Consider the following 144179-nt stretch of genomic DNA (forward strand, 5'->3'; position numbering starts at 1 on the left):
TATAAACAATAGGTCCATTTTACTCAAAGCTTTCCCTTAATTCTTATCACAGCCCCTCCATGATATGGTAACATAATTCATCCCATTTTACAGATGGAATATTGGAGCTTGGAGATATTCAGGGCTGGTCCAAGTTCACAGGACCAGGGGGATGTGGAGCCTAGAGTTTAAAGCCTGGACTCCTGGGCCCCACTGTCTGATCTCTTCTTACCCAGCACTCTGTAAACATTCGGTGAATGAGGGACTGAGCTGGGGAAGCCGTCTCAGTGTCTGAAATCCTGTTTTCTCTGAAGCACCTGAAGTTACTGTGTGGGCAGAGGAATCCTCAGGCCTTGAGAGGCTGGTAAAGAGGAAATTCCTGACCTGGGTTTTTGTTCAAAGTATTCACCTTTTGGTCACGGGTGGGGACCTCACTCTGGTGAGCCTTCTCTAGGCAGAGTCTAGGAGCAGGATAACCTCGTGGAACCCTGGATACAGCATTTATTTAGCTGTGATCCTGACTTCTCTGACCCTCCATGTGTTCATCTATTGATAGCTGACAATAACAGTACCTCATTTAGGGTTTCATACTAAATTATGTAGGAGGCTGAGCTATTAACATCAAGTGAAGCAGAACAGATTTGGTTCATAAGATGGCCTTCAGTTGTATTCTTTAAAAACAGATATATTTTGTTTCCATGTTGAGCATATGAAAAGAACTCACTTCCACAAAGATGTGGACCTCACTATATTTTGTTACTTTACTTTTCATGATGTTTGGGCATAAGAAACTCTTCATTTTCTTCTTGACTCAGCTGTAAGGAAAACAGTAGCACAAGAGCTATAATAATAATAAATAATAAATGGCAAGTGACCTTTGCCTTTGGGACAGGCACAATAAGGAGTGGTGGGGACTGAGGCAAACTGTGTAGTTCCTGATACCTAAATGTCAACACTCAGTGCCAGGTGACTGAAAACATGTTGGCATGGAGGTCAGTATCTTCAGAACTAATGAAATTTTTTCACATACACATTTTGTTTTGTGTTGTTTTGTTGGTACGCGGGCCTCTCACTGCTGTGGCCTCTCCTGTTGCAGAGCACAGGCTCTGGACGCACAGGCTCAGTGGCCATGGCTCACGGACACAGCCACTCCGCGGCATGTGGGATCTTCCCAGACCGGGGCACGAACCCGCGTCCCCTGCATCGGCAGGCGGACTCTCAACCACTGCGCCACCAGGGAATCCCATACACATTTTTTTTTTTAATGGACATTTCATGAATTTTTAAGAGATTCCCAACATGCAGCTGTGTGTACATGGAATTGGCTTGTAATTGAAATTTTCTAAAACAAAAGATACAAAAAGTTGTAACAGTGGTTGGATTCCATCCAAGTTCTACCTGTTCAAGAATCCAAGGTCACAAGAGTTGTGGATGTTGACTGGTTCATTCAGTGGTTCAATGGGTTTCTTCATGAATTCCATCAAAGTAGGCTATTTCCCCAAACTCCATGCCTCATATAAAATTGGCTCACCTGGAGATCCATTCCCACTGTTCTGACAAACACGTTATTGAACCATGACCTGCACAAACAGGCACTCACATTGTGGTATTTTGAGGGACTATTTGGACCCAAGCAAGACAAAGCTGCTTTGTTCCACAAGGAGATATAGACCAAGGTGGTCTCCTGTAAAACAAGAAAATCATCTTGATCCTCAAGTGGCAGCCAGATTCTTTCCAGATAAAGACAATAGGTCAGGACACAAAGCAAATTTAGAAGGAAACATGTGGGCTCCAGGATCTTTTCTGAGAAGTGACTCTAAGCTTTGGCAGGGAACATGGAACTTCCCCCACTGGCTTCCCATGGACCTTTGGCCTTCCTGTGATCCCTTCCCAGCTTCTGCCTTGACCTTTCTTTTCCAAACAGGGGACACAATATTAGACCAGGCTGTGGAGCCCTCTCCCTGTTAGCTCAGCCTGTTATTTCAAACTCATTTCTAGACACACACACACACACACACACACACACACACACACACACACACACACACACAGAGTCCAATCTGGCCACACTAAACCCCTCACCCACCGTGTCCTAAATACTTGGTGAGCTTGTCCCCTTCCTGCTTTTTCTCCTGCTGTTCCCTTTACTTGGAATGCCCTTCCAGTCCTACTTTGCCAGGAACACATTTGCTCATCCTTCAAGATCCAGATCAAATATCATCTATCTGTTGGTGTCATTTGTCCCCTGATCCTTCCCCATGTCCCTCTTTTTATGGATGTTCATGGAGAGAGATAGACTGCCATTCCTCCAGTGAGTGCTTACAGCGTGCCAGCATTGTGCTAAGGATGTATCCACACATTAACTCACAGCTCCATATACTGAGAAAATGATACACTTGCACTACAGTGCACTGGGGAACCGAAGCAGGTTTGGAGCCCCAGCAAGGCTGCCCACTACAGGTTCTCCCCACCTCCCCATACTACCAGGACTGAGGGGTTCCCTGACTCCTGGAGAATTGACTCTGGATCCTTGTGGTACAGATGACATAGAATTAGAGGAAGACGAAATGGAGGCCACTTCTAATATTTTTATTAAAAACAAAGTAATGTACCCACACTTTGATAAATTGTAAACTTCTCTCTCTTTAATATATATATTTAAAAATATTAGAATAGTATTACCTTTAAAAAATGTTTGCAAAGACAGTTCCTTTGCCCTACATCTCACCCAGGTTCCCCGATCATCGACTTTTTGCATTATAATGCTACATTTATAAAACTATTGAACCAATATTGCTATGTTTTTACTAAAGTCCATATTTTGTTCAGCTCTCCTTACTTTTTACCTAATGTTCTTTTTAAAAATGATCAATAGGCTTTATTTTTAAGAGTAGTTTTGGTTCCCAGAAAAATTGAGTGGAAAATACAGAAAATTCCCATATCAACCCTGTTTTTCACAAGCACAGCTGCCCAGGCTGTCAATATTTTCCACTAGAGCGGTACAGTCATTACAGGTGATGAACCTTCTTCGATACATCATAACTACTGCAAGTCCATAGTTTTCATAGTAGCTCACTCTTGGTGTTGTACAGTCCATGGATTTTGATGAAGATATAATGACATGTTTTCAAAATTACAGTATCATACATAGTATTTTCACTGCCCTAAAAATCCTCTGTGATCCACCTATTCATCCCTCCCTCCCAACAACTGCTGGATATATCTCATCTTTTTACTGTCTCCATAGTTCTGCCTTTCACAAAGGTCATAGAGTTGGAATCGTGCAGAATTTATTCTTTTCAGATTGGCTTCTTTCACTCAGTAATATGATCTTAAGGTTCCTGTGTGTCTTTTTCTGGCTTGATAGCTCATTTCTTTTCAGCAGTGAATAATATTCCATTGTCTGTTTGTAACACAGTTTATTTATCCATTCACTTCTTGGAGGACATCTCAGTGGCTCCAACATTTTGGCACCTATTAAAAAAGCTGCTATAAACATTTGTGTGCAGGTTTTGGTGTGAACATGTTTTCAACTCCTAACGGTCTTTTTTTGGTCCAGGAACCCATCCAAGATTCCACGTGACATTTAATAGACGTGACTCTTTAGGCCTCTCTTGGTTGTGACGGTTTCTCAGATGTTCCTTGTTTTTGATGACCTTGTCAGTTTTCAGGAGTACTGCTCAGGGGCTTTGAGAATGTGTCCCGTTCGGAATTTGTCTGGTGTTCTTCTCGTGATTAGATTGGGGTTATGTCATTCTTCTTTTCATCAAAGATTTAAATGATGGATAGCAGGTTTTCTTTGGGGGTTCCATAGAAAGTCTGAACACAAGTGGTTGAACACATGTCTTAGGCAGTCTGGTCTCTGATAATTTTGAAGTTCAAAAGCTGATTTTAGGGCTTCCCTGGTGGCGCAGTGGTTGAGAGTCTGCCTGCCGATGCAGGAGACACGGGTTCGTGCCCCGGTCTGGGAAGATCCCACATGCCGCGGAGCGGCTGGGCCCGTGAGCCATGGCCGCTGAGCCTGCGCGACCGGAGCCTATGCTCTGCAGCGGGAGAGGCCGCAACGGTGAGAGGCCCGCGTACCGCAAAAAAAAAAAAAAAAAAAAAAGCGGATTTTACTCTCATGCATGTTACTACTACATGGTTCTTTGATCTAGAGGGCTGGCCCCTGTGGATGCAGTCATCAGAGATATATCAGTGGGTGCGATTTTGTACTGTGGTGAGTCTTAACTGTACATTTTATCAGGTCAAATTTGCTCACAAATTAGTCCCTCCTTCAAAAATAACCTCATATACAGACAAAATGCTTCGTCACTGTGTCAAAGCAATATTAATTTTTTGTTTAAATTTTATGCATTAAAAACTTATTCATTGTCAGAAAATAAGGAAATTGGCCAAGTAAACCTCAGCTAAAATATAACCAGCCTGACAGGAAGCATTCATCATAGACCTACAGAAGAGTATTTACACTACAAATTTAAACTGCTCATTATGCATGAGATTTAAGTATTCCTGTGCAGCAAATCAAATGATATATACTACTAAAGTTTTACTTTAGAACAATAAGAGTCAGTGAAGAGTTGATAGTGCAGCATTCTGTACGGCTGCAAAAGGAAAATATATTCATTTTTATTTATCTTAAAGGAGTGCCCTGTGTCACACCTCATAACATGGAAACTATTTTTTTCAAAGCCATGTGCAATGCTTGGTTTTGATTCTGAATCCATCTAAAAGGTAACTCATGGTTTTTGAGTTAAGTTAAACCAAATGAAATTGCTGTTTGTGGTAGATTAAAATGGTAGAATATCAACAATCTTGAATAGATCGAACTCATAATAATTAAAGGTTTTAGAAGGATTTTTTCTCAAGTAGTACAGCTGTTTCAAAGCCTTATATATACTTTTTAAAAATTTTATTTTATATTGGAGTATAGTTGATTGTTGTGTTAGTTTCAGATGTACAGCAAAGTGATTCATGCATGTACACACTGTTGTATTTAAAATGGATAACCAACAAGGACCTACTATATAGCCCAGGGAACTCTGCTCAACATTCTGTAACAACTTAATTGGGAAAAGAATTTGAAAAAGAATAGATATATGTATATGTATAGTTGAATCACTGTTGTACATCTGAAACTAAGACAACATTTTTAATCAACTGTACTCCAATATAAAATAAAAAGTTTTCAAAAGTTATACATATATATGTACCTATTCTTTTTCAGATTCTTTTCCCATTTAGGTTGTTACAGAATATTGAGCGGAATTCCCTGTGCTGTACAGTAGGTCCTTGTTGGTTTTTTTTTTAGTGTCTTTTTTTTTTTTTAGTGTTTTATAATAAACTCTCCATACAAGTTAAGTTCACTGATTATTTCTAAGTTTTTCATATCTTTTTTTATTCTTTAAAGGAAATCACTCTAAAACATCTCATTCATTCTTTAAAGAAGTCTGCTTCTTTTGGATAAAATTTCCAAAGCACACAAATTGCTGTGCACCTCTACACATATGCACACACACATACACATACACCCACACACTCTCGTGCAGATACATCACATATGGGTACACAAACGTATGCATGCCTGCCACCTCTGCATCTTGGGGCAGAAGGCCTCAGAGAGTCTTCCTTTGGAATTATCAGTCTCTAACCCTCAGTCTCTTTTTTTAGAAAGAGCGTCAGTTGCCATCCTGGGAATCTGGAAAAGAGAGAAGACAAGTTGCCCTTTGCATTAATGCTGTGAGTCACTGTGCACGTGGGCATGTTTTGCTGCTTCTGTCACATGAAAAGATGAAGAGGTTTAGATGAAAGACATCAGAAAACAGCTCTGAAAAGGCCTGTGATGGCACAGGGGCAAACGGTACCCACGCCCAAAGAGCAAAGCACTCTTGCCTGCTATGGGCTATAAGGAGAAGACAGGATGGCAGGGAGATAAGAGACTGTTGTCTCCAGGAAGAGCAGCGCTGGCCTCTACCCAGACTACACTCGTTCTGTCACTCAATCTGTCATTCGTTCATTCTTCCATTCATCCAGAGAGCACTCATGAAGCACTGCATGTCCCAGGCTCACTCTGTCATTGAATGAAATGCAGTCAAGAATGACATGATCCTCAAGAAGATGGAATTAGGGGGGCAAGATAAGATTACCAGTCACAACAATGTAGGGGTGATTGAAATGTTGGAGGGAAGGCTGGAATGCCCAGGGTGGAGACATCTGACTTAGCCAAAGGCAGGGAGAATTTCTCAAGAGCCTTCAACTGGTTAAGAGAACTCAACGGCTGGAGAGAAAAGAACAGTATTTATTCAATGATTACTCAGTAACCGCTCTATGTAAAGCACAGTATTAGTCACTGTGTGGAATGCAAGGTGAATGTGATTTGGCTCCCAGCTTCAACACTGCCAGCTCAGTTGACAGCTCACTCTCTGAGGATTGCTGTAGTGGTGACATCTCATCACATCCCAGCCTCAGGCCTCTGATGCTTTTAAGCTGCTTACAGAAAAGGTCCAAATTTCTGAGTCTGACATATGAGGTCTTTCCCATCTTAATCCTAGCCAACTTCAAGGTCAATACCCACCACATCCTACATGTGTCCCCGGGCTCCCGCTATATCTTACTGTCCACTCTTCTCCCCACATGTCCTGTTTCAGGACACATTGCCTCTGCCAAACTGTTATCTTTGCCTGAAATTCCATTCCACCCATATCTACCTGGCAAATTCTCTCTCTGCTGGACTCCCTGTGCCTTCAACAGAATTCACTGTTCCTTCATCTGGGTTCTCATAAATTTTTACAGACTTCACCATTATTACAGTTGAGGTGTCACCTTGTTTTGGTTCATTCATGGGCTTGCCACCATCATCACCCTGGCTAGTGACATCCCTAGCCCAGAGCTCAAGAATGAAGCTAGAAAGCACTTAGCAAATGTTTATTGGATTGAATTGGATTCTGTATTTATCAAGATTATTCTGATTGTAATAATAAAAAACTGAAAACAACAGAAACAAAATTGAGAATTTATTGGAAGTTTCTTATAACTCATGGAAGGCAAGGGTTGTATAGGACCACTGTCTCAAAATGTACCTTTGGTATTTTAATTTAAGGAATTTACTAAGTGACTATATGGAGAGTATAAAGCTATTGAAAAAAGAATTTATAACTTACATTTTCCATGAGAAGGGGGCATGCCATGCCATGCCAAGCCACATGGAGAAGCATCTGGTAATGAGCTTTGGATTGGCTATTTGAATAGCTCCAGTGGGATCTGGGGTACAGGGGTCTCCCTAGCTATCTTGTACAAGGCCCTGGATGGATTTAGGGCAGGAAGAATATCGGCCTGATGTATGAGTGCTGAATAAAGGAGGTGCTTAACTTGCAAATGAGAGGTATGCTCCCAATTAAGTTGTTTGCTATCATTAAGAATTAACTACCCTGGGAGGGGCAGTCTCTCCTCAAGTTTACAAGGCCCTGCAAAATATGGAAGCATCATAAAATGCAGAATATTAAAAAAATTAATTCAATCTATCTTCTGATGTTTTAACATCATATAAGGAAATCTTGGTGTGATGATCATGGAGATTTTTAGGGAGTAGGGCATAAGTTGCCCCAAACAACAAAGAAAACATTTTGTTACGAAAGTAAAATAGAGGAACACAAGTAGAGGTGTATGGATTTCTTGTAGGCCAGTCCATAAACAGGTTTTCAATTTATATGATGTAATCCAAGAAAATAGATCTGGAATTTGGGGAGGTTTCTAACAGTACCTTGGTGGAGTTGGAAATCATTAAGAGTTTGACAATAATGTCTTTGTGTACGTACCTTGGTTCAAGGTGGTAGGCCTGGCAGTTATGCTGTTAGAGGATATAAATGAATAAGTGAGTACAGTATATGTAAAGATTTGTGGTATCATGTGTAATTAAGGGGAAGGACTGGTTATGGTGGTTGCATGGGAAACGCAAGGAAGGAGATTGTGTGGGTAAGCAGGAGGTGGCAGCAGGAAGAGGCACTGAGGAGAGGATGGTCCTCTACCCAGGGGCCCGAGGCGATTGACTGATATGAGGCAAGAGTCTCCTGGGGAACGCCATAATCTCCACTGATCTCTACAATGGCTCAGACAGTAGCAACCTCTACTAGACTTCCCTTTAGGCATGGAGTAGAGTAATTTTAATAATACTGGATATTGGATATGAAGGCCTTGGTGGATGGCAACACAGCACTAAAGTTGTAGTAATACACCAGGAGGTGCCCTCTATTTTTTCCAGATTTAAGAGCAGGCAAAGTTGGGCTGTCCAATGGAGAAGTAGGGATAATCACCCTTTCATTAATTAGGTTTTATATAATAAGTTTTCATCTCTGAAGGTCTTGTTTTAACTTACATTGAGCCCCATATTAACTATTTTAATGGGGGCTCATTGGGTCCAATTCTATCAAGCAAAGTTATAAGTGACAAAAGCTATTTTAATTTTGTTATTCATTATGTTGCATCTATGCCCAATATGGGCTGCTTTAAGGTAGTGGGTGCTATGATCCTGGGGCATTTAGACAAGGCTACAGTTATAGGGAGGCATGTCTATTTTTCTTCTATTTTATGTTTCCTTACTTTTAAGATTACACTTCAATAAGTGGTGCTGGGAAAACTGGACAGCTACTTGTAAAAAAATGAAATTAGAACATTCTCTAACACCATATACAAACGTAAACTCAAAATGAATTAAAGACCTAAATGTAAGACCGGATACTATAAAACTCCTAGAGGAAAACATAGGCAGAGCACTCTTTGACATAAATCGCAATATTTTTTTTGGATTCGTCTCCTAAAGCAAAGGAAACAAAAGCAAAAATAAATAAATGGGATGTAATTAATCTTAAAAACTTTTGCACAGCAAAGGAAACCAAACAAAATGAAAAGACAACCTACTGAATGAGAGAAGATATTCGCAAATGATATGACCAATAAGGGGTTAACATCCAACGTATATGAACAGCTCATACAACTCAACATCAAAACAACTCGATTAAAAAATGGACAGAAGAACTGAATAGACATTTTTCCAAAGAGGACATACAGATGGCCAACAGGCACATGAAAAGATGTTCAACATCACTAATCATCAGGGAAATGAAATCGAAACCACAATGAGATATCACCTCACAGGACTTCCCTGGTGGTGCACTGGTTGAGAATCCAGCTGCCAATGCAGGGGACACGGGTTCGTGCCCTGGTCCGCGAAGATCCCACATGCCGCGGAGTGGCTGGGCCCGTGAGCCATGGCCGCTGAGCCTGCGCCTCCGGAGCCTGTGCTCCGCAACAGGAGAGGCCACAACAGTGAAAGGTCCGTGTACCGCAAAAAAACAAAAGAAACAAAAAAAACAATCACTTGAATGAATCCAATGGTTGAATTTGTCTTAGACTCCAACTTATAACAACCAACTTTTACAACAAATGTTCATGGTTACGGGCTCTGTTTAGGCTAGTTTAGACCTTTGTCCTCAGTATGATCGGAAGCCTCCTGTTACCAGTTTTCAGAAGCATTGGTGACTCCATATCACCGCCTTGTGGTGATCTTATCCTGAAAGACCACACTGGGATATGAGGAGGTTTTTTTCTTCCTTTTTGAATATTTGCATCTCTTTTCTACTTGAGTGATAACCAGACTACACATCCACATAGCACCATGTCATTGTTATGCTTTCACTGTATATTATTACATTAGATTTTTACAACAATGCTGTAAGGAGTGGCTTTTATGCTTAAAATAAAGATGAGAAAAGTGACTTATGGGACTTCCCTAAAGTCTCAGAACGCCATCCTTTCAGCTACACCCAGATTTCCTATTCCAGTTACAGTATTCTTCTCTGATAGAAAAAGACTTTTTTTTCATCTTTTTGTAGCACCACAACCCCAGATTAAGCCTGACAGCAAATGAGTGCAGGATTCTTGAAAAAAAATTCAGGAGATAGAACTGCACATAGAAAATCCTGGTAAGACTTCAGTTCACAGCCCGGGGGCTGAGAAAGGAAGGAGAGGCAGAAAGAGAACAGATGCTCCTGGGAGGTGTGGGTGCAGGGTGAATGATTCAAAGGCTGGAGAAAGGATGGGGATATATGCCTTTGCATAAAATGGTCACTATCTTTAGCAGGTCTGAAGTCTTCTCCAAATCTGATTTCTAAAACATTGATGGATACATGACTTCAGGGGAATATAAAATATATATTGTTAAAGAACAGACACAAGACCCCCCAGCTGCCTCCAGGATGGCCTCAGACTTGAGCTCTCCAGGCAGAAAAAAGTCCTTCAAAGGGTTTCTTTATGCTGATTATAAATTGCCATTGCTGTGGAGCTCAGAAACCTGCATATATTTGTAACTAGACACACAGCAAGGGATTTTTTGTGCTCACATATTTCTTAGCCATTAAACTCAAAGCACTTAGACCCCTTACCCCAATGCACTTCTCAGGCATTTCTTAAATCCTTCCTGCAGACAGTGATATTGTTGTTAAAAAGGTCAATAACTAGCCCAGTGTCCAAACTGGCCCAACGTTCAAATAAACTTTGAGTCTCTGAATGGAAGAGGAGGAGTATATGTGAGAGATGATACAGTTCAATGCCATCAGTTTAAATCCATTCATTCAATTAATTTGACAAATATTTACTGATGTTCCTAAATAAAGCTCAGACAGCTCATGTGTCTCTTAAAAGTCCTAGAGACTGTGACGTAGCAGAGTGTATAAATGGGTAATGCAGTCGCTGTTACAAATAAAGCCCCAAATCTCGGGGGCTTAACACACTGGAAGGTCATTTCTTCCTCACATGAAGTCCAAAATGAACGTTTCCACAGTCAATTATAGCCAACAAAATTCAGGTGTTGCCTCTACAGCCCCAGCCTGTCACCTTTGTCTGCTTGTAGCTAAATATTATACATTCTGTCAGTATTCTGCCTTGGACATGGCTAATGCCTTTTTCTCAGTCTCTTTGGTACCAAGTGTCAAAGGTCAGTTTGCTTGGAAGATCACTTGGATGTCCAAAACATATGTACTGTCCTAGTATTTGTCGTCAGTGGGTGAGTCAACTAACTGGACAAGGCTTTCTCCCTTCAGGATATGACTACGTGGATGCCTTCCTGCTGAGAGGCTCCCATAAAGGGCAGGTGGCAGCTTCGGAATAGACTGGCTAATGTCGAAGCAGGGTGGAGAGAGCACTTAGCAGTCCTGAGGATATCGGGCATCAGTCACCAAGTCAATTCTTGGGAGTCCCGGGGACTGAGGCTCAAAGATTGATTCCTGAGGCAGTGAAGAAAAAGTTACCCTAAAGACCTCACAACCCAAGTAGGAAGCCCTGACTCAGTGGGGCAGTTTGGGAACAGGAGACAATGTGGGCTTCATCCAGGTATTTTGTTGAGCCTTGTGTACAAAGTGACCAGAAAGTCTGCCAACTATACCTGGGGACCTAGGTAGCAGGTGTGCTCGAGTTCCCACAAGCTACCTATGCTGGAGCCCTGTAAACCCCAAGGATTTGGTGAAAACCGGCTCTCTGATACTGCGAGCTTTGCTGCGGAGTCTGCCCTTGGGGTACTGGCTTCTTGGAGACACAGTTCCCAGCAATACCCCACTTAAAAAAAATGACCCCTTCCCTGCTCCTGGGCACCTGTGGAGACCAAGGGCCTTAGAAACGACAGCCAGATATCATTGTGTCCAGGGATCTCCATCCGGCATTGGTCTCCTCAGATGTTAAAGGCAGAGTTGGAAAGGCAAAGAGATTTCTCATAAAAAATGAAAATGGAACATTCCAGAGCATCAAGCCTGGTGCCACAGATGAGTGCTCTTCACACAAGAAGGTTCAGGATCCATTGTATCTCCCTTGGTTACTCTCAGGGCCAATTTTGGCTACCTGGAGATGTCTCCCAGGAAGCCCTGACGAGGCTTGGGTCTGGTTTATGGAAGGCTCATCCCAACTAAAAACTGATGGAGTCCACTGGGTGGAAGGTTTACATCTGTGTGCCAAGGGGACTGGAATGGCTATCAGGATGTGGTACTGTCAGTAGTTCATCTGTCTTTCTGAAGGTAAACGGGGACCCTTACAGCTCTAAGGGTGAGCCTTGCCCTTTTCTGGCAAATAGACAACATGTGTCCTCTGCTGCCATCTCATGGCTACTTACGGCCTCTTCTTCTTTTTTTTTTTAAATAAATTTATTTGTTTATTTATTTTTGTCTTTGTTGCTGTGCACAGGCTTTCTCTAGTTGTGGTGAGCGGGGGCTACTCTTCATTGTGGTAAGCGGGCTTCTCATTGCGGTGGCTTCTCTTGTTACGGAGCACGGGCTCTAGGCACGCAGGCTTCAGTAGTTGTGGCACACAGGCTCAGTAGTTGTGGCTCGTGGGCTTGGTTGCATCTCAGCATGTGGGATCTTCCTGGACCAGGGCTCAAACCCGTGTCCCCTGCATTGGCAGGCAGATTCTTAACCACTATGCCACCAGGGAAGTCCCTATTTGTGGCTTCTAATGGCCTTTGACACTTAACCCCCTAACTGGAATTGCCATTCTGTCCAAGTGGCAGATTTGGGCCACACCATAATAGCACTTGAGACAAAGCTCTACCATATTTTTGGATATCTGGCTCATTTACGGTCGTAGATGCCATGCTACTGGCAGCAAAGGGCCCCTGACAGTAGGCTAATGAACACGACATTCCACAGACATTTCCAATTCCTTCTCATGCTCAGCTGGTGGCATCATCCAGAGGTAGAAGGGACGTGGCTGGAAAGGTTGCTGGACAGACTGTGCTATCAGCACTGTGGACTACCATATAGCCAGACAAGGCGAGCGTTAATGCAGCTGGCCCTCAGAGGGAGTGAAACCAGGGCCGCTCACTTCTGCATCTGCACCTCTGTGATTAGAAGCAACAACCAGGCGTCAGAACACAGACCTCCAATATCTGAAGGACAGGGTCCTTAATGCCCATTCTTGCCCTCAATGTCTGTGTGCAAGCTACTCCAGGAACTCATGCACCACTGACTGGCTGCCATCGGAGTGGGGTGGGGGAATAGGTAGTGGCTACAGAGCTCAGAGTTGAAATTGACTGAAATTAACCATAATTTACCATCCAAGACTTCCTCTGGAATTCGGCAGCCTTCAATAGACTCCAGGGTTCCATAATAGTTATAGCAGACAGATTCTGCCTGTGCAATTCATTTTCAAGTGGGGAGATAGATCCTGGTACTCCCTACTGTTCCACCTTCCCTTTCCTTTCCTCTTTGAACTGAATGGAGACACCTCTTCATGGCATCTCACAGGTAGGATAGCTTGACCAGCCTTCCTTGAACCCCCAGTGACAAGGAGTTCACTGCCTCAAAAAGAAACATGATCCGCTATATATTGAAAGCCTACCATGTCACTGGCAGGTGACATTAGCTCTCCTTTATTGAGCCTACTCAGTGCTAGCCATCGTGAGGACCATCACATCCACCCAATGAGGTGGGCATAATCCCCTCCCCATTTAACAGAGTGGGAATGAGGCTAAAGGAGCTTGAGTTGCTTCTCAAGGGAGAGCACATTTGAACTGAGGTCTCTGAGTCCAATCCAGTATCAGTCCATACTGCCTCTTGATGACATATTTAAGATCATTTAAATATCGAAATGGAGTAACTGTGGTTCAGACATCCAAAATGGAGCTGGGTGGACTTTGTGGTTGTGGTTTCAGACATGTTCCTGTGTCCCTGAGAACTTGAATTTTCTCTGAATGGTATCAAACTCAAGGATACCACCAGCATTACATTTGAAAACATTATCTGCTAGCAGCTGCTAGATGCAACCTTGTAGTTTCAAAATCCCCTCTGCCCCTCACAACACTGTATTCATTCAAACCCCAACCAATCCTTCCTTAACAAGCACCTTTACTTCTTGCCGGCTCCAATTCTAATTCCTGACCAACAACTTTATGTCACCGTGCGTTTTTTTCACCTTTATAAGCTTCCCCCATTTTCTAGTCTGGTGGAACACAATTCAAGTGCTTCTTTCTTATCAAACAAACTTGGGTCTGCTCACCCGTGTGCAGTAAAGCCAATCTACTAACACCAGCTGTGGTGAAGGAAAGTGCAGCATTTATTGCAAGGTGCCAAGCAAGGAGTCCAGGCAGCTAGTGCTTAAAAGACCTGAACTCCCAAATGGCAGGAAATGTTTTCAAAGACAGGGTGAGGAAGAGGGCTGCAGGCTGTGTCATCAGCTCATGGACATTCTTCTGATTAGTTGGTGGTGAGGTCATCAGGAGTCAACATCATCAACCTTCTGGTTCCAACTGGTCTGGGGTCTATGGGCTTGTGGGCAGCACACAGTTAACTTCTTCCACCTGGTGGGGGTTTCAGTCTCTGCAAAACAGCTCAAAGGACATGGCTCAGAACCCTGGGGAGGAACGAAAGGTCATACACTTTGTTTAATTGCTGAACAATTATTTTGTCTTGCTTGACTATTTTCCTTTGTTTCTGCATTTTCTCACTTACCTGATTGCAGTTATTATTTGCAACTTAGGGAAGGCCAAGGAGACTAAAGTTTTTCTACAAACAAGAGGCAGGCAGAGGACATGGTGGGGTAGGGGTGACTGTCCTGGCAAGGTCCTATAGGGTCCTGCTTGGTTACATCTTTAATGTGTGTCTCCTGGGATGCACTCCTAACAACCCCCAAATAAACACCTCTCTAATCAGGTGTCCATCTCTGAAACTGTGGTTAACACTCTAAAGGGCTATGGGGACTCAAAGGAACTTAAGACCTGGGCTTTGTATGCAAGGGTTTGAGATCTTGCTGGGGAGAGACAGCAAGAGTAAATACTCATTTAGAAGAGGGTGGAGAAGTGGTGGGTGTCACTGATCTGACTTGATGGCAGTGGCGTTTCAGGGAGGGAATGAAGGCGTGCAGGAGCCCCTTCTTCAGGAAGATGGGAGTGGAAACAGGCATTTCAGATGGATGGATGGTGGGTTTGGGCCTGGTGGTTAGCCATGAACATGCTCTCAGGACTGGCTCCACCTTCTCCCTTTTCCCCTGCAGCCCTTACATAGGCACCAAAAATCTGTAGTTTGCACTGGGGCTTAGCCACATTTCTTGGACGAAAGCTAGTTTCTAAATGATCTTTTCCATCAGGGTGACTTGAGGTATGCTTGGCCAACTTTATGTACTTTGGACCCATCTGGAAAGCTTGTTAAAATACACATCCGTGGGCCTCACCCTCAGAGACTCTGATTCAGGGTATCTGGGGTGGAGTCAGAATTAGCCTTTTTTGAGCTCCCCAGGTGATTCTTCTGGTCCTCAGGCCACACTTTGAGTAGCACTGACTGATACTGCATTTCATCCTTAGAGAACACCAGACAGCTATCTGGTGGTTTTAGTTTGAAACGCTGTCAGTAAGCGGTCTGTGCCAAAACCCACCCTAGCTTGTGACGATGTTACAGAGTCCAAGCTCGTACTGCTCACTGTAGGACAGGCCAATAAATCGAGACATGAGGTGTTGAGGCAAGGAAAAGCAACTTTATTCAGAAAGCAGCAGACCCAGAAGATGGTGGACTAGTGTCTCAAAGAACCATTTTACCCGAGTTAGAATTCAGGCTTGTTTTATACTAAAAGGGGAAGGGGTGCACTGACTGTTGCAAACTTTTTGGGGCTGGAATCCTTTGTTCTTACAGGTTTGGTCACAATGTTCCTATAAACCTCAAAACAGGACAGATATCATTCTCTGTTTATCTCTATATGAATGGCAAAGTGTTATAACTCTAAAGGTCAGAGCCTTGAGAATGGGCTATCCTGTATATTTCAGGCTGTAGGCAACATTCTTTTACAAAGGATGCAAAGCCAGCATGACTACGCAGAGGCAACAGAGCACTAAGGTTAGCGCTAAGGGAACAGATTCAACAAGAGAGCCAGGAGCTATGGAATCTGGGGGACCTGGATCATCTTCTGACCCAAACACTTATGAGCTGGGTGATATTGGACAACTCACTTCTGTAAGCTTCAGGCCACTTCGTTTATAATTAGAACTAAAACTGCTGACCTCATAGCGATGCAATGAGGATTACAGGAGGGGACAAGTGAAAGGCACAGAACCTTCATAAGAAACAGATTTGTTAAATGTGTCATAGGTTTCTCACGCACATATTTTTCAGAAATTCAACTGCAGGAACCCTCCCCTGACTTCCACCACCCCACAGCCTTCTGTGTCTCTCATATACTCATCAAATGGGTCGTCTTGGTTTCCACCAGTGACACTGAGCTCCTAGGAGGCTGGATCTAGTCTGTTAGCTCACCTCTCCCCCATCCAGTGTCTTGCACAGTGCTTGGGACATAGTAGATGATCAATGAATATATATATATAAATCAGATGAAATGCATGTAGAAGCTGTATCAGTAATTCTCAACCCAGGTTACACAAGAGAATTACCTGGGATACATCTCAGAAATTCTGATTTAATTTACCAGAGGCAGTGTTTCTCAACCCTGGCTGTACATCACAATCACCTGGGAAACATTTTAAATCCACATGCTCAAGCCACATCCCTAACCAGCTACATAAGAATCTCTGGGATGGGACCCAAACATCAGTAATTTTAAAAAGATCCCCCCTCAGGTGAATCCATTGTGTAGCAGGGGCTGGCATCACTGGGTTAGATGCAGAGACAATTGATTGACACGTGCAGTGGGTTATTAATGTGCTCTTAGATACAGACAAATCTTAAAGGTTAAAATTAAGAGGGGAATGAGTCACTATTTTGTGTATGTCTACTAACATTTTTTTATTTTCTGCCATTTCTGATTTTGGTAATTTACCTTAATTTCTGTGTGTACAGTGTCACTTTCTTTCGTGTCCACTTCTCTATCTCTGTGGCTATTTGCTATTGTTGTTGGGTGACTGTGTGTGTGTGTGGGGGAAATAATCTCCCCCCGGCCGCCCACCCCGCCACCAAATTTATGTTCACCTAGAACCTGTGAATGTTTGAAAATAGGTTGTTTGCAGATACGATGAAATGAAGGTGAGCTCATTCTTGCTTAGGATGGGCCCTGACCCAGTGACTGGTCTCCTTAGGAGATAAGGGGAATTGGGACACACACACACAAAGGGAAGCTCCATGTGAAGACAGAGGCAGAGACTGGAGTGATAAATCTACAAGCCAAGGAAGGCCAAAGATTGGCAGCAATCATCGGAACCTCACTGAAAGGCCCGGAACAGACTCTCCCTCAGGCTCTCTGAGAGGAACCAACTCTGCTGACGTGTTGATTTCAGACTTCCGGCCTCCATAATAGTTCGAGAACACATTGCTTTAAGCCACTCAGTTTGTGTGATGTGTTACAGCCGCTCTAAGAAAATACTACAGAGACTTCATTGACATCTGTAGTTTAGATCTATTTTTCAATAAGAGGATTAGAGTCATAATTCTGAAATCATTCTTTTATTGTTCACACACAGATTTGCTGTTTTCTGGACTTTGTCTAACTAGGAGTCGAAGTTTCCATTGGATGAAATGTGCCCAAATTCCTGTCTTGCTCCAAAGGCTAAACTGGGAATTCATGAATGTTTTACATATTTAAATTTTCATAGAAGGCTCAGATGATTAGAGCAAAACTTCTAAAAAATAGGCGTGTGCGCTTTCCACTCTTAGGCCGGTCAGTGCATACTCCGTGTGACCTCACTGAACTCCGTAAGCTCCTGAACAGAAGGTTTCTTTCCCAATATTTGGAGATGCTGCAGGTCATGAACTCATGCAGTTGGAGCTGTTTAAAAACTTTGTTCAGTTTGTCTGGGTGCCTCAATGTCTACGAGAACCAATATTGGCATTTTCCACACTGGAAGCTTGATGTCTACGAGAACCAATATTAGCATTTTCCATACTGTAACAAAAATAAATGCACCAAAAACACCATGTTATTTCTAAGATGAAGCATTTACATCATGGATTACAAAGACAATGTAATGGTCGTAAAAAGTATATAACAATTTGTTAAATCTATAAAGAAAGTAAAAAAGTATATTTACATTTTCTTCCCTTTAAAAAACCAAAGATCCAAACAAACATTTTATATAGTAGTAAATTTAACATAGACGATTTTCATTCATTCAACAAGGATGTCTTTGGTATTCTCCATGTGCCAGCTCTCATTTTAAGAGGCAGCAGCATTTATTTTCATCCGGGCATATTTTTTGTTGTTATGTAATTTAATGTTATTATTTTAGTTTTAAAAGTTTGTCATCTAATAATAAAGCCCTCCCCAGTCCCACCTTATAAATATGGCTTAAAAAAGAAAAGGCTTACTTTTTTCATGGGTATAGTTTCAACACTATAAAACACAAAAAAGGAGATAAAATGATTTTTCAATTACAATTACAGCTCAACAGCTGCATCCCCCACCTTTTTACTCTAATACAGATGCTGAAAAAGCAAATTCAGGAGAAACACATATTAAGACGGAGGTAAATGAAGTCAGAATGAACACATTTTGAATACAAGTTCACCAGGCACAGAGTGAGGGGTGGACCACGGAGCCAAAATGAAAACTAGTAAAAACAGTTATAAAGTAAAGTGCCAAGTCCCTGAGACAGAGGAACTGCAAACAAGAAATAAGAAGGCTGATTAAGGAAGCTGAGACGATTAAGCAAGGGGAAAAAAAGTTAAAATAAGCATAAGAAAACCAGTATAAAAATTTCATCTGAATAGAGATGACCTATTACACTAATATGTATAAAATGGATAACTAGTAAGAACCTGCTGTATAAAAAAATAAATTAAAAAAAAAGAATGTCATATAGTTGTAATCATAAAATAAACTGGGATTGACATATATACACTAATATGTTTAAAATGGATAACTAATAAGAACCTGCTGTATAAAAATATAAATTAAAAAAAAAAGAATGTCATATAGTTGTAATCATAAAAAAAAACTGGGATTGACATATATACACTAATATGTTTAAAATGGATAACTAATAAGAACATGCTGTATAAAAATATAAATTAAATAAAAAAGAATGTCATATAGTTGTAATCATAAAAAAAAAAAAATCAAGTTTAATCGCATCAGAGCCGCTCTTTAGCAAGTGCTCAGAAGGTAGCGCCACTTAGAAAATGATTCCCCAGCCTCTTGTCTACTTACTCATCGTCATATACATCTTCAGAATCCATTCGACGGTAGTACTTAGCCAGCTTTACGGCAAAAATGATAGCCGGAAGTAAAAATGCGGTAGCTTTTCCTATACCAAACCAAAACAAATTCTGCGGGGAAAAAGGAAAATCATGAGGATTAGATGCTTGAAGATGGGAAATGGAAAACAACACTGGCTTGGGGAAAATAACTTTATTTTGCAGTTTTTTTAATGGATTCTAATTTTGTGAACTTAAGATGAGCTGGCCACTGTGTGAAGTGCTACCTATTATTATAATTCATTCCATCTTTCTGAAAACCTTGAATAGATCCTATTGTCATACTTATTTTATAAATGAGGAACAGAGGCAGCAAGTGCTGAAGCAAGGTTTAGCATCTAAGACACCCCCAAACAACAGCTAACCATCCCACTAGATGGCCCCCAGCTTTGAGGCCAGCCATAAGAGCATGGACAGCCTGCAGGCCTGAGCTCAGATCCTTCTCTGAGTTGTTTTGATGTGAGGGTTGTTCATTCAACTTCCTGGCTTTGCTCTGCCTCTGAAAAGTGGGATTGGCAGCATCCTCATCCCATAACACTATTGTGTGAAGAAAACAGATGCAACGCTTGGTACATAACGATGCCCCCAACAAACGTCCCATGATGAATTTAACCAATCTTTAAGGATGGTCATGGGCTGAATTCAACCCTGTTCTGCCTAAAAAACAATGTTAAAGTATTTTTTAGAAGACAGCTGTCTATACTCCTAAGTCAGATGTCACACAGAAACCTGGCTTTACGTCTTTTCTCTAAAAGTCTCAAGTCGGAACTCGTAATGCTGAGCCCTCGTTCCCACAAGGCAACATCAGCTGCGGCTGAGTGATGGTTCTTCCTTCAAGAGGGGTATCTGTCCTCAGTCTGTTCAGGCCATACCACTGGCTCTTACAGGGGTGATACCCAACATTATTTAACCTGACCCACCAATCAGAACAGAGATGGCTGTGCACAACCAGTATGGCTCTGTGGGTACCAGACACTAGCCAGCGTCTGGTCTTGGCCTGTTTTGTAAATCTACAACCTTCCAGATCCTTGTGGAGGCTCAAGTCTGTGGCCCCTGCCTTAGGATAACCCTGTAACACTAGAGCAGCCCTCCCCAGCCCACTGGGAGGTAAAAGGCAGCTCGGACATAAAAACAACCGCCCAGACCCTCATGTCTCAGCCACTGCGCATCTGCTCTGTTCCTGGTTGAGTTTAGCGTTGGACAGAGAGGCATCACTTGGCCCAGAATTTTCAGTAAATTTGTTCTCCTTTCCCACATATTCTTTTATTGGTAGATTTCTACACTTTCAACCTTGTTTTGAGAGGCTTAGTGCTTTATGACAACCATTCTTTTCCTTCTGGGTACAATCAAGGTATAAAAGAAACATGTTTGCCAGCCAGGAGTCTATTTTCCTGGCTGAGCCAAAGGCCAGAGCTCTTCCTTACTCTTTAAACCACCTGCTACAAAGCTCTAGCCTACAGTCTTCCTGAGCATCCTTCAGGCCTCCCCTCCAGTGGTCCCCGATGGTTTTGGAGAGGCACCTGCTAGTTGGGTGATCTGACTGGCTGCGGCAGGCAGTGGAGACTGGGCACAAGGAGAGCAGTTCAGAACGAACCAGACTAACTAACCTAGGGCTCCCCTAATGAGGGCTTTACTCAAAGCCCTCAGCAGGGGCTCCAAGCAGCAGACAAAAGGGTACAAAGTCAGGAGGGGAGGGAAGCAGCCAGGAGACCAAGGCGGGGGATCTGCATGGCTGGGAAAGTGTGAGGATCATTTCCATCCAGGTACAAAAGTCCCTCCCAGAGAGACAAGTGATAATGGAACAGAGAGATGGACCAATAGAGCACTCTGAATGTACTGTGACAGGCAGCTGTCTGATCATCCTTACGGCCTGTGCCAGACAACTCCAGATGACAGGGTCACAGCAGTGAACACGCAGCTCCTGCTCACGGAGTTCAGAGTCTAGTGTGTGTTGCGGGGGACAGGTCTTACCAAAGAGCCACACCAATGTACAATACAAACAGCAAAAACGTCTCTACAGGAAAAGCAGAAAGTTCCATGGGAGTGTACAAAAGGGAGCCAAATGTAGTTGGGAAGATCAGAAAAACCTTCCCGGAAAAAAAGATATGTTTGAGCTAGGACCCGAAAACAGAATAACAGCTAATAACAGCGAACATTTATGGAGTGTGTTAATGTACCAGGAAAGGTGTTAAGGGCTTTCCATGTAGTCTTTCTTTGAACCATCAAAACAACCCTATTAAGGTGAAGAAACTCAGAAAAGATAAATAATTTTTCCATGTCATGGAGTTCAGAAAATGTAGAAGTGGAATTTGAATTCAGAGTCTGTGTTCTCAACCATTATATTATAAGACCTAGAGGAGTCAGCTAGGTGGGATATGGGTGTAGAGGGGAAGAATGAGAGAGAAACAGAGGGAGAAGGAGCTTGTGTCTAATTTCTAGGCAGCGGAACTGGCATATGAAAAGGCCCTGGGGTGGGGAAATCTAGATTTTTTTTTTAACATCTTTATTGGAATATATAAAGAGATGAAAGAAAACACTGAAGCACAGAGAGAAAAGTGATCAAATAGTCCAAAATGTGCCAATGGGCAGGTACCCAATCATGCAGGGCCTAGAGCATGACATTAAGGATCCTGATCCTTCCCGTGATATTAACAGTGAGCCACTGAGGTGCTTTAAGTGAAGGGAATGAGAGGATTGACTCATAGAGAGAGTCAGTGTATATCGAGGAGTGAACAGAGCTGAGGAATAAACTTGGTTGACTGGAACTTACCAGCCCAATGGTAACATCTTAAAGGGCTGTTAACTCAAAAATTAAACTAAGTTTGCTATAGCTTTAGGGTTACATATATAGCTGCACTAAGAGTCCTTTGGAATATTGGCACTCTGCACACCAGTGATGTTCCTTTCTAATTATTTCAGACAAACAGTTTTCTTCATGAGGGTCTCTTGACTTCTGTAAATAAAATTCAAGTAAGGAGTGAAGATATGCAGCGAGGACTTTGACTTTTCTAGCTTATTAGTGTCAGAACACATTCATCTACATTTTAGATCTTAGGTCTTGGATTCTACAGCTGTAACAGACCCAAGCAGAAACCTATTTTATATTATAGTGTGAACTACCATCTGAAAAAAAAAAATCAAAGATAATGAGTTTACTGTGTTTTCTTCTTTTGAAGGATGAAATTCTTACCAGGGGGTCAATAATGTAGCTGCACAGAAAGACATCAATAGCCGAATCTAGAGCGGTGGCCACTGGTTTGCAGGCTGCCATTTGCTCAGTGATCTATGGGGGTAAGAAAAACAGGCAAACTTAGATGGAGCCACACCCACAAAATTCCACAAGAATAAAATTAAACACCCTATTCCCTTCTGGCCTGTTCACAGAAAGAATCCTTAGGCCCTCTGGATATGGAGCTGATGGCTGATTTCTATGGATGAGTTCTACGACATAAAAAAGTATGTACTTGAAAGGAAGACGCCGATTCTCTCTGAGCCTCGGTTTTTAGTTCCCTGGTTTGTTATTTGGAAAAGTATCTTGCTGGACTCTGCAGAGACTTAAAGAGTATATGTGGTCAGCACAGTGCCTCAGTCTGAGTTTCTTACCCGCCCCCTTTGTAGTCTGACAAAGGATATGGGAAGAAAGTGGAAAGTTAGGTAATGAATAAGTCTACATTTTAGAACAGGGGTTGGCAGACTTTTTCTATAAAGGGCCAGAGAGTAAATATTTTAGACTTTGCAGGCTCGGCTGAGATGTATCTGTCGCAACTGCTCCACTCTGCCGTGGTGGGGCGAAAACAGCCACAGACAATATATGAACAAGTGGGTGTGGCTGTGTGCCAATAAAACTTTATTTACAAAAATGGCAGGACCTGCTGACCTCCGTTTTAGAAGACAGAAAGCAAAGTACTCATTGCTGAGGTAAGACTAAACAAGTTTAATGAATCACAGACAGATGCTCCAATCCCATTAGCTTAAGAAAACTATATTCATTCATTCAAACAACTCTGGAGTAAGTACAAGAAGCTAGATGCTAGTTCCTGGGGTGGGGAGTGCGTCTTATTTCTTTTCCTTTATTGGTTGGCTCACCTCCCCCTTTTCTTCCACCTCTACCTTACAAGGCAGCCCACATTAATAACATTAAGTTTCTCCAAGCTCAAACAACCGTATACACTCTCTTTATAGGCTTTTTCACTGTTAGTTTTATAAGAAGTGGGGTAAGGGTACACATGGGTCAGTGCAACAGGATAGAAAGCCCAGAAATAAACCCACGCACTAATGGTCAATTCATCTATGACAAAGGAGACAAGAATATACAATGGAGAAAAGACAGTCTCTTCAATTAGTGGTGCTGGGAAAACTGGACAGCTACGTGTAAAAGAATAAAATTAGAACATTCTCTAAGACCATATACAAAAATAAACTCGAAAGGGATTAAAGACCTAAATGTAAGCCTAGATACTATACAACTCCTAGAGGAAACCATAGGCAGAACACTCTTTGACATAAATTGCAGCAATAGTTTTTGGATCCCTCTCCTTAGAGTAATGGAAACAAAAGCAATAATAAACCAATGAGACCTAATTAAACTTAAAAGTTTTTGCACAGCAAAGGAAACCATAAATAAAACAAAAAGACAACCTATGGAATGGGAGAAAATATTTGCAAATGATGTGACCAACAAGAGCTTAATTTCCAAAATATACAAACAGTTTATACAGCTCAATAACAAAAAAAAACCAAACAACCCAATCCAAAAAGACAGAAGACCTAAATAGATATTTCTCCAAAGAAGACATACAGATGGCCAACAGGCACATGAAAAGATGCTCAACATCGCTCATTATTAGAGAAATGCAAATCAAAACTACAGTGTGGTATTACTTCACACGAGTCAGAATGATCACCATCAAAAAGTCTACATATAGGGCTTCCCTGGTGGTGCAGTCGTTGAGAGTCCACCTGCCAATTCAGGGGACACGGGTTCGTGCCCTGGTCCAGGAAGATCCCACGTGCCGCGGAGCGGCTGGGCCCGTGAGCCGTGGCCGCTGAGCCTGCGTGTCCAGAGCCTGTGCTCCGCAACGGGAGAGGCCACAACAGTGAGAGGCTGGCGTATCACAAAAAAATAAAAAGTCTACATATAATAAATGCTGGGGAGGGTGTGGAGAAAAGGTACTATAATTCTCCATCGGTTGCGTGTGCCACTGGAAACTTCACTCTGCTTCTCCACTTCTCTCTACTGATTTATTCATGGAGACTTAACTTTATGGACTGAATTTTGTCCCCCAAAGGTTCCAATGTTAAAGTTCTAACCTCCCGTACACAGAATGTGACTGTATATGGAGATAGGGTCTTCAAAGAGGGAATTCAGGTAAAATTAGGTCACTAAGATGACTCTAATCCAATAGGACTGGTGTCTTTATAAAAGAAATCTGGACACAGACACAGAAGGAAGACGACGTGGGGACACAAGGGGAAGACGGCCACCGACAAGTCAAGGAAAGAGACCTCAGAAGAAACCAACCTGCCGACACTTTGACCTTGGACTTCCAGCCTCCAGAACTGTGAGAAAATAAGCTCCTGTTGTTTAAGCCCCCTAGTCGACCAATACACCGATGACATAGCAGGTTCAGTGCTGCCCAGGGCGTGTACAAACCACGGCTGCAAATGGACTCTAACGTAAGGAGCTCACGGTTTGCCAGGGGAGACACAGTCGAGGAGACCAGAATCCCTCCAGCAATGAGCAAAGGGAACCGGGGGAGAATGCAAGGGGCCTGCTGTCCGCGGTGGGCAGGCCCGGGAAGCTGCCCAGCGTGGACACACTTATGCTGAGTCTTATGGTGCCTCCACTTGTGGCTCCTACATTCAAGGTCCTTTTACTTACCTTCTGTCTAATTTCTGTGAATTTAATTTGATTTCCTCCTGATTTTATTCTAGAAAATGACTCTCCCAAGACACAGCCCCCTTATGTTCATCAACAATAAACCACTTACAGAGATTTTGACCCACTGCAGATAATGTTCAAAGTAGCTGATTATCGTATTCCCATACTTCTTACTTTCCTGGAAAGACATCAAAGAGTAATAAAGCCATTAAAATGACTCTACCATCCTCTGTGATCATGCAGTTATGGTCACACACCCACTTATTGGCATAACCACTTACTTCAGCAATAATTGTGGAGATTCGGTTTGTGATGAAGTCCTGAGCAGAATCCAAAAAGCGAATGATATTGGCCACTTTCACCTGGAAAACACAGCAACGGTCGACACGGTATCAAGTGATAAAAGAATTTCATCAGACAGTTTGCATATTGATGCGAGTACTGTTAACTCAGCCCCACACCCCTATGACTTGCTAGTTAAGACTCTACTAGCTGTTCATGATTGGTGACACCTTCCCTGGCTTGGCTTCCCGGGAGACGTTTCTCCAAAGAAGACATACAGATGGCCAACACCGTCCCCACCCCATGACGATGAGCTTGGCTCTGTGACTTGCTTTGGCCAATGGCACACAGATGGTGGGTGGCACTGTACTGGTTTTCTAGTGAGAGTGAAAGTTTGTGTGTGGAAGGCACTGAGATTTGGAGGTGGTTTGTCAAGCAGAATTATCTCTGTAAAAGTGACCGATGTACCACCTACACTTGCATCCTGCACATCCAAAAACAGCTTTCTCCTGTGTACATAACATGCCAGGATGCGGTCTTCATTTACAGAAGTCCTTGTAGAAAGGAGAGAGTGGGAAAACCCAATCTGGTGTTTAAAATGGGTGGATAACTGAGACTTGATTTTACTTAAAGTACCTGCAAAACCCAACATCTCTGAAAGTCTGTGTGTGCTTTTGTAACAAGACCCCAAGACAGAGAAAGAAAACAAATCCTTACCCCCAATCCACTGCTTTTCTGTTGAAGCTCCTTCAATTTTTGGTGCACAGCACTCTGGTGAATAAACACAGATCATATTTCCTGACCTGTAACGTGAAGCTGCAAGATCACATGCTTTGTATCCCCCCAACCCATAAGTCAGCCATCAAATCCGACTTTACTCTGTAATAGTTTCATTCGAGAAAAAACAACAGACACGAGGAACAATAAGTACCTCACATATTTGGGTATAAGAAAAGCTGAAGAAGAAAATTGGGATACATATTCTAGAGCTTCAACGGGCAGCACACCATGTGTAAGGTAGCCACAAAGCTCTTCTGAATCAGGTTTGCTCAAAGTGGCAGGCATTGTTTACAGTAAAACCTGTTCAACAAGAGTGGCTTAATTTGCACGGTTTAGATGAGGAATTGGCAAACTTTATCGGTTAAGGACCAGATAGTAAATACTGTAGACTTTGGGGACCATACCCTGTCCTAATCTCTCAACTTTGCCCTTGTAGCCAAAAGCAGCCACAGATCGTCTGTAAACTAGGTGGGCCTGGCTGTGTTCCAGTCAAACTTTATTTGTAAAAACAGGCAGCAGAGGAATTCCCTGGTGGTCCAGTGGTTAGGACTCTGAGCTTCCACTACTGGGGACCCAGGTTCGATCCCTGATCAGGGAACTAAGATCCCGCATGCCGCACGACGTGGCCAAAATAAAAAAAAAAAGTAAGTAAATAAATAAATACAGGCAGCAGGCTGGAGGGGGCCCACGGGCTGCAGTGTTCAGGGTCACAGTTTGCTAACCTCTGGTTTAGATTGTAGGTCACATCCACAGAACAACTTGCCTAATTGTAGGTTGCCCCAGCTCTGAAAAGGCCGAGGAGTCCTGTGTCTACTTGAAGGAAAGCATTTAAGGAACATGTCAACACCAGCTTAAAATGTTAACATATTTGTGCTAGGCATAAAGTATAGCAGAGAGAGAACTGTGGGGAGTGCAGCACACCATGTAAGAAAATTGTAGAGGAGGACTTTGTGAACACTCCACTGAATTAGAAAGGCAGGAGGAAAAATGAAGAGAGAGATGGTAAACACTAGTTCTAGAAGATTCTGAAGGTGGAGTCAAATGGACGAATAAGCTTCTTCAAACCTCAGCAGGCTGACTCTGTAACCTGGTTCCCACGCAGTCTTCCCCTTGACGACTGCAAACATGACCCTCCCACATGCAAGCATAGTAATAATGGCTCCTTTTTGCAGAGTCCCTCTGGGAGGTCAGATCCTTCATGTCCAAGAGCCAGCTAACAGTGAGGCAAGGACCCTTCCCGCCATTTTTAGATGAGAAAACCAGAAGCCACAAGACTTCGGAGAGGCAGAAGCAAGATTTGAAATCAGGTCGACCTGACTCCAGAGCCCATGTTCTTTCTCTGTTACAAACTGCCTTTCTGGCATTGAGGAAAGAAGCCAGAAGGCCGAGAGGAAAGAAGAGACAGGAAGAGTGAGAAAGCTGGACGGAAGAGAGGGGCAAAGGACATCGGAACAGGGAGTAGAGCTAAATGAACGTGGAAAGAAAGGACATCGCCTGGCCTCACATATTTCATGGCAGGGTGTGAAGACAGAGAGTTTGATAATGATAAACTAAGTTAGAGTGAGTCCAGCACTTCCGCTGCTGCATGGCTTAGGGGAGCCTGTTTAAGGCCATGGAAACGAGAGAAAAACAGAGGAGGCAACCACATTTTTAAAATAACTGTTCACACTCAAATGCAAAAAGGCAACAAAGAGGCAGAAAATCTGTGGTGAAAATTGAAAATGTGTCCTCTTCAAAGCCCAGCTACTATCATTTATTTAAAAAATAGCTCAGTTTCTTAGCCTGAGGTCAACCAACTTTGACCTACGCGCGACATATCAATATATCATTAGGCTAGGTGAAACAGAGTTTGCCCAGGTCACAGCGAAATATCAAAGGTTGTTGATTGTTACCATTAATTTTTGCAAAGGAATGATTTCGTCACGATGAATATTTCTTAAGATTCCTGCATTATTTTTCAGGGTCTGTTTCAAATTTCCTGGGGGCTACAAAGAGAATAAAGTAAATAAATATTAGTACCTGTTTCCAGACTCTGGAGCACTCTCTCTAATCAGGACAGAAGTATGCAGCCCTTCTTATACGATGACGAACTTGGAGGGACGGTGCCAAGACACCCTCCTCCTTCAAACCATGAACTCTCAGCAATAACCCACCCGCATCGGTTCTTTCTGAGTGCCTGAGGCTGCCTTCTCTCTCTCTCTCTCTCACTTCACCATATAAAGCCACTGTAAAGCCGCTTTCCAGTAGCTATAGCTCCATTTTACAGATGAGAAAACCAAGGCTCAATCAACTGAGAAATTTTATTTAACCCACACTTACATCGTTTTTAGTATAGTAACGCCTAACAAGCGTTACTACTGCCTCCATTTAGCAGATGAGGAAACTGAGGCACATAGGGGTGAAATATGGTTTCTAAGTTCCCACAGTTAGGAAGAGGCTGACTCAGGATTTAAATCCTGGTCTTCCCCCAGAGTCCAGGTCTGCCGCTTTGTGAAAGGGACCAGTTACAGCCATTAGTCACCAACCAGCGGAGAAGCTGGTAATGGGGAAGCGTATGGGGCTTGGATGGTGTCTTTGCCCTCCCTTATCCGCTCATTATTGGCGATGCAAAGCACCAAACGGGATGTCCCTCCCATGTCCTCAGTTACCATTCCCTACATTGCAAGAAAATGTGCGCACAGGTGTTTGGCAGTGGAGGGGTGGACGGAGTGAAAGCAGGTCCGGTGCTCAAGCAGTGAGGGCAGCAGCACCACGAGCAGAGGCTGGGAAGAGCCTGCACCCTGAAGCTGCCCTGGGAACCTTCACACGCTCACGGACTGTAGCGCCATGTGGCAATGGCTGCTGATGGGAACTTTTAACATGCACAGAGCGGCGTGTTTAAACGAGGGTTACTTGTGGTACAAGGAACCTCTTCCCATAGCTTCTCTAAGGACGGTACTGACATTTCACATCTACGACAATGACAGCCTTGAGCCGGACCGTTTGAACTCACCAAATGGTTGGCTTTTACTTCTAGATCATTTGCAAATGATAAAAGATTCACTTTTGTGGGATTTTTCCCAGTCTACAAAAGAGGTGTAAAAAGCTGTGTTATGGATATGGGATTTTTGAACCTTAACAGCATTTTAATAAGCAACAGAGTGAACATGAGTCCACAGCCATAAACTAAGGCTAGACACTCTAAGGCTAGACACATGTGCATTCTTGTTTATACACACAGTATTATTTGTATTCAACCATAAAGAGAAATAAAATACTGATACATGCTGTAATGTACATGAATCTCAAAAAACTTGGGTTACATGAAACAGACCAGTTAAGGTTATCAGACACAAAAGGCCACATACTGTATGATTCCATTCATATGAAATATCCAACATAGGTAAATTCACAGAAACTGAACACAGAGTGATGGTTGCCAGGGGCTGGGAGTGCGAAATGGGGAGCAATTGCTTAATGGGATCGGGGCTTTCTTTTGGGGTGATGAAGGTGCTTTGGAACTAGATAGAGATGATAGTTATGTAACATCGTGATTATACTAAATTCTAGTGAATTGCTCACTTGGTAAAAGAGTTAATTTCATGTTGAGTGACTCTCATCTCAATAAAAAACAAAAATAAAAACAAAAAACTAACAAACAAAAAATATCATATATCTATACACACACACACACACACACACACACACACACGATGCCCTAACTTTTCCCCAAAAGATCAAGTGCCAACATATGGGTCATACCGCAGCCATGAAGGCACCATAGTCTATTTTGTCTATTCCTGAAGAACTGAAATCCATAAGGTTTCTTCTTCCTGCCTCATCCAGCAGAACTATATTGCCAATTCTTATATTCATATTTTCAAAATTATTATTTATGTTTCCGGTATGCTGCATAATAAAAAGGAAAGATATAAATAAATCCACTCTTCTCCAAAAACATCACCTACTTAATGCTTTAAAAGAGCAATAAAATTACACTGGCCAAAACAAATACACATGTACCTGACTGGCGTTTCTTCCCGGTTCTCTTCTCTCCCCTCCCATTCCTTCCCCGCCTCCCTGCCCTATGCCAAGCACTATGTGAGGAGGTGGAATGCAAAACAAAATCATATTGCATCTCTACCCTCAAAGATCTCAAAGGGAAGAGGCAGTGTCGTGATAAAGGCACATGAAATGCATTGGGACACCAGGGGCAGAGCCTTTCAAGGCAGGAGGCTGGGGAGGGCAACAGAGAGGAGGTGACTTCTGAGCAAGTCTTGACAAACAGAGATGCTGAAAGGGGCTGGGCAGGCTGCTTTCCAGGGGAAGGAGGCAGCCTGCACTGGACTTGGGTAATAGAGAGACCTGAGATCAACGGGAACGTGGTTCATGACTCGGGGCCTCTCCCACCCTACTCATCATGGTGCCCCAAGAAAATGGCACATGGCATAATGAGCAAATGAGTAGAGGGCATCGATTAGGGCTTGCTTGCCACGTTATATTTTATTTATAAATACATGCAAGCTATATTTACTGAAGAGAATCCGAAATTTGTATACAGCTTTCAAATAAAACTCTTCACATCTGAAAATCATCAGGCTGTTGTGGCCTCATGGCAACCCTGGAAGCCTTCTGTGATGCCTCAGTGGGTAAGTCATGGGGTTTGGGGAACAACTTCTCCCCTTGATTTTCCTCAGTAACTGCTTCTATATCGGAAGCCCAGAAGAAGCAAGGTTCCTTAGAGTCTCTCCTGCACAGCTGAGAAGGCCAGAAGGCCTCCAGGTATGAGGGAGTGGGCACAGCCTAGGCTAAGGGTGCCCTAGGCCTGGGCTGCTGAAGCCCCCTTGCCCCTTCCTCCAGCCAGTGTGCTCTACAGGGATCTCTCCTTGGAGTCTGAACACTCAAGGCTTGGGTGCCGGTCTGGGCAAAGGAGGAGGAGAGGTCATTCATTCCCTCTGTCCCTTCCATCCTTGTTGCCACTCTGTCTCTTGTTAAAGGCCTATCTGGGAGCCCTGGGGCCACAGCCATCATTCATAAGGAGTGAGGACTCTGTGGGCCACGGTTCTTGTCCCCACTCAGGGATGTGACAGAAAAGGATGGCTGGTCTGGGAGAGTCAGTATCCCTGGGAAACAAGTGGGGTTTGTGTCTCCAGGAACAGGGACACTCAAAGGATAAACTCTTTCCCTGTGAAGTGTCTGCAGGGACGCCCCTGGAGAGGATCTTCCATCATCTGCTAGAGAAACTCATGCCTCAAGAAAGTCAACTGGTCGAGGGTGATGCAAATGTTTTGGAATTAGGTAGAGGTGAGAGTTGCATAGTCTTGCAAATGTACTAAAGTCACTTTAAAATGGTTAATTTTAATCTTATGTGACTTTCATAAAAAAAAGACAACTGAATTTAGTAAAGAAATGTTAATTTTCTGATTGGTTCTAATTACTCACCTCTTTAATGCTGAGATGTTCACTGATATTGTAGGTGTTCTCTAGCTTAAGTGTGGCATAAATGCCTTTATTTTCTTTGCAATCACTGAGGGAATAAACAGAGAAATCAGGATCCAGAAAGGCAGTTGTGGCTACCTCTGTCCACTGCTAAGGATGGAGAGAAAGGCGAACTGTTCGTCTTTGTTTAATCTGTGACTACAGACGTGGCATCTGGGTGTGGACACAGAAGGCCATCACCAGTGGCTGCACGAACCCCCGGGTGCCCGCCGTTCCTCACTTCGTTCCCTGTTTTACTAAATGTCCCATGTTTGCAACAGATACACTAGGACTGGTAAATACTACATCCTTCTATGTGTCCTTTGTGTTCTTTCCAGTGCTGTAATAACAAGTTTACAAATTGGGAAGAAATAAACTCTAATCTACAGAAACAACAGATGTCAGAAAGAGGTAAGTTACAAAGCACTATCATTAAAAGATTTCATAAAAGATTAAAACTTTATCAAGCCCCTGCCAGACCATCTCCCTCCATATTTCCAGGGTTGAGCTTACCTACTAAACCTAAGGTTGGACTAAAGGTAGGATGGAGATAGGGAGGGGGCAACAAACATCCAAACGGTCGGTCCACTTCGGCTATAAACCTAACTTGGCCTCACTTCTCCGTGCTTCTTTAAAACGTGACAAACGCTTCCTCGGCTGAGCTAAGCAGGGTGGCCTTATCTGATGCATATCCTTGCCACCCAGATGGCCACTTCCTGGGGCGCCTCTTCCTTGTGCAGTAGCCAAGGCCCTCCAGTCCCGAGGGATGCCTGGGAGAAGCAACTTTCCCACATCGCCAAGAGGTGGGATACTCCTCTCCAGGGAGCCCCAAGTAGGTTGGCATTGGAACAGAAAGTCTGATACACTAACCAACAGAGGTAAGACCAGAGAGTTCCACGGGAGCCAGAATCACAAAGAGCCGGCAGACCAGGCCAAGGAGCTCGGCCTCCTCTGAGCCTAGGGATGGATTAACTGTGCACAGAAACTCCAATGAATTGAAAATGTCTACCGAGAACATGCTGTTGCGAAGGCTCCTGTGACCCTCTGGGCAAAGTAGAAGACCACAGTTGATGACCACTGCCTGCCACGGAGGCGAGGTGTGAGTGATTGACACCTGTGCCGCTTGTTTGCTGTCTCATTCGCTAGAGGTGATGGGGAGCTGGTGATACTCAGATTACTATTGTCATCATCCCTATTGAAGCGACAGGAAGTGGAACTGCCCAAGATCACAAAGGCCCCGGTGGTAGAGCCAGGACTGGAGCCCAGGCAGCCTGACTGTACAGCCTGGATCTCCAGCTGCATTGCAATTAGCGTGTCTGAGATTTGGACCTGACGAAAGAAATGTTCACATATTGAGGTCTCGGGAAGTCATTCTGGCTTCTACATGATTTAACTCAAATTTTATGCTAACTAAAAGAAGCTGTTTGTGGCCTGTCAAACACACACTGTACATCGGCTTTAATTATGAAAGAAAAGGGTGCATTGACCAGAAGTAAAGAATGTCCATGTTAAAAATAAAGATTAAATATCTCCCTCCCTGGGACATCTATGTTGGTACTCCTTTGATGATAAGACTCCCTTCCCAGGTGCCAAGGCCACAGTGATTCACTGTGTATATCCTGATCTGTTTTTTTTTTTTTTTGAAACTTTTAATGAATGTATCCCTGACTTGTTTAATGTTCTTTGTTCTGACAAGATATAAAACTATTCTGAAAGCCATGGTTCTCTGGAACAATTCCTCAGAGCTATCTGTGAGGCTATCTCTGGGGCTATAGTCATCAGTTTGGCTCAAATAAAACTCTTTTCTATTCCTATTACAGACTATTTATTGATTTTTTCTTTTTCTTTCTTTTTTTTTTTTTGCCACACCATGGCTTTCGGGATATTAGTTCCCTGACCAGGGATTAAACCTGGGCCCTGGCAGTGAAAGCGCTGAGTTATAACCACTGAACCTCCAGGGAATTCCCATGTTTACTGACTATTTCCATCAACAGACCCATCCAATGAATTCTTGTTATATGGCATTTACTTGGGGCAGGGTGATTCTTAAACAAGAATGCATTTTAGGGTCATTGTTACCAGTGAATTCTAGCAATTAAGACAGGGCGGCTTGGGACAGCACCATCCTAAGGCCTAGAAGGCTTTCAGGGAAAGGATTATCTTTTTGGTCTTACTGCTAAGACCAGAGAACAGCTTACTTCTAAAACTGGAAAGTTGACCGTTAAAATTAAAGACATGTTGAAAGCAAAATTCTCATTGTAAAAACACAACATTCTAAGTAGCAAAAAATGCATGATGCAATTACTTATACCTGTAAACTTGTTCAAAAGTGAGATGAATATCTGGTTTGTTAAATACCATGCCAGAAAGATAGTATTTCCAATCGGCATTTAGTAAATATGGCGTGTCCAAAACCTAGAACAAATAAAAAAACTTTTTTTAAAAGACAGTTTTACACTAACATACATGCATATAATAAAATGAATATCCTGTTCAATATACGGCATCTGGGGGATTTTTATACCATGATTTTCCTCATTGACTTTCAACTTAAAACTAGAAAATAATAGCGTGATTGGAATAAAGATATTGACCACTGGATAGCATTAGTAGGAATTATTGGGACTACTTTTTTGGGGGAACATTTCATTTTAGTAAAATAAACACATTAGAAATGGGAGAAAAATAGATAATTTGATTCAGAATATCTAATAGAAAGCCATGAAGCAGTAGACCCAGATCTTCACTACTTCCCTCTAGACAAAAGGAATTAAACCGGGCACAATCTTTGACTTCACATTATGTATATTTAAGGTGGGCTAATTGGTACATGACTGTATATACACTTACGGAGTGTAAATGGTTTCAAAATATCCTCTATTTTTTAAGAATTCCTTTTTTCAGAATTTAACACAGTACAAAAGATGATGAAGTCTGGTTTGATGTGTTATTATTATTTTTTATCAAGAGGCCAAATGGAGATAATTTGACAAACTGATGCTCCCGGTTTAATTTTCTTCAACCGAGTAATTAAAATACCACCACCACAACTGGTTTATTTTAGCAAGCATTCACCTGATTTTATAACAGATTTGAGGTGAAAAAATATATACCATAAAATAGGAAAACAAATATATTTTTTAAATCAGAATCTAGAGAAAAACACTGGAAAGCCAAAGTTAGAAGACAGACATGTAGATCAAAACTTCCTCATTAACTAATGAAGCTAAACTTGCACCTGGTGCCCTAGAGTGTGAAGTAGTTGGTCTTAGATGGAGAAAGTGAAGCTTGCATTCAATTCCCAACTACCTCGTCAGATTTCCACCAGGGACAACCCTCAGCTATGAGGTGTGTCATTTATCAGTCTCTTTCACTTCAAATTTACGACCCTCAAACCATCTGTGTGGGCAACTGTCATCTGGGAAGTTATGTGAAATGTCAGAAACCTCTTGAGGTATAGAAGGAACCCGGGAACTTATCCTCTGATGTTCTGCATTTGGGAACTACTGCTGAGGAGAATTGTATTCTCCCCAAATATTACAATCAACATTGCCGAGCAAGGCTTAATTCCTGGTACTGATTTCACTTACATTAAAAAAAAAAAATACAGTTGATCCTTCAACAACATGGGTTTAAACTGCGAAGGTCCACTTATAAGAGGATTTTTTTCAGTAGTAAATACTACAGTACTGCACGGTCCAAGGTTGGTTGAATCCAAGAGAGGAGATATGGAGGAACCATGCATACGGAAGGCTGAATATAAATTGTACGCAGATTTTGAGTGCGTGGAGGGTCAGCGCTCCTAACTCCCTGTGGTTCAAGGGTCAACTGTACTGACATATTTTTTTGCTCTGACAAATAGATGGAATCTCAACCTACTGAATACAAACCACCTGCTCATCTTTTTGCTCTCGAAGAAACCCACGAGAAAGGGGAAAATAAAAGTTTTGGCTCAAGCTCTTCATAATGGGCACAAAAACCATGTTTACCTGGAATAACATTTTGTTTTGGTAAGGTTCACAGACCAGTTTTTCCACATTTGCACCAACAACAAAAGTCAGAACCACGATGGTCATCAATAGCCAACAAAAGAAGAAACTGAATCCAACCCCGCTGGAAAAAAATAGAAATCAAGTGAATAATTCTACAAGGAATTATTCAATATTACCTACTAGTACTTACCCATTCTACCTATTCAACGTATAAAATGACCTGGAGTCTTCAGCTTTCTGCAGGTTAAACGGGTCGGCCTACCGAGGGGTGCAGACAGGAAGTACCAGGCGCTTGTTTAAGGAACACTTAGGACTGAGTCCCTCGCCTGCTTGCAAGCCCAGCACGGTGGTTCAGACATGGGCTCTGGAGTCACCTGAGTGAACCAAGGCTTTCCAGTGAGGGAGGAGGTTGTAAGGCAGTGTCAATGAAAAAATGTTGCCTGACATATCAGTAAACAAAGGATGTTGCAGCCATCAATCCATCACATTCTATCTGCCCCATCAGTGAGCACTGAGGGAACTCAGGATAAAAACAGGATGCCCACCATCAAGTCATCAGCTGCTGCAGCCCCCTTCCAGCAGGGGCACCTTGAGAGACTCAAGATGAAGCGCGGGATGCTGGCCCCAGATAGCTGAGGTGCAGGGCAAAGGAATGATTTCAGTGAGCCCAGACTCTTGCATCTTCCATACATAGAAAAGTGCTAAATTCCTTGACTTGGGATGTCTGGTTTTCTTTAATGAACAGTCACCTTCTGATGTTCCTACCACCTGGTCCTTGTTGCAGAAACTCTTCTGTATCCGGGCTCCTCCCTTACCTCTGTGGAGCAGTCCCTCAGAGAGATCTGAGAGGCTGCATCCTGGGCTTAAGTCCTCAGTTTTGTCTGCCGAATAAAACACAATTCTCAGCTTTCAGGTTGTGCATTTTTTTCAGCTGACAGTAGGAAATGTACTCTTGGGAGTCTGAAAGGGGCTGACGTGGCTCTGCATCCAGAGAGATGGCAGAGAACGAGCAGCGAACGGCAGCTCGAGAGGCAGGTAGGGGCAAGCTGGGTGGGGCATGGGGGATGCAGGGAGGGAAAGCTATTGAAGACCTTTAAACACCGAGGAACACACCCCCATTTCTCTCTGAAGAAAAGCCCTCTTGGCAGAGCGTGAAGGGTGGAGGGACAGGTGCCCATGTGGAGGAGGATGCCACCAAGGAGGCTGCTTCTAGCCCTGGATGGTGGCCTGATGCAGCTGGCGGTGGTGGAGGGGAGCCAGCGGGGGAAAGAAGTGTGACCTGGGAGGCAGATGCAGCAGGACGTCCTGAAGACGTGCGCTGGAGGTGAAGGAAAGGGAGGGCAAGGGGCACCAGGGCTTGTCAGCAGCAGGAACAGGGAGGGCAGAGAAGATCGGCTTCTGGTCACGTTGCCCGGGAGACGACTCGGAGGACATGCTGTGGAGGAGTCCACCAGGTGTTTGGAGCGCAGACGCCTGGGTTACAGACCTACTTTAGTGAGTCAGTGGCTTAGAAATGATGACTGATCCCTGGGGCTGGGGTTGGAGGGAGAAGCAGCCTAGGACTGGGCCTGGGGGACCTCACCATTTGGAGAACAGGTGGTGGAGAGAGAGACAGCAAACGAGACCAAGATGATGGGTCAGGGAGGTGGGAAGGAGCCCATGAGGGTGTGAGGTCACTGATGGGGTATGAAGGAGTGTTTGCAGAAGGAGTGGCAGCTGTTCCAGTCACTGCTGTGAGGACACGGTCAAGAAGGACTCGAAGAAGTCCACTGTACTGGAGACACAGAAGTCACTGCTGACCTGAAAGTGGCCGGCAACGAAGCCACAGTGGTGTAGGCTGGGCAGGAGGTGGGAAAGCAGCAGACGGGCAGCAGGCACAGATCTTTATTTTGAGACGTCTGTGCAGAGAGTGGAGTTAGATGGAAGAAGGGGTATTGGTAGGGGTTTTCTGTTTCAGTTTTTAAGGAGGGGAGAGAACAGAACATGTTTAAGTGTTGAGAAGAAAGTCTAGGAGAGGAGAAGAGAATGAAGACGCAGGAGAAAGAAGGGAGGCTTTGTTCCATCGTCGGGATGGTGGGTGGGGATGGGCTGAGAGCACAGCGGGGATGCTGGGGAGCGGGGGAGCCTAGATGGGAGAGACCCTTCTGCCTCTGGCTTCCCATGCCTGTGAGCACAGGTGCCTTCAGAGGTTTGGGGGTGGCAAGTTTATGATGGTTCTATTTTCTCCGTGAAGAGAAAGGTAAGCCCATCAGCGAAGAGTAAAGGAAAATAAGGAGGATGGATGCATCAGAGTGGAAAGACAATCGCAGAATAAAGGACGGGAGGGAGGGAGGAAAGAAGGAACTTGAAGGGCTGTGGAGGGTCCATGTGAGGTGGGGAATCACAATTCTGTAGGGATCCTAATGTGCTCTGCTGTATGACTTTTCTCTAGCAGTGCCCAGTGGCCCCGCTGGAGACACAGAGGGAGCAAACTCTTAAATCAGTCTAGATGGAATAGCCAAACCCTGTACCATCGCTGGTGCACACCAGGAAGGACCCTAGGAAGTGTGCAGGCCGATGCTCTCAATCACAACAGTGTTCCCAAAGGGCATGGCTCCCCCCAGTGCAAACGCTCCAGGCATAATTAGAAACATCTGCACGGCTCCTCTGAAACAAATAGCAAGGAATGTTTGCTGGTGGGGCCCTAAGTCCCTTTGGACCTTCTCAGACCAACAGGGTTACTGCGTTAGGGAAAGAGTGAAGAAGGGGAAGGTGTGTAAAGAAGGGGAAGGTGTGTGAAGAAGGGGAAGGTGTGTGAAGGCTCTGCCAGGCACCAGGCTTCTAACTGTGGGCATCAGAGGGTGTGTGTATGTGTGTGTGTGTGTGTGTGTGTGTGTGTGTGTGTGTGTGTGTTAGTTACAAACCTCTGAGAGAACATTTCACTTCAAAACAACCCCACTACTCTAAAGAGCATGCTGTTAACATTTCCAGCCTTTGTTTTCTAAATATGCATGTATTGGGCTTCCCTGGTGGCGCAGTGGTTGAGAGTCCGCCTGCCGATACAGGGGGCACGGGTTCGTGCCCCGGTCCAGGAAGATCCCACATGCCGCGGAGCGGCTGGGCCCGTGAGCCATGGCCGCTGAGCCTGCGTGTCCGGAGCCTGTGCTCCGCAACGGGAGAGGCCACAACAGTGAGAGACCCGCGTACCGCCAAAAAAAAAAAAAAAAAAAAAAAAAAAAACCAGAAAAAACCCCAAAAAACACGTGCATAATTTTGTGGGCCCTTGTCGAACATCTTAGAAACTTTCGTCAGCCACCCAGGACAGCCAACCTCTCTATCCTTTCAGCGGCCACATAATCTACTCCAGCCTCCGAAGTGGCTGCCTTGTGTGCCACTTCGAATGCCTCACTGTTACAACTAACACCACAAAAACACGTCTCTGCTCAAAATGCTTTTCCCATAGTTTGGTCTACTGCCTCAAAATAAATTCCCTAAAATGGGAATGACCTGCTATAGCCTGACAAACTGCTCTCTGAAATATCTATAACCACTGAAACTGCCACCAGCCGTATGTAATATGTCCATGGCAACACGTGATCTTAGTTTCTCTTCAGAGGTGTCGATAATCTGGGCATTGTTTTCAAGAGCTAAAATTGGAAGTTTTATAACGGTCTTTGGTACAAGAGATTGTTTTCTGGTTGCCTTAATTAGGTCTCCTTATCTCTGGGGAAACTATCCATATTCCCCCCGTAGATGTACATTCACCACTGCATCCCATTCAGCCCCTAAAATGCTCCCTGGACCCTCAGAAGACACAGGATAGGAGCCAGGACTCTCTGCTTCCCTCCTTCCAGGTCTTTCACTAGGATCCTCTTGGGAGGCAAGGATTCTTGCTTGGTTGTTAAAGAGACCATGCTCTTGATTGGATAACGTCACCGTTTTTAAAGAGCAGTGGTGTTTTGGTTGAAGCTGAACTAAATATACTCTTTCTCATTTCTACAAGCAAGTAAACAATTATAAAGAAGAAACGGCATTCCTCTAGTTAGTCTGATTAGTCTATCCAGTTGTTTACCAGATGTCTCAAGAGAGAGATGGAGGATTCTGCTAAGCATAGCAAAGCAAGCCATGATGAGTGGTAGGCTTCGACAGTACAGAAATCTCAGTCTGCAGACCTCCCAAAATGCATCTGACAGCAGCTTATAGTTACCAGCCTTTTCCCCACTGCTGAGATAAATCCTACGGCTCCTAAGCCATAGATTTCCACGTGACTTTAACCCTTTAGAGAGATTCCTTAATCTGCAGAAGTGAGTATTACAGCCAAACTGAAGTGCTCTTAGCCTCCACCAATTTACTCATGACTCTCCTATTTTTTATTCTTTGAAGCTAGATATCACATTTTTTGGTTTCATCCCTAAAAGTGGAATAGAATTTTATGAAACTTGTACCTTTTCAGAGCAAGGTACGCCCTCCTTTCAAATAATTAAATAGATGTAATACATAAATGTATGTAATAAATAGATATAATATGTAAATTCACCATCAAAACACTGACGAAACAGCCAAGTGTCAGGATTATTAAATTCTGAACATTAAATTAATTTTCTGTCTGTAGCTGTGTACATTTAAACAAAAAGGCTGGGCACATATACTCTTCCTTGCTGGCTTCATTTCTTAAGTTTAAGTATGTAAGCAAATAGGCTTTTCCATGTGTGGAGCTCTGTCCAATTTTGTCCAATTCTGGCAGACTCCCATGTCATTAGCTTTAAGGTTATTTTTAAAACTCACTTAAAAAAACACACACACAAATGAACCTATCTACGAAACAGAAAGACTCACAGACATAGAGAACAGGCTTGTGGTTGCCAAGGGGGAGTTGGGGAGGGAGAGGGAGGGACTGGGAGGCTTGGGGTTAGTAGATGCAAATTACTACATTTAGAATGGATAAACAACAAGGTCCTACTGTATACACAGGGAACTATATTCAGTATCCTGTGATAAAGCATAATGGAAGAGAATACAAAAAAAGAATGTATATATGTGTATAACTGAGTCACTTTGCTGTACAGCAGAAATGAACACAAATTATAAATTAACTATACTTCAATTAAAAAAAGAAACTCATGTGCCTGTATTAATGTTAGTAAATGTACTACAGTGGAGCCTGAAGGTGTAAGGAAAAGGCCTTAGGATCACAGCTCAAAAGCAGCATGATTATTATAGTGACCCAAAGTTTAAAAAAGCAAGGCAATGCATGTCATTAGTGACATAAGCAAAGAAATGGCTGTGGTTTTGATTCTCTATTGCCCAAAGGACTTCTTCCAAATCTTTACACTCCCCTCGAGCCCCATCACACCCCTCGCCGCTGGTTCTCCATGAAGCTTATCAGAAAAGAGAATATCGAGTTGGAACTCACACAGATTCCCCTCTAGGGAGCATTTGAAGCTTTTACCCCTGGTTACTGGTTTACATTACTGGCTCCATCTGCAGTTCCACCCAGCTCATGCCCCCTCTGCTTTGTTATACCCTATAAAGGTTGTTGTTGTTTTTTTCCAAAAATATGAACTTGGATGTGAATGTAATTGAAATGGGGATAACTGCTCCAGTCCACTGCAGGCTCACCACTTGCTGGTACTTCACACCTGATCGCATCACTAGGCTACTTGTGTAACTCCAAGGGTGCCAGGTAGGCAACCTCTGTTCTAACTCAAGTTTCAGAGTGAACAGTGTCTGTCTGTCAGGTCAATATTCAGCAAGTATGGTGAATGAATGGATGGATGGATGGATGGATGGATGGATGGATAGATATGTAGATACATAGATATGGGGAAAAACAATGAGAATTAAGAAAGCAAACTGGAAATAATTTCCCTGATAGCTGCTTTAAAGAGCTGTCAGCTTTTAAGCTTGTCAGTCAAAGTGCAACCAACCTAGAGTTTCCTTTACTTTTCATGCTTAATGGAATTTCCCAGACTGATGAAAGTACAGTCACACCAGCCCACCTATGTCACTGGAACCCAGACTGCTTACCAGAGGTCACTGGGTCCCTGTCACACCAGAGTTACCTCCCTGCATCCCCCACACATGGCAAGGAAGAGCCAACACTCACACCATGAGGAAGATGCCTCCAGTGTTTGAGACGCAGCCTCGTCTGGTTGGGGTGGCATTCTGGTTGTAGCCGTACGTGCCACACAACAAGCCCAGGAAATAAAAAATCACTATGAGGGTCAGTAAACAGCAGACAACCAAGGAACCCAGCCACCTGGTGGAGCAAACACAGTGTTAGCAAACGTAAGAGGTGACATCATCACAACACAAAAGCTGCTAGACCTGGGCTGGAGTGGTTGAAAAACTCTTGGCAATCAAATATCAGATTCCTCTGTTAATTCCTCAGAGGGTGAGAGTGCTGTGAAAAGACCCCTTTTCACCCCTAGTCCTCCAATCCAACCAAGACAGTGTTTATCTTGGTTTCAAAGAGCTCTCAGTGGTCATGGGATTGTCATTTCTTTCCTTTGCCTTACCTCCACAGGGCCCAGAAGCAGGGTTGACTCAACCTCTCCAAGGCTACCGATAACCATGGCCCTTAAGGTTTGTAAGTTCTTTCAAGGTTCCTGAGGCTGTAAGTGCTTATTATAATGATGATGAGATGTAGACAGATCATGATTAGACAACAGATAAGGAAATTGGGGTCTCCTTCCTCTGGTCTTTTATCTAAAATGTTTTGTGGTTTCAGGAATATTTGGGGGTGGTGGGGATTGAATTGTGTTCCTTACTGAGCCAGGCACTCTCTATGTGATGAGTGCATTGAATATTTTAGAATTCTAGGAGCATCCTAAATCAAATGCCTGCAGAATGCAAGTCTCGATTTTGTAATGGTCCTGTGAGACGTTTCAGGAGAATGGATCCTCAATTAGGTCTTACTGGCATTCCCGGAATGTACATCAAACTTTTCCAGCAACCCAGGAGCATTCAAGGGTAGAAATGCTTCCCAACCTTTAAAACTCTATAAAACAAACTGTCACTACAGTTTTTCATTCAATTAAGAACAAACTCGTGTAAAATAGTTAGCTAGTGGGACGCAGCAGCATAGCACAGGGAGATCAGCTAAGTGCTTTGTAACGACCTAGAGGGGTGAGATAGGGAGGGCGGGATCGAGGCTCAAGAAGGAAGGGATATGGGGATATACGTATGCATAAGGTTGATTCACTTTGTTGTACAACAGAAATTAACACAGTATTGTGAAGCAATTATACTCCAATAAAGATCTATTAAAAAAAAAAACTCGATAATTAGAATAAGCACCTGCACCCATTCTGTGACTTTTTGTTCCAGATACTGAGGACACAGAATTAAATAAGCCATGGAACCTGGCCTCAGAAATCCTTTACCGTTAATGGAAGCCTCATCTGCTTCATTAAGTTTCTTTTTAAAATAAACTTATAGTCTCAGGGCAGGGGAAGGTGGAAGGAAGGGGGAGCTGGTATGTAGACAGATCATTGTACCATTCTTTTCATCTGTGAAAGTCTGACCTCTGAGATTGTAAGTTCATTGGGAAAGGGTCTGTCCTATCTTTGTTCTGACACCTGCTGGGGTGGCCAAGCCACACAGTAGGAAATGGCATATTGATAATTAAGGGCATAGTCAGGTGGGAGTTGAAAAATCACTTCACCTCCCTGAGCCTCTAAGAAACAGGATTATAAACAGAACACAACCCAGGAGATTTTTCTGAGTATTAAATGAGATGCCATGTGGACAGCACGTGGCAGGCACATTGTGACTCTTCCCTAAAAGCTAGCAATTATTGTTATTATTTTATTATTTATCTTGTGTTCTTGCATAATAAATAACCTGAACAGGAATGGGAGTGTCCAGAATCTCCATGGCTTTGAGCAGTAGGAATAGTTCCAGTGGGCGGTTGTGGGGCTGAGCCTTTCAGAGGGGAGAGTACGTCTTACATCTCACATGAGCCTGGAAATGCCTCGAGTCTCTAAGTCCTGCCTTGCCCAGCGCTCTTGTCTGAGATCTATGTCCACCATCACCTCCCAAGGCCAAAGCCTACCACTAGCATGTTTCTAAAGGGCAAAGAGCTGGGAACGACAGCAGCTTCACACAATTCGCTGGTTTCAGGGATGCTCTTTCTGTAAGAACCAACCTCTACATATTTCTTTTATAAACCAACAAAAAGAAAACTACGATCCCAATGCCCTTTTTCATTCCTTTTAAGTTTTAAAATCCTGTTACATGCCTTAGATAATTATAACCAAGATTTTGGAAGCCACGGATGACATCAAAACTGCAAATAATTGACTATTTGGCTCAAGAACTTTCAGTCCTCAATTAAAGAAAAAAAAATGGAATGCTTCATGAATTTGCATGCCATCCTTTCTCAGCAGCCATGCCAGTCTTCTTGGTACAGTTACAATTTTAGTATACATGCTGCCGAAGTGAACACTTCAATTTTTTTTAATGAACATAAACTAGAGTGAATACATATCCCATTATGGCCTCTTTGTACAATTTGCTCTCATAAGCTTATCCTGGTTATGTTGTCAAATTTTTCTCCCCTCCCATAGCAAGTTTCCCTCTTTAGTGTACCAGCTCAAAGGAGGCACTCACCTGTATGAATCGTATTCTTCCAAAGTGGGTAAATGGCGGTGGATGTAATTTTCAGTGTCATTAAGGTAACGAATGAAATTTGACAGCTTATCCTGAATAGGAATATTTTTGCTTATATTTTTGATATCAGAACCAATGGAATCCAACGTCATTTTGACATCTGAAAACAAAGATGCCTCAGTTATGCATTGTCAAATCTAGAGGAGACGAGAAACTTTGTCTTGGAACTCAAGTGAAAAGCTTGAACTGCTTTTAGTTTTTCCCATGTGATTTATGTATGTGTTTAAAATATGAAAAGGTTCTACAACAAGCATGAATGTAGCTGAGCCCATCAAAAAGCAATTACTTAACAAAAGAGCAAGCTATGAGAGCTAACTTAAATGACATGGTGCTGAAATCAAGCCAGAGTTTTCTTCTACTTATTTCACTAAAAAAAGAAAAAAATGGATCGGGTGATTAAAATGTACTGTGTGCCACTACAATGGACCAGGCACTTTTATAAATGTTAACCCATTTCTTATTCCCGTTTCCCTAACAGTGATGCTGAGGCTCATAGGGGTTAGAGCACTTGCCCATATGTCTCTTTTTCAGAAAGCACTAGAAATGGGATGAAAACTCGGGTTTATCTAACTGTAAAGCTTCTGTTAAATGATTTTGCAAAAATAATTTAATAATATAACAACTCCTCCATCTACGAAATGGTACTCAGGAACACAGTAATTCTCCATGACCAATTTTTTGAACAAGTGACCCCAGGCGACACTTTTGTTAAAATTTTATTTGACTCATACAAATTGACACTTGTTAAAGCACACCTGTGTCTCTTACATGCAAAAAGCGATAGTATTCCCAGCGGTCAAATAGTTTCTATTAATCTTTCAGAGAGGAGGTAAGTTCCAGTTTTCTGGACAGTGTCTGACCATCATGGCAGGTCCTGGGATCAAAGCCACCAGGGGTGGGAGCTGTCACGTGGTCCAACACTCACACCTGATCTGAAGGTGGCCTTATCCACTGTGATTCTTGACAGGGACATACCAAAAACATACTAATCAGTTCAAGGTCCACTGATCCTGAAAGGCGGATAAGTGTCTCTGCAGCAGCAGAAACAAGACTGGCAGGGCTCACAATTCGATCCCAGGGCTCCCTGCGAACTTCGGGGAGGTGGTAGCCTCGTCCAAAAGGAAATTACATAACAATGGTGGGAATTTTTTTTCAAAGCCTGTGGTTCACATGGAGAGCTCATAGGAGGAGAGCTCACAGTGGCTCGATGTCTCCTCCAAATGGCTCGTGTGCCACAAGACCCCAGGACCCTCCACAAGGTAACTCTGCATGTCTCTTTTTTAACCTTGGGAATTCTGGGGGTTTGAGAGATGTGGTATGTAGATGTCCCCTCTCCTACGCACAGTTTCCTCAACTCAGAATCGAGCCCCTTCTGGTTCTCAGGCTGTGCTGCCCTCCTACACTCCACAGCCTTGGTGGGTCTGTAAGGGGCTGGTGCCTTCTTCAGGCCTCCGTTTGGATGTCGCTTCCTCCAGGAAGCCTTCTGCTACCCTCTCCCCACCTCGGATCCCTTGCACACACCTCACCAGGTTCCCAGAGGGTGATAAAGGGCATCTGTATCCATGCCCAGCTGAAGGGTAGGCAGGGGTCGTGCCTTCTTTATCTACCATCCCCAGAGCCCAGCAGTGCCTGGCACATAGTAGACACTCAAAATATGTGTGCCGGGTAGGACCTAATGCCCAAAACATGGGAGCTAAGGGTTATTGGTTTTGGAAAGACATAAAAACCAGCGCTTGGTCTTCAGTCTGATGGACTGGCACTTGCTGAGATTCAGGAAAACTCTGGCTCATGTTTATGTGATGACAGTGTGTACACCCGGCCTCGCTCACGCGAACTGCAAGCCTCACTTGGCCAGACTTACAAGGGAGGGCTGCACGTATTGGCAGAAGAGGTCCAGAAAGGGGAAACAAAAAAGTAAACACAGAGATTAGTAAGCAGGTGGTTATCAGATGTACAGCGTGGGTTAGCCCTCAGATGCTAGCATAGGAAAGCATGAACTCTGTTTTGAATATCTTAATATTTTAAATCAGAAGGGAACCCACAAAACTTCCAAAGCACTATGTAGTAGGATAAAATCCTTTTTACCCAAGTCTTAATGGGTTGAAAGAACAATTTTAGGGGAAAAAATAATCAAATACCTCTAACACAACATTTTAAAACTACTTAGTCAACAGATAGAAAGAAGCCCTGAGATGATTTAAAAAAAAGAGACAGAGAGAAGATAGTCTTACATAGCTTCAGAGATGTCTTCCCTTAGCAAACAACCCAGGTTTCTTCCCATTCCTGCATAAAGAACTGTTTATACTGCATTCTTTCTCTGTACATTCACCCCAGATACCATAACCTGAATTCAACGTGATTCCGTCATTTGAGACCAGTGGAACTCTCTCAACTGACAGACCTAAGTTCTGTCTCTCCAAAATTGTAAGCAAGTTTAAGACCCTAAAATAGCTATTACATCAGCCTCCGAGGCATATGAACATTTTCTTAAAGAGACAAAGTAAGTCCCTAGACAGAGTATTCTTTTTAAAAAAATCAATTTTAAGTTCGTTTAGAAAATAAATTCACAGTGAAAACAATCAAAATGTGACCTTCCAAGGCATAAACTATGGCTGTTGTCAGCTCTGATAGCTCCTGATGAAGGCTGCCATCACAGTGTGGCCCTCGGCCCTGAAGCTTCCAGCCACGGGACGATGGTAGTCAGCGTTTGATAGGATTATTATTTTTTAAATCGATATCAGTTGGTGAAGGTAGCATAAGTGAAATATTCATTTAGTTTTTAAGGTTTTAGTGAGGGAATATTTTTTTTAAGAGGGAAAAAGAAACAATTCTTAACAATACATTTCTTTGTACTAACCAGCCAATTCTTAACAAGAAGAGATACACAATTACTTCCATTTGGGAATCTCACCTGATACGACGTTCACGGTTTCATTTTGCACTATCCCAGGTATAGCATTGAAAGATCTATAGCCCTAAAAAATAATTCAGAATCAATGGATATACAGTGTAAGTAGAAGAGCAGTTCACTAGTATTCATGGTAAGCTTAGAATGGAGCAGAGAAGCAACACTAAAATGTAACCTTCATCTTAAGGCCGAAAGGATCATGATACAGTCATTAAAACTCTAGAAAAAAACTCCCTTTTAGTGAGGACTTGCCTTAAATTGTATCTGTTGAAGATCATATTAAGAGTTTTAAACTTTTAACTCATGTTAAAAGCTTCCATGTATTTATACCAGTGTTTCTCAACTGGGGGCAATTTTGTCCCCCAGGAGATGTCTGGAGACGTTTTGGTTATCACAGTTGTGTGGGTGCTCTTGGCACTGTGTGGGCACGAGCCGGGGTGCTACTAAATATCCAGCAGGGCACAGGCCCCACCACAAGGAATTATCCAGCCCAAATAGTGCTGAGGTTAAGAAACCCTGATCTGTACAATGTACCATGTGCGGCTATAAAGTGAATTTCTAAAAATAGAATCTTACTTTCCAGCCCAATCACACAATAAAATTGGAGATCTAGTCTCATAGAAAATAAGAATGCCCTAAAACACAACTTAGAAAGAATACAAATTGTAGTGAGGCTAAAACGAAAACCCAAACAGCCATGCCAAGCTATATCACTTTGGAGCTAAATCCATGACAGGAAAATGTCATTATTTCCAAGCAACTCAACGAATCAGCACAGCCTTTCCTCTGGAAGGGGCTTAATTTGTGTTTCTCACTGTCTGCTGACATACTTAGACATCTGCTAGGGAACACTGAAGTGATTACAACTTCTTATGAACCAAATGTCTATCTCCCCAAAATGCATATGTTGAAATCCTAATCCCCAGTGTGATGTTATTAGGAGATGGGGCCTTTGGAAGGTTGTTAAGTCATGAGCGTGGAGCCCCCATGAACGGGATTAGTGCCCTCTTAAAAGGGACCCCAGAGAGCTCTCTTCACCCTGCGAGGATACAATGAGAAAATGGCTGTCTGCAACCTGGAAAGTGTCCTCATCAAAACCCAACCCTGCTGGCAAACTGATCTTGGACTTTGAGCCTCCAGAAGTGTGAGAGATAAATTTCTGTTGTTTATATACCACTTACTCTATGATATTCTTTTATGGCAGTCCAATCTAAGTTACAAAGTTTATAAGATTTATGGTGCCAACAAGTTTCCACTTTAGCCTACCAACAGCAATGCCATAAAAAGAACATTCATGACTTCTGTTTCCTCAAAGGCAACTAAACCACCCAGCACACTGGTGCTTGTGTTGGTTTGGTACAACTGACCCCTCTACATTTATCTGTGTTTGGACTTGGGGAGGTCACCCATCATAAGAGGTTTAATGGCTGGGAGAGGACTTACAGATCTCCTGGTTCAATTCCCTCATTTGACAAATGAGGTGACATCAGACAGCAAAGACCAGGAGTTTTCAATGACTTGTTTAAGGGGACACTTCCTTTGTTAGTATATGTAGATGAGTGTTTAATAGATATCTGATGACTTTTTTATACCCATGCTAAAAGACAGAGTCAAGAATAAAGCTATTCTCTTCCTTTTAGGCTACTGGGGAAATCACAGTATTGTAGATCAATGTGACCCCTTCCTGTTTTAGGATTTACAGTCTTGTGGCACAATCAAGACATGAAAGCAATAATCAACGTTGTGAGGAACTTAACAAAGAATATTTGCAATGCTGTAAGAATGTATTAAAAGAGGTTTTGATCTGGTCAAGATGCCCAGGGAAGACCTCGTTAAGAAAGTGATATATAAAGCTTAAAGTAACTAGTTCCTAGTAGCCCAAGAAGCTGGGCAAAGGAGAGGGAGAAAGAAGAGAGTGCCAGGCAGAGCACACAGCCTGTACACATGAGCAGAAGTGGGAAGAAACAAAATCAACATGGCTGACTCACCGGCAGAGTGGGAGAGCATCTCGTGTCAGAATCAGCATGGGGTCCAACACTATACCCATCCAATTCTGAGCCCCAGGAAGATGAGATCATGCTTTTCTTTTTATCTCTTATGGTCCTAGCAAGGTGCTTTGCATACAATAGATGCATAATAAAAAATTCTTGAATGGGAATGAACAAAATTACCTGGAGGATAACATCTATCACCCTTCTTGGCAACTCCTGTCCAGAATTTCACTGTTTTTTTGCTGTTACCTATATCCTTATGTACTATTCTATTCTTTAAAATAATCTACTGTATTTTTTTTTCCAAAAAACATACCTTTTGGACTAGGCTGGACAAATTTGTTTGAAGAATATCATTAAGGTTACCAATTTGTTCATCCAAAGATGGGAGCTGAAATTTTATAAAACAAGACATAAAGCAAGGTGATTACCCCCCCCCCCAAATTATTTGTCATAAAAAAGGGAATCATCTTAAATCCAAGTCCTGAAGTCTCTATATTATAGGGTGTGATCTAAGTTTCCTTTGAACAATAGTGTATTGTCAGAGGAAGACACATTAGCTCGGAATGGACTCTACAAACAGTAATTTTAGATGTTTGAAGGTCTCTTATTGCAGTCAGCTAAAAATAAGGGCAAGAAATTTAACACAGATTGACCTCACAATTTCAGGTACTGAATATTGTTGAATACAGTTGTAAACAACCTTATAAAAAAACATGTTTAAAAGTAATAGTGGTTATATTGGTAAGTGGTCTGGAATAAATTTTTCATTTATAGTGTTATACATGGATTTAACGTGTTCTACCTCTTACTAATTCTGGGACAAATACCATGGACCTCCTGACACAACGTATCAAGAAGGACACAACATCACTTTTGTGAAATCCCTGATAAATAGGCATAACTCATATCGAATCATGAGGGAACATCAGACAAACCTAAATCGAAGGTCATTCTATATAATAAATGGCCTACAGTCTTAAAAAATGTCAATGTCGCCAAAGAAAAAAGATTGAGAAACTGTTCCAGATTAAAGGAACTAAAGACACATGACAACTAAAGACAACGTGTACTCTAGACTGGACCTTAAACTGGAGAAAAGAAAAAAAAAAAAATTTAAAGAGCATTTTTTAGAAAAATCGGCAAAATTTGAATGTAAACTGTGGATTAGACGGTGGTATTGGGTCAATGTCATATGTCCTAATTTTGGTAATCATAATGGTTATGTAAAGTTAGGAAATGCACTGAAATATTTAAGGGTAAAAGGGCATAATGTCTGCAACTCACCTCCAGATGATTGAGAAAAGGACAAAATGCATAGTATTGTATGCATACATACGATAATATAAATAGATGATAGATACATAGATAAATGTATAAAATAACACCATTAAGCAAATGGAGCAAAGTGTTGACAACTGGTGAATCTGGGTAAAAGATGTAAACAGGGCTTCCTTGTACACTAATCTTGCAGATTTTCTGCATGTTTTAAAATCCCATCAAAATTAAAAGTTACCTCAGACACAAGAGGGAGGAGATATGGGGATATATGTTTATGTATAGCTGATTCACTTTGTTATACAGCAGAAAGTAACATACCATTGTAAAGCAATTATACTCCAATAAAGTTGTTAAAAAAGAAGTTACCCCCAAAAGAACTCGATTTCAAACAATTTAAATGCAAGTATAGGTCCTACACTCTGAAAAACTGTTCAATGACAACAAAAGTGATTGTAGTAGATTCAACACAGATGTTGAATGTGAAGTGTTTGAATAAAATTGATTCATGAAATGTGAAAATCAGAAAAATCTAGCTATATTAAAATAGTGTTTTATATAAAGTGCTATGTGTACGTATCACTATATTGATGCATTAAAAATCATGAGTAGACATGATTATTTTATCTATATCCCAGAACTTTATATATTCAAGTTGCCCCAAATTCTTTTTTTTTTTCTAATCTTCTCTTTGGGAATGTGAAAAATTACCTTATATTTAGGCACCTGTGGTTAATATACTAGGCCTATCATTTAAAAATATATTTTAGGGCTTCCTTGGTGGCGCAGTGGTTGAGAGTCCGCCTGCCGATGTAGGGGACACGGGTTCGTGTCCCGGTCCGGGAGGATCCCACATGCCGTGGAGCGGCTGGGCCCGTAAGCCATGGCCGCTGAGCCTGTGCGTCCCGAGCCTGTGCTTCGCAATGGGGGAGGCCACAGGAGTGAGAGGCCCGCGTACCGCAAAAAAACAAATATATATATATATATATTATTTTTTAAAGGTCTACAAAAATGGCTTTTGCTTCCTTTTTCCTTTTTAAAGCTGAATTCATCACAGATACAGAGAACAAACTAGTGGTTCCCAGTGGGGAGCGGGGAGGGGCAATATCAGGGCTGGGGATTAAGACGTACAACTATTATGGATAAAATGAGCTACAAGGAGACATTGTACAACACAGGGAATATAGCCAATATCTTATAAAATGCACAAACTGTCAAAATAAAATAAAAATTTAAAAAAGAAGAATCTGAACCAAAAAAAAGCTCAATTCTTTCTGATATATTTCATCAAATAGATGGCAGAGAACTCTCAAGGAGTATTTCCCATTATTCCTTCTCTCCTCCTGCAGCCGTTCCCACATGATGGCTAAATAACCAGGAAGGCTGACAGAGACCCCCAGCCACCGGGCCCCTGATGGGTGAGCCCATGCTTAGCCCTCCCCAGCTGTCCCAATGACACTGCCCTGAAGCCAGGGTACCTCCTCACCTGATCAAAATCGATGCTGCCATCCAGAAGGCTTAGAGAGTTCATAATGTTGCTGCAAGTGGTCATTACCGGATGCACAGAGCACATGGGGTCAGTGAGTGCTTGCTCCAGGTTCCCTTTAACGTTACTCAGGCTGTTGCTGAGATTTGCAGATAACTGTCTCATGTCCGTTAAGATACTGTTCACTTCGACCAGGGTTTCTCTGGTCTCTTGGATTTCTGTAGGAACACAGCCCGCTTCAGAACAGAGGCACCCACTGGGCTGGCAAATGGAAAAATCCCTTCTCATCTACAAAAGTACCCTAAAGGAACTTGCGATAAACTTGTAAATGACACTGGAAGGCAACCAGAGGAGCCTGCTGTGAGGGGCAGTCTGAAAGGGGAATACAGGGACATTGATGGCCTACTCCAACCAACTCAGCTTTCCTACCTGGGGGCTCTTCCAAATACGCAGGGGTGAGTACCAAGCTAGGAATGTGACTGGGACTCGTGGGCACAGCATTAACTGGCTAGCACTGGAGCAGAAGCCACAGGAAAAGGTGTCACCGCCCTAGCCTTGCCTAGCTTTGAAGAGGTCAGCCCAGACAGGCCAGCCTCTTCAATCCCAAGCAGTTTTAATTCACATAAAAACTGATCACACCCAGAAGGATTTTGGTGATGGATATTCAAAGAGCTGGAAGTAGACACAGCGATGGTTAAGATCACAGATTTGGATTCAGGCGAGTCTAGGTACAGATCCCAACTTTGCTACTTGCTGTGTAACCGGAAGTCGATTCCTGAACATTCTTTGGCAATGTCTTCCTCTGAAAAATGGTGAAACCACCACCATGTTCATCACAAAATGTGGGGATTAGAATGGTCAAATTGAAATTCCTCAATAGCATTGAGTCCACCTGTTTTATTGTGGAAGTCCCGCAGCCTAGTCCCGCATCCTTATACTAGTTGATCCCTAAAAATTGTTTGCTATCTTGATTTCTCTGGGGTATAGAAATCCATAGTCATGACTTGGGAGGTAGCAAAATACAACTCTTTTCTACAGCGACTTAAAATCACAGCAGTAAAAGACGTGAAACTTAAATTAGACGGCACTGATTTTCTTGTAAGCAAATAAGTCTTCCGGGCTCACAGAACAGATGTCAGGGCATCAGGCCACAATTGCATGTTGCTAGGAAAGTGTAAATGCCCTTAAAAACTGGTTTTCCCAATTTTCCCTGGCAACCACATAAAACTTGGTTCTAAAATCACACACACACACACACACACACACACACACACACACACACACACACTTTAATGCTTTCCTGTCGTGGTCTCTTGCTGAAAGTATTATGAGGGCTCACCCCCGTTCTTCTACTACCTTCCAGGATCGGACGAAAATTCAAGAGAAAAGATTATTTGAAGCAGACTCCAAGATTTTCTGTTCAGATAAGGTGATAGAATTGGGGATGAAGGGTCATACAGTCCAATCCTGGAAGCCTCCCCAGGTCTCAGAGTAAATCATCAAAACTAGGTTGGGGTGTCATCTTGGATGACATGGGCAATGCCATCTCCTGAGAGCAAACGTGCTAAGGCACAGCCTAGAATCACAGGTTCCCCTAGTAACCAGATGACCCAACCAGCCTCCTAATTTACAGATGAGTAAACTGAGGTCCTGAGAGGTGAAAGAGTTTGCCAGAGGTGCTACAGCAAGGCAGCAGAAGAACTACTATCTGAACAGTATTTGAGATAATAATAATAACAAAGATTTTATCAAAGAGTCACTCTGGACCTCAGTTTCTCATCTTTTCCACCTACCTCCCAGGATCAGCAAAGCATGGAGCTAGTACCCAGCTCATATTAGAGGCTCAATAAATATCTGCCACAGGGAAACAAGAACCAAAGAACACAGCTGCAACTAGAAACACACAACAGAACGCAAAAGAGCATCGCAAAATATAACTCACACCACACACCTCAGAGTTTAATGTTCTGTGGTTTACCGCTCATTGCCTTTTCCACTTTGACTTCAAGATGAGTTATTTTAAGGCAAGAAACAAACAAACAAACAACAGCAACAACAAAGAATGATGGATGATAAAACGAGTTGATGGCCCAGAAAACATGTGTCCATTTAGGCACCGTGTACGGACATTCTAGGTTATGGGTGCTATGCTTTCATGTCCCACGAAGGACTCAGAAGTAATAATTTTTTTTATTTTCCAAAGGCTTCAAAGCATTTTTTTTAAAATGTCTACTGGGTTATAACTCTGGGGGTCATTCCAAGCCTACTAAGATCACATATATTATGTATCTGGAGTCAGTGGAAAGATATTTTAGATTCTCAATGTTAGCTAATTAACATTTTACTAGTTCCTAGAACATTTCCTTTATAGGTCCTAGCCTGCAGCTCAAATATGATTTGCACAAATCCATTTGCATATTTCTGCTTTCTCCAAAGGCCACCAGACACATAAGGTTGCAAAGGATTTTTAGCAAAAAACTTGCCAAAGCAGTTTATTGAGTCCATTTTAAGAAGCTCTGGCAACATCAGAGGCTAAAGTTTAACTTATTCAGGCTGGCTTTAAAAAAAAAAAAAAATATATATATATATATATATATATATATATATATATATATAAAACACTTCAATAATACAGGAAGCACTGAAAAGAAAAAAAAAATCTGTTTTAATTGACTTTAATCCAGCTAGAATTGTAATGCAAACATTAAAAACTGGGCAAACCATGGGGCAAAAAGTAAAGGTACATGCCAACCACGCTGCACCATTTTGCACAGCATTTGTCCTCACATAATTTGGGAGCTGGAAGGGATCTTGGCCAACCACTACTCCAATGCACTGACTTGACAGGGATCTGGGGTGCAGAGATGTCTGGTGTCATCCTGTGGTCACACCAGCTCTTGCACTCCAGATTCCCAACTGTTCTTTCAAAGTTACACTGCGCTGTGTTTGCTGTGGATGGCCCGGAAGCACCCTACACCTTAACACTCCCAAATGTACCCAAATACCATCTGCAATGGTCCAGGCAGCACAGGCCTTATAATCAGACCAGGGTCTGGATCCCAACTCCGCCACTTCCCAGCTACCTCATCTGGGACAAGTTACATGAACTCTGAGCCTCACTCTCTTGAGTTGGTAAAGTGGAGGTAACCATACTCACCCCACAGAGCTGTTGTGAGCACCCACTGACATGGCGCAGGAAAAGTACCTGCTATATAGCATTGCCACAGGGCAGGGCCTCAACACTCAATAGCTTTCTAACTTTTACTTCATGGCTGATCAATTCTACAATCACTTGCTTTGCTGGACTTGGTTGGCTGGCATCTCAGAAGCCATGTCACCCCTCCCCTATGGTGCAGCAGAGTCTGGGTAACACGGGTCCCACCCTCAGCTTAAGGAGTGGGCCTTGACTGCCCCCAGGCAACCCATTTCCCTATGTAGCACTGCAAGGGGAGTTTGCATTAGAACAATGCAGACACTGTAGAGAACAGCTAGATGGAAAGAATCTCACCACTAGATCAAGCCTCACCTGAAGCTAGTTTCAGTTGCATGAGACAACAGTCCACTTAGTTGAAAACGACACAGAGATTTGTCTGTATGAATCAGGTAAATGACACATGATTACTCGAAAGATGTTTATAAGAGAGTAAGAGAGATGACAGGAGAGATTTGATTGTAAAAGGTCAGAGGGTCAACCCAAATGATGATGAATCCATCAGTGAAGTGTAAACACTTGAAGTTATAATGAGGGGACCCAGAAGATCATTAGCAAGAGGGATGCCGAGGGCACTGGAGAGGGAAGGTTTTGCGTGGCTATTAGACATGAGTGATTAAGTCTCAAGGTGCAGCAATGAGGAGCCACCAAGGTGTCCACCTCTCCTCATAGTTTTGTTCTGGCCAATTAAGTGATATTTCCTGCTAAGCCACAGGGCTGGGCGAAGTGGGGGGGTGAGGGGGAGAGAAGGTGGGCAGCTATGGAAGGAAACGTCTCTGGGGAAAAAGTCTGGGCTTCATCTTCATTCCTGTGGCAGAAATGCTCCAACAGCAAGTGATAAAGTAATCACTGAAGACTGTTCATTCAACTCTAGGACAGCCTGGAGCTCCTTGTTTCTGATATAATCAGTTACCTGGACAAATCTGAACTATTTGAGGTGAAATCAGCAGTTCTTAAACTGGGATCTGTGCACAGACTCAAAAGGATTTGTGAACTTGGAAGAAAAATACCAAACCAAACCAAACCCACATCTTCATTTCCACTAGCCCCTCCAGTTACACTTTAGCCTTTGATTCTCTTTTGAAAGTAGACAGTGAATCTCTGTCAGTGCCTCTGTCACTGAAGAAATCAGAAATATTTTCATTTAATATTCAGTGTTTGCTGATATCGGCAGTATCGTGTCTGCTCATCACTACTTTGAAATTACGGTGGTTATCAGAACCTCCACTATATACTATTAGTTAACGGGCTTAATAAACAAGCACATGGTGCTCCATTGCAAATTCACTTTTTTAGTATTTTGATATTTCAACCTGACACCCTACTTATGTAGGGTGTCATTTTATGACTAATGCCATTTAATTTTCAATAAAGGACAATAACACACGGTTTGGGGGCCATCTGTCGGCCATGATGACAAAGAGTTCATTTCGTGTCGCAAATGGGGTTATTGGAGGAAAGAAATGTAACACTCAGTTGTAAGAAAATGTACTAATTAACAGGAATAAGAGGTTACACTCCTTGGACACTGAGCTCTTTATCTAAAACAATGCCCCTTATTAGTCCATTGTGTTACCATTTTTGTGCATTTTTTCTTTCACTCATTATTTTTTGTTTCCATAGTGGGCCATCTTTCAGTTTTTAAAGATTACCGTATTTCCCTGATTCACTGCCTCCTTCTGCTTTCTTTTTTACATTTTAACTTTAGTGAAATGAGCATGCAATCAATTTTGCATTTAATGCGGTACTTTTCCTCTTTTCCCCAAAAAAGACATGAATTAATCCAAAGGTCTATACAATATATGCTGCCTTAAAATCAAGGAGTATTATATTCTGATGAGTCACAAATAGCATAGTATATTGACTAGAAAATGAGAAGCTTTTAGTTCTCCTTTTCCATGTGTTAAAGGCTGGATAGAAAATTGATGGTTTAGGAAAATAGCTGTCACTGCGGATTGAGCACCGTATTAGTTATCTATTGCTGCAGGAGATACTATTCCAAAAGTCAGCAGCTTAAAACTACAAAGGTTTATTATCTCACACAGTATGTGAGGGTCAGAAATCTGGGATTGGCTTAGCTGAGTGGCTGAGCTCAGGATCTCTCCCGAGGTTGCAGTGAAGCTGGCAGCAGGGGCTGCGTTCGTCTGAGGACTGACTGGGGTTGGACCATCAGCTTCCTCGGTCAATAACACGGGTGTCAGGAGGCCTCATTTCCTCACCATGAGGGGAAGGAAGGAAGGAAGGACCCCTCCCCAACCCATCTCCTTCCGTCCGAAATACAGCTAATGGATAGAAACAAAATTAACCACTGGCTGAAGATTTATTTCAATTGAGTTTAAGTGTATTTGTTGTGAACTTCGGACAACTGTTGTACACTAACAATATCCCAGTAAGGAGAAAAGCAAGAAAACTTATGTTTTTGTTTGTTTTCTTTTTTCTTCCATCTATTTTCCTTTATTCAGGTACCACTGAACCTCTGCTGTGATTGACTATGATTCAACCATAGGGGTAAGACTCATTCTAAAGACAAGTCTTGCTGTTTTAAACTTCAGTCTTTGTCAAAGCTAAATACACATTCTAGGAACACAATTTTCTAATATGTATGTTAGATGAAGAAGGTTCTGTGGCATTTCAGGCAGAGGAAGCCTGTGCAGTACAGGGTCTGGGGAAGAATGACACCTTTGGGGACTTACATCAGAATGAACACCGAGATTCACGGCTAGAATGGAAAGTGGGGTGCTGGTGGAAGAGGCTGGTAAGATAGGCAGGGGCCAGGTGTGGAAGGAAGGAAGGAAAGAAAGGGAGGGAGGGAGGGAGGGAGGGAGGGAGGAGAGAAGGGAAAAAGGAAGGAGGGAAGGGAGAAAGGGAGGAAGGGAGGAAGGAAGGACGGACTGTGGCTCTGCCCTAGCTGACCCTCAGGGAAAACGAGAAAAGGGCGAGGGAGCCTGGGAGGCTGAGCCTTCCGGGTGGAGGCTGTCTTGGTCCTGCTGCCACAGTGCTTACCTTCTGCCATGTCCTTGATGTCATCCAGCACAGGGACCACTCTAGGTTTGAGCTGTTTGAAAATTCCGTCTCCCAGCAACAACTTAATATCTAAATTCCAAGAAGCATAAGGGACAGTGAGGGTGGGGTCTCTTTCTTTATTCTCCTCTTACCTCTCATTCTCTTCCCGATGCCGATTTCGTTGCCTGGTTTAGTCTCTCCCGACGTGAAATCCCACTTTTCACTCCAGACCCCGTTAAGCTGTGGACTCTCGTGTGGAGATTTCTTGGCACACTTCCAAGCCCTCACACCAGCTGCGCCCCCCCCCCCCCGTGAAAACTTAACCACCGCAGACTCGGTGTTTCTTTGTACTAGGAATAGATTCACCTTATCACCTTGATTCACGGCTGCAGGTGTCCCTAACCTCTCCAGCTGGACCAGGGTTTCTGAACCCGGGCTCTATCGACGTCAGGGGCCAGATCGGTCTTTCCTGTGGGACCTGCCCTGTGCGTTGCAGGGTTTTTAGCCACATCCCTGGCCTCTGCCAATGGATGGGACCCAACCGGGACACTGAAAATGCCTCCAGATGTTGCCAGATGTCGTCTTGAGGGCAAAACAGCTCATGGTTGCTAACCACTGAGCACGCGGGGACCAGCTCCGCCCACACCTCTAATTCCTGAAGCCACTGGCTTCTCCGGGGGGCCCATATCTGTCTTTAACAGCAGATCGGACAGAGACCCAATTCTTCTCTCGCGTGGAGAGTGAAGAACAGGTGCCTGTGACTGCAGGAAAGCAGCAGCATTTTTATAAAAAATGCTAGGCTTTAATGGCTGAGTAACAAACTACACGTTTCAATAATGCTAGGGAATTACTGTTCTGTTTTTCCCCTTTGTTCACGCAGAAATTGCAGAAACAGCATACTACATTTCTTAGTCCATGTTTTATGGGAGATGGCCATAGCATCTTCTAGCCAAAACAAACACATTTGAGGCAACGTTAAATTTTACTCACTGTCCAGATCTGAGAATGCCCTTGCCTTCGTGGTGGTATACTGGTCCAGTACATAGTCAATTTGCTAAAAAAAAAAAAAAAAAAAAAGATTACTTGAAACCTCTTCTTCTGGAGGTTTCCCAAGCCACAATAAAAAGAGATTTAACATATGAAAATTATCCTGAATCAGAGTTTTTTTAAAAAGAAAGCAGGTTCTTAGAGATATTTCTATTTTGGGGATGCTCAGACTTCTTATTGGCTTAAGAAATATGATTTCTTATTTCTCATGATTCTGTGGATTGGCTATGCCGATCTCCTGGTGGGCGCTGGCTTGGCTGGGGACAAACGGATCCCTCTCTCTATGTCGTCTCTCCTCCCAAGTGGCCAGGCTGGGTGTTTTCATGTAGTGGTCCCGCTAGCAAGAGGACAAGAGTAGACACTGCAAGGCCTTTGGAAGCCTAAGGTCAAAACTAGCACAAGGTCACGTCTACTTCATTCGTTTGGTCAAAGCGGGTCACAGACACATCCAAGATTTGAGGGGATGGAAAACAGATCCACCTCTTGAAAGGAGGAACTGCAGAGAATTTGAGGTCGTGTGAAATCTACCACCCTAGAATCATTTTACTTAGCAGCTATTACTGACCTCTGCTGGGGCCACTCACCCTTCTGCCTACCGTGTCTTTGTGGGTCTGCTTCCCCACACCCTCTGCAACCCTGGATGTTACCACTTTTAAATAAAATAACTATTGCCCATCTTCTTAGTGAAAATGTGCATTATTATTTAATTGTTCATTTCTCCAGTTACTAGAGTAAGGTTAACTTGCAAATGAAACAACGGACAAAGGATTAATCTCCAAAATATACAAAGAGCTCATGGAGCTCAATATCAAAAAAACAAACAACCCTATTAAAAAATGGGCAGAAGACCTAAGTAGACATTTCACCAAAGAAGACATACAGATGGCCAAGAGACACATGAAAAGATGCTCAACACCACTAATCATTAGAGAAATGCAAATCAGAACCACAATGAGGTATCACCTCACACCGCTCACAATGGTCATCATCAAAAAGTCTACAAACAATAAACGCTGGAGAGGGTGTGCGAAAAGGGAACCCTCCTGTGCTGTTGGTGGGAATGTAAATTGATACAGTCACTATGGAGAGCAGTACGGAGGTTCCTTAAAAAACTAAAAATAGAACTACCATACGACCCAGCAATCCCACTACTGGGCATGTACCCTGAGAAAACCATAATTCAAAAAGAGTCACGTACCACAATGTTCATTGCAGTTCTATTTACAATAGCCAGGACATGGAATCAACCTAAGTGTCCACTGACAGATGAATGGGTAAAGAAGATGTGGCACATATATACAATGGAATATTACACAGCCATAAAAAGAAATGAAATTGAGTTATTTGTAGTGAGGTGGATGGACCTAGAGTCTGTCATACAGAGTGAAGTAAGTCAGAAAGAGAAAAACAAATACCGTATGCTAACACATATATATGGAATCTACAAAAAAAAAAAAAGGTACTGACGAACCTAGTGGCAGAGCTGGAATAAAGACACAGACTTGGTGAATGGACTTGAGGACACAGTGGGGAGGGGGAAGCTGGGGCGAAGTGAGAGTAGTATCAACATATATACACTACTGAATGTAAAATAGTTACCTAGTGGGAAGCAGCTGCATAGCACAGGGAGATCAGCTCTGTGCTTTGCGACGACGTAGAGGGGTGGGAGGGAGGCTCAAGAGGGAGGGGATATGGGGATATATGTATGCATATGGCTGATTCACTTTGTTGTACAACAGAAACTAACACAGCATTGTGAAGCAATTATACTCCAATAAAGATGTATTAAAAATAATTTTATGATGTTTGGGACCAGTTATATTTCCTCATAAATCAATTATTGACATTCTCTGCCCATTTTTTTATAGATTTGTTAGAGCTCTTTCACATATTTTGAACTACATAAGTTTCCCCCAAAGCCATAACACTTCAGTCTCTTTCCAAGATTATGAAAGCAATCCCAAAGTTCACCAGCCATGATTAACTTTGCCAACTTTTTAGGAAACAGATTTTACTTTGGCATCTTTAGAATGATAGGTAAAAAATATTATGAATTTTACTCACAAACTGGAGAAATGAAGCATTTCCCTCTCTGCACAGGCTATAAAGCTGAATAAAGTTAGCTTCTATAATCTCAATATTAAAAATTCCTGCACTCCTTGCATTTTTAGTTCCAACCACATATTAAAAAACCAGTACCATATTTAATGTGTTGGCATTTTTTAGAGCATATTAAACCTGTAAGAACACATCCCTGTGTAAGGAAGCCCATGGATTCTGGCAGGCTCTTATTAGTGAATCTAATAGGATAGCGTCCTTCTCTCTGCATGTTGGCTCAGCATCATATGTTTGACGGTTTCTGCTGAGAGGTTTTTATTTCTTTATTTATTTAATTTTTGGCTGCGTTGGGTCTTCGTTGCTGCGTGCGGGCTTTCTCTAGCTGCAGCGAGCGAGGTCTACTCTTTGTTGCGGTGCACGGGCTTCTCATTGAGGAGGCTTCTCTTGTTGCAGAGCATGGGCTCTAGGCCTGCGGGCTTCAGTGCTGTGACTCATGGGCTCTAGAGGACAGGCTCATAAGTTGTGGCGCATGGGCTTAGTTGCTCTGTGGCATGTGGGATCTTCCCAGACCAGGGCTCGAACCCGTGTCCCCTGCATTGGCAGGAAGATTCTTAACCACTGTGCCACCGGGGAAGCCCCATGACTTTTTTTAAAAAGAAAAATCTTTGGTGCCACTGTCCTTTCTTTTTCACAATATCATTAACTCCCCATCGTTTGCTTGAAGTTACTCTGGTAATGAAAACTTTCTGTTTTATAAACACTTATTTGCTAATATCTGTATAGATGTGTAAAATTCCTTGGGAAGGAGAGACACACACACACATGCACAGAAGTTGTCTCTGGGGACAGGGTGACCTGAGGGTACCTTTTTTCTGTATCCCAGAAGCACATTGATGTTTTGCCTATTCAGAATATCTTTTTTAAAAACCTCTCAGCAGAGGGCTTCCCTGGTGGCGCAGTGGTTAAGAATCCGCCTGCCGATTCAGGGGGCACAGGTTCGAGCCCTGGTCCAACTAGAGAAAGCCCGCGTGCAGCAACAAAGACCAACACAGCCAAAAATAAATAAATAAAATTGAAAAAGTCATGAGACCTTTAAAATGGTTAAGCACTTTTATAATAAGTAATATAATTATATGGTATACCTTAATAAAAGAAATAAAGTAAAATGAAATAAAATAAAAGCACCAATTCTGAAATTATGCTTTGTACACTTTTGAAAATCACTTGCTAGGCCTTTATTCCTTTATCTTTAAAATTAAAAGACAACACCTGTCTACAATGATTATAGGGTTTCCAGAAGGTCCAAATAAGATTCCAAATATATACAGGAACTCCCAAAGGCCTCAAACACAAAGCATCATGGGATATAGATTGTGGTCCTTACCCCTGGAGTTGCATTCAGGAGGGTTCTCAAGTCGTTGAAATTACTTTCTGACAATTTCCGAGTCTTTTCAATGTGAGTCCTTATGTGTTGGTTCGCCACAAAACCATAGATGATACCAAAGCTGCAGGAAAAGGAAAGGAGAGCATTTACTGTGGGAGCCATGGCCGTGGCCAGGTGCAGAGCAGCCCACAGCCGGGAGAAGGCGGAAGGTCTTCCTGTGCAGAGAACCCCTGCTCCCCAAGCCCAGCCCCTCCACTGCTACAGGCTTCCTGCCTCCATCGCAAAATCCACGCACCACCAAATGTGGGCCACAGAACAAGACTCAGTCCTCTCAGGGAAGTCCTCTCCTTGAATATCCATTCAAGACACGTTGCTCAGTTAAATATGAGTCTTATAAATGGAACAATGTTCAGGAAATAGAAGTTACAAAGGTTATAAGACAGGGTGTGGAATACAGTCCCACTTCTGTACAGATGCGAATGTAGGTATACACTCTCCATGCAGGGCGTGCACACACACACACACACACACACACACATACTACGTGCATACCTCTGCTCCCCTCAAGAAGACTGTCAGGAAAAATACTAAAATGATAAGAATGGTTTGGGCTTTCTAATTTTTTGGTTAATCTAATTGTCTTTGTTAGCTACTGCATTGTCCAGGTTGAAAGGAAATGTGAATTACTTTAGCATTAAAATACTATATAAGCTGCAAGCCATAGAGTATACACCGTCTCCTTCCACTTTATGTGAAGTACAAAATCAAACAAAATGATGGTGCCAAAAGTCAGTGGTTATATTCGGGGGAGGGGTGGGTAATGGTGTAGTTAGTGTGTTCACTTCATAGAAATTCGCACATATGTGCTTATGATGGGAACACTTTTCTCCATATAAAATGCACTTCAATAAAGAGTTTCAAAAACACTACTTGAGGGCTTCCCTGGTGGCACAGTGGTTAAGAATCCGCCTGCCAATGCAGGGGACACAGGTTCGAGCCCTGGTCCGGGAAGATCCCACATGCTGTGGAGCAACTAAGCCCGTGGGCCACAGCTACTGAGCCTGCGCTCTAGAGCCCGTGAGCCACAACTACTTAAGTCCACGCTCCTAGAGCCCGTGCTCCACAACAAGAGAAGCCACCGCAATGAGAAGCCTGCACACCTGCAATGAAGAGTAGCCCCCGCTCGCCTGTGTGCAGCAACGAAGACCCAAAGCAGCCAAAAATAAATAAATAAATAAATAAAAACACCACATGAGAGGCATCTTACATGAAAAGCTACACTACATGAAAACAACAACCATATTTTTCGAGCCATCTGAAATGTCTACGTTTAATCATTTTAAGAGCTCTTAATGTCTACTAATTACTAACAATCCCCTGACAAATTAATTTGACCAACTGGTTTGTTTTTGTGTCAAGGCCTTTAAACATTAAAATGTTACCTTTAAGATTGCTAATCACCAAGGCCCTGTTGGATTTAGCCACTAGATGGCAGCAAGAAATTATATAAACTCATAACACACCCTCCAGAAGTTACCTCCAGAAGTTAACAAAATTTTTAGTTTGTAATAAATTGTTAGTTTGTAACCACCCAATGGAAGGTGTAACTATGTTTCTAGAAGAAAATTTTGCAAATAATACGCAAACTTTTGGGGAAAAATTCTGATGGAGAATATGAATACTTCTGCTTCTTCACCAAAAGCAACATCTTAAGCATGATGCATTCATATATTTACAGGTATGATGGCCAACTGCCCACTTTTGCACGAAAAGTCCCACATTCCCAGGAAACCTCTCAGTCTTGGGTAATTGGGGAGTCATTTGCCCCATTTCTGTCATGAGTCATTCCAAGGAGCATTGCTCGTGTGGTTACCAAAGGGGAAGGGGGAGGGGGATAAATTAGAAGGCTGGGATTTACATATACACACTACTATATATAAAATAGATAACCAACAAGAGGCTACTGTATAGCATAGGGAACTATACTCAATATTTTGTAATAACCTATAAGGGAAAAGAATCTGAAAAATAATATATATATATCTCATCATGCCATACACCTGAAACTAACATGATAATGTAAATCAACTATACTTCAATAAAAAAATTTAAAAAATTTAAAAGATAGAGAAATAAACCTATTTTCCCATAGCAATATTACATAGGTGCATTGCCTTTCCAAACTAATCCCCCGAAGTCTGTAACACAATGTTGAACAACATTTCTTATGGTTAACAAGGTGCAGTGGGGACTTCCCTGGTGGTGCAGAGATTAAGAATCCGCCTGCCAATGCAGGGGACACAGGTTCAAGCCCTGGTCCAGGAAGATCCCACATGCCACGGAGCAACGAAGCCTGTGCTCCACAACTACTGATACTGTGCTCTAGAGCCCTCGAGCCACAACTACTGAGCCCACGTGAGACAACTACTGAAGCCCGCGCACCTAGAGCCCGTGCTCCACAACAAGAGAAGCCACTGCAGTGAGAAGCCCGCAGACCACAAGGAAGAGTAGACACCGCTCGCCACAACTAGAGAAAGCCCGCGCACAGCAATGAGGACCCAACACAGCCAAAAATGAATAATAAATAAATTAAAAAAAAAAAAAAACCAAGGTGCAGTGGAATATGCAATAAAGGAGGAACATGAGACTTGGGTTCTGGTCTCACAACTGCCACTAACTCATACTGTGTGAGCTTGAGAATGTCCCTTCCCTCTGTGAGCTTCAGTTGGCATCAAAAACTAGAAATTAGATTAGATCAGTGCTTCGCGGACTGCAAAGGAGAGGGGTACTGGATGTCCACAAGGTGTCTTCGATTTTTTTTTAAGTTTGGGTTCATGTTGATGATAATCTTTAAAAGATCTAATTAACAATATCCTCTGACATTTGAAGGGACCACCTTAGAATCCATTTTTGTCGGTCTCAAGTCTGCATTGGTATTTATGAGGCTGGCATTACACCACAGCAATAATAGTTATTAAATGATTCACTCATGCAAAATAAGGCCAAACGACCCAAAATAATGACTTTGGAGTAGTGTCAACAGAAGGGGAAAAAAAGCTGAGTCATAGTAATGTACCTGGGCCTTTATGTACCATGCCAATTTTCAACCATTCTGCACCATGACAAGTCAGGATCACCACCTGAATATACCTGCCCACCGGGGGATTTCACACTGGGGGCCCTTGCTCTCTCCCCATCATGTCCAAATTATTTGTCATTCGTCATGCTCCAGACCCATTTTTGTCATTTAAGTCAAAGTGAACTTGGGAAACAAACAGCAAGTCCAAGTCCATGTGGCTTTCCCTGAACCCCCTGGATAGGAGAAGGACTTCTTGCCTTGAACTCCCAGAGGTCTCGCCCTGAAGTTCTGATGGGTTTTTCTTACTTCATACTCTATTTTGCCTTTATTTCCACCTATGTTTAACTTCCCTAAAAAGAGGTGGAAACTGCTTCTTTGTAAACCTTGGGTAATGCAAGGTCTCGTGTCCTTGGTGGGTGATCAGTGAAGGCAGATTTAAGGACTGGGCTTGTTTCATCTGATCCATTTAGAAGATTAGCCATATGTTCAGAATGTCCAAGTCAGAAACTATCTTTGTTCCTTTATTGAATAAATGCTGTTACTCCAAAAGTCATCAATCAGTAAACACAGCATTGCAATGCAATGCTGAATTTCAATACACCGTATTTAAAAGGACACATTTCTGTTACTCAGTTATAGATCTAATTAACATGAAAGCATTAATCATTTTTAAAAAACTGTACTAAACAGAATTCTGGGATAGAATTTAGCAACTTTCAAAGCTGATTTTCACACTCATAACTCATTGTAAATTTTATATTTAAATTAAAGACAGCAAATTCAAATGCCTACACAGGCAGGCAGAAAGCATGAAGGGCAAAGTGCCTGGTATGGACCTGTGGGAGCTGGAGATAAAGATGGGGGTCGGGCAGATGTTCTGTGGCTCCAGTAAGTGCTACCATGATGGAAGAAGACCAGATCTTCCAATTATTCACAAAAATCTGGGAATCTGGATTCATATGGAAAATCTCCCATTTCAAATTATTTTCCCCATTTTTAAATATTAGCAACAAATCAAAGAAAAAAATTTTAAATACTACACAAACCAATTGATGGTCTCCATTTGTAATCCCAAATTTAAAACCCTTAGTTAAACACAAATAGAGAATTTAAAAGTTATTCTTTTTGTTGTTGTTGATTTAGACATTCCTTATTATTCAATGTTCCTTTAAGCATGCACACAAAAAAATCACATGAAATTAATGTTTTGTTTTGTTTTTTTTAACACCAGTCAACTATTAGGATATGACAATGAGGGAAATTCACCTCACACAAAAAGGGAATAAAATTTCAATCAACTGATAGTCAAATGACTATCAATTCTCTGGCATTGACACAAAAGCCTTTAAGCTACCGAAAATTTTATGTAGTACAACAAAATCTCTTGAAATTTTTAGCAGAAGATAGGAATTTATTTTTATGACATATTAGCACTATAACTTCTGTATTTTATATGGACAGACCGATTTTCTCTACTTAAAAGTAAATACTTAAAGTTTTTAGAGTATGGCTAAACATTTAGGATTTGTAGCAGTTTTTTCTACCAATTCCTACTGACAATGAAATTAGCCAATAAGAGCCAAATAAATGCTCTGTCTGTAACTGATCTCTTACTTTTTAAAGATAATTTTTCCATTTCGATTTCAACTTTATATAACTAATTCTCTCATTAAGCAAGTCTCATGATTTCCAAGGCATGCTAGCTCAATTTCTTTTCTGGAAGCTTGTGGCCTCCACACCAGGAATTGACATCACATTGCAACAACAACAACAACAACAACAAAAAAAAAGGACTTTGAAAATAGCCACCTTCCTGAAAAGGACTGGGATTCAGTTTCACCACAGTAATTGGCAAAAGCTGACTTTTGGGAAACTTAGAAATAACCTCTATTCTGGAGAAATAAAGGCACAGCTGTTCCTTTTTGTTGTTGCTTATAACCTTTTTGAAATTCTGAAAAATGCAGTGATGACAAATGTAAAGGAAAGGAGAGAAAAATTGGCTTTTTCTGGAGTAAGACACATCTGCTTAAACAGTCCACAGTGAGACGTGGAAATGTAATCTTCTGCTGATGGTCAAACAGACTTACGTAAACATATGTCAACGTCTATGGAATTCAAACACTCTGCAGCTGCCTTTGGAAAAGCTCAAACGGAAAAAGAATATGACCACATATATTCCACACATATTAGGGGATCTTTGTCATTAACACCTATGCCTTTCTCAATTAAAAAGAAAAGATTTCAAAATTTTTAATAAAATGGGATGGATGAAAAATCAAGACTAATTTAAAAACCAACTTCTTTTTTAATTGTAACAGTATTCAGCCACAAAAAGGAGCTGAGCCTGATAAAAGGCAAGTAGACCGCTCTGGGCTTCTGAAAGAATTTTTAAAAAATCATATACAAAGATTATTTATCACTAGTATCCAAGCTCTGCTGAGGTCGATGGAAGCAGAGGCTAATACCTCGTTTTCTTTCTCTTTCCGCCTTCTAATTTTGTGGACATTCTTTCCCCTCTTATTTTATTCTAATCTTCTGATTTTGCGGACATAAGTTTCTTCTCCTTTTTATCTTAACATAATATGGAAATTTCTGTTTTCTCCTGGTCTTTAATCTTCTTGGCTAGTTTTGATTACGTGAAAACAATTACTCAACTCATGCTGTTGAAGATACTTGCAAACCAGTAGCTGTTCTAAAATGATGACATCAAAATAGCTATTTAAATTAAAAAAAAAATTCAAAGCAAAGAAGTTTAAACTTCTAGTCTGAATTCAAAGTAAACAAAACAATCTCAAATACTACTCTTATTTAGACCTATTTATAATCCTTATATAAATTCAATGTATTATGTGAAATAAATTAGTTTAAATTTGTCACTTAGCCTCAAATAGTTGATCAACTTTGGTTTAATTGTACTGAAATTTAAAATTGTTATATTAATTAATAAGTTTTACTCGGGTGGGGAAAATATCTTAGCTGACTGTGTAGCAGGATAGAATCACAGATTTCTTTTTAAAGAATTTTCTAAACTAAAATATACTCAGGAGAAAAAAAACTTACCTAAATGTGTTTGATGGGTCTGAGTTCTCAAGAACAAAAGATATATTTAGCATTCATTTTATATAAAATGAAAGCCAAGTTTACTTCTGACATTGTAGCTTTAATGTTTATATATCTTTGTATTTAAAACCTCATATAAATAATTCAATCAGTTCAGGGTGAACTATAAAGTGTATATTGCATAATTATATGTAATGCAAATAAAAGTGCAATTTAAAAACAGAAACCCAATACAGGACATATGTTCCATTAAAAAAAACTGAAAGCCCATTATTACATATGTGAACATTTATTTGGGTAAATGAGTACATGCAATAAAGAATTTTCCTGAAGTTACATCATATGTATTTATATCAAGTGAAAATTCTTAACTTGTTAAATAAATAATCATGCTAACAAGAAGCCCTCAGGGCAAGTATTTTCAAAAGGCACTTTGTCACCTGAGCCTCATCTTTGATGTCTAGGGTATACAAAAAGGAAGACACAGGGCTGTCCAAGTCTTTGGATGAATGAAGGATGTAAGTTTCAGGCTTAAAGGAAATGCACAAGGGTCTGAATGGTCTTTGGGCTACAACCGACATTCTTCTGGTAGCTGGGGGGAGGTCACTACTCCCACAGCTGTAGGGTCTGTACATTCCTGAAAATCCTTCAAACACAAAGCAGAGAGACAGGGGAAATCTGTAATTACCACTGCCCCGATCCTAAGCTGCCTTTCAGAATCCAATGTGAAGAAGCAGTTAAATTCAAATTATGGACAGAGAGAACAGGGACACAGAGGGAAACAGGAGAGAGAGAGACAGAGAAACCCACACCCCCGTCTTGCAGATGAAACACACCTACAAAAACTACCTGGTGGTTAAACAAGGGTGCATGAAATTAGCTAACACATTCACTTGGATCCTGTTTATAAGTATATTGTTAAGGTCTATTTTTTTTTTCTTTTTCAACATCTTTATTGGAGTATAATTGCTTTACAATGGTGTGTTCGTTTCTGCTATATAACAAAGTGAATCAGCTATACATATACATATATCCCCATATCCCCTCCCTCTTGCGTCTCCCTCCCTCCCACCCTCCATATCCCACCCCTCTAGGTGGTCACAAAGCACCGAGCTGATCTCCCTGTGCTATGCGGCTGCTTCCCACTAGCTATCTACTTTACATTTGGTAGTGTATATATGTCCATGCCACTCTCTCACTCCGTCCCAGCTTACCCTTCCCCCTCCGCATGTCCTGAAGTCCATTCTCTACGTCTGTGTTAAGGTCTATTATTTCACTATTTTCAGCAGAAGGATATCTGTTCAAAAAAACTGACTGCTTTGGAATCAGTAGCAGTGCACTGGCTTTTGCTTTTTGTGGGGAATTTTTGGTTTTCTAAATTTAATTTTTGGTGTACTTAATTCAGTAAGTAATACTTGAGTGTGGTAGGTAATTCAAAAGAAACAAGAAGTCTGGTTGCAGTAAGAAGCGAGTTCGCTTCCCTCCCCTTCACAGCCACCAATTTCCTTCTCAGAGGCAACTCGCCTGGCCAGGGTCTCAGCAATCCTTTCACATGGTCTCTATGCAAACATAACCAAGTGTTCACATCCCCCTCCTTTTTTGTTTTTAATCACTGGTGTTGTGTTCTACACGTGGTCTACAAATTGCTTTTCTCACTGCATCTCACCTGGGGACTGTTTCGTATCAGCAACTCTAGAATTGGGAGATTGGGATTGACATGTATACACTAATATGTGTAAAATAGATAACTAATAAGAACCTGCTGTTTAAAAATAAAGATTGTTTTTTAAGTTCCTAATAAAAATGAGAAAAATAAAAAACAAAAAAAAACTGGGCATATAATTAGAAAGTTAACTCCATCCAACAATATTCTCCAATTCCCCAATTCAGGGACTCTACCCATCTGTATGGCACAGGGAACTATACTCAGTATTTTGTAATAACCCATAAGGGAAAAGAATCTGAAAGCAAATACATATATTTATATATATATATATATAAATAACTGAATCACTGTGCTGTACACCTGAAACTAACATAATACTGTAAATCAACGATACTTCAATTAAAAAAAAATTTCCTTGCAAAAGATCCCTTCGGACGTACAAATCAACTAGAAATACTTGCTCTGCCTTCCTGCATGCTGCCTGTTTCGAGAGAGCTATTTAAGAGGAAGGAGGCGCTGTCCTGGGAGGTGAATGCTTTCTTCAGTCCCAGATTTATCAGGATGGCTTCAAAATGAAAAAAACCACGGGGTTGGCTTATCACATAAACTAGAGCAGCCTGGTTACAGCACTAATTTCTGCTTATAGTGATGTGCTGGGCAAGCATTTTTGTTCTCTCTTTTCTGTTTTCTGTTTTTTGTATTTTGTTGTTGTTTCCAACTCATGCTCAACAGTTAAAACACAAGACATTTCTCATCAACCTAAAACACAATCAGCTGTTGTCCAAGATGCTACTTGCCTTATAAATATACAAATCACCAAGAGGGAGAGTGTGAAGTAGCTCTTGAGGGCGGCCCCATTTTTCTTCTGTCGCTGGTGCATTTCTCCACCACACTTGTTACAGCAACGACACAAACTAAAGACAAACCCCACCAGAGGCATCAGAATAATGAACAGCAATCCCAGGACAGCACAGATAATAATCCCGATCTCATAGTAGATAATCTGCAAGTCAAACAAAAGAAACAGCACATACTGTAACATAAAATTACACGTAGAACATTCCACAGTGTACACATTTCATGCTTTTTAAGCTATTTGCCATCATGAGTTAAATTTTGAGGGGTGTGTGTGTGTGTGTGTGTGTGTGTGTCCATTTTGAAGATCCTTCTTGAAACAAAGGAAGCAGAGATCTGAGTTATCAGAATATGGGATCAAGCAGTTACTACCTTCTTTCAACTTCCGGGAAAATAGCCAAATTCAGGGTCAAGTTGCACATGGTGTCATTTCAACCCCAAAGGTATTTTGTTTGTTTTTAAACGGCATGACAAATTTTGGCAGAAGCGCTTGCATAATGAATAATCTATACCAAGGATGTTTTTCACCAGAAAGATAGAACTAGTAATAGTTATTAAGGATTCAAAGTAGTTTGGATTGGATCGATTAATGACAAATTCATATTTTGTTATGAAAGAATCTGGAATATATCTAAATTTAGAAAAAAAGGCTCAGACTTTCCAAATCAGACATGTTACTCACAGGCCACTCAGTTTCCCCACCCATGTACTGGGAATAAAATACGTACCTTATAAGGTACGTATAAGGTACATATAATAAAATACGTACCTTACGTACCTTGTGAACACTGCAGATAATGTATGATTAGTGATGAGGTGCTATGGAAAGTACCTGGCGTGGAGCAGACACTTGCTAAGTGCCCCTTTCAGGCTGCTGAGCCCAGCCTCACTAGTTAAGTCTCAGATAGATCCTAGGTTCCTAGGTACTAGCACAATAGCTAGTCACAATCAAGTGACCTAAACCTATTTTCATAATCAGTGATGGCTTTATTCCAGGCTAAATAAAAATTAATGCAACAGGATGATAAAACTCGTTCTCATTCCAATTCATGTATGCAGTTACTCACATTTCCATAAAGCAAGACACTTTAAAAGAATGGCAGAAAATTACAGGTTGGCGGTTTGCAACCTGTAATGGTTTGTAATGGACCAGCTAGATAACAATACATTCTGAAGCCAAGCTGAGCAAAGGAAAACGAAATCCAAGCCTTGTTCCTTGAAGCAAATGTGATGTCTTAGGAGAGAGCAGTGAACTTGGAGTCAGAGGACCTGCTTTAAATCCCAGCAGGGGCAGCTTTTAATTCTCTAAACTAGGAAATGTGACATTAGCATTAATGTCATCAGCATATTGTGAGGGACAGATAATTAAATGAGTTAATGTGTAAACAACTAGCAAAGTGCCCAGCACACAGCAAATGTTCAGTCAGTATTAGCTAACTCGTGGGCAAACGCTTATGCGTATTAAGCAAGGTGCACGTGGCACTTGAATATTATCTACTTCCATATTAAGGTTAAAATGCTAAAAAGAAAAAAAGTGATTGCAATTTTGATGCAGCCTTCTTAAGCTAAGTTGGACACCATGGCCATGAAAAGTCATTATTTGCTGGTGTGTAACCCACCCTTGAAGACTCACATCATTGGCCAACTGAGGAACCAGCTCCAGACACTCCAAAGTCTTACTTTGCTATCTTTCTCAGCAAAGAGTCTAAATTGTTACTATTTTTAGAAATTGTTTCTGGGAATTTCCTGGTGGTCCAGTGGTTAGGACTCCACGCTTCCACTGCAGGGGGCATGGGTTTGATCCCTGGTCGGGAAACTAAGATCCTGCAAGCTGCATGGCGCAGCCAGAAAAAAAATTGTAATACTGAACCCAAAAGTCTGGCCAAGATCTGGCAAGAACCTAAATTATTTCCTGAAATACCAAGATCTCCGGAGTGCTTTGTGGACTGTGTTGAAGAGAAGCTCAAGGTTTAAATTTGCAGATGGGTTGCTCTTCTTTCGTGGACTACAAAAGCTGAAAGAGAAGATGGAAGATGATGGCAGAAACAAAAAGGAAACAATTTAAAAGTCATCACAGTGGAGATGACAGTGAACAGAAAGTTCTGGCAAAAGCGTCACACCACTCGCGGGCTTTAGACGGAGCAACATGAAACAACAAGTGAGGACTTTACCTTCAGAATCAAGACTACATTTTCTGGCTGAGGAAGTCAAAGCCGTCGCAGAGTTTGTGCAAGCAGAGGCGGCGTGCATCAAGAAAACAGAAAACATTACTGGAGTCATTAACCGCAACTGAGACCATTAATATCCCACACAGAGGAGATCAAGGGAGGGGAGGATGACACAAGACCGGAACATAAAGGGAGCATTTATTAGACAAACAGGGTTTGGGGTACAGTCAAGCTCTAGGGCTCACATTTGGATTTACACTGGATTTCTTGAAAAGTTCTTAATCAGTATGCTAATCAGTTATGGACAAGGGGAACCAGAGGGAAAGTTATAAATGCTTAACACACTAACCACAACCACATGGTCTCCATGAAACAGAGAATCAGTGGCTGCCTAGAACCTCAGAGCCCAAGGCACCAACTTCCAAGTGTCCTTTTTAAAATGACAATCTTATGGTATCATTCCCTTGTTTAACAGCATTCCATGGAGTCCCACCATGTTTAATTCAAACTCCTCCACGTGGTCCTATGTTATTTAATGCTGGCTTCACGTCCCCATTCTTCTTGAGCACTCGAGTCCCCACAAAGCATCATGGTCTCTCTCCCTTTCCTCACTTTGGGCTCCCTCTTGCTTGAACCTTATTCCCACCACTCTTCCGCCGATGAAACTCAAGTCTGAGTTTGGATGTTGCTTTCTCCAGGAAGTCTGTCTTGATAACAACGTCTGGGTTTGCTGTACATCCCTCCTTCATGATGCCATGGAGTTCTGCACTTGTCCTTTCACAGTGCTTACCTCATTTGCTCAATTTATAAGACGATCCTTCTTTTTGGAAGAGGGAGGTGACATACGTATGAAGAGGGACAGAGTCATTATTGTTGTTATAGTTGACTTAAAATGTCCGCATGTGGTTAAATAAAATTATGTGGCTCCATGGTGTTCCCCGGATGACGTTTTTCAAATTGTCTGGTCCAGGAAATCCAAGTTTGGAAGCCATTGCCTTAGCTGGTAGATTTTCACAGGTGCGGAAGAACAATGTTTGTGATGGTAATAACCTTTAAAGGCGGCATCATCTGAAATGTTGGGATGGGCAGTTCATGTAACATGCCCCTGGGGACCCACAGGGCATCTTGAGTGACCCCAGCCTCCCTTCCTGGGTCTGGGCCCCACAGGCTTGTTACCTCCCAACCTCACCAATCATAAACCCCTCACAGTGTGTGTTAAAAACACTCCCTTCAGGCCCCTCCCCTGGAGAAGTGTCAGGGGATTTGGGTAAGACCAGGAATCTGTCTTTAAAACAAGCCCCGTGTCGTGATTATGATTAAGTGCCTCTTCAGTCTTGGTGTATAAATACCTCAACTCTTTCACCTCCCCACGGGCTAATTCCCACACCGGTGTCTTTGGTGTCTAGCACAGCTCCTCTAACAGGATGGAGCTCTGTTGCCCCCAGTGGCGGGTGGCGGAATGATACACCCTCTACAGGCGGCCCTCCCTCCACTGTGTCTCCTCCCACTTCACAGCCAGGGTTCCCTGCACCTCCCAAATAAGTGACTTGCCCTGGAGTCCCTGACTCAGGGTCGAGTCTGCTTCAGGGACTCTGACCAAACACACCCAGCATTTATCTCCCTAAAGCCAATCAGAAAGCTCCCTTCCCAAGGAGCCCTGGCTTCTTTGGTGTCTTTGCTTAACCAAATCCCTCTTCCTTGGATAACTGGAAAACATGACCCAATTCCACACCTAGGGTAGGATTCCGTTCATTCATGTGGGCCCAGTTCTGGCTCCTTTCTCTACACCAGCTCCACCCAAATGGTTTTTATCCATTTGTAAAGACACCTGAGGTGGAGAGGAGATCAGGAAGTAGGGGGTCCCCAAGCTTACAGGAACTCCAAGTCTAATATCGAGCCAACCATAAAGGACTCGTCCAACCGAGAGTCCTGCCGTGGATGGTGGCAGCCAACTCTGGCGCATACTTGTCAGGCTGCTGAGAGTGACCTCAGAGTCTGAGGACCTGGTCCTCTAAGGCTCGGGCCCAGATGAGAGAGTTCAGCCTCTCACGCCCAACTCATTCCTTGCCAGAGCTAACTGGCATTCAGGCTGGGCTGCTAACGGCATGCAAATTTTCAATATAAATATAAAAGCAAAGGTCGTTTTATTCTGCCCAGGGAAGCAGGCACACATGGGCAATCATGTTTGGAAGATATAAATGAAGCCAGTGGCATTGAAGAATGAAAATGCTTTCTGTGGTAGGAGGGAAGGTGTAGGCACTCGTGTGTATCTGGCTCATCCTCTTTTATACACATAAATGGCCTTGAGATGAGGACTTCCTCTTTGGCTTCTGCATTCACTTTTCCCTTAAGTATCATTTTATTGCAAATTGAGAATATGCAGCCACTGTTCCCACCACTGGGCAAGAGTTCACGGCCGTCACACCCGCTGGAGACACTGTCATTCACCTTTGTTGTGCTGGCCATTAAATAAATAAAAGTCCACTGGTACCTTTATTGTTGTCTTCATAACCACCTTTGTACCAGGAAAGGATGGAACGAATCGTCTGACCCTGCAGGACTAATAGCCTGACAAACAGATTCAACTAAGTTTTATTATCCTAACATTCAATGCAAAAACATTCATCTGTTTATTTCATTGGCAGCCGACATTCATCATAGGCCAAAATCGAAATAACACACTCTTCTGTTTAGGTAAGTTAATCTCGTGGATGCAAACAGAGTGAATTAACAGCACCTTAGCCCTCACCCTAACCCTAACGTTGGTATTAAGTAGAGACATGAAAGGTGCCTGGATACTTTCTGACAATACTGTTGTCCACTCATCTGAGTGAGGCCTCCAAGGCCCTCCCCTGATCTGGCCCCAGCTCACCTGTCCTTCCCCTTCCTCTCACCCACCGTCTCCATCCCTGTGCTTCTTCCCCTCACACCTCATCCTCTGCTCACGTGGTCCCCACAGCTTGGAACGCCAGCAAAGCCGCCTCCCCACCTGTTCCAGCCCTGCTTACCTTTTTAACAACAAGCCTCCACATCACTTCCTTGTGGAAGAGTTCTGGTAAGAATTAATTCTTTTTCTTCTACAAGTATGCAAGTGTATGTGAAAAGTACGCATGCCTGCTTCTAGGGACGTTCAAACCATTCCATTTAGTTAAGGGGTTCTCATCCCTTGTCTAAAAAAAGTAGCATAAGACTTCCTTTAAGGAAATTTTAGTTTTTCAATAACATACAGCTTGAAAGGCGAATGTTTCTTCAAATGCTACTTTTGAAATTTCTGCTGTAGTTCAAATGGGATTTATAAGGCATTTCAATACTCCATAAAGCTTCTTAGTCAAGAAAGGTTACTAAATTCACCGGTAAAACAACTGGTTGTTTAAAGATTTACTTTCAAATCAGCCAAAGTTTTGCTCATATTTGTTTTTTGCTAACAAATTCATCAATCAAAATTACCTGCTCATAATCCGTTGACAGGTCAAACTCCTTCTGTACAACTTTTCTTAAAATATCTGGGGGAAAAAAGCCACAAAACAATGGCACGATTACCTTTTCAGTAAAAATATAAAATGCATATTTAGAAAATAAAGGTCTACATGTGCTCACAAATGATTGAACCTCAAGAGAGTATTCTTATACTCTTATTCCTCTTTCTTAGCGCAAGTAAATAATTGACCTAATGAGGATCTAACCAGAAGCAAAGAATGGAGAACAAATATTTTCGACCTACGATTTTGCCAGTGGCAAAATTAGAGGGTTGCCATCTTTAAGAGTTTTCAGTTTCTCACAGAACGCCTTAATATTTACCAGCAAACTACATACACCTCATTAACAGTCACTAATAAAATGTTACATTGATATTGCTAATTCTTTTTTGTCAATAAATCGAGCTTAATTAATTATTATTTATTGAATTGCCAACACCGCCCCACCCGCATGTTGATTCTGCCTGCTCAGCCGCACGAACTGCAAGAGCAGAGCGACAGAAACCATATGGTCTCCAAAGCCTCACATCTTTATTATCCGGCCCTTCACAGAAGAAGGCTGCCCTCCTGGTCTATATGAACATGTTGACAGGACACCGAATCACAAGGTTTAAAGTTTTCATGTGACCAGGGCGCATGATTTTTGCTGGTTAATATACGTAAGCCAAGTTGGACTGACAGCACCACTAGCCACAGGAGATAATGAATCTCTAAACTCTAAATGTGATGTTTCTTTTAAGTTGGAAAATGCATTAACATTTGCACGCAGATTAGGAACACCAGATTTCCTTAGGGAATTGACTCCATTTATCCCTACTGTTTTTTGCCCCATAGCCCATGAAATTGCTTTCTTAATTATTTGGAACCACAAATGCAATTTATTCTTTAATACTTCTACTACATAATATCTTACAAATGAAAGGAATCTTACAATTAACCTAATCCGAGAGCTCTGAACATGAGATGTCCCTCTCCGTTCTCCAAGCAGTGCAAGAAAAACCCAAAATGCTAAGCAAAACTGACTTTTTCTGTGCATGCTCATTTGGGGCATTTTAAAATTCTCACATAGCTCAGGAGCCACCTCGTATCCTGATTCCCCCATCTAGTAATGATATAGCATAGCTGATGGCCAGATAGGGAGGGTTACTTGTCTAAAATCAGTGATTTGTGAGGCCAGACCCAGGCCCAGGTCTCCCTTCCCCTGGTGCGAGGTCCTTCCCACACTGCACATTGTCTTCTGCCCCAGGAATGAGCTTCTGGAATGCTAGGACTGTATCCCGTATAAGCACTTCCAAAGTATACTACTGGTGGTCGCAAATGAAACCCCACGGTGAACCCTTTTTTAAAGCAAAGACATTCACACGTATGGGCCAGGAAACAAAGCAAGCCACTTCCCCACAGGGTCTTCTGGAAAACAACTTCCCACCTGCACAGAGCAGATAGATACGTGGATCAGACCTGTAAAGGATGTGCTGCAGGAACAGAGATTTTCAAACTGGTAGGGAACCCTGGGAACCCTAGAGTTTCTCCAAGGTACCTTGGGGGCAACCCAGGATCACAGGTGTTCTCCGGCCTTGAACCAGTCTCTTTGCTTTAGTCTGCTGCACACACGTAACAGGCGCTGCTCTAGTAGAGCTCTGTGGAGGTGAGCCAATGCCAGAGAACATGGCTTGTGTACCCATGGCAACCTCTGGGAAACAGTGACATTCCTCTCTGTCAAACAGATGCCCCCATCAGTTTGCTTGAAGACCCAGCCCCTCCTGAGTCCTTCTGTGATGCTGGTGGTCCTGGGTGTCCCACGCATGGTCCCAACTACATCCAATGACAACACTCGCTGGCAGGTGATCCCTGTCCTTTGGCTGCCAGCTGGCCCTGACCCTCTGACGAAGCTGATCCTTGCTGTACTGGCCAAAAACCCATCCCAAGACTTTGGAGCAGAGATGATCTCCCTTCCCGTGGTTTACAGTAGCACTGTCTTACAGAAATCTATCTCAAGCCACATAAGTAATTTCAAATTTTCTAGTAGTTCCATTTAAAAACATGATTAGTTTAAAATTAATTTTAATATGTTTTACTCACTCCGAATATATGCAAAGTAGTATCATTTCAAGATATCATCAGTGTAAATATTAATGAGCTATTTACAGCCTTATTTTCATACTAAGAGTTCAGAAGCCTGTGTCAATGCCCTTTAGTTCAGACAAGCTACAGTTCAAGTGCTCCATGGACACACGTGGTTAGTGGCTCCCGCACTGGACAGCACAGGCCCAGAGGCGGCAGATGACCCTGCCCACTCTCACCCCGGAGCAATTCCATTTCCCCCAAAGCCTCAAGGCCTCTATCTGTTTCCTTAATGCCCCCTCCTTCCCAGCATCCCCTGTCAGAAAAGCACAGAATGGGCGTCCTTCACGCTCAGGACCACAATATCCATTTTTCCCTTGGCTTCCCTGTGTATCTCTAATTAAGCGGCTCTTAATCAGGGTGAGTGAACATCACACATGCCTGTACAGCACAACCCAAGCATCTTTACTTGACAGACCCCGATATTAACCTTCTGCTGCTCACACCTCGTCCGGGAGCCCATGGGACCCCACACTAGGAAATTCTATCTCAGATCTAATAGGTTCACTGCTGGTGAGAACTTTGAATCCATTACGGTCCATCTCAGAAAGCACGTGGAAGACCAGGGTCTCACTTCTGCCCCACACTTTTCATGGTTCCCAAGTGTCACACTCGTTCTACTGCATCCCAGTCCTTTGCCTTTGTCTTTCCTGGCCAGCTCATAGAAGGCTTCTGGTGGAAACCGTCTCAGCCTCTGGATCGCCTGCATCCTCATGGTGGAGGGGGCCGTGGACAGGATGTGACCACTGGTTGGCTTGCGAGCTGGACCCAGGCACTCAGAAGCTGCTCACCCCTCCCCTGCCCGTGGAACGTCCGTTCTGCCCACCCATCCCACACTATGACTGGGTTCAAGGATGCAATCTTGAGAGAGTAATGTGTAGTTGAGACCATCTGAATGGGCTGCATAACTGAATCCAGTTGAGACCACTACATAAACTTTTAAGATTCAGGCAGGTGGGTGCGGAGATCTACTCATCTTGCAGCTGCTCAAGACAAGCCTCGTAAGTAAGTTCCCTTCCTTCTTAAACCTGCCACCGTCCCATCTGGAGGGCTCTGCCTCTTTCTCAGTCCCTCCTTGCCCCCAAGTTTCAGATATCACTTGGGTCCCTCCTAAGGCTGCGAAGCAATCCCTCAGCAAGTTCCAGGGCTCCAGAGCTGTCTGTGGTGTGGATGCTACACAAACACAATACCTCTTTACCAAAAAAACGAAAAAATGCTGCTTCCACTCCATAGATCAGACAGGACCCCTGAATACTGTGACTAGTTCCTCGTATTGCCGGTGGGTATTAGCCATCAGCACGCAGGTGGCACAGAGCCCCGAACAGAGAACACGCAAACTGGAAACCTCGGCTTCGCCTTGGTGCTCACCAAAGATGACCGTACCGTGACCAACACCAGCTCTGAGAGCTTCCAAATGAACAGATTCTACCCTAACATTCTCCATTGTGTCTACCTGCTTCTTCTCAGCCCTGAGAAGGCGTGCACAGCTCAAAGCAGGTTGTAAAATGATGTCATGATGGCAGTGGGTTCTGTTTGTTGCACGAATCCTGGTGACTTAAACCTGACCTAGTCTTCGGGTCATTCAACAATATTCAACCACCATGTTAAGCGCCTACCGGGTGCCAGGTGCTGTGATCATGATAGAAAGGAGTAAGACCTCTTGCTTGAGAAACCACGGTCTTCTCCTGCCCTCCATGAGACTTCAGTGTGGACAATAGTGACTCCTTTGTCCTTCCAGAACTGAGGGAGGATCTGCTGAGATGGGGCCTGAAAGGCACCGAGCACCGGATTGGACAGCTCCAGGAGGCCGGTGAGTTCTCCTTGCCCTGAGCTCGGAGGGTGGTCTGGCCACCTTTTTCATGCCCTGCTTCATTTCTCACTGTATCTTTCCATGCTCTGTTCCATAACATAATAGTTGCCTCTTAAGGTACAGCAGTGGGAGGGAAATATGTAAGCAGGCAGATGAGAAAGTTATTTTCACGGCAGAAGACTGTTTCTCAGCATCTGAACTTGTGGGTCTTCCTGGAATGACAGGGACTGTCTGTCAGCCTCTCTGCGCTCAGCCCCTAGACCTTACAGTGTCTTCTTATCTGGGACTTACTTTAAATTTCATGTGATGATGGAAATTAAGAAATGTTGCAGCAAGAGCGAATTCTGACCCCTTGGTTATACCACCAGGTTACAAAGTATTTTGGTTTTGGTTCTTCGTGTGTGTGTGTGTGTGTGTGTGTGTGTGTGTGTGTGTGTGTGTGCAACTTCTCTATGAGTTTTTTGATGTCTGAAGCTACACAAGCAACATAAAATAAGAAAAGTGCCTTGTGCAGGATCCATCTATAACAGACTCATCTTCCTCATCTTCGACAAGATATTTGTTCCTAACTGGTTTCTTTTAATACATATGTCGGTTCTGAACCAAGCCAGGCAAAGTGCAAGTTCACTTTTGGAATGTTCTCTCATAAAATGGATAGAGAACTTAAAAACCCCAGTTGTTGGCAGGTGATTTATCAGATCTGTGACAAATTTAAGTGCTCCTGGAAAGATTTTGCTGATAATATCTATTTGACAACTCAATTAAGTTAGGTCTCTTCATTTAAAAATGTACCACGGGCTTCTCTGGTGGCGCAGTGGTTAAGAATCTGTCTGCCAGTTCAGGGGACACGGCTTTGATCCCTAGTCCGGGAAGATCCACCTGATGCAGAGCAACTAAGCCTGTGTGCCACAACTACCGAGCCTGCGCTCTAGAGCCCGTGCTCCATGACTACTGAAGCCCACGCACCTAGAGCCCGTGCTCCACAACAAGAGAAGCCACCGCAATGAGAAGCCCACGCACTGCAACTAAGAGTAGCCCCCGTTCACTGCAACTAGAGAGGGTCCACGTGCAGTGAAGAAGACCCAACACAGCCAAAAAAAAATGTATCACACCTTTCATCTTCTAAATTGTGTTCCTGCCATTTACTGGGGACAGAATTTCCCCAAAGTGCGAAACTATATTAAAAAGTATTTTTGATAAAGATATTTTTATTTCTGATATAAAATAGGCATTTAGTATGTTGTAAATCACTCTACTATATGTAAAACAATATTATTATAATGCAGTTCTTGCTAAAATATTATGTAATGTTAATTTTGTTCATAGTTGTTAATTTTTCTGCCAAAAGTATTCAAATTTTAGGTTGTTTTGTTTTAAAAGGCTTTAGAAAAGCCTTTTAGTCAAGTCTTATATTCAGGTTATTTTAATTTCTACCTGATGTTTTCTAGTTTCTTTGACCAGATGCAACACTATAGGATTATTAACATTAAACCTAAAATTAAGTTATAGACTTAGAAGTATTATGGTGTAAGCATTAAAATTAGAGAGTAAAATGTTCAGAACAGGTTTTTCTATATGAACAAATGTTAGAAGGTGAATCATTATTTTTTCCTAAATGTCAGGTTACATTTGTTATTGTACTTAGAACTCTTATTAATAAAAAATTACCCACACACAGAGTTAGCCCTCTTGGGCACTTAAAGTGTTTACCTGGAAATGTGATTAACTAAGAGCATAAATAGTGTTAAGTGTCCCCCTGTGGAGATGCCCACCGTGTCCCCCATTGACCCCCAGTGGCACTCTTTTATACTCGCAGGGTCTGGGGGTCTCTGTACTAAGAATGACTTAATCTGTTAATTTGTGCATTAAATCAACACTGGTCAAAGTGAAAGAGATTATTCACATTTTTACTAAAGTTATTAGTTTTATAAGTAGAATAAAACAATATTCAAGTTCAATTTAAAGTCCTACCAACACTGGGCTTCTAAATACATAACTTTAGTAAATTAAACATTACTTAAAACATAACTTTAATTGTTTCTTTCCAGGCACAAAAGACTTCCATCTACACCAAATTCCTGAGAGGATGAGGGGCAGGTAGGCAGACCAAGTGGAATGCCTGACAAGTCCTGATAAAACACAAACTTAGACAGTTTGAAAGGTGTGAACTTCCTGGATGTGCTGGCATGACACCGGGTGTGGAAGAGCTAGTGGCATTTTGCCCTGAGAAGGGCGTTTAGGGCAGTGCTCAGTATGTTACACTAACCTGAAAATGTTGGCGTCTGTCCTTCACCTCCACCCTTGTACCGCACACGCTTCACTGCTCTGCCCTCTCCAGTTCTTCAGCCTGTGGCACCAAATGAGTGCTCAGCAGAACCACGTGTGGCTTCAGTATCCTTGGCCCACGGCTTGATTCCCCAGCCCCCCTGCAGTTAGGTGGGGCCCCGTGACTTGAGTTCTGGCCAGTGGAATGTGGGTAGACAGGCGCGCACATCACTTCCACTCCTGGCCTCTACAGCCTCCTGTAAGACCCCTGATGGTCGCTCACTTGACCCATCTACCTATCACCCACTGGAGGAGCCAGTGGTGAAATCCAAAGCCCAATAGGATGACGGAACCATTACAGAGTGCCCAGCCCTCACTACTCCATCACTTCTACATTGGACTGAGCTGTTAGAGAGAAATGTTTTTCACCGAAATTTGGGCTTGTTTGTTATAGCAAATGGTGTCACTTACCCTAACTAAAAAAGCCTTAGCCAATTAAGACCCCCAACATTTTCCATTGCAAGCCTCCTCTACAAATAGCCTAACCTGCTAGCTTTGACCAAACAAAGGCAAACTCACTTTTCTCAGGAGCAGGTATACACATAAATAACACAGCAGACTAAGACTTACTGAAGCCAACAGGATGGCACTAACATAAACCAGGATTTTAAAAGACATCTTCATTCAAAGATCAGAATTTCTGTATTCATGATCCAGCAATCCCACTCCTGGGCATATATCCGAAGAAAACTATAATTTAAAAAGATACATGCACCCCAGTGTTCATTGCAGCACCGTTTACAGTAGCCAATACATGGAAACAACCTAAATGTCCATCGACAGATGAACGGATAAAGAAGATGTGGTAGATATATACAACAGAATATCACTCAGCCACAAAAGAGAATGAAATAATGCCATTTACAGCAACATAGGTGGACCTAGAGATGATCATACTAAGTGAGGTAAGGCAAAGACAAAAATCATATGATATCGCTTATATGTGGAATCTGAATAAAAAGATACAAATGAACTTATTGACAAAACAGAAATAGACCCACAGATATAGAAAACAAATTTATGGTTACTGAAAAGGAAGGGAGGGAGGGATAAATTAGGAGGATGGGATTAACATATATACACAACTCTATACAAAATAGATAACCACAAGGACCTACTGTATAGCACAGGGAACTGTACTCAATATTTTGTAATATCTATAAGGGAAAAGAATCTGATAAACAATATATATGTTCATATATATATATATATATATATAACATGACATTGTAAATCAATTATACTTCAATTTAAAAAATTATTTTTTAAAAGAATTTCTGTATTCATAAAAGGATGCATGAAATGGCATTCGAACCCAGAAAAATCACTACAAAATGCAATGCAATACAGCTCAGATAAACACCCTTGCTGCCTGCTCTTCATCCACGGGTCTATAAAGCCTTGGTGGTCATTAATAGGCTTAGCTGATAGGTTCATAAGCCTTTCAAAAGCTTCACTACCAACTGAATTTTCCTCATCTACAAAACATATGTTCATAATCAGTTTAAACCACGAATTCAAGCATGTCTCTAGTGCTAAACTATTTACGTAAACTACTCTCAGGGAAACGTGCATCAGATAAGGAGTTAAGACTAAGTGGATATAAGATCTTGGTACCCTCTCCAAGAGTTATGTGCACAGGGTGGCTGGTAAAATGGGTTGTGAGCACCAGCTGACAGGTCCAGGCTGTTCTTTCTGGAGGAGACTGCAGATTTAAATCAACATGCAGGGCCTTCCTGCTGGCACAGTGGTTAAGAATCCACCTGCCAATGCAGGGGACACGGGTTTGAGCCCTGGTCCGGGAAGATCCCACATGCCGCAGAGCAACTAAGCCCGTGCGCCACAACTACTGAGCCTGCGCTCTAGAGCCTGTGAGCCACAACTACTGAGCCTGCATGCTACAAGTACTGAAAACCACCCGCCTAGAGCCCGTGCTCCGCAACAAGAGGAGCCACCGCAATGAGAAGTGCACGCACCGCAACAAAGAGTAGCCCCCGCTCGCCGCAACTAGAGAAAGCCCATGCACAGCAACAAAGACCCAGCACGGCCAAAACAAATAAATAAAATAAATTTAAAAAATAAATCAAGATGCAAAGGTAGTTGGTGAAAATGTACATTACATAATTTGTATGTGGTCCCTAGAACTTTCACCAGAGCCTCATGTGGAAGAGATCTTATGTTGGATTACAGACAGAGGTATTCCACTGCAGTTGGTTGAAGCTTGTCTTCTCTCTTTGATCTAGGTTTTCTGTGGATTGTTTTTATGCTTTAGAGCTTCCTGATTCTGATTTCTAAAATGAAATTTGATTCTTCTCTTGACAGGAAAATCTCACTAATTCAAACAAATTAGGAAACTTCTGGTTATTTGGATAATTTGACTCAGTTTACCTTTTAATCAAGAAAAATGTTTAAGGAGCCAACTCATTGCATGGAAAATGTTTAAATATACATTGTGTTAGCACAGTAGGTGTGATCTGTTCTGATAGCTGACAGGTTAGTGGAAAAATAAAAAGAAGAGACTCATGCCTTAGACATTTTATTTTAACTTAAAGTATATAAATACAAATATGTTTGACCATCATTTGATGCAAAGCCGAAGTCCTTTATTGGATATCAGTCCACTGGCTCGAATGGAGGTGAGTTAAGATAGCATACAAGGTAAAAAAAAAAAAAAAAAAAAAAAACCCCCAAAAAAGCTCCTCACTTATTTAGAGGCAGACTTGTGTCAACCATCCCATCACCAAGCCACAAGATTAGGGTAGATGAAAATGGCCACATGGGCTCACAGAGGGACACTGTCTACACAGAACGCGGTTACTTCAGAGAAAGAACTTGATGATAATAAACTCTGCCTCAGGAAAAATGGAAGGACCTTGCTTATTTGATTCTTCAGTGGTTGGAATGGGGAAAGGGCTAGAATTTTCTCCAGCTACACACTACTCACCACCCTCATCCCCAAACTTTGGGAATAACTGCCTCTGTCAGTCAGGTTCTCTGAAGAAACAGAACCAGTAAGTGGTGAGATAGAGACAGAGATAGAGACAGAGATAGAGACAGAGATAGAAGAGATGGAGACAGAGATAGAGACAGAGACAGAGCTAGAGCTACAGCTAGAGATAGAGATGGAGAGGGAAAGAGAGAAGGAGAGAGACTGATTTTAAGGAACTGTGGGCACTAGCAAGTTGGAAATCTCAGGGCAGGTTGGAAACTCAGGCAGGAGTTGACGTCACAGTCCTGAAGCTGAATTTCTTCTTCCTGTGGAACTCTGGTCTTGCTCTGAAGACCTTTCAGCTGATTGCATGAGGGCCACCCACATTATTGAGGGTAATCCCCTACACTGAAAGGGTTCGCATGTAGGTGTGAACCACATCTACAAAGCACCTTCACAGCAACACCTAGATGAGCATTTCATCAAATCACTGGCTACCACAGCCTGGCCAAGTGGGCACAGAAGACTAACCATGACTCAGCCACGCCAGCCATGTTCCCCCATAGAATGGGTATGCCCCGTAGTTGTGCTGGAGGAGAGCGCATCTGAGCGGCCCTGTCACCACCATTAGTGGCATGGCAACTCCTGACAGCCTGAGTCCCCAGCCAAGTCATCGGGGTCCAGTTAATTCGAGGACAGGAGATCACACGTCGTCTCTGAGGACAACCGACCTTGAATGATGGCCCTGAACAACCCCCCGAATCAACTTATGTTTGGTGTGTGCAAAACTAAAAGGCAAATCAATATATGCCTTTTGCAAAGATTTCCATCAAAAACGACAGAACTAAATTGGTTTGTCACTCGCAAGGTTAAGTGTTGCTTCTCTGAAGAATGTACTTTAGCAAGCCCATCTTCGAGCCGCCTGGTTTGGTTAAATATGTTCGCTGTCCTTTGACATTGGAATGAACGGTACCCACCCACTCCTTGGCTCACATCTTCCTTTGGCTGGTGTGGGTGAGGATGCGGGGACCCAAACAATGCAACTGCCTCAGGTCCTGGAGTTCACCATATCCTTCTGGAGCGGCTGCAATGAGTCTGTCCAAATTTAGTACTTGAAAGAATGCTTTTTTTTTTTTTTGCGGTACGCAGGCCTCTCACGGTTGTGGCCTCTCCCTTTGAGGAGCACAGGCTCCGGACGCGCAGGCTCAGCGTCCATGGCCCACGGGCCCAGCCGCTCCGCGACATGTGAGATCTTCCCAGACCGGGGCACGAACCTGTGTCCCCTGCATCAGCAGGCGGACTCTCAAACACTGCACCACCAGGGAAGCCCGAGAGAATGCATTTTAACAACCCCTTCAGGCAGCCACAGTCCTGTACCTTTCAGTTTCACGGAGCTCTACCTTCTGCTGTTCAACTCCTCCATCAACATGACTAAACCCTTTGGTTTGGTTTTTAATAAAGGGATGGATGCTTCAGACATTTGGAAGCCAAGCTGGGTTTATTAGAACTTATCAAAAGTATGCTCCCTGCCTCCAAGTAAATAATCAAGTATTCCAGAGGGCGAGCCCCCTTTCCTGTATTTAAAATACAATTCGATCACCCTTGGTGCGGTTTTTCCCTTCATTTCAGCTGTCAGCACGTGACTGTGCAGTCCTCCTTTACTTGATTGGAGCAGCTTCCCTGCAGGACTGACCCACATCGGCTTGCATGAGAATTCACGATGGCACTCACTCGCTCTTCCAGAAAAGAGCTCAGAAAAATGCTGCACAGGAAGCAATTCTTGGAAAAGCATCTGGGACCAGTCTGGCCCTTGCAGCCTTCCGCCGGCCACATGTTCACACAGATCCGTGCCGGGGGATTCTGTTTCACTGTTAGGCCACATGCAGCCAAGCCCGTGACTGGGCAGGCTGGCCCTTAAATCATGTCAAGTGCTTTTAGAGGAAGCAGGCTCTCACGTTGCACAGGAGCAGGGAGACCTCTGGGGGCTCCTGAAGCTCGGAATCCTTGACCAAGATGCAAGTCGGATAAGGGCTCAGGGCCCTGTGGCCTCCCTGACGACGGGACGGGGCTGGGAGGGGGCCGCTGGGCCTGAGAGTAAGATGGTCCAGCAGCTGTGTTGCCACCACTGTTAAATCCAGGCAGGCAACATGGCCAAGGTACCTGTGGAGTCCCGGGGTTCGTTTCCTCCCCTAAGACGTTCCTGGAAAGCGTCATTTGTCTCTGCTGTTCATTTAAGGAACACTGGCCTTGAGGATGTTTGAATCGCATTTTTTGGTCTGCACCAAGGTGCACGTGATCGCACAGACACTCCCATGAGAATGGGAATCAACACCACCCCATTTTGTTCTGTCATGTGACAAAAGAAGGCTCAGCTATTGACCATGGCCTCCCCCAAACGAGGGGCAGAGAATGGAACTAGGAGCAGAGTGAAGGGGGATTTTTCTTCCTGTATATACTTTGATCTCACTTGAATTTTTAAGAGAATATTAAAAAAAATTTAAACAAAATTCTTTCATTGACATACTCTTCCACCCCTTTCCCAACAATCTCCTCACCAAAAAAAACGCAAAAAGACAGAATCTGTAATACTATCAAGTTAAAAATTCTAGTTCCTGGGCTTCCCTGCTGGCGCAGTGGTTGAGAGTCCGCCTGCCGATGCAGGGGACACGGGTTTGTGCCCCGGTCCGGGAACATCCCACATGCTGCGGAGTGGCTGGGCCCGTGAGCCATGGCCGCTGGGCCTGCGCGTCCGGAGCCTGTGCTCCGCAATGCTAGAGGCCACAACAGTGAGAGGCCCGCGTACCGCAAAAACAAACAAAAACAAACAAACAAACAAAAAACCCTCCTATCCTTGTCACTAAATACCTACAACTCATCACCCACTTGTGACCTTGAATGATCCACTGGCTTACATGCCCCCTGGACTATTTATTCTCTATAAATACATTTTGTCTCCTCTACTGGAGATTGTTAAAGTAGGAAATGTTCTCTCTCCCATGTAAATCTCATAATCCCTAACCCAGTGTTATGCATCTGTGACAGGTGTTCAGTAAAACTTGCATGCCCTAAACAAGACACCTAAATCAGATCTAATAAACTAACTTCTTCTAGGCAAGAACATTTTCCTCGAAAAAAAATCTAGAAATACAATCATGGCACTATTCTTAAGAAGTTTTGTTACATTTTGTTTTAAGCAAATCCTCCTCCTACACTGTTGGTGGGAATGTAAACAGGTACAACCACTATGGAGGTACCTTAAAAAACTAAAAATAGAACTACCATATGATCCAGCTATTGGGATGTATCTGGAGAAAACCATAATTTGAAAAGATACATGCACCCCAATGTTCACTGTAGCACTATTTACAATAGCCAAGACATGGAAGCAACCTAAATGTCCATTGACAGAGGAATGGATAAAGAAGATGTGGTACATATATACAATGGAATATTATGCAATCATAAAAAAGAATGAAATAATGCCATTTGCAGCAACATGGATGGATCCAGAGATTATCATACTAAGTGAAGTAAGTCAGAAAGAGAAAGACAAATGCCATATGAGATCACTTATATGTGGAATCTAAAAAAAAATGATACAAATGAACTTCTTCACAAAACAGAAACACACTCACAGACTTCAAAAACAAACATGGTTACCGAAGGGGAATGGTGAGGGGAGGGATAAGTTAGGAATTTGCGATTAACATATACACACTACTATATATAAAATATATAATCAACAAGGAACTACTGTATAGCACAGGGAAATCTTCTCAATATTCTGTTACAGAACCTATATGAGAAAAGAATCTGAAAAAGAATGGATATATGTATATGTATAACTGAATCACTTTGCTGTACACCTGAAACTAAGACAACATTGTATCTTAACTATACTACAATATAAAATAAAAATTAAATTAAAAAAAAGTAAATCATTAAAAAAAAAGAAAATCCTGCATGTCTTTCACCTCACCTTCTTTTTTTTTTTTTTGTGGTACGTGGGCCTCTCCCTGTTGTGGCCTCTCCCGTTGCGGAGCACAGGCTCCGGACGCGCAGGCTCAGTGGCCATGGCTCACGGGCCCAGCCGCTCCGCGGCATGTGGGATCTTCCCGGACCGGAGCACAAACCCGTGTCCCCTGAATCGGCAGGCGGACTCTCAACCACTGCGCCACCAGTGAAGCCCTCACCTCACCTTCTTTATTAAGCTCTAAAGGGGGTGGGGTTGAGAAATCAAAGACTTCTTACAAACTAAAACAAGATGCCAAATCATCATTATTGTTGAACCTTAAAAGCCCAGCCATTCCAATGGTACACTAAACATCAGACAAAATCTGATTTCTCTCCAGCTCTAAGTTCTTAATTGAGCCTGGTCTTTAAATGTACAACCTATTATTTTAAGTCTCATTTATCATAATAAAAAAATGACTAGACCTTCAAGCACAGTCAGTTCTAGATAATCTGCATACACAGGAGACCAGTGGGTTTGAAACCAGATGATCTAAATATCTTTTTGTTTTTCTTCTAGGTCATAACTTTAGGCTTACATTCTATATGGGGATATAGGGTGACTTTAGCTATATAAAAACAATAACAAAAAAATCCTTGCCCAGGGAAAAAAATCTGAAAACCAGCCTTTGTTCTTTGGGTGGAGAATGGACCCTTTTTAAAATTTCTGTTTATGACCCTTTGTAAAATTTTTGTTCCTGTATATTTCATATGAACATATTCTACCTGTAAAATGGATACAAATAAAAGTATGTCTGTTGTGCTTGCAATGCATGACAGGACCAAAAATGATAAACTACTCACTTACATTGTCAGCCATAGCATGTTCAGTCAACAAGGCTCCTGCTGTTCTCCAAGTACCAGGAACCCAATTGGCAACAACGAAGCAGACACCACCTCCCTTCCAGCCAACCATTTCCCTTGCCCTCCTTCTTGCTTCCCTGTCCTGCCAGCTCCCATTTGGCTGTACGGTCTGAAATGAGCAAGCTTCCTGTCTCTGGGTCTTAGGCTTTTCATCTATAAAATGGAAGTATGAAATTGGATGATTATTTCTGACCAGATGATCGTCCCTAAATGACAAGTTCCCTAACACCAATGGCCTAATGCCAATTCGCAGTAAAGAGATTAGGCAAAGGGTTTCTGTATAGAGAGCTGCTGACACGAAATCAATATTAAAAAGAGTGACTCTGCTACCTAATTAGGCAGAAGGCATTTGACAGACATTTGACAAACTCCTCAGAAAGGAAACAGATGGGAAAACAATCAACTTCACTAGTGATCAGAAATATATATGAAAGTAATGAGACACAATTAATTCAACCTTACAAAATTCCCGACACATTACTGGTGGTGGCATAAACCATTTCAGGACCTTCTGGTAAATTGATAATTCTTTCCAAAACTTTGAGAATGATATTTTGGACTATTGACTCCATTTGGGGAAAAGAATTCTAAATGTCTGAATAAGCCTAGTGAAAAATCGGAAATAAAAATACGGAGGGATGAGTTAGTTTCCACGTGACTCCACCCATTTCCTCCATGAAGTATGAGGTCACTGGCTGATGGAGGAGGGTTCAGGGTAGAAATTTGAGAAAGAGAAGAGAAAGTATGCAAATAGGAAGGGCATTTCCTCTGTCAGGAGTGTGGTGTGTTTGTAGATCTGTGGATATACATTTAAAGTAAGTCCTGTCGGCACAGTTGCAACGTTTTCTAGAAGCAGTTAGTTACTCTGATATGGTCATGAGAAGATGGAGTAACCAGAAAACGGTGCAAACAGATTTGGGATTTTGCCAGAAGAGAATCAAGACGGGAGAGGAGAGAAAGGGGAGGTTGATGACACAGCACTGTGGGTGCTCACAGAGTGAAGATGAGACGGTTCTGAGAGCATGATTGGGGGGTGCTGAGCTGGGGAAGGAAAAGCAAGGAGGCGGCTTGCTGTAGTTTGTCAGGAAGGCCCCATCGGAGGAGGAAACACAGGCAGAGATTTGGAAGATATGAAGGAACTAGCCACCCACTAAGAGGATGCAGAATGTCCGGCTGAAAGGCAAGGCATGTGCAAAGACGCCACTGCCAGGAAGGAGCATATAGAGAGTTTCTAGGAACTAACAGGCCAGCAGGGGCAGGGTAGGGAGGTGTGCAAGAGTTTATCCATTTATGCACACACCAAATATTTAATGAGCACCTGCTACGTACGTTCTAGGCACTGTCCCAGGCTCTGGGGATACGGTATGGAAGAGGTGAACAGAATAGAGTCCCGGCCCTTAAGATATTTAGGCTGATAAACAGGATAACAAATGTTTACTAGAATACCAATAAACATGTCACACAGAAAAATGAAACAACGTAAGGACTAGGGAGAGGGATCCTAAATTAGAGAGCGTGGCCAGAGATGGAGATGACATTTGAGCAAAGACCAAGTTACATGAGGAATAAGCCATGCAGAAGAACGGTCCAAGCAAAGAGAACAGTCAGATGCCAAGGGTGTGCAGCAGGACATCGTGTGGTGTGTTCCAGGAGGAGCGGAGAGGCAGCTGCCGTAACTATTACAGTCCTTGAGGCTACTGTGTACCCCCTTCCCCATTCTCTTCCCTAAGTTGAGGCATCTGCATTGGTCCAGGTGACAGACAGCCTCCTCCAGGGGGAGGACAGTCCTGACAGAGAGAAGTGGACAGATTTGATACACATGCTCACGGTAGAACACGTGGATTTACCTGTAAGCAAATAGGTTCTTTAGGGAGACTTGTCTGTCCCTGTTATTGCAGGGAAGCACTCATTTCTGAAGTCAGCTGTTAATTTCAGAGTAGACGTTCATTTCTACTCTGCTTTATTTCTATTGCACAAGTTATATTTGGAATGGCTCTTTAAAGAAATGCAGTTCCTTGCAAGCTTCCCCAGTATTCAGTCACTTTACACCGCAGTAGCCTTGTGGCATTCAGTGAGCACGTCACAGTCAATTGCCCTCCCAGAAGCCTGCTGTCCAAATCTCATTAGGCTGAGCTTCTGGGTCAGCCAACCTCCAACAGGATTTTCGAACATAGACAACCTCCTCTTCCCAGGATATATCAATTAAATTATTAAAATATTAAATATTTTAAAACAATAACACAGGACTGATGGATTCCTGAAATAAATGCTAAAGAAATGTCAAACACAAAAAAACAATTATGTCTCCACCTTTTGGCTGCCCTTGTTGACTCTGAAGTTTCCTCCCACAGAATTAAGAAACAGAAGTTCGTCTCTCAAGCTGCTTCCTATAAACGAAACATCACTCTACTTGAAAGGATGAAGAGACTTCTTTCACCTAAGCTACTGCCCTGGGACTCTTCTCCATCCTCTCTCTTCTAGTTTTAAATGATTCAATATTTAGGTTTTTTTTTTTTTTTAATCCCACTCAAGAAGAACTTAGCTTTTAGGATTTTATTGTTTAATTTTTTAAAGTTTTTATTTATGTTTTATACAGTTTTAAAGGTTACTTTCCACTTACAGTTATTACAAAATATTGGCTCTATTTCCCGTGTTGTACAATACATCCTTGTAGCCCCTTACACCCAACAGTTTGGACCTCCCACTCCTCTACCCCTCTATTACCCCTCTCCCACCCTCCCCACTGGTAACCACTATGTAGTTTGTTCTCTTTAGCTGTGAGTTTGCTTCTGTTCTGTTATATTCACTAGTTTGTTGTTTTGTTTTGTTTTTTTTAGATTCTACATGTAAGTGAGATCACACAGTATTTGTCTTTCTCTGTTTGTCTTATTTCACTTAGCATAACGCCCTCCAAGTCCACCCATGTTTTAGCAAATGGCAAAGTTTCATTTTTTATGGCTAATATTCCATTGTGTATACATATATGCATACACACACATATTTATACACCACATCTTCTTTATCCATTCATCTGCTGATGGACACAGGTTGCTGCCGTATCTTGGCCACTGTAAACAATGCTTCTAGGAACATTGGGGTCTATGTGCCTTTTCCAATTAGTGTTTTATTTTTTAGGATTTTAAATTTTTATTCCTATTCTACCTAGGCTTACTGGGATATGTATAACATAAATAAGAAGGAAGAAAAAAGAAAAGGAAGCCCAGGGACACAAGGTGAAACTCCTTAGCTCCATGCAGGTGGAGGCCATCTGACTCGTGGTTCCATCCCCCAAAGCAGGCACTCCACATGCACTTGGCATTTGTGGAAAAGGAACATAGGAAGCAAGAGGCACACCTGTGTCCCACACCTGTGCCTGAAGGGGGAGTCACTGTTCTAAAATCTCCCAGGAGCCACCCAGAAGCGTTCAGTCCAATCGCTCAGGAAAAACTTCAACTAGAAGGAATATTTTATTCCACGTGCTCTCACCGAAAGGAAACTCTGAGATGTGATTAACCACCTCTACAATACCCTAATGGTAGCTGAAGGGACATATTTCGTTGCACAATCACAGAAAGCAAGGAGGGGAGAGGCATGGGAAGACTCACCAGGAATCACTCCAGGTGTGCAGCCCACATAGCTCGGGACAAAGCCCAGGCAGATGGCAGAGTAGTACACAGGGGAAGATGGGTAATGTTTTAAATAAGTAGACTCTTAACAACTCATTCTGACTCTTTGTCATTCATGCCTTTTCAAAAAAGTAAAATTTTCTCAATTCCTCAATTGGTTTTAGCCAAAGTAGGTAAAGGGGGAAATCAAAACTGAAATTATAAACTACCAGAAATTAAAAATGAGAACCCCGCATTTCAGGATAAATGCATTTATTAAAAAATAAGAGTAAGGGGCTTGCCCGGTGGTCCAGTGGTAAAGAATCTGCCTTCTAATGCAGGGACGCGGGTAATATCCCTGGTCTGGGAACTAAGATCCCACATGCCGCAGGGCAACTAAGCCCGCACACCACAACTACTGAGCCCACGCGCCTCAACTAGAGAGAGAAAACCCGCACACCACAACTAGAGAAAGCCCTCATGCAGCAACGAAGACCCAACACAGTCAAAAATAAATAAGTAAATAAATAAAATAAATTTTAAAAATAATAAATTCTTTTTAATTTAAAAAAAGTGAGAGGGACTTCCCTGGTGGCACAGTGGTTAAGAATCTGCCTGCCAATGTTGGGGACATGGGTTCAAGTCCTGGTCCGGGAAGATCCCACATGCTGCGAGCAGCTAAGCCCCTGCACCACAACTACTGAGCCTGCGCTCTAGAGCCCATGAGTCACAACTACTGAAGCCCGCACGCCTAGAGCCTGTGCTCTGCAACAAGAGAAGCCACCACAATGAGAAGCCTGCTCACCACAACGAAGAGTAGCCCCTGGTGGCCGCAACAAGAGAAAGCCTGCACTCAGCAACGAAGACCCAACGCAGCCCAAATAAATAAATTAAAAAAAAAAAAAGCGAGAAAAAATGTTATTTGCTTTGTATGTATGTATATTGCTTTTATATTAAAAATAAATGTAGTTTTATTTTAATAAATAATGAGCAAGAAACCAATGTATACAATTGGACTCATTTGCTGATTCAGATTTTTTTTTAAATATTTATTTATTTTATTTATTTATTTAGGCTGCACTGGGTCTTAGCTACAGCACATGGGATCCTTTAGTTGCGGCATGTGGACTTCTTAGTTGTGGCATGCGGACACAGTTCCTGCATGTGGGATCTAGTTCCCCGACCAGGGATCGAACCAGGGCCTCTGCATTGGGAGCATGGAGTCTTACCCACTGGACCACCAGGGAAATCCCTTGATGATTCAGAGTTAATCCAATACTTATTCCTTCTCTGTTCAGGTATCCCCAGAAGCCCTTGTCACCTTTAGTCTGAATCACACAAGATGTTCCTCACATCACAGCTATTTCTCGCCCTTGGGCTTTTCATAGATATTTAATTACTGTTAAATTTGGTAATCTTGTTGGCTAAAGAATTATAAACTTGAGTTTTCCCATGCAAGTAAAAAAAGCAGCAATCTTGGTAATAAAGTTTAAGTTTCTGAAATATAAATAGCTGTCGCAAAGTTAATACACTTTGAATTCTACAGGAAAAAGTGAAGCCACCCACTGCAACTCACCGAGATAGTTGTATAAGCTGAAGTGTACAAAGTGAAGTATTAGGATTTGAAGAAAGTGGAGATAAATTAACAGCTGACAGTAAAGAAACAAAAAAAAAATTCAAAAATCTGACAGTAAGGGAAATTCTAGAAAAAAAAATTAAAAGCAGAGCAACATGCTCTTTCAGAAGGGCTCACTGCCCTGCAGGTTTTACTGTATGATAGTTCGGTGATATCATCGTGACACTAGTATTTCAAGAAAGTACACATAGCAAATGTTCAACCTTTGTTAAGTAAATAGAGAAAGAAATTTGTAGTGGTTAGGGGAGAAAGTACAATAGTTTTAAAAGTTCAAAAATACCAAAACAAAAGCAAGGGATTATGAAGGATCTCCAATGTGCCAGGCACTACTGGCATCAATAAGTGTACAATCTAAGACAGCAAACTATTAAAAGGCAGTGTTAAACACGCAACAGTAAAAGTGTATAAATGACACAGATAGCACAGACAAAATGATGCGATGAGAGCCACCAGATCTCCAGAATAGGTATCACATGAAGAAACTTTTAAAGAAACAAAGGGAGTTTGCCAAAAGGCAAGGGGAAGGAAGAAAGCAACAGAATGAGGTGTTTGATCTCCAGGGGGTTAGGTCCTCAGGTCAAGCAGGAAATGCAGTGAACGGAAAGCAGGCAAAAAAGAATTATTCATGGAAGTCCCTTAAGTCTCTTGTCTCAAGCAAGCAGTGACAACTTTTAAGCTCTGACAGAGGAGGTGGCTTCACACTACATGATGCAGTTGTACAACAGTAGAAAGAAATATTTGTACTATTCAAGTTATTTCTCTCTTTTTTACTCTTCAGCACATAGAGTTGAATCTTCATGAATTAAAGGCTTGGACGGTGTGACTATTCAAACGTACAGTGGAGGCTGTGGGAGGTAAACCCCACTTTGCAGCTGATCAGATGACCCAGCCATCAACTCCTTTCCTCAGAGAACATGGCTGTATACCAGCCCTCACCATGAAGTCACCATCACCACCTCTGTTGGGTACCCTTGGCCCTCTGCAAACACCAGTTCACCTGTTCACTTCTGGGGTGGATTAGTGTGCTAGAGCTGTTACCCCAAATGGCTTAAACAACAGAAATTTATTGTCTCACAGTTCTGGGGGCTGGAAGTTCAAACTCGGGGTGTGAAAGGTGCTCCCCTGAAGACTCCAGGAGAGGATGTGTCCTAGATCTCTCCTGGCCTCCAGTACTTTCTTCACTTGTGGCAGCATGACTCCAATCTTCACGTGGCATCCTCCCTGTGTCCAGATCTGTCTCCAAATTTCCCCTCTTATAAGGACACTAGTCCAAGTGGATTAGGAGCCCACTCTACCCCAGTCTAACCTCAACTTAACTAATTGCATCTACAACAAGCCTACCCCCAAAGAAGTTCACATTCTGCAGTACTGGGTGTTAGAACTTCAACATATGAATTTCAGGGGGAAACAATTCAACCCATAATACTGGGTTTGCTCCCAAGCTTCTTTCTGCCTCCTTATCTATAATAAGTAATTAAATATTATACAAATGTGTAATTAAATATTACACAAACTGAGGAAATATGAACATAAAAAGAATGAGCATTGAAAACTAAGTCTAATGTTCTATAAAGACTTAGAAAAGGCCAGTCCATTGGATGAAGTATATGTGAGAAAGCTGTAAAAGTCTGGGGAGAAAAAAATCAAACTAAAAATCCAGAGCTCTGGGCTTCCCTGGTGGTGCAGTGGTTGAGAGTCCGCCTGCCAATGCAGGGAACACGGGTTCGTGCCCCGGTCCGGGAAGATCCCACATGCCGCGGAGCGGCTGAGCCCGTGAGCCATGGCCACTGAGCCTGCGCGTCCGGAGCCTGTGCTCCACAACCAGGAGAGGCCACGAGAGTGAGAGGCCCGCGTACAGCAAAAACAAAAAACAAACCAAAAAAACTGCATTTATGAGACAACCGAGGAATCTGAATCTTTCCTGAATATTTTATTATATTGAAGAGCTACTGTTAACTTTCTACAGTGTAACAGAATGATGTCTTTATTTTTAAGGAAATACACTGAAATATTTACAGAGGAAATGACAGGAAAACTGCGATTTGCTTCAAAATGAAGGGGGTGAGTAAAAGGAGTGGATAGAGGTAGAAATAAACAAGATTGGTCATGAGTTGAGTTGTTGAATCCAGGGTGGTGGGTAAGTGAGGGCTCATCAGACTCTTCTACTTCTGCACATACTTGAAATTCTCCATAATAATTAAAAGAAAAGTTTAAGGATTTGGTTGGTATACTCACTTTGGAGCACTGTTTGGTAGTATTACTGAAGGTGAAAAAATGTTTACCCTACGGCCCAGCAATTCACTCCTAGGTATATACCCAACAGCAATGTGTATATATAATCACCAAAAAACACGTACGAAAATCTTCATTGCAGCACTATGTATAAAGGCCCTGCTACGGACTGAATGTTTATGTCCCCACAAATTCATATATTGAATCCCTAACCTCCAGTATGATGGTGTTTGGAGGTGGGGCCTTTGGGACGTTATGAGTTTAGATGAAGTCATGAGGGTGGGCTTGTGGAGGGATTAGTGCCCTTGTAAGAAGAGGAAGAGACAAGAACCCCCTCTCCCTCCACCAGGTGAGGACACAGCAAGGAGGCAGCGATCTGCAAACCAGGAAAAGGACTGTCACCAGACGTCAAATCTGCTGGCACCTTAATCTAGGACTTCCAGCCTCCAGAACTGTGAGAAATAAATGTATGCTGTTTAAGCCACCCAGTCTATGGTATTTTGTTATAGCAGCCCAAGCTGACTAAAACAGGCCCCAAATGGAAACCTCTCAAACGCCAATCCAGTAGGATGGATACATAAATTATGGTATATTCATGTGATAGAACAGTATACAACAACAACAGTGAATATTTACAGCTACATGCAACAATATGGATGAATCTCACAAATAAAATGGTGAGTAAAAGAAGCCAGAAACCAAAGAGAACATACTACTGTGTTCTACCAGGCGTAACAAATCTACACTATTAACAAGCAGGAGAGGGTTATCCTTGGCATGAGTTGGGGACAGTAACCAGGAAACAAGAGAGGGCTCTTCTGGGGGCCTGTTCTTTTTCTTGATCTGGGACCTAGTTGCACAGATGTGTGCAGTTTATGAAAAGCCATCAGGCTGTAGGTTTAGGTGCACTTTTCTGTATGCATACAATATTTTAAAATACTTTTAAATTAAAAAATAGCAAATTCTGATTTAGTAAGTAGGGCCCAAGAATCTGCATTTGTAACAAACTCCCATGTGATGCCTGATGCTTTTGGTCCAAAGGCCACACCTGGAGTAACACTGAGCTAGGTCACTAGTGCCCAAGTGTACATGAGAATTTCCAGAAACAGCAGACAATGCATACCCCACTCCCCACCCCTCCACCGCCTCCTTCCTGTAGCTTTGGTTGGGGTTACAGGTTTACTGAGTGACGCCCACTTTCCACTGTCTGCTGAACCCCATGCACACATTGGTCTGACATTCCAGAGCCTGTCTGCCATCTGCCCACAAGCTACTCCCCAAGTTCATGGCCTGACAACCTCCCGGACATGCAGGTCTCTGGCCTCACTGCTCACCAGGCCACATCCTACAAGCTCCTGTCTCAACTTGCATCACTCAGGCCTCTGCTTGTGCACCTGGAATGCTCTCCTCTGCTTCCTGAACTCTTCCACACCCGTAAAGTTCAGTTCAAATGTTCCTTCCTCCAGGAAGTCTTCTGCAATTGCCCCATCGTGACTAATCCCTCCTCTCGACAGCCATGAGCACACTATTCATGCCGGATAGTCAGCATGGACCAGCCCTCCTGCATCATAGCTGACTGTGGAGGTGGAGGTCTCTGTGCTCAAGGTCAGCCTTTTGAGAGCAGGGGAACCCAGTCGACGCCATTTCTGCCAAACAGCAACAGGCCTAGCTCACTACATACTTACAGGATGGAAATTCAAGAACTTGGAATCAGACAAGTCAGCTCTGAATCTGGTTCCATCATTTTTCAGAAATATGACCTTGGACACATCACTTAATATCTCTGAGCTATTCTCTGGAAGAACTAAAGAAGTATGTAATAGGTGTCATGGGCTGAATGGTTGCCCCCAAAAAGATATGTCCAAGTCCTGACCCCGGGAATCTATGAATGTGACCTTATTTGGAAAAAGGGTCTTTGAAGATATAATTAAGTTAAGGATCTTGAGATAAGATCATACTGGATATAGGATGGGCTCTAAATCCAATGACAGATGCCTTTATAAAAGAAAGCAAAGGGAGATCTGAGCCAGAGACACAGAAGGCAGATGTGAAGATGGGCAGAGATTGGAATGATGCAGCCACAAGCCAAGGAACACCTGGAGACACCAGAAGCTGGAGGAAGCAAGGAAGGATTCTCCTCTAGAGCCTTCAGCCTCCCTGAGTGCCAATATCTTGATTTTGGACCACTGGTTCTCAGAACTATGACAGAATAAATTTCTGATGTTTTCAGCCACTCAGTTTGTGATGATTTGTCACAGCATCCTTAAGAAACCAGTGCGGTGGGAGTCACATAAATACTTGCTCTTCTGTCCATGTGATCATCAAGACGTAAGATGAATTTAAAAGCTTATAATGAATGTGGGTTTTATACATTCATATTTTACTTAACAAACACTTATATAGCACTTAGTTTATCAGACAAGGTCCTCGTTGCTTTATAAATATTATTTAAATATTATGATGATCCCCAAAGTACTATTATTATTATCTTCATTTTACAGAGGGAAAACTCAGGAACAGAGAGTTTAAGTCACTTGCCCAAGGTCACAAAGCTCGTCAACATAGAAGCCAGGAATCAAACCCACGCAGAGGCTCCAGAGTGCAGGCTCATCACTACCACTCAAGTGTTGGGCTCATTTCCGAATCTAGACCCCAGCCAAGCAGAGGGCACGTGGCAAGCCTGCCTCAGGCCACCCCTCCTGTAATGTCCCTCCTGCTGTATGCTTCTGCCCCAGCATTGCCCCATCCAGACCACACTGGACAGCTGCTTCTCCAAGTGTACATTTTGGAACTTCTCTTCCACCCAGTAGACAGCAATGTCTAATACCACATGGGCTTCATCCAGCAGCTAGCTGCTGGGGTGGCCTCTCTTTATTTACATTCATACTTAATCTCTCATTTCCTGCATGTATTTGAAGACCTCAAAAAGGACATCATCGCTGGAGACCAGGAAGCTTTCCTTCTTGTGTCTTTCACGGCACTGGCGCACGTTTATTTTCTAGAAGGGCACAGCCTACCTCTACTGCTCACTTACGGGAAGGCAGGGGCACGTTTCAGTACTTTGTGGACAAGTTTATGAAAATACAGTCAACAGGACTCATTGTTCAGTTTAGCACTGGAAGCTGTACTATGAAGCAGAAGACACATCAGATGGATTAAAGGAGTGCCTGTTACAGTCTCCAGACACGCCCCCTTCCAGGGAGCACAAGGGGAGACAAGCCCAGGCGTGGGCATCACAGGGCTCTGGGTCAAACCTTGGCTTGGTCCCTTAGCCATCAGTGTGTGTGACCTTGGAACCCTCCCTTAACTTCCCTGAGTCTCACTTCCCTTATCAGCAAAATACAAGTGGCAACTATGAGCCTGGACAATCAACCCAGCCTGCCCGAATTCAAACCCTGGCTCTGCCCCTGGCTAGTTTTGTGACCCTGGTCAAGTCAGTTAGCTCTCCGAACCCCAGCTTCCTCTTCTGTAAAACAAGATTCATAGCCCCAAGCTCACAGAGTTGCTGAGTTGTTCAAATCCCTGAGAGCCGGCACACACCAGCTGTTTGCTGTTCTAATTGTTCGGATGCATAGAGATGACAGCCGTAGACTGCCCAGCACAGTGAGTGACACTGGGGAGACAGGATCAACTAACGTTAGTCCCTTCCCTCCATGACCTTATTTACGTCCAGGCCCATTGCCAACCTGAGTCACGTGATGTAAAGAAGACAAGTGCTGGCTCCGTCTGATTAAGGAAGAACACACAGGTGCTGCATATAATAAAACATCCTAATTCTAGGTGGACATTGGCACAGACACACCTATTGGGCTGTCCGTCCAACAACCCCTTTTCTGGAAACCACCTCCCTGCCTGTGATGCCACAGGGCCAGCAGTGCCTCACAGTGTCAGGCTCACAGCACCCGGCCCAGGCACGAGGTGTGACTGTAGCCACGGTTACCTGAAGGGCCCGTGGTTGGCGACTGGCCCCGGGCAGGACTAGAACTGAGACTTGGGACGAAAAGAGAGAGAATGCCCAGCCACTCGCTCTCCAGGAAGCTGGCCTGAAACCTATGACTTTGGCAGCCTATCTCTCCACCAGGAGGATTACAGGATGGGAGAACCCAGAAAGGGGGATGGGAAGGAGGAGGAATGAAGAGGCCACGGGGCAGAGAGGGGCCAAGATGGGAGCCAGGTCGAGTCCCTGCTGGCTTGATCCCCTCCCCAACCCCCTTGAGCGACATGAAGTAACCCGGAGTCCTCATGATAAACCCCTTTTTTTAAAAGTTTTTTTTTATTGAAGCATTGTTGATTTACAATGTTGTGTTAGTTTCTGGTGTACAGCAAAGTGATTCAGTTATACATACATACACACACACACACACACACACACACACACATATATATAAAAGAATATATACACATATTCTTTTTCATATTCTTTTCTATTATGGTTTATTACAAGATATTGAATATAGTTCCCTGTGCTATACCGTAGGACCTTGCTGTTGATAAACCCCTTTTCTGATTGCCTTTGCTGATAGGTTTCTGTTACCTGCAACAGAAGGACTCTCAGTTAGTATCACATCCTGGTGGCATCTCAAAGTCTGAGGAAACCAAGCTTAACTCTTCCCTCTTCCCCAATTCTACCACTTCCCCAGCTCCGCCCCCAGACCCACCAACTCCCGGGATCAAATCAAATTAGCAGAAAATGTTGTTACAAATAGGTCAACCATCCTAAAATCTAATTTAAAAATATGCCAAAACAGAGTGGAAAATGGTTTTAGAAATTTTCTATAGCAATAAAAGCAGGGCTTCCCTGGTGGCACAGTGGTTAAGAATCCACCTGCCAATGCAGTGGACACGGGTTCGAGCCCTGGTCCGGGAATATCCCACATGTCGCGGAGCAACTAAGCCCGTGCGCCACAACCACTGAGCCTGCACTCTAGAGCCCGCAAGCTACAACTACTGAGCCTGCGTGCCACAGCCACTGAAGCCTGCGTGCCTAGAGCCCACGTGCCACAACTACTGAAGCCTGCGTGCCTAGAGCCCGTGCTCTGCAACAAGAGAAGCCACCGCAGTGAGAAGCCCGCGCACCAAAACGAAGAGTAGCCCCCACTCGTCGCAACTAGAGAAAGCCCGCACACAGCAACAAAGACCCAACGCAGCCAAAAATAAATAAAATAAATAAATTTATAAAAAAATAAAAGCTGAGGAGACCTTTTTTACACTTGTTCCATTAAAAAGGCTTGGACCTGGGTCATGATTTATGCCAAATTCATCATAGACACCCCAAATTGGAAAAGGCACTGCTCACCATTCACACCAGATAATCTTCTGCAATGTACGCTTTCAATGTGCAAAAATTACTATTTTTCATGGTAACTCACAATCATTTTAAAAGCAGTATGATAAAATAAAAAGGAAATCAATTACCCACAAAGTAAGCTGTAGAACACAGGGAAAATAGTCCTGGAGACAGGGGGTTCTCAATCTGCCAGGGGCTAGCTGTGTGCTTTGAACATGTAATCTTGTCCTGACTTAGTTTTCCAATCTGTAAAGGGGGATGTAATAAATAGAAATAAGACCACCATCTACCTCCATCATCTACCTCTCAAAGTTGCTGGGAGGTTCAAATGAGCTAACACTTTGCACAGTGTGCCTTACAGCAGATGCTGGGGAGAGGAGGAGAGAACAGAGAAAAAACAAGAACCCAAGAGATGCAGATAGATTTGTGGGAGTAAAGACTACTTGGTAAACTAGCGCTACATCCAAATCCTGGCTTCTAGAGCCAGTTCTGCTGCTGTGGGGCTTGCTGGGGAGACACAACCCACTTACCTTCAGAAGCAACATAATCGCTTCTTACAAGGCAACTCCATGTAGTGTTGCTGAGGAAGCAGCAGCAAGGACATTGTAAAGATCCCTCCTGGAGACACCTTTTCTTTCCTATATCCCTCGAGACACCAATTTTGGCATCAAGTTTGGTCAGTTCTTCCTCTCGAGTAATAATACTAAGAGCAGCCACGTTTACTGAGGATTTTTCTCTGTGCCTTTCAGGCATGGTTTTAAACATCGGCTTTACATGCATCATTTTATTTAAGCCTCACAGATAAAAGCTATAGAGTGGGTTATGATTAGAGTCACATTACATCTATGAGAGCAGAGGCTCTGAAAATTAAGTTGGCCTAGATCACCTTGCAGGTGATAGGCAAGAGCTAGGACTTAAACCAAGTCTTTTGGACACAGAATGGACTCTGCCTCTATTTCCCCCATTACTTTTGCCTCAACCCACATGAGTTCATTATTACCACCCTCTGGACCACTGCAGCAACCTCACCCTCCCTGTGACCTATCCTATCAGCTGCTGTCAGATTCTTTTCCCAAAACCCAAGTCCACTACCACACTGGCTCACAGCACCCAGCAAGGTGCACCACAGAAGGCAGTGCTTTCAATAATGCTTGTCAAGTGAATGAAACTTGTGCTCATGCTGCCTTAGCTTCCTTCCCGCTACAGAACTCTCTGGCCTGCCAGCCAGGGTCCTCCAGCTCTGGCTCCCCAACCCTGGCAGACTTACTCCACGAATACGCACTTCACAGGTCCACCATGAACCACGGTCTCCTCCACTCCACGGACATGCCGTTTCCTCTGCCTGGAATGCTCTTTCCCCAGCTCCCCCCATGGCCCCCCACCCCCGCCACAAACACACACACATCCCGCCCTCAACATCCTTTCTAGGTTAATGAATGGACAGACGATTCCCCCCTAATGTAAGCCATCACTGTCTTCTTAGTGAGCCAAGCCCAGGACACCACATCTCCCTTGCAGCTTCAGGTCAGGGCAGGATTTATGAAGTACCCACCAGGTACTAGAGCTCACTCTGCCGAGCTGGAGAGTTACCTGTCTGCCTGGTCTAATCTAAGCTAATCTTTTCTTCTATCCAGGAATAGGCCTTTGTCTCAAGACCCAGCTAAACAAAACCTTTCCATCTTGTATTTACCAGGATGGGCTTCTCTTTAGAGAGTTCCAAATGCAAAACTGGGTATTCCATTTTGGTTGGAAACAGGATGTAAATGTGGAAAACTCCCCAATGATAGCATGAAAAGGAGCCGAGGCTCCAGGGCCGTCCCTTCTTCTTCTGCTCCTGCACTGGGACTGTGCACTCAAAACTTCTCTCTCACATGAAAGAACAGACCTGTGGGATATTATCTTCTGTGAAGATGTTACTCCACAGAGGACTCATCCTGAAGTCACCTGCTTTGGTTGATGTATTTAGTTAAGCTAATACATATAAATCTATCTCTTTCTCTCTCTCTCTCTCTCTCTCTCTTGCATCTTCAATTATCAAGACATCGGCCTCTGTTTTGGTGCTCATGAAATGCAGTGGCCCCAAAGTTCACAGCAGCACTACTTACAAAAGCCAAGACCTGGAAGCAACCTAAATGTCCATCGACAGATGAATGGATAAAGAAGATGTGGTACATATATACAATGGAATATTACTCAGCCATTAAAAAGAATGAAACAATGCCACTTGCAGCAACATGGATGGACCTAGAGATTATACTAAGTGACATAAGTCAGACAGAGAATGACAAATATCATATGATATCACTTACATGTGGGCTCAAAAAAAGAAAAAAGATACAAATGAACTTATTTACAAAACAGAAATAGACCCACAGACATAGAAAACAAACTTATGGTTACCTAAGGGGAAAGGGGAGGGGAGGGATAAATTAGGAGGATGGGATTAACAGATGCACATTACTATGCATAAAATAGATAACCAACATGGACCTACTGTATAGCGTAGGGAACTATACTCCGTATTTTGTAATAACCTATATGGGAAAAGAATATATATATATATGTATAACTGAATCACTGTGATGTATACCTGAAACCAACAGGACATTGTAAATCAACTATACTTCAATTTTTTTAAAAAAAGTCACGTGCCAAGGGGAAAAAAAAAACACGAAAAACATGATTGCCTCATAGTGTCCTTTATGTTGCAAAGCACCTCTTGAGCACTTTGAGGCTATTACGAAACCTAGTAACTGGGTGAAAGAATATGAATAATGGGATGGTGGAAGAAAACCAACACACCAAGACGTCACCTGCTAAATTCAGTATTATATTCTCTTAGCAACCTGACAATTTTTTCTGAAAGGGGTAGTGCTGGTCTGTTTCTGGAAATTTCTTTCTCCGAAGTAGTAAGTATTGACGAAGGTCAAGGGACAAGCAAGGCTAACACCCTCAGATTACATTAGGATTTAAATTCTAGACTAATCATGATGTTGGAGGTGAAAACCCTAGAATGCATCGGAAGCAGGATGTCTTTTAACCTGATCATTTGAATGAAGACCTTTAAAGATACTGTTTTCCCTTGTGAAACAAGTGTGAGGAAGCCTTCATATGAAATCTAGAGGGAGAAAAATAAAACGACATATGGAAAGAGATTACAGGATTAATTACATGATCTGCCTTAGAATGACACAGGAGACTTCACAATCTTTTTAAAGAAGTCACTGTAAATTCGTATTAAACAACTGAATTCTATGCTTTTTACATAAAAAGACAAAGAAACCAAGACTAAAAACACTAGTAGGTGTTTATGTATTCAATTATATTTACATCAAGTCCAAAAGTAAACAAAAAGATATTGAGAATAGTGAATTTGCATTCAACATGAATAAATAAACTCAGTTTGTTTTCTACTTCTGTCCTTTGGATTTCCAAATTTAGTCTTTTAAGCAGCGACATAAACAGTAAGCAGTACTTGTTCAGGACTCTCTTCTGTGACAGTAGGGCTCAGGGAGATTTACTTCATTGAATCGAAATTTAAACTAACAAAAAATTGAAAACTACACTTCAGACTGTTTCAATTGCTTAATCTGAGACAAATAAATGTAAAAAATTCTATGTAAATATATATTAAGAAAATCTGTAAACTGCCCGTAATATAAACAGGTGCTGAAGTTCACTAAATACATTCTCTCTCTCTCTCTCTCTCTCTCTCTCTCTCTCTCACACACACAAATAATCTGCTTATGAACGATGGCTGGCCAGCTAAGGAAGATGATAAAGATTACTACAAATTTTATAATGTTTAGTAGTCAATGATAATATTCAAATCTTTGTAGTTTAAAGAACAAGCTTAAGCTAGATCTAACATTACATCAATAAAAATTTAGACTGCCAAACCTTAATAGCAGACAATTCCCACAGACCATTTGAATTTTCATAATCCCACTCCTGAAAACACATACCCCGAAGACTTCCGAGTACAGATGAGCCGCAGTGGTGAGGCCAGAGAGTACGCACACAAAACAACAGCACGATGCCATGAATGTTCCCTCCTGGCTTCACACTCAAACTCTTAGACCTGAAGCAAACAAGTTACCCAGGTAACAGGTATGGTCTGCCCTGGCCTTACCCTAAGCAGTGTCAAAACTGCATTTTGCGGTGGGTGGAGGAGAGTTAAATTTGTAACTTTCAATGGCCATGAGAGGTCATTATTAACTTCTCGTTTGATGACAGAGAATTTGCATTTTTACCCTAACTTCCACCTTTGGTATGAACTTGAGAACAATTCAATACTCTAACCAAAAAACAAAACAAAACAAAACAAAAGAAGAGGGGAAGAAGGATAAAGAATTGGAAAAACAACATGGCAACACAGTTTGATTTCATTTTCTTATCATCACATTCCTAACAACCTATTTATTTTTCTTAACTTCTGGCTAAATACTTTCTGCTCCTGTGCAATTCAATCACTTTGAATCTCATACTTTAATATACGGAATATATTCTGCACTGATCGTGTTGTCATTAACAAACAATATTGTGTGTGCGCCCGTGAGTATGTTTGGAGACATACTGTATCTTGTCCCGCCATTGGCACTTACCTTCAGGGAAGGCATTCGGCTGCACCATGTGGAGGAAGATGTGCACAATTTGAAAGAGGATGCCAGTAGGTCCAGCTTCATAAGAATCTCTGGTCTCATAGCTCGTTGGAGGAAATTCAAATTCCAAACCATCAGGAATGTATGCGGATGATGGCGGCGGCCCCTCTGACATGGTGTCCCCATAAAGCCCCAGCAGCAGCAGGAAGCGGAGGAGAAGGGCCATAGCTAGCAAGATGCCCCAAACATGAGGCAGAACTGGGGACCTCCCTCTTCAGAGGTTCTGGAAGCCTTGGGGAAGACAGGAGTGCGTTTCTGTGCAGTAGAGGCGTGGCGAGGTCTGAGTCTGCGGAATCCTTGGCTTTCTGGCTGGGTTGGCATGCGGTGAAGGGTGGCAGAGAACCTTCTCGGCTGTGGCGGGGGGGGGGGGGGGGGACGGTCAGTCGATCAAAGCACCATCCCTGGCAGGGAGAGAAGGGGCGGGGTCACTAATGCCTGCAGCCCGCCTGCACCGGCAGCTCCCCTGGAGGAGAGGCTGCAAGGCTTTAGAGCAAGCCCTCAGCCTAATCCGCGGCGGAGGAAGCAAACACAGAGCCTGCTTCAGAGCACAGGGGCAGGAAAGCTGGAAGGTTCCATGCTAGGGGCCAGACCCAGAAATACCAGCTAGTGTAACGAGTGTGTGGTCTTGGAAACTGACATTCATTAAGCACTTACCACATTCCAGACACGTTCTACATGCTTTGCAGGTAGAACCTCGGTTAAGGCATTATCCCATTTTACAGAAGAGGAAACTGACTCCGAATTCCAGCAACTTGCCCGAGGCCATGGTTGATTCATGGTGGGGTAGAATCCAAACCCAGTAGTTTGCTTTCAAAGCCCAAGTTTGGACTCTCCCAACTCCAAGACACTCTCCCTACAGAACCCTCCCTTTCAGTCAGAGAAGCAGAGGCCCCCAGCAATAGATGAGATGCTTAATTTTCCTCCAATTTTGGGTTATCCTCCCCATTTCTGGAGATATGTCTTACTCCACCTTTTATTTTATTAATGTGCTCACTGATCTCATTTCATCCCATCTTCACTCACCCCCAGCCCAAACTAGACAAGCATGGCCTCAAGGGCAGGGAACAAGCTCTTTAAGGCCGGGTGACACTGGTTTCTGTCTAACACGCTCATCAGGTAGCCCTGATGGAAATCTCTGTCCCAAGTCACCACCTGGATGACTCGGGGTCCAGGCGATGAGAAGAAGATCAGAGCGAGACTCTCGCCCTCCCCTGGGGAAAGGGAGAAAGATCAGGAACCTAAAATCGGCTACCAGCCCAGTGTCTAGTGAGGGCAGCATGGACCTGTCCTCCTCGAGTTTCTCTCCCCAGAACTGAACACAAGGCAGGCATACAGTTGGCTATCAGTAAGAGCTGCTGAATATAAAACCAAATAAGCCAAAACAGCTGCTTTGCGTGTACCACTGCAACAGGCTAGATGAATCAAAAACAACTGGGATACTCTGCTTGCCCATTCTTTTCTGGGGTCAGGAACACCCTGATTTTCTTTCCTTCATCAGATTCACACTCAGGAACTTTCAAAATAAAGACAGGGTGCTCCAGAAACACACAATGCAAGATGGAGGCGAAGGACTACCAAGAAAGTGACACACTGCACAAAAGGCTAGAGGACCCGCTACCTGTATTCCACCAAGTTGAAGAGAGCTCCACACAAGAGGTAGGATTTAATGAGCTATTTGAATGAAGACGTTCATTCATATCAGGTCCCCTTAGATACTGCCTCATCTTCTAAGCCTCATAACCACTCCTATTACTTCTGCACAGGTCTGCCAATGGAATGACCTTTGACTCTACCATTATCAAATCATGGGCTACTCAGATCCCCAGTGACACCTAGTGCTGACCTCATGGAACCCCTAGCTTCCAGGTCCATCTCACCCACAGACACAGACACACCAGGACCCTGGTGACTGCTTCCAAAGGGCAATCCCTGCCAGGCATGGCTGCTGCCAACAACCTGTCCTCAGGCTCTGAAGTGCTCTAGCCTTTCACTGGTTCTACCACGAATCAGCACCCTGCTCAGACTTCAAATCTTTTCCAGAGAGAACAGATAAGAAGGAAACAAAGCAAGTCAGCTTTTGCAAGATCTCTCTCTGAAGCCTGCAGGGCTGCACAGGGCAGGAGGAAGATGCGAAAGGAGAGGGGGCGTGTGTTTATTCAGGTAGGATAGGACCGTGCTGCTTCAGGCAGGCAGGTGGGCATGCACACACACGTCACACACACCATGCATGCGCTCACAATGACACACAACTCACAGAGACGAAACACACACCAGGAACATACACTCCACACACTGACACACACAGGCACACACCACATTCACATCTTATCTTATCTGTTAAAGGGCAGGCAGGAGCACAGCAGCTGATGGATTAGAGGCTCAGCTGCTAAGAAAGGCTGACTTCCTGGTAATGCCACCAAGCCTCAGCTGAGGACAGAGAGAAACACAGCGGGAGGGAAATGGCAGAAGGCCCCCAGGAGAGCTATGAATAAACAGACTTCCAGACATCCTCAGTGAAGAAGCAGGGGAAAAGAAATCCCAACGGAAGTGCAAAGATGGGGTGTTCCACTGAGTTAGGGCAGCACCTGAGCGGCACGTGCATCTTGCTCCAGAGGGTAGGTCCCTCTTAAAGTTTAGACCACTTTTAGGAACATCTCACTACTTATGAAACATTAGACAATGGATAAAAGTCAAGGCAAAAAGGAAGAGGTTTTCATCTCAGTCTGAATCGATGTTCCAAAAAAGAAGGTCTGGGTACTTCCCTGGGAAACCACACGAGGTAGCAAGAGCCACTGAGAGCAGCTCAGGGAACCAGCAGAAAACCCAAGACGGCTCCCGACCCAACAGCCGCATCAGCGTAAAACGGAGTCTGTGTTTCAAATGAAATTATAGGACCTCAGTTCTGGAGATGTGGCCCATTAATCTGCATTTTTAACATGCTCCCCTGGTGACAGATTCTTAGACAGCTAAGGTTTGAGAGCCAGCACTGTTCCTGAGTTCCCTCCTGGCTAATCCATGCCGCTTTCCAAAGACACCTCCATCTTCCCAAGCACAACTGCAGAACAACAGACGTGAGGCAAAAGCACCCCAAACGCCCTTCTTGTACCGCATTGAACTGATCTAGCCCAACAGCTTGGTGCGGTCCCCGACTTCCTCATCTTCTGCATACCCTTGGAGTCTGGCGCACAGCAGGCACTCAGTAAGGATGGCTGACATCAAATGGTCGCAGGTAGAGAGAAGACTGACACAAAATGGTCATGTTGACCTATTTCAGAATTGGTCAAGCACCTGTTTATGAGCAGTCTTCAGCCCACGGGAGGGAGGTGTTGGATTGCTTGTAGCTGTTTCCTCCAACACAGGGAGCAGACTGTCTCCTCACTGGATTCATCCATGGTGGAACAACTGGTCTACCACTCTGGGGTGGGGGGCATGCTTTCAGCTGCAATCCTCGACTTAGCAGGCTTTGGAAATCGCTCCTTTGGGGCCTCTCTCCTCAAACAGGCACTAGACTAATCACTAAGGTAGATTCACCATTTTCTGGTTTATGGGATGAAGATTCCTGGATTCCATCCAAATACACTGAGTTCAAACTGGGAAAGGGACCCAAGAACACGAATTTTAAGCAAATACCTCACATGATTCTGAGCCTGGGGTCCAGAGATCGGCACTTCCATGAACACTGGTTTAAAAGCAAATACGATGACCATCCAGCTTCATTTCTTCTCTACTTTTTCTTTTTGATGGAATTTTTGAAGGAATTTCTTTTAAAAGGATCTGTGTAGGTGTTATCTAGGGTTTTTGGTGGGTGGGAGGGCGGATGGGAGCTGCCCAACTTCTGAGCCCACCTGTGTGAGTTCAGGGGGTGGCAGCCCTGCCTCCCATGGTGAGGCCAGCTGAGGTGCCCAAACTGAGGCCAGGCTCAGCCAATCAGATGCTTACTCCTGGGCTTGTGCATGAGACACACTGAGGCAGAGGCAGTTTCCACTTCATCCTAGCAATGATGGAAACATGCCAGCAGCCACAGCCAGAGTCTAATGGTGGCAGCCATGGCCGTACACCCATCAGGGGTCCTGTTGCATGTCCTGAGTCCCACTCCTCCGGGCTCCCAAGCCTGGCTGGCCAGCCTTTCTGTCACTTCGCTAAGCCACCCAGTATCCAGTCCCTTTTTTGCTAAAATTACCCAGAATTGGCTTCTGTCATTTTTAACAATGCATCCTGACCTTGATCAAATCTCAGAGCGAACTCCTGCCCCTGCAAAACTGCTTTCCTTCATATTTTAAAGTCCCGACGGAAAAATATTTGGTTTAAAGTTTTATTATTTTCGACCTATCCTTTGATGCACTTTGCTTCACCTTACTAGATACACAGAAATAGTCCAGGGTGGAACTCATAAGGAAGTTCATTAAAAAATTATGGGATACATTAAGAAAACAAAACTAAACTAAAGGGCACTGCTGCAGCGACCAGAGCCCTGGCTTTCGAGACTGGGAGTCTCTAGCCCCGCTGATGAGCTCTGTGACAGCAGTTGCTTACAATCTCCACGCTTTCCTTTTTGCTAGTCTGTAAAATGGTGTTTTAAATAGTGCGGGAGGGTTGGAAATAGAATAGGTACAACGCCCGGCACACACACAACTGGCCGTCGATTGAGGGTCTGGACTGCCCCTGCGAACGGCAATATTCTCAACTCGGCCGCCAGGCTCACCCTGACAGGCAGAACAGCTTCCAGAACATTGAAGGAGGAAACTCACAAAAGAGTGAGAAAAGCCTAAGTAGTAACTCCACACACATTGAATAATAGGAAGTTGCTACTATTCAAGTCTTTCGAAAACGGCAATTTCATACGGTCCAAGCAACCAAAGAACAGCAGCTGTTTGGGTCTCCAGTGGGTCTCTGTTGGGATGGGGGGAGGGGACGTTCAAGGACCTCAATCACACCTGCTTGTGTTAACAAAGATCAGCCGCCTCTCTCAGAAACCCGGGAAAACCTTCCTCCAGCCCGGGCAGGAGCAAGGTCAGCAGCCGCCGCGGGCTACAGGCGCAACCTGTTGCTACAGAAAGCTGGTGGCGCCGCTCCCCCAGCCTTCCCCTCCAACCCACCGCCAGGCCAGGGCCGCTCTTGCCCTCGCTCCCTCCGCGCAGGAACCTCTCTCCGGCTGCGGGACAAAGGATAGGCGGCAAGGCGGGCGCGGGAAACCAGGAGACTCGAGGAATCCGCCGTCGCCCTGGGGGAGGGGGTTGCCGGAGTAACTTGGCTGCCGCGAGAGAGTCGGCGCCGGTTCCCCGCCGAGGCGCGGGTTGGCGTGGACTGGGGTCGCCGTCCTAAGCCGTGTGCCCCAGGGCCCCCTGGTCGCATCCCCCGCCGCTCTCGGCGAGGGCTTTCGAGGAAACTGACCTCGGGCCCCAGAGTCTCCCGCACCGCGAAGCTCCTCCTCTGTCCACGCTTCCCTTTGTTGTCCTGGCCGGCGCCTTACCCAGCGGGGTGCGCCTCCATCACCCAGTTCTCCATCAGGCAATCGCCAAAGGTCCCCGTGCTGTGCACCCAAAGCAGACCGGGGGGATGCATCAAGCCAGGGGTGCGTGCGCTGCCAGATGGGCAAGGCGATAAGGCCTCCCATGGCACCCTCAGAGCCCCCCTCCTGTGATGGTCGATTGCACCGCGTACTTCTTTTAGCAAACCAGAGGAAGGTGACCCCTTTCCATACCCAGCTGGGGAGGGTCAGTGTCCCGCACCCCTCGTTCCACTCCCCAGGACTCCCCTCACCCCCGAACAGTTCCCAAGCCCCGGACCAACCTCGCTTCGTCCGCCGCCCTCTCAGAGAACGAGCCGGTGGCTTCGGGGTCTGGGGTCCCACTCGCGTTACCACCGCCTGCTCGCGCCCCGGATCCTGGCCACAGCCGCCAGCTCCCCTCCAGTGGGCGGAAAGAAGACCCACCACGCAGCCCGCAAAGTTTGCGTGCGTCTGCGCCGTGCCCGGAACTCTCGCAGGGTCCACCTCGCCGGCCCTGCAGCCCCTCTGGTTCCCCCGACGCTCCCGGGCTCGCACCACCTGCCGCGGCCCGGGGAGGGGGTGTCGAGGGTTGGGAGGAGAAGGGAGCAGAGCAAGCCCCTCCATTCCCCATTCCCCGCCCCCAGCTTTCTGGAAAGGGGTGCACTCAGCCCCCGGGTCGGGGCCGCAGACACCTTCCGAGCTCTGGCGTGAGGACGCGGCTACTCACCGTGCGCCCGGTCCAGCTACCGGTCAGCCCTCGCCGCCGCTGCCGGCCCCCTCTTTCCTCCCAGCCCTGCTCGCCCGGCCCCCGCTCATGAATGATTTATGACTCGGCTTCGGGGACCACCGGGATGGCTTCCGGAGAGGCCGCTCCGCTGTCCCGCTGCCCCGCGCGCCGGCCAGACCCCGGGACGGGGCGGGTCCGGAAAGACGCCTGCCTTCGAGGCGCGCCGGAGAGGCCCAGGGTACCCTTGGGGACCTGTTGCGGCCTCCGCAGCTCCCGGGCGGGACTCGCAGATGAGGCTGCCGCAATGCACTGCTTCCAGAAATGTACTCACCCGCGCGCGGCGGGAGAGCTGAGCGCGCAGCCAGGTGGCGGGTGGGGACTGGCTCGGTACTTTCGAGATAGCTAATCCTGGAGTTCGGCCCGCGCGCTCCCGGTTGGACCAGCTGAGCAGCTTCGCCACGATACCCCGGGGCACACACTGGGACCTAGCTGCATCCGTTTCCTGAGGCTAGAGCCCCGCTCAACCGAGCACGTCCCTCCCACAGGACCCACGCCTCCTTGAGGCAGGCTGAGCGGTTTAGTTGCAACGCCGCTCCTCTTCTAAAAACTTCGCATCTCTCTGGTTCCACCTCAGACCTGCCTTGGTTGACTCCCTCTACCGCTTTGACGCTTCTATTGCCAGTTTCCAAGATTTAAAAAAAAAAAAAAAATTACTCAAATAAAACAAAACCCCAATCATTTGGTTCCTTAGCGTGTACCAATCGTAATGCTAGTGGCTGGAGCACTAAAACCGGCAAAAAGCAGCCCTTGCTCCCATGTACGTACACAGGCATCTGCTATGGCTCCAAGCACACGGAGCTTTCATTACTCGTTTCATATCGGTCTCTTTGCTGTGCGTTGCCTGCCATCCCCTCAAGCTGAGGGGTGGGGACCTTCTGCCAGAAGCAACCATTCCGTCTTCTAACTGTGCTCATTTCACTCCTCACTCACTACTTCCTATCTTGAGTGGAGAGTACTCTCTGGTAGGAAAAATAAGACTAATGGAAGAAAAGCACCTTCCGGACGGTGTTTAGCATACAGTAGGTGTTTAATGTTTGTGATATGGATGGATTGATGGATTCATGGAAGGATGGACAGACTGACAATTGAATGATGGACAGGAAGGTTAACTCAACAGCTCTTTCACTTACCCCAGAATCTAGCATAAAACAGGTGCTCGAAAGAGCATTATTTTTGTTTGATTTAAAGTTAAACTGATCTTGAATGTGCATATTTCCTTGATAAATGCTAGTTCAGAAAACTTCTGAAAACTGCACTATAGGCATGCAAAGTTAGATGGTGCCCTGAGACATCTAATCAGGCCTGCTGTTTCTCCGTCTGAAAGTGGTCAGGGCCTCTGCTTGAACACCTCCAGAGGCCCCAGCACTTCTGCTCAAGGGCAGCCCTCTCTGGGTGGGGCCCAGAGGGGAGTTCTTCCCTCCTGAGGGCAGCCAGCTCTGCCCTGCCTCAAATTTTGGCTCTGTCCCTTTTCATCACTGTGACTTCGTCTGCTTAATCTCACTGAGCCTGTTTCCTTGTCTGCAAAGTAAAAATAATTATGCCTCAGGAAGCTCATTTTTACTCCTAATAATGACGATGATGATGATGATAATAATAATGACAACAGTAACAGTGGTGATAGCTAAAACTTAATGAATGCTTACTACAAATGAGGCAGTATGCCAAGTGCTTTATGTGCATTATTTCATGTAATCTTAGCAACAACAACAGCATAGTATTATCTCCATCTTAGAGATAAGGCTAGGGGCTTCCCTGGTGGCGCAGTGGTTGAGAGTCCGCCTACCGATGCAGGGGACGCGGGATCGTGCCCCGGTCCGGGAGGATCCCACATGCCGCGGAGCGGCTGGGCCCGTGAGCCATGGCCGCTGAGCCTGCGCATCCGGAGCCTGTGCTCTGCAACGGGAGAGGCCACAACAGTGAGAGGCCCGCATACCGCAAAAAAAAAAAAAACAAACAAAACAAAGATAAGGCTAAAAGAGTTTCAATAATTTGCCCAAGGTCACAGAGCTAGTAAGTGACGCACTGAATCTGAACCCAGATGTGGCCTCCAGAGCCCATGATTATCCTAACATACCAGTGCCCCAAAGATAACATAAAACCCTCTGGGGGCTGTACTCTCCCGACAGATAATGTAGTGTGGATTGAAATGGTTGGCCATCAGTCTTCCTGCAGGCACTGAATGCTTCAGCTGTTTTTATCCATTTCATACCCCCAACACCTACTCTACCTGGGCCATCGTAGGTGTTTAATAAATGAATGAATAAATAGTAAACATAGAACACAATATTAAGATGTGTTCTGAGCAGCCTTAGGCAGACTATAACAGGAACTAATGATTTATTCTGTTCAGCTTGGCTTGGAGTTCTAATCCTACAGTCCCACTATTCAGCACAACTGAATTTCTTTTCTCTTTTTTTTTTTAAATTGAGGTGTAGTTGATTTACAATATTGTGTTAGTTATAGGTGTACAACACAGTAATTCAATTTTTTTTTGCAGATTATATTCCATTATAGGTTGTTACAAGATATTCAATATAATTCCCTGTGCTATCCTTGATGCTTATCTCTTTCATGTATCATAGTTTGTAATTGTTAATCCCATACTCCTAATTAGTCACTCCCCACCCTCTCCTCTTTAGTAACCATAAGTTTGTTTTCTATGTCTGTGAGTCTCTTTCTGTTTTGTATATGATTCATTTGTATTATTTTTTAGATTCCACATGTAAGTGATATCATGTAGTATTTGTCTTTCTCTGAGTTACTTCTCTAAGCATAATACTCTCTAGGTCCATCCGTGTTGCGGCAAATGGCAATATTCCATTGTTTTTTATGGCTGAGTAATATTCCATTGTGTGTGTGTGTGTGTGTGTGTGTGTGTGTGTGTGTGTGTATAAAACATCTTCTTAAGCCACTCATCTGTTGATGGGCACTTGGGTTGTTTCCATGTCTTGGATATTGTAAATAGCGCTGCTATGAACATTGGGGTGCATATATCTTTTTGAATTAGAGTTTTCATTTTTTTTCCAGATATGTACCCAGGAGTGGATCATATGGCAGCTTTATTTTTAGTTTTTTAAGGAACTTCTGTACTGTTCTCCATAGTGGCTGCACCAATTTACATTCCCACCAACAGTGTAGGAGGGTTCCCTTTTCTCCACACCCTCTCCAGCATTTAATATTTGTAAACATTTTGCGGATGGCCATTCTGACCAGTGGGAGGTGATACCTCATTGTGGTTTTGATTTAGTGCAACTGAATTTCTATGCCATATGTTCTATGCAAGGCCAGAGGGGGTGATGTTATTCCCATACACACACTCAGTCATTAGATGCATAAATTGTCCCCCTTTCTGAAATTGCTCCTCACTTTGCCTGCCCAAATGAAATCTAGACAGGAGGCAGCAGGGCATCCTAGAAGGATCCAGAAGATTCATTCAGTTTCAGTCACGAACAGCCAGTGTGTTCCCTGGTAAGTCATGTAACCCCCCTGGGCTTCACATTCCTCACTGGTCAATAGCCATGCTCAATGACCACATAGGGCTAAAGGCTACCATCTTGGACAATGCAGACAGCACATTTCCATCATCACAGACAGGTCTATTGGACAGTGCTGGGTTAAATATTGAACCATAATAAAGGGAAAATTACAACAGGACTACAATAACAAACTTAAGTTTCAAGAAAAGTGATCAGGGTTATGTAACATTAGAAATGAAGTGTTGATTGAAATCAGTTATTCTCAGAGTACACAATACTTGGTCATTCAACAATCCTCGATCTTTGACAAGATGTTCCTTATGAAGAACACTGAATATTTTTCTCTGAGTCACTAAGACTAAAACAAAATAGGTTAGTGAGTATATTGTTCTAATTAACCTGAAAATTTCTATAAATAACTAGGTTCCCCCCAAATAATGTATTTGTATGACCAACAGACATTGCAGCATGTGATGCTTTAGAAAAATGGGTTTATGCAATCTCAACATCCACTGCCTTGTCTTCTTAAGACTGAAATTTGTGTAAGAGACAGCTAGGGAGAGAGGGAAAAGGAGAGAGAGACAGAGCCAGTGAGAGGGAAAGAGAAAATATTCTAAATAGAAATTCCACTAGTTTTGAAGGGAATGACTTCATGCAAGACAAGGTTCTCCTATAAATGTTTTACCTCATGATTTCCTGTTAATCTTGCTTTTTTCCACTTGCCTCTGGACTTAGATGCCAAAAAATAGCATTGCTGGCATTTAATAACCAAAAGCCAAGAATATATTCTTCTTGTACTTTGAGTACATTCAGCTAAGATTTGTAACTCATCCATCAAGCCCACTGCTTACTAATTCAGAGGAAAAAAACTTCAATCTAGTTTGGCCCAAGAGGAGGAAAGAGAGAGAAGAGGCCAGGCCAAGGACAGTACCTCAGAGCCTGGATTCCAAACCTGGGGAGAACTTGGAAAACTCAGTCACAATTTAATGAGACAGGTATTGGGTAGTTTTATATTTTATGTGTTGTATCTGTCTTTCGGTAACTGTTTCAAATAAATGCCGCATCTCTAGGGCTGGCTTTCATCTGTGGCTTTCCCCCTGACATCATTTTTAACATGCACTAACTCAGATGGGGCTTCATAATCTGTCTTCAGTAACAGTATGGAAAAAATGAGAGCAGCAGAACGTCAGAGAATTATAAAGTGTTAGGATACTTGCTTTTATTTTCTTGAGGAAAGCAAGGTTCTTTCCAGCTAAAATGTTATTGCAAGATTGCAGAAGGAGGTAGACAGGAAAATTCTACAATTTCTGATTCTATAGTTTTCAGTTTTTATTATATCCCAAAAGAGATTCACTCAGGAACTTTTATTTATACAACACAAAACTTACATCTATGCATGCAGTGTTTTACCCCTCTGGGAATACTTACTATTATTACTTTCCTCTAAAGAACTATTAATTTGCATTTATCTTCTGCATCATCTGAAAGCACTTATTAAGCATCTGTTAATTATTCATACATTCATTCATTCAGTAACATTTACTCAGCACCTGAAACTGAGCAGGACCCTGAGGAGTCCTCCCAGCTAACCAGAGATTTATGGCTCAGATAATGTTCCAACCACAAGAGAGACCTGATGGCTATTTGGAACCATGTAATCAAGACAATCATCTCTGAAAATAGAAGATTACTTCCTCCCTAGCATGTAGCCCCTTCCTATTTTCCCTATATAATCTCCAAGCAAAACCTGGGGAGTTGGGAGTTGGTTCTTTGGGACATGAGTCCACCTTCTCCCCAGGATTGCCAGCTTCCTCAATAAAGCTATCTTTCTTTCACCTAACACTTGTCTCTCAGTATTGGATTCTTGAGCAACAAGCAGCTGAATCTGAGTTCAGTAACACTGCTACTCGTCAGGAGCTAGAGATTCTAGTTACCCTGACCCAGAACATACTTATGAAAAGTCAGTCACACTGTAACAGGGGCAGGTGTGGGAAAGTTTTATATTTTGTGTGCTGAATCTGTCTTCTGGCAACTGTTTCAAGTGAAACTTATGACAAAAAATTCTTTTATCAAACACTATCTTTTCCTCTTATTTACCCTCATTGTGAGACTTTCTAAAAAAGCATTCTCTGCAAAATTCTCTTTTGCTTCATATTTGATGTGCCAACTAAGCTATCATCAGATATTTATTTTAAATCAATATTTAAAATATTTATTTTAAATCCACTAAAATTTCTGCTAATTAAAACACTATTCACTTTTGCCAGAGCAATCAAGGTGTTAAATTATAGTCCCAAACACTTACTCATGTCAGAGAGTGAAAGGTGGAACTATGTTTTGTGGAATAGTGTGGAAAACCTGGAAGATGGAGCTTGAACAGAACTGGGAATGAGCCCTAGCTCTGTTACTCCATTCACTCATTCATTCATTTTTCTCCTTTTTTCATTCACTTACACGTGCATTTGACAAATGGTGATTGACCACCTTCTGTGGGCCAGACCGAGCAAAGAGATAGGGCAGAGAATAACAAAGGACACCCTTGGCCTCCCAGAGCCAACCCCCTCATAAAGGAGACACACAAGCCAACAAATCAATAAGTATGTTTGCTGTATACCCTTCAGTAAGTACTTGATGTCTCTGAGCTTCAGTTTCCTCACATACAAACCACATGTTTTGCAAAGATTAAATGAGATGATATATGTAACATACCTGTAGGTATGTTGAATAGCAGCTATTATTTCTGCTCTTACTATTTCTCTGTCAAACTCCCTTTCACCCCTACCCCCCATATTTATTTCCAATTTCATAAATTAGGGTGTAGGGCTATTGGGTCCACAAGCTAAATATTCATCCCATAAATATTTACATAATATGTCCTAAGGATTTGTAAGGCTCCAAGCCAGAGAGGCCGAAGAAGCTGGATATATTCTGACTTCTGCTCTGCAAAAGAAATTGTCCAAAACTTGGCAATGGGCAAAGGAGATGACTGGGCATCTTTTCAGTGGAGTGAGGGGCATGATCTAAAGGACCTTCTGGGAATTATTGGATATTACAGAGGTGTGTATTTGATTGTATTTATATTGACTAGGTTATATCACAACTCTGTAAAGGTAGAAGTTAAAATTGTAGAACACCTGGGGACTACCCTGGTGGTGCAGTGGTTAAGAATCCGCCTGCCAGTGCGAGGGACATGGGTTCGATCCCTGGTCCAGGAAGATCCCACATTCTGCGGAGCAACTAAGCCCATGTGCCACAACTGAGTCTGCGTGCCTCAACTACGGAAGCCCATGCTTCACTATGGAGGGAAGAAAAATTACAAACGAAGTGAGAATATTGTTCTAGATCAGGGTTTTTTAACCTCAGTGCTCTCGACATTGGGGGCTGGATAACCCTTTGTTGTGGGTCTGTCCTGTGCATTGTAGGATGTTCAAGCATTCCTGACTTCTACCCACCAGACAGAAGTAGCGCCCTGGCCCCTTCCCCCAATTGTGACAAACAAGTATTTTCAAAATCTAGAGTTTGATTTTTTTTAAGTCACAGGAGAAATGACTGAGTTTGGGCAGAATTTATCACCTATATTAAAGAGGGAGTCCCTGGTATCAGTCTTGGCAAGTGCTAAGCGTGATGGTCATGAACTGAAGCATACTGTGCACCCAAGCCGCTTAATCCATTCACATCACCTACCGGGCCCTGGGGAGTCTGCCCTCAGTGACTTCCCATCGCCCCAGTCACAGCCTACCCTGGAAGAATTGCAAAGTGAGCTGTTTTGCGAATGCAGCTACCTGCTTGCATTCCTCTGCTGTGACCTTCACAAACCTCCCCTGCTGGGTGCTTGCTCTGAGATTAGCCTACCACTTGGAGAAACTCGACATTTTACTTATAACTGTGAGCGCAGAAGCATTCAGAAAAAAGAATAGGACAATTCATGACATTTCCCATGGGCTAACGAGAAAGTGCCCCGTATGTAATAGGGCTTCAATAAATCTCAGAGGAATACAAGGGGAATGGGGGGAGCTATGAGCTCATAAGAAGACAAATGAAAGTAGTGATGATATAAAAATTCACACTTTAAGACAAGATAAGAAAAATTTAAACATAAAACTTTTTCTCTGCCCTTTGGCCTCCTCCGTCCCCACTGGTATGCATTGCGCATCTGCATTGGATGTCAACCAGACCTCCCCAGAGGTAAAGATCAATTTTTCTCCTACTGGCGCCAGCCATGTAACTCCTTAGAAGATAACGTTCCTTTCTCAATCCTGTAAAAGGTCATGATGACCCACCCTCACCTTGTGCATGCAGAGATCTTCGGTGAACTTTATGTACAATGCCAATAGAGAATTTCCCTTAAAGATTAGTGCTGAACAGACTGGTCAGTTGACCTGGGGAGATACTGGACTGCACCTAATGGAAGTTCAGAGCTTAAATACTTACTTATGCCCTTACTAATATTACCAGCTATACTACTTGTACTCTGTTCGTTTTACAAGATTATTGTTTCTTGCATTACCAAATGTGTGTGAGCCTCAGATCAAATTAATGATGATTAGGTGACTTGAAATGATCGACCAAACGTATAGTTCTGTAAGATCAGTGATTGTGGGATTTCCCTGGCTGTCCAGTGGTTAAGATTCCACACTTTCCCATGACAGTGGGGGACCAGAAAGTCTGCAGAGCATGGAGGGTAGAACCCCAGGCCTGGATGATAGAAAAATAACAACAGCTAACATTTTACTGAATGTTCACCATGCATTGGGCAGAATGCTAGTTTCCATGTGCCAACTCATCGGCCCTTGTAATAACTCTATGAGGTTAGTTCTGATATTATTTCTACTTTACAAATGGGGAACCTAGTACCAAAAGGTTAAGCAATGTTCCCAGGGCCCAGGCTCCCCGTTAACACGGGGCTCGGGGCAAGAGTACATGGAGGTCCATAGACCACATGTCAAATATTTGAAAGTGAAGAATCCAGCCAACAAATTGTTAACTAATATATGTTCTCTCATCCTAAAAAAAAAAAAAAAAAAAAAGAATAAAGAAAAAGATTCATGCTTCTAACGCAGGGAGTGCAGGTTCAATCCCTGGTCTGGGAACTCAGATACCACGCGCCATGTGGCGCAGGCCAAAAAAAAAAAAAAAAAATTTAAAAAAAAGATCAGTGATTGTAATAGTTAGTGTAACTCTAGATATGGGAAGAAGCGACAGGAGGGAACCACTTCCGGGACCATAACAGACCAGTGAGACAGGCGGTCCAGAGGCTTTTGCTTACAGTTAACAGGGCCGAGTCCAGTAATAGCACGTTGAGTGGCCTATCAACGCAATCCTTGCCTGACCTGGGAATGAGCATTCCTAGCACCGTGGGACAAATTGATCACGAAATGCCTCCCAAACCTTGGTCGAAATTAAGACTGAAAAGGAAGGGATTGTAAAATAAAGAATGTTGCCCACCATCCAGTCCATAAGAATCAAGTCATTAGCCACTGCAGTGGCTGACCTACAGTACACCCTGGAAGGAATTCAGGGCAAAGACCAGGATGACATGCTCTGTGCTCTGGGAGAACTGGCGGAACAGGCCTTCGGGTAGTTAGATATTTCCAGGAGAAATTTTTGAGGAATCTGCGTTCCTGCATCTTCCCGTACTTAGAAAAGCACTAAAACCACTCATTAAAATTTTTCTCCCTCGAGGCTAGCAGCAACCTGCTGAGATGTGCGCTGGATTGCATGGACCTCCTTCACCAAAATCACATATATACCGGCTGGCCTCTCCCTTTACCTCTTTGGAGTACTTCTCAGAGCTCTCTGACAGACTGACTGGCTCCCGGGTTATAGTCCTCAGTTTGGCTTGAATAAAATTTTCCATTTCTTTCTTAGATTGACTGCTTATTAATTATTTCCTTGACAACAGTAACAGCAAGAGTATGAGAAGAGAGATGACGAATATCCCCGGGGCAGTTTGCTGGCTGCTGACGTTTGGTGACCATCTACTCTCTGTCAAGCGCTGAGCAAAGCGCTTTCCCTACATTCCCTTATTTAATTAAACCCTCCTAAGGGGACATTGTTATCCCCATTTGTCAGAGAAGGAAACTGAGGCTCACAGACTCGGACTACACTCTATCTTAGTCCACAATAAAAACAACACTTACCATTTATCAAGGTAACCATTACGCTCAATATTTCATTTAATGTTTAAGATGATCCTAGGAAGAAGGTATTATCCAAGCAAATTAAACAAAAATCTATTTTGTTACATGCCAGGAGGTGCTGGGGGTGCGGGGGACACAGCCGCAGACAGTCCTTGCCCTCATGGAGCGTTGAGTCTAGGTGGGAAAGTAGACCCTAACAAATACGAACAGATGGGATGATTCGTTTCAAAATCCCACCTTCTTCCTCCTGACTGGAAGTTCTTACCGCAAGAACACACAGCAGCCTTCAGACTGGAAGCAAAGACGCTTTCTCAGTGAGTTTTCCTCTGCCAGGCGGACCCTGTCCCAGCACTCAGGGACACAGAGATGACTTGAACCTCATGCCAGTGAGAAACTCTTTGCTCGGACCTGGCTGCCCATGTACTGTGGCTGCTCCATTAAACCCTATTAAGTGGCAAATAATGATGGTGGTAAAAAAAAAAATTTCTTAAGAGAATATAAGAAGAACAACATGAACAAGAACAGTCCAGGATCCTTTGCAACAAAGCAGAACCATAAACCTGGGCAAGCACGGCCTGGAAAAGCTGAGTGAAGTTAGAGGAGTCCAGAGATTCACGAGGACAAAGAGCAGAAGGAAACATTCGCATGCATGTCTTTCTGCAAAACATTTCAGAAGCCATTTAACGCTGTCTGAAGGTGCTATAATGCATAAACCCAAAAGGAGGATTTTAGAGGTACCTAAGTTGTAGTGGTAGAGGGGTAAGGGGCGGGAGGGGGCAAGAAAAGTAAAATTAAGGGAAATTTCCCTTAAACCTAAGGGAAAATCTCCTGGTAAGCAGACCTAGAGATGCTAGGAATACGAATGAACATCTTAAGAGTACACTGAAATCAAATTTAAATCAGTAAAATGATTGAAGCAGGGTAATAGGTATCAGGGGTTCTATTTTGTGCTGGTTTGATATTTTCCATTATAAGAAGGTAAAAAAGAAAAGAACGTCAATGGCTGGAATACTGGGAGATGGGAGGTGCAGTGGGCTTGCAGTGAGGGTGTGATGGCTGTGGGGTTGAGGACCAGGGCTGAGTTGAGTGTGGGGTGGAAGACCAGAGTAAGCAAGTCAGGGGCGAACTCTGCCCCCTGTCTCCTCTTGGCTACTTTTCTCACATTGGTTCTTAAGGAAGGAAAATGTCAAACATCTCAAAAATTTAATAGATAAGGGCCAGCAATGGGTGTAAAGTTACTCTCTCTTGGTGATGGGCCAGACAGCAACACAGATTCTGGAAAAGACCAACCTGGGTTTGAATGTGACTCTGGCACACCTAACTCCATGGGTCACCTTGGACGTGTTACTCGCGCGCCTGTTTCCTCACCTGTAAAATGGAATTAACCCTGGTAGTACTGCTGGGCTTTGAGAGCGTGAATGAGGTAAGGCATGTACGGCACCTGCACACCAGAGGGTTCCAGTAAGCGCTTGCTCTGTCCTCCTGACCACACCAGCCCTGACTGTATTTAGGGCAGGACAACGGTCCTTCCTTAGACTCCAGCCTTGCCTCTCCATCCAGCAGGTCTGGGGCTGGCTGGCTGAACTGGATAAAGTGATATCACAAAGACACTGGAGCCACAGGTTAGAGAATGGCTCTGACACACCCCGTCTCCACCCCCCACTTCAAGAAGGCAGCTCTTTGGTACAACTGTACTAGATGGTACACGAGGATCATCTCATCTCCACAGCTTGTTGCCTCCATGGGAAAACCATCTGAATGTGTCCTACTGGCCTTCACAGGCACCGAGAAAACAGAACACGTGTCTGAAAGTGAGACCAACGTACTACTGGTTTGTTCCTTCTCCAGAGTTTTCCATCTTAATTCATAGCTCTAAGCAGTCTCCCAAGAGGGAAATTCAACCTTGCCTGTATTAAGTGTTTGTCATTAGTTGAGTTGTCCAACATGCAGCCCTTTTCCATCTGGGACAATGGACAACTCACCCCTTTGTGGTGAGTGGTAGTGGGTTACAGTCCAGCATCTTCCACCACAAATGCCAGAGGGTTATCCTCCCATTCACCTGTCATGCACCCAAGGCATGGCCTTACCCAGACCCGACCAGTTGGCCACTGCTGCCCATGACTTTGACGCTGGAGTGTGTGCTGCTGCAAAGACTGTGATGCCAGGTGCCAGAAACCGTGTCCTAACCAGGCTGTGTCCACTGCCTTTGCATCTGATTCTGTTCTCCGGCCTCCTGACAAGGCCAGGAGCCATCCAACACCCTTCTGGTATGTTCCTTTCCTAAGATTAGCCAGAGTTGCTTTCTGCTGATGCCTGATTAATCAATGCACCACCTTTGGGACTTCCCTGGCGGCGCAGTGGTTAAGAATCCACCTGCCAATGCAGAGGACACGGGTTTGATCCCTGGTCCGGGAAGATCCCACATGCTGTGGAGCAACTAAGCCCGTGTGCCACACAACTACTGAAGCCCGCGCCTAGAGCCCGTGCTCCACAACAAGAGAAGCCACTGCAATGAGAAGCCCGTTCACTGCAACAAAGAGTGGCCCTGCTTGCCACAACTAGAGAAAGCCCGCGTGCAGCAACGAAGACCCAACGCAGCCAAAAATAAAAATTAATTAATTAATTAAAAATATATACCACCTTCACCCCCCTCCCTCACCTTCACTTCACTTTCTAATCTATGGTCTCGTCTCTAGTCTCTCGGTGGCAGGGCTAACTCAGCCTCTCAGCAGGTACTGCTGGGAGTCACCTTCCTGAGCAAATTACTTGGGGATGGGACTTAGGAAGATGAGTGACAGGAGTTGGGCAAGGGCCGGATGGGATCCTGTCTTTATTTAGCATTTTGAGATTTGTTCATCATGGAGTTTGGGGCATCAATATGGATTTTTTTTAAATTGCATTAAAATATTATGTATCTTTACATCCCATCTGCAGCAACATGGGTGAACCTAGAGATTATCATACTAAGTGAAGTAAGTCAGACAGAGAAAGACAAATATCATGTGCTATCACTTATATGTGGAATCTAAAGAAAACATGACACAAATGAACTTATTTACAAAACAGAAATAGACTCACAGACATAGAAGACAAACTTATGGTTACCAAAGGGGTAGGGGGAGGAATAAATTGGAAATTTGGGATTAACAGATACATACTACTATATATAAAATAGATAACCAACAAGGACCTACTGTATAGCACAGGGAACTATATTCAATATATTGTGACAAACCACAATGGAAAAGAATTTGAAAAAGAATTTTTTTTTTTTTTTATTTTTGCGGTACGCAGGCCTCTCACTGTTGTGGCCTCTCCCGTTGCGGAGCACAGGCTCCGGACGCGCAGGCTCAGTGGCCATGGCTCATGGGCCTAGCCGCTCTGCGGCATGTGGGATCTTCCCGGACCGGGGCATGAACCCGTGTCCCCTGCATTGGCAGGCAGACTCTCAACCACTGTGTCACCAGGGAAGCCCGAAAAAGAATTTTTATATACGTGTGTGTGTGTGTGTGTGTGTGTGTGTGTATGTGTGTGTGTGTATAAACTGAATCACTTTGCTGTACACGTGAATCATTATAAATCAACTATACTTCAACTTAAAGAAATTATGTATCTTCATTAATGAGCTTTTAGGCGCCCCTTACATTTTGTGCTGGCCCTGTGTGACTCCATGCAACACTGGCCAAGACCAGAGCTTATCCACGCATTTCCCTTTGTTCACTAAACAAATTCTTTGGGGCGTGGCTCTGCATGCGACTATACTAAGCTCTAAGCCTGCAGAGATGATGAACACCAAGCCCAGCCCTCAAGATTGTCACCATCTAGTGGGGGAAATAAAGAAAGGACACTCTGAATTCTAGGTGCACCAACAGAGAGCGAGGACAAGGTAAGTGTGGGCATAAAGAGAGGAAGCAAAGCTCAGCTCAGCCCCAGCTGGATAAGGGAAGGCTTCCCATGGGCCCTGGTGCTCCAGCTACTTCTTTGGAGTGAGAAGTTCAGCAGGTGGAAAAGGAGGAGGACCTTCTGAGCAAAGCAGTCAGCATTCCTAGGCGTCTTTCTGAAACCGAGCAGGATCCTCTGGGGCCCTCCTGGGGAAAAAAGCCTTTCCATGTCCCCCCATTTCTTGTTTGTAGTTAAAAGGCTTCAGCCTCCTAGGCCTTCCCTTAACTCCAGAGGGCAGATTCAAACAGTTACTAATTACTGGAGTGAGGGAAAGCAGAGACAAAGGAGGAGCAGTCAAGAAACAATGGTGCAGGACTTCCCTGGTGGCGCAGTGGTTGAGAACTCGCCTGCTAATGCAGGGGACGTGGGTTCGAGCCCTGGTCCAGGAAGATCCCACATGTCGCAGAGCAACTAAGCCCATGCACCACAGCTACTGAGGCTGTGCTCTAGAGCCCATGAGCCACAACTACTGAGCCCGCGTGCCACAACTACTGAAGCCCACGTGCCTAGAGCCTGTGTTCCGCAACAAGAGAAGCCACCGCGATGAGAAGCCCATGAACTGCAACGGAGACCCAACACAGCCAAAAATAAATAAAATACATAAATTGTAAAAAAGAGAAAGAAACAATGGTGCAGTGATGGGGCAGGGTCCTGGTTCCTCCTCAAGGGATATACAGGAACAATCTGATACACATCTCTGAGTTCTGCTACAGGAACTAAGGCCCCCCACCCAGGTGGAGGTTGGTACCTTCACGCTGGGCAGAAGCACGTGGACCCCTTCTGGTTGGAATCAGAAGGCTGATGATTGATAGTCCTGGAACACGACCCCGTAACCTCAACATCAACCAATCAGAGGAAGGTCACATGCCCTGCAACCCTCCCTTCAAATTCTGCTTATAAAAACTCTTCCCCAAACCCATCGGGGAGTTCAGGCTTTTTGAGCATGAGCCACCCATTCTTCTAACTTGGCGCTTGCAATAAACCTTATTTCTGCTCCAAACTCTGACGTTTCGGTTTGTTTGGCCTCACTGTGCTTCCAGGACTGAACTTGGGTTTGACAACATTCAGATTCAGTCAGTGATATTGTAGGGTTGGATTGCAAAGTGTGTGGAACACAATTTGGAAAAATGAATAATGAAAAGTGAATCTAGAGCGGGAGGTTGGAAAGGGTGAGGCTGTGAAGGGACTCATACAACAACCAGGCTAAGGGATTTGGACCATCTGAAGGCAATGGAGGAACCACCAATGGTTATAAAGTAGAGGAGTAATGGTATGACATTAGTTTTAGGTAGATTATTCCAGAAGGAGGGCTGGGGAGGAGGAAGCTGTGTGGTGCGGGAGAGAGGAGCCTGACAAGACACTAGCCAGTGTGGGGGCTCAGGGGCTGGCTCACAAGGGCCTTGGTGCCCTACTCAGGAGTCTGGCTTTTTCCTCTACGTTGAAGAGCTCTGGCCTTTGGAATATCCATTAGATTAACCTCTCCTTGTGTTGCCTCTCTCTACCCAATTGCTGGCAAGAAGTCTAATTATTATATGCAGCAAATGTCTGCTGGCCTCAACACCCTAGATCAACAATATAAAGTCTCGGGGACTTCCCTGGTGGTGCAGTGGATAAGACACCGTGCTCCCAATGCAGGGGGCCCAGGTTCGATCCCTGGTCAGGGAACTAGATCCCACATGCATGCCACAACTAAGAGTTCACATGTCACAACTAAGGAGCCCATGTGCCACAACTAAGGAGCTGGCGAGCCGCAACTAAGGAGCCCGCCTGCCGCAACTAAGACCTGACCCAACCAAATAACTAAAATAAATAAATAAATAAAGTCTCATTTACATTTCTGTCCCAGTTAGAAGTCTCCATGTCCTGCCCCCCACCGCCTTACCTAAGCAGAAAAGTAGATGCCTTTTAAAGTACCAATGAGGTATTTTGGGGAGTCCCCAAAGGTGTCTGTTCTCTGCTTTCATCCACCACTCGGAGCCCAACATGGCCTTCAGCTGCTGCTCTGACACCCATGGCCACAAAACCACCTGAGGAAGCCTGTCTCCTGCCCCTGCAGACACAGCCCATCACAGGACCCAACATCCTTATCACCACCATCTCCAAATTGCTACAGGGCCCTTAAAACATGGAGTTCCACAGGTGCTGCACAGATCTGGGGTGTATGGCCTCATCCCCAAATCTGGGCCATAATTTGGAAGGCTAAAAGAATCCCCAGAGGGTGCCTGGCCCAATGGTTCTCAAACTCTAGCCCACCCATCACTGAGAGCCGGTCAGAGGGATTCCCCCACTAAAACCCAGTAAGACCCAAATAAACCTGGATCTTCTTGCCCCTTAAGGCCTGCCTTTACACGCCGTGGCTTTCCAGGTCCACCCTTCCGCTATATCTGCCTCCAAACTGCCCTGTGTGGTGACTGCAGCCAGTCTCCCGAGGGACAAGAGACACGGAGGAGAACATCACCCATCATGAGGCCTGCAGAGCTTCCTTACCATCCCCCTTTTCTCACACCGCCACTCAGATCTCCCCCCTCCCTCCTTTCCAGAAACTCCCTGCTCACGTAGTCCTTGATGCTGGCAGCAGAAGCCGCAGGATTCAGTAGACTGTAGTTAGAGGATCACTGGAAGATGGGTACCAAAGGTTCCAGACCCTCAGCTCAGGGATCTTTCCTTCAATCGCAGGATAGGGGAGAAGAGAATACTGGAGAAAGCCCAGACCAGGCCCCTGCATCACGGAAAGAGAGGCACCATGGGGGATGGAAAGGTGTGGGCGTTAAGCTTTGCAGAACAAAAGGCACAACAGCGATGTGTATCTTACAAAGATAATACTTGATAAAAGCCCATTGACTCCTCCACTACCGGAAGCCTTTTCTCAACGGGCTTCCATTCTGAGTGTGTTTTTCTAACTCTGGGGCAGGGAGCCCTAGAGTTTGCTCAGGACAGGAGTCTTAAGTCCCAGCCCCATTTCAAGGGGAACGAACACCCAGGTGTCAGTTACGTATGTTAGGTCACTAAATAAGATCTTCATTTAAGAAAAAAGCATCGATGCTCTACCCCAACTCAACATTTAAAATTGGCCTAGGAAAAGCCCTGAGCTTCACTAGTAGTCAAGCAGCACACAGACACTAAGGATGTGGCCAGGACCGTTCCTTGCCCACCACTGTCCACTCTCCCCTTCCTCTTTCACTCATTGAGATCATGAATAAGCAGTACCCATAGCCTCCTCCAGTAAAGACTACATTTCCCAGCCTTCCTCGGAGTTATCACTAAATTCTGGTTAAGCAGAATAAAGCCAGAGTGGTGTATGCAGTTCTCGGAAATGTCCTTAGAGGGCGTATTAACGAGGGTTCTCCAGAGAAACAGAACAGGAGATCTATATGGAGATTCATTCCTAAGAATTGGCTCATGTGATTTTGGAGGCTGAGGAGTTCCTCAATCTCCCAACAGCAAGCTGGAGCCCCAGGGAAGTCGGTGGTATACTTCAGTCTGAGTCTGAAGACCTTAGAACCAGGGAAGCTGATAAAGTAAATCCCAGTCCACAGGCAAGAGAAGATGAAATGAAATGTCCCAGGTCAAGCAGGGGAAAAAAAGGGGGAAATCTCTTCTTACTCAAGCTTTTGTTCTGTTCAAACCCTCAACAGATTGGACAATGCCCAAACCACACTGGGGAGGATAATCTACTAAGTTCACTCATTAAAATGCTAATTTTATCAGGAAACCCCTTCACAAACACACCCAGAAACAATGTTTAAACTGGGCACCTGGGGCCAGTCAAGGTGACACATAAAATGAACCATCACAGAGGGAGAGGGTGCCTCCTTCTTCAGCTCTTCCTCCTACCTGCTGCCCAGAATTTGGATTGATGGTTGGAGCTCCAGCAGCCATCTTGGGCCATGAGTTGACCTTGAGGATAGAAGCCATGCACAGCAGAGCCACATAAAAGGAAAAGTGAAGCATCACTTCAGCTCACACTGCCTTCCTTCCACCAGTGTTATAATGAGTGACAAACAAATTTCTATGAGGTTTAAGCTACAGTTTTGTTTCGTTTTGTTTTCTGATCTGTTACTTGTAGCCAAACTTCCTCAAAACTAATAAAATGCCAATATATCACATTCAATGAAAGATGGTGGGTCCTGTGGGAGCTTTTTTGTCATTCATTTCTGCCTTTATTAGTATAGTGTATTTGGACTCACTTTCTCTCTCTAACCACAGACTCTTCATTCAGGGAAGTTCTGGCTATAGTTGCTGCACATTTGATAGATAGAGCAAGAGGCTGGGAGGAGGGAGGACAAATTCTAAATTTAAGACAGAACAAACTACTTCCTTCCTGTCATTCATTTGTTCTTTTTAATTTAACCAATGCTGACTGACTCTGTGCAGGTACTATGCAGTATCTCATCTAATCCTCACTGACAACACAATGAGGGAGGCATCATCCCCATTTTTCAGATCAAGAAACTGAGGTTCTGGGAGGTAAGGAAATGGCAGAGTGAGAATCAGTCTGCCTCCCTTGATTCTGCATTGATTATTTTTTAAAATCATCAAACATATTTTCATTTGGCTAGTGGGAACTTGATTCCACAAACTTACTTCAACAAGGCAGAGAATGAAATAGTATGAAGCATCCAGTTCTCAGGTGATAAGGAGGCTGGGGTTGGTCAATCAGTTAACCACTATCTATTGAGCACCTACTGTGCGCCATCTACTGTTCTTCAAGTGGGTCGTCACCAATGTGATGTTTACAGAGCACCTTTCCTCTGAAGTGCAAGCATCACCGTTTCTGTGCAGAACCCACATTGCCCTGGCACACTCTCATGGTTCAGAAGAAAAAATAACAGCCAGGGGTACAGGGATCTAAGTCTGGTTCCATCTCTACCACCTGTCCACTGTGCGCCTTTGGATAGGTTGGGTAACCTCTCTGGTCTTCTGTCTCCCCTTCAGGGCCTTTAAGAGTTTCCCCTGCCTTTGCTTGTGCTTCTTTTGAGTGTTCCTGAATTCAGACTTGGTCAAAGCTTGTCGGGCAGTGCTATTTAGAGTGGTCCAGGAAATTACACTCTCAATGGAAATTCAGGAACCTTCCATTAGGCCCCCAAAATAATTCACATAAACAAACATCAGGCTTCAGTTGCAGTTTCCTTTTATAAAAGAGAGAAGACATTTGAGAAGGAACCGTTGTTACAGTTGAAATAGTCCCTGGAATCATGTTCTCACCTCCTCCTTGACTTCTTTTCTTTTAGGAACCTCCTCTGGGAAAGAGTCCCATTGGAATGTGTTTCCAAAATGTATTTGGTGATAAGAACATGGGGTTCTTGATTAAACTAACAAACAAACAGAAGCAGTATCCCAAGTCAGTCTGGGAGCTGTGATTCTGCAGATCAGAATGAGGCCAGGAATAAATATTCTTAAGAAGCGCCCAGGGCCTGGGCTAAACCAAGACTTGAGTCCACACCCTGAGGTTACATGGAAGTTGGAATCAGAAGTTTGGACCCTGATCGGCCTATTTATTAGCTGTGTGATCTCGGGCAAGTGTTCTCCTCAACTCACAAAGTATTCACGAGCAAGGGTCCGTATTACGTGCCAGGTCATGTGCCTGGCTGAAGTGCTGATGGCGGAAGGTGAGAAGCCAGCCTGCCTATGGGTGTTGCAGAGCCTGGAGGGGAGACGACCAAAGAGCAGGGACCACTAGAGGTGAAGAATGCCACCAAAGTGGAGGGGGACCCCGTAGAGGTACCCAGCACACCTGGCCCGGTCTGCAGGGGACGGGAGTGGCTTCCCTGAGAAAAGGTGGTTCAGGATGCAAAGGCTGACTAGGACTCGGCCAGGTGAGCAGGTTGGACGAGAGCACCTAAGGTATCAGGACAAATGCGCAGAGACCAGGTAAGTACCTGAATGCGGGCCTCCGGAGTCCAGAAAGAAATCCAGGAGGCGACCGGGGTAGCCGGGGAAACTGGGGTGGGAGGGGGAGGCAGATCACAAGTGGTCTCGTCCGCGCATGCGCTCTATTCTAAAGGCGAAAGGAAGTCCCTCAAAGATGAGGGGTGGTCATGGTGCCGTCGGATGTTGAAGGCACGTTCCTGAGCCTCCGAATCTTCATCTGTAAACGAGGGGTTTTGAGGCACCTCTGCTTTCCTCTTTCCCACCTGTGGTCTAATTCTCCACCCAGGGAGCGATGTTTTCACACCAGAAGCCACATCCTGTCTCTCCTTTGCTTAAAAGCCCCTGATGGCCCCCATCTCAGAACAGCGTCCAAAGTGCCCACCGCGGCCTGTAACAATATGCCACGCCCTTCCCGGGCCTCCCTGGGGCCCCCAGGCCCCCAGCACACTTCCCTGGCAAGTTGTGCCGCGGCTGCGTCCTCCGCCTGGGGTCTCAGACCCAGACGCCACTCAGCCCTTCCCGACGGCACCCCTCGCTGTCCCTTGAGGTAGCTCAGTTTTTCTTTGGAGCTCATTCACCTGTCGTCTCATATATTTATTTGTCTAGTTCTTTCTTGGCTGCTCCCCCAGCAGAAGGTGAGCTCCCGGGGAGCAGGGATCTGGTGTCTGCTTGCTGCTGTGCCCCAGGGTCTGGTGCAGAGCGCCAGCCCATAACATCAGAACAATACCTAGCTCACATGTTTGAGAAGCTCAAATAATAGAATTATTGTATAAGTAGCATTGGGTTCAGTAAGTACTTAGGAAGTACTTCCCTGTTTCTTTCTACCCCAATCCCCCATCTTCCAGACTCCCGTATAGAAGTCCTTCCCAGGGCACCATTTACCCCTGAGCCCCCAATTGCCCCACTGGGCCCTCTGCCCCGCCTGCCAGCCCCTGGCTCTGTCCCTGACTGACCTGCAGGTTTCGTACTGCCCCGCTGCTGGCTTGGCTGTGTCCCGGGAGGAGATGGCGTGTGTCACGGTTACCACACACTGTGGCCCAGGCTGTTTGGAGGTTGGCAACTCCAGTTAAGAGTCCTGCTGCCCCTGGACCCTGTGTGGTCAGGGCCTGGGTGTGGCCATCACCCCGGGCGGCATCAAATGCATGCCAGGGCATGTAATGAATCTGGACCATTTTTCAGGGACAGAAAAAACAAAACACTTCCTTAAGCTTTGACTGATGGCTTCTTTTCTCCTGACCCTGACACAAATAGATGGTTTTCATCTGATTTTCTCCAGCAGTGACCTGGGATCACGTGCAGAAAGTCTGCTGATTGCCCCTGCCCCTTCCTACAATCTACCTGCAAGGGTGGTGGAGATGGCAAGCAGTCTGCAACAGGGAGGCCCAGGCAATGTTCTGGAAAGACTCTCTCCTCCTGCCTCTTACTCAGAACTCACAGGGATTTAAACAAAAAGCGGGGTCTTGCAGCACACGGGATCTTCACTGTGGCACATGGACTTAGTTGTGGCACACATGCGGGATCTAGTTCTCTGACCAGGGATCGAACCCAGGACCCCTGCATTGGAAGTGCTGAGTCTTACCCACTGGACCACCAGGGAAGTCCCCCAAGGTGGGGGGGGGGTCTTTAAAATCACCTAGATCAGGGGTGTTGAACCTGAGGCTTCTGATTGGCTGAGGGGTTTGGACTTGGGCTCTGAGCCTGTGTGCAAGATGATGTCGGTCTGTGGACAGAGGGTGCTTGATGTTTTGATTCTCAGAACCGACCTGTGCAAACATCCGGCCTGGGCAAGAGGAATAACTCACCTGTGATCACACCGTGGATGGCAGCTCAGTCTCCTGGGACTCCGAGACCTCCAACTGCCAGGTCACCAGCACTGCTCAGGACAAAACCATGAGCAGATAAATAACAACAAACACGGAAACAATAAAAACCAAGCTTAGAAGAAACAAAGCAAAAGGAGATCAACATGTTAGCCACAATCGTTTCTGGGAGCAGTGGGACAAAAGTCTTTCTCTTTTCTATTCTTTTACATTTTTTTCTGTATTTTCCAGATTTTCTATTTTAAAAGCCTTTTCTTGAAAGCATCATTAAAAGAAGAAAACTTTCTTTGAAGGAAAAAAAAAAATCACTAGCATTGTATAAAAGTATCTCCATCCAACCCCTCTTTTTATATTTTTTTAGGTTTGAAGGTTTTTCTATTGTTCGAGTTTGTAAGGAATACATTTTGGTAAACAACTTTTCTAGAAAAAAAGCATGAGAATTTAAGAATGCATTTGTTTTCGCTCTGGAAGTATTTTCACTCTGAAAAAAAGCATGAGAGTTTAAGAATGCATTAGTTTTCACTCTGGAAGTATTTAAGGATTTCGCAGAAATGCTTTAAAGGACAATTTTCATGTTCTGATAAGTTCTATAAATGGCAGAGTGCATTATTTGGAAAGATGCTTTTTTTTTTTTTTGGCACTACGCGGGCCTCTCACTGTTGTGGCCTCTCCCGTTGCGGAGCACAGGCTCCGGACGCACAGGCCCAGTGGCCACGGCTCACGGGCCCAGCCGCTCCGCGCTATGTGGGATCTTCCCGGACCGGGGCACGAACCTGTGTCCCCTGCATTGGCAGGCGGACCCTCAACCACTGCGCCACCAGGGAAGCCCCGGAAAGATGCTTTTTTTATGAATAGTTTTTTATTTCACTTACACTGTTGTAAAGTTTTATTTCTTCAGGGACTGAACAAAATTCAGAGAGCTGAGTTTGCCCTGAGATACCACTTCAGGGCAACCCTCTTATTTTTCTATTCTTAGCTTCAATGGAGGTTTTAAAAATAAAATTTTGAACTGTGGCTTCAGCTGTTGAGTCCTATGTGATAGCTACTGAACCTGATAATTATAAGATTTCCTAGAATAAATTTAATTGGCACACAAACACTTGCAATCAGCCGTTATTGTTGCTATAAATATCTCTAAAGCCCTGGGTAAAACTATGCTAGTTGTTCTGGCCTCAGGAAAAATGTTAGTTAGGCATCACCCGTTTATGGGCCCTTATTGTAGCCAGTTGTTTTGATTCATCTGGGGCAGATGTCTATGTAGTTCAGAGAAACTCCTCACACACACAGAAGACAGCAGAAAGTTATTCTCATTCTTGGGGAAAAAGGACACTTTTTTTTTTTTGTTTTTACCCCATTTGGTGTGTTAGAATCAGGTTTACAAATCCATCCCTGTTTATATCTAGCTATGTCATCTTCTAGAATTTCATTCTGAATTTACAGGGATAAAAATAATTTGAATATAAACCATTAAGCTAAATATAAGCCATTTTGTCTTTAAATATGTAAGTCTGACTTTAAACCCTTGTTCTGCTTCTTAGTAGCTGTGTGACCCTGGGCAGCTCACACAACTTCTCTGATCCTTATTTATAAAACAGGGATGGTAATATACATGCCATAAGATGTATATGCTGTTAAGACTGCAGTTTTTTGGAAATAAGGTTTTGGGAATTAAAGTATAATATGGCATTATTAGCACAGTGTGGAACACACAGAGCACATTTAAATTCATTTCATTTTTCCCAGGTAATTCTCAGAGAAGAATATCAATTTTATTCAATTAAGCAAACATTAATTGAGCACTTATTATATGCAAAGTCCTGGGGATACCAACCCTCCATTCAATATTTTTAAGAAGCTCATCATCTTTTTTTAAAAAATTTATTTATTTAATTAATTTATTTTTGGCTGCATTGGGTCTACGTTGCTGCGTGCAAGCTTTCTCTAGTTGTGACGAGTGAGGGCTACTCTTCGTTGTGATTCGCAGGCTTCTCACTGCGGTGGCTCCTCTTGCTGCGGAGCACAGGCTCTAGGAGTGCGGGCTTCAGTAGTTGTGACTCACGGGCTCTAGAGCGCAGGCTCAGTAGTTGTGGTGCACGGGCTTAGTTGCTCCGCGGCATGTGGGATCTTCCCGGACCAGGACTCGAATCCATGTCCCCTGCATTGGCAGGCGGATTCTTAACCCCTGCACCACCAGGGAAGCTCCGCTCATCATCTTCTAAGAAGGACAGACCCCCTCTTATGTCCTAATTACACCAGATTGGGAAAACTGCTTTAACTGAAGTTGAAAGAACGTGCTCAGGGTTCCAAGGGAAAGGAATATTAGTTTTGACTGGTACAAAAAGGTGTTTATGAAAAGGTTTAAGAGCCTCAACCTAGCTCTCAAAGGATGAATAGTTCTGACCTGAAAGAGAAGAAAGATTTGGAAAGCAGAGAATGGAGAAAGAACACCGTAAGAGGCAAAAGCATGAAGGATGGCAAGACAGAGTAAATGTGTGTGGTGTGGTCGAGGAATGCTGCGGAGGACTGTGTCTCCTCCGGGGAGATGACCAAGTGCCAGAGAGAGGAAGACGGGAAACAGAGTCGCCAGAGGCCTAGGTAGAAGTACCTGTGGCTCGTCCACATGCCTCTGTCAGTGCCTGCCCCTTTAAGGCAGGCTGATCTCCAGAAAGGCAAGTGTTGGAACTCTAGTGGAAGGTCAGTAGACATCTATCACCTTTAATTATTTACTCAGCAAATACTCATCGAGTATCTACTATGTGCCAGGCCCTGTCTGAGACCCTTGGGAGGCAACAGTGAGCAAAACACGGTTCCTGCCTTCATGGGGTTCCATTCTACCGGGGCAAACAGATGATAATCAGATAAACAAATAAATGTCCTATAGAATAAAATTGTAGGGCATAGTGCTGTGAAGTACAAGAAAGTGTAGGGGATGGACATGAGCTATTTTCCACAGGGTCGTCAGAGATGTCTCTCGGAGGTGATACTTGAGCAGAGATCCAAGTTAAGTGAATAACTGTGGGAAGAGGGTTCCAGGGGGAAGCGCGGCAGGTGCAAAGGCCCTGACATGGATAGGGTCGCTTCATGTGCTCAGGGAAGAGCAAGAAGCCTAGGTGGCTCCAGTGCAGGGTTTGGAAATGAGGTCAGAGATTTGAAGAGGCAGATGAAGGTTTCTAAACCCTAAACTCTGTAACGCACCCCCCAACCATGCTCTGACCTTCTGAGCTTGGTCCTCCTGGATTTTGAACTTGGCTTTTCCAGGGCAGGTTCTCTTGACTCCCTATTGGCTCCCTCTGCCCTTACAGGAAGCCCTGGCTCCCTCCCATGCCACCCAGGGCACATAATTCTGGACACTAGTCTTTGGAAAGGAAACGCATAGAAAAGGGAATTGGTCACTTGGGTGGCTGTGCCTCCCCCACCAGCGTTCTCATCAAATTCTCACCTTGACTCTCCAGGCTGGCGGCAGGGAGGGGGATTCTCCAGTGGGGAGGGCCATGGAAGGCTTGACTCTGGGACTCCCCTGGTGTCATCACACCCCTGCTGGCCCTTTACTCTCTCTGACCTAACCCTGAACACAGACCCTTCCATCGATTTGTTCCAGCCCAGCTGAGGCCAGGCTGGATAGTTTAGCAAGATTTTACAGGGGGCTTAGGGAACATCAAAGGGATGTAACTAGAATAACTGACAACTACCACCGCCACGGTTGCTCTCAGAACCCTCAAGGCCACCCACAGCCGTCCCCTGCCTGGCTCAGCCCCTTCCTAGGCAGCAGCCACTGCTCCCTACTCCTGGGGTCCTGGTCCCCACGGAGGGGCCCACAGAGAAGCAGGCGGCCAACTCCTCACCAGTTTAAGGTCAGCCTTCCACATTACTTCCCGTCCCAGAATCCTCCTCTTCCCACCTGATTGACAGCAGGGTCACTGTAGGAGACCCTGCCCAGCACCCCAAGGGCTTGTAGCCCCAGCTTAATCCTATCAGAGTGAAACCAAGTCCCCCTAAAACCAAGTTCCCTTATTGAGTTTATTAACCTGTCTATTCAAAACTTCATTGCCTTTCTTGTCCTGCCGTAGTTCCCCTCAGGATTGAGGAGTGTCAAAGAAAAGTGGGGACTGAAACCAAGCAGGACCCTGTGAGGCCCTCCTGGGTACGAAAGGCCCTCCATGCTCCCTCTCTCTTTTGTTTTTCTAGACATCTTTATTGGAGTATAATTGCTTTACAATGGTGTATTACTTTCTGCTTTATAACAAAGTGAATCAGTTATACATATACATATGTTCTCATATCTCTTCCCTCTTGAGTCTCCCTCCCTCCCACCCTCCCTATCCCACCCCTCTAGGTGGTCACAAAGCCCCGAGCTGATCTCCCTGTCTCTTCTCTGTAGAAAAAAGGCTTGAATCCCCTAGGTCTTCCCGGAGTTCCAGAGAGCAGACTCAAGCAGGTAACGATGAGAACAATAGAGTTGATTTCAGACGCACGCAGCAGTGAGCGGCAGCTTGCATCGAGCAGCGGCGAGCAGTAACTGGAAGAAAGATCTTAGTTCCCAGACGGGGAGTCCTAACTGCTAGACCACAGAGGCCAGCGGCTAGGGCCTAACCCCCCATTCTTGCCTGCCTTGTCAGGAAAGAATTCAGGCTAGGAGGCAGAAGGTGAAGAAAAAAGTAAAAAAATTATTGGAAAAGCAGAGTACATGCGGAAAGATGGACGGGCGAACTCAGAGAGAGAGTCTCGCCTTTGGGAAGTTTAAATCCTTTATAAGGGGGCAGTTTTCCGGGTCTTTGTCTTCCTTCTGGCCAAACATCTTGCTTTGTGCTCCCTGGCTAATTTGTCTCAGGACCCTCCCCTTAGGTGCGTACGCATCTCTCAGCCAAGACGGATCTCTACGCAAAGGATTCTGGGGGAAGCAAGACTCATTATGGCCTGGAGTTGTCCCCTGATTTTGATCCCCAAGGAGCCTTTCTGCACTTGAGTAGTGTCTCCCTTGCCCCAAGGAGGGGGGAAGCAGAGATCCCTTGATCCTTTACTCAAACAAGGTTTTGCCCCTCTTTGTTCCTGCCATGACTGTTGTCTCAAGGCCTCCACGAGAGGCAAAGCTTGGCTAATTATCCAGTCCCTGCCATAGCTTCCATTTCAGAGAGTGAACAGGAGGTTGATTTTAAATGTCTAACCCGGAGCCCGTCTAACTCTTGTCTCAGGAAATGCAAACAGGAGACTAGTTGTAAGCGTCAGGCCTGAAGCCCACTTTTTCCTGCCCTACGAAATGTAAACAGAAGGCCAGTTGTAAATGCCTAACCTGAAGCCCATCTATCTCCTGCCTCAGAGTCACCAGACTCCTAGCTCCTCCTGAAGATACAGAGAACAATCTGGTGCATATCTTTCAGTTGTTCTATAAAAACTAAGACCTCCACCCAGGTGGAGGATGGTGACTACATGCTGACCCTAAGCACGTAGACCCCAGGCTGGTGGGAACCAGAAGGTTGACGATTGGGATTCCTGAAACATCACCCCGTTACCTCACCACCAAGCAGTCAGAAGAAGGTCCACCAGCTGGTCAGGCACCCTAGGACATCCTATCCCCTAACACTGTCTTTAAAACCTTGCCTGGAAGCCATCAGGAAGTTGGGGTCTTTTGAGCACAAGTTGCCTGTCCTCCTTGCTTGGCGCCCTGCGAATAAACCCTGACTTTGCTGCAAACACCCGCTGGCGGAGTTTAGCCCTTGCTCGGTAACAAGAGCACTGTGCTCTCAGCGTCATTCAGAGGTCACAGATTCTCCTATGGGAGGATTCCTCACAGCTCGACCTTGGACTCAGTTCGCGCCCGCCCTGAGCTGCTTGGGGCAGGAATTCCCACCTGGCCTGGCTTCTTGAAGCTCATCTCTGCTGCGCAGCCCCAGCATGGTGGGGAGGGAGCCGGGGGTAGCCTGGTGGGGGCTGGCCTCCTGTCCTGCACTCTGCCTGTGCTGAGTCTCTGGCTCAAGGGGCCGGTGGGCTCACCGGGGGTGTCCTGAAGTCCGGCTAGTCTCAGGGTAAGGTACGTGGCTCCTTCTACCCATCATGCCTTGAGCTGAAGAACTGTCACCCTGTTTACAAGTTAGACACCGAAGCAAATGGAGCAGAGTAGTTCTCCAGATTCAATGGGACACAAAAGGAGCAGAGTCTGGATGAGTTTGGAGGACAGAGACCAAGAGGGACACGCCATGTAACGTAGCGGTTTATACTGAGAGTGAATACATGTAAACTTGATAGATTTGACTCAGTATCATATTATATCCCAGACACAATGCACGTGATCCATTTTCTTTTTTTTTTTTCAACATCTTTATTGGAGTATAATTTCTTTACAATGGTGTGTTAGTTTTTGCTTTATAACAAACTGAGGGGGCTTCCCTGGTGGCACAGTGGTTAAGAATCCGCCTGCCAATGCAGGGGACACGGGTTCAAGCCCTGGTCCGGGAAGATTCCACATGCTGCGGAGCAACAAAGCCCGTGTGCCCCAACTGCTGAGCCTGCGCTCTACAGCCTGCGAGCCACGACTACTGAGCCCACGTGCCACAACTACTGAAGCCCATGCACCTAGAGCCCGTGCTCCGCAACAAGAGAAGCCACTGCAATGAGAAGCCCGTGCACGGCAACGAAGAGTAGAGCCCCCGTCCGCCACAGCTAGAGAAAGCCCACGCACAGCAACGAAGACCCAACACAGCCAAAAATAAATAAATAAAATAAATAAATTTATTTTAAAAAAATAAAGTGAATCAGCTATACATATACGTACATCCCCATATCCCCTCCCTCTTGCGTCTCCTTCCCACCCTCCCTATCCCACCCCTCTAGGTGTGATGCATTTTCTTGATTCCCAAGGTGAAGAGACTTGGTAAAGTTCCACTGCTGAGGAATGGAGGTGGGGGACTGGGTGCAGATTGGCCTGACTCCGGGCCTGGGATTTTAGCTACCACACCACACTGCTTCTTAAGCAAAGATGCCTGAAGTTTGGGGAGGAGAAAACAAAGTCGGGAAGAATTCACTGAAGCAGGTTTCTGGGCCATCATGACATGTTGTGCTGAGCTCATGGCCCTTGTCCATCATAGAGTGTACAGTGGAATCATCTAGAATACAGTAGGGGCCCACCCAGCTGCCAAGGCAAGAAGAGGACCATAGTAGTGTCCCCAGGACAAAGGCTCCCAAGCCTCTAGGAGAGAAAATCGAACACATTTACGAATCACCCCTGATTTCCTATCATCATGGCAGCCACCCTGTTACGGATTGAATTGCATCCCCCAAAGTCCTTACCCCTAGTACCTCACAATGTTACCTTCCTTGGAGACAGGGTCTTTACAGAGGTAATTAGTTAAGCTAAGGTCATTAGGGTGGGCCCTAATTCAAAATGGCTGGTGTCCTTATAAAAAGGGGACATTTGGACAAAGGCAGACATAGAGGGAAGATGCTGTGCAGAGAAACAGAGAGAAGACGGATGTCTACAAGCCAAGGAGGGAGGCCAGGGACACATCCTTCGCTCTCTGTGAGACAGTGCCTGTCTGTCGTCTAGGCCACCAGTTTGTGGAACTTGGTTACAGCAGCCCTAGCGAATGAATCGACACCCCATGTGGGAAGAGTTATTGTCTCTACTTTACAAATGAGGAAACAGAAGCTCAGACAGATTTCATGTGCCCCCTCAAGGGTCCTTGCATCCAGTAGGAGGCTGAGATTTGGGCTGTCAAGCCTTTTCCCACTGCCTGGAGCTGCTCCTGTTGGGGGCAGGGGGCAGGGGGCAGGGGGTTGGGGAGCCCTGAGGTTTCCCACACACGGGCCAGGCTGCCCCCTCGTGCTGCAGCAGAGGAGGCCCTGACTCTAATTACGATCACTTGTTCCCTTCTGTGGTTAGGTAGCAACCGTTCCAATGATCTCCCGGGTACTCACACGGGGCAGGGCACCTCCTTCCCGGAGGCAGGAGGGGATCCAATTCCTGGCAGCCAGGAGGAAGAAAGTTTCCTTATTTACACAGTAAAGCTAATGAAAACCTTGTTGGTAGTCCCAGCTCTTTACACCCGCCGGGGAGGGGGTGGGGGAACTGAACCCTGGGAAAGTAAGTAAGGTGTTTGCAGGAAATGTTTGAAAGTGAAAGTATGTGGCCCTCGGTGGCGGTCCCCTTTCCCATGCTGGTGCCATCCCATCACAGCTCAGGGTTTACTGACTCCCTCCCAGGCGTCTTCTGGCCTTCACCCCTTCGCCCATCCCAGCCTCTCCACACCTTGCGGGGCAGGGGCTGCTCTTATTTCTCCCTTGGACACAGGAGGAAACCCAAGATCAAGGAAGCAGGAAAACGA

The 144179-nt window shown here is 44.0% G+C and overlaps 1 protein-coding gene across 1 annotated transcript; it reads right to left on the reverse strand.

Annotated features, from left to right (window-relative positions):
• Positions 1–11174: 11174 nt before the first annotated feature.
• Positions 11175–108506, reverse strand: PROM1 (prominin 1; the record flags this gene model as incomplete). The annotated part of the gene is made up of 24 exons (XM_082837663.1): positions 11175–11255; positions 18258–18282; positions 19099–19217; positions 22336–22428; positions 25136–25204; positions 25308–25388; positions 26026–26079; positions 27981–28073; positions 29081–29152; positions 29830–29976; positions 31510–31594; positions 33857–33960; positions 35535–35658; positions 41623–41775; positions 44130–44289; positions 47101–47164; positions 49405–49479; positions 51853–52070; positions 58067–58156; positions 59057–59120; positions 62556–62676; positions 71158–71363; positions 76831–76886; positions 108284–108506. The coding sequence occupies 24 exons, from the start codon at positions 108504–108506 to the stop codon at positions 11175–11177; spliced, it is 2577 nt and encodes an 858-aa protein (XP_082693789.1).
• Positions 108507–144179: the final 35673 nt, after the last annotated feature.

This window comes from Leucopleurus acutus, assembly GCF_964270905.1.
Source record: "Leucopleurus acutus genome assembly, chromosome: 4".
NCBI classification, from domain to species: domain Eukaryota; kingdom Metazoa; phylum Chordata; class Mammalia; order Artiodactyla; family Delphinidae; genus Leucopleurus; species Leucopleurus acutus.